Genomic DNA, 144179 nt, shown 5'->3' on the forward strand with positions numbered 1-144179 from the left:
CCATTGGCTTGAGATAGGGTCATACACTTCTGCTCTCCGTTCCAGTGAAATAAGAAAATAAAATGCAACCAGACACCCCTGATTCTGATATATATTCATTGATATGCAGTAGCAATTTTGCTTGTTTTTTTAAAAAGTTGTATCCACAGGCTGCTTTTGAACCCTTCACTTCAGTGATATTTGTATGTTTTTCCATTTTGACTTTTTTCCTTTTCTCTTTCTCTCTCTCATGTGTCATCTTTCTACTATTATACATCTATATATCCTATCCTTTCTCTCTCTATTTTCTATTCAATCAGCATCACTTCAGTTCTGTGGTCAGGAGCGTGTGGTCAAGAGAAATTATGTGAAATTGGAGATGGAGCTGGTCTTTATTGCATCAGTGGTGTCACAATGAACCAGGTTCCTTGCGTGCACGTACTATATATCCTCAAGCTCCATAACAGATCAACACGGTCCTCAGTTAAAGGGATAGTTCATCCAAAAATGAAACATGCATGACTGACGTTCTTCTGTGAAACAAAAGATTTTTTAAAACAGCATTGGACCCTATAAAAATAAAAGACGTTGAATAAGAGACGTTTTTCAAAATAACTTATATTTTATGTTCCACAGAAGAAAGCCAGTTGGCTTGGAATGACATTAGGGTGAGTAAATAACAATATTATTTTTTTGTATTATGTTTTTGAAATGTACAGGAAGTATAGTTGTGCTTAGCACAGTCCATGATTAATTTCAATACATGGCCAAGAAAGTCATCATATATGCATAATTACAGTTCAAAAATGTGAAGTTTCTTTGGCATATTCAAAGCAACAGATTTTGAAATGCTTATGACTGACAAGGTTGCTTATGACGACCTTGGCTTGTATTCACCTCACAACGATTGGCTGCCTTCCGGCATTTTTCCCTCTCGTTTGCATAAAGTTTAGCAGTTTTCAACTTTTTGACGTTCTCACCATTTGCTCTACTCTGCCATCAATCCCACAATCCCCTGCGCAAGGCTGCTGCCAAGCTCCCATAGAGAGTGAATTAGAAAAACACTTGCCTTATAGGGTCACAAAATAACTGCATCCTCTTTTGTTAGACTCCTCTGGACATTCGCAACCTCTTACGTGGACACTTTTTGTTTTTCCACTCATTTTGGTTAGTTTTTTTGACTTTTGATGCATCGCCCCTTAATCCCACCGTTGCTGTTGTCAACTCCCGACACTCGCTTCCACTTTTATCTTCTTGTCCTCGCTGCAGTCGATAAACTAAGACTCTAGGGGGAGCAGATAGAGCGGCATGCAGTATAAAAACGGAAATAACAAAGTTATACGCAAACTTTTGTCAGCGCTGGGCCATGTTGATAATTAATGTCAAAACAGTGCAGTGGTATGGGGCAGCAGTGGCTTCATTTTGAGCCTGACATGGTCGCAGTGCGCCTGCAGGCTTCAGAGAGCTTCAAGGGCTGCAGAAGAGACATATTCCAGCAGAATGCACCGCCAAGCCCTGCCACTGCCCCTCTAATGAGGAGAGGGACTGTCAACAGTCGCTTCTCTTTCTCCCTAGCCAAGCCTCGCTTCCTTATTCGTTCTCTTTCCGTCTCCCTCTCACTCCCCATGGTATCCCAATTCCCCGTAGGCCTTTTCTGCCATTCACACTGACTTCACAGATTAATCAAATGCCCTCTGAAGTGCCCTCAAATGCACTCTCATTTTCACCCTGTTAAATTTTGGACCCATTACCGGCACGCCGGCTACAACGATGGTCTTGTTAGGGGTGCTAAAGTGGGCCAAGATGCATTCTCAGCATGGCTGTTTTCCATGAGGAGGCAAATGAATATTGCAACACAAGTGACCAAATAGTGTGTAAATGCTTTATTTTTCTAACGTATCACTGTCCAAAACCAATTGGTAAAGTTTTAGGGGGAGGCACTGTTTCTATTTTCATCCCTTCTGCTCATTACATTCTCATAGAGGTCCTGAAGTGTGACGTGGACTGCAAAATACAGTCGTGTGAGAGGATGCAATGCCTCCATATTACTTTGATTGGCTAATTTACTGTGTCAGGGTGATAGTGCCCACCTATGGTGGTTCGAAATCACTTTGCAAATCAGAATGAATAAAATAATATGGGATTGGCTGTTTGGTAAATCAGCGTAAACATCAAATGGAGCATGAATTTACATTGGGCTAATTTCCCCGTGAAACGAGTGGTTCACATAAAAAACTTTTTCTTAAATGGGGTCAAAATAACATTTCACAGAAGAAAAAAGTGCATACAGATTTTAAACAACTTGAAGGTCAGTAACTGATGACAGGATTTTCCTTTTTTTGGGTGGACTGTCCCTTTAAGAGTTTGTAATGTTAATACCCAGATAGCACACATACGTCTACAAGATGTCTGTTAAAGTTCACTTTAGTTTTACCTACATTCTTAGTCATAAACATCTTAAAGACATCTAATAGACGTCTGTTTGACATCTGATAGGAAACGTCCTATTGACGTATTGCAGATGAGCAAGGCTAAAAAATGCGTCTTGCAGATGTAAATGCAGACATCAAATAGATGTCTCTATGATGTATGTGTGCTATCAGGGTATAATCTGTTTAGACAATATCAAGCAACAAAATGTGTTTTATAGCCATCGTAAGGTAATAAACATGCTATAATAACAACCCTGATAGCACACATACATCACAGAGAGGTCTATTTAATGTCTGCATTCACATCTGAAAGACATTTTTTTTAGAGTGTTTGCTCATCTGCAATACGTCTATAGGACGTTTCCTATCGGATGTCAAATAGACATCTATTAAATGTCTTTAAGATGTTTATGATTTAGAATGTATGTAAAACTGACATTTTACAGATGTCTGTCAGATGTTTGAACACAGTAGATGCTTTCCAGATCAAGTGATCTTTCACAGACATCTTACAGACGTACATGTGCTACCTGGGAATACTAACCCTGATAATGCACATACATCTCGGAGATGTCTATTTGACGTCTGCATTTACATCTGCAAGATGTATTTTTTAGTGTTTGCTCATCTGCAATACATCTATAGGACATTACCTATGAGATGTCAAATAGACATCTATTAGATGTCTTTAAGATGTTTATGACATAGAATGCATGTAAAACTGACATCTTATAGACGTCTGTCAGATGTCTGTACACAGCAGATTCTTTCCAGATCTAGTGATTTTTTTTTTAACCGACATCTTGCAGACATCTGGAAATACTAACAGCCAGTAAGACTGTAAGTTAGATGTTTAAAATCATAGTTACAAGTTAGGGATATTTTATCCACCATATTTTTCACGTAAGAGCGGGTGAAGCCATTTGTAAATTTTATCGGTCTGGCTTCCGGTCTCATCCAGCTAATTTTAGCTATAAAGCTTGTTTTGCTGCTTGATATTGCAAATTGGTGTGTTTGTATCGCAAACAGTTTTACTGTTTACTGCACATTGTTATTCTTCTTATTTCCCTACAGCGGCTAATGAACCGAAGGTCTAGACCATAGGCTTCCTTCTGCACTGAAGAATACAGTGGATAAGTTAGTGAACAGGCAAAATAAGCCATTCACTACAAAAAGTCAATTAATAATGAATTTTTAATTAGTCTTGACAAGTAAATTTCCCTTTGAAGTACATCTGATCTTGTTTCAAGGTTTTTTAGATATTATAACTGGAAGAGTGAATAAAAATACTCATTATAATAGGAATTTGTGCTGTTTGTATGTAGGCAATACCGTTCTCTGTGTGCCTAATGAACTTCGCATATTTAAATACTTTCCCTCAAGAACAATAGCTTCTAAATTTGGCAAATTGTTAGCAGATGGTGCTTGGCATGCGACTACCCAAACACTGACAGGTGGCGTCATTGATATTTGATACGAAGATGGCCTTTTCCTTACTTTTTCTAGATTACCAGCGACATCAGATGTGTTACTGGATCTAACACCATGCTTGCCGCAAATGTTCAAATAAGGGGTGTTGTGGAGGTTGTCTAACCATGAAGGGCGAAAATTAGGCCACATGCTGGGTAAAAGTGCTTCAGTGGTCAGTGCACCAAATGGCCAATTTTATGTATGAGTGTGACCTGCGGTATGTTTTTGCATATTTTGAGATCCAAAGTTGATTTTATAGATAAATATTCAGTGCAAATTATTCCAAGGTAGAAGAGGTTTCCTTAACAGAGCGTTTTCTCGTTAAAGATCCATGTAAATGTGGCACGATGCCTCTTGAGAGCAACAGAAATACATTTACACAAAATATTCATTGTTTTGTAATTCAAAAGCAATAACAGAGAAATTAATTGGGGAAAAGCTCATATTTATCCAAACAGCCCCCTGATAATGCTAAAGAGCTGCGAGAGTCAACACGTTCCATTCTGAAAGCACCTGAATGAGTAATGACGTTTTTTTGCTGGTGAGGAGCTCTATTTAAAATGAGCCGCAGAAAAAGCAATGTATTACACAGTGTAAACCCATGCTGGGTCTCACTGGTGTGACAGAACCCATGCTGAAGTAATTAAGGACAGGGTCTTTGCTGAAGGGCACAATAAACAGTCCTCTAGAGACCAAATTCACCACCATTAAGGCAGCAGGCCATTGCTTCTCTGGAGAACCCCTTGGTGACATACACAGAAACGGGTCTTAATTATAAATTCGAGAAAGAAATGGGGAAAATGTGCATGGGGAGACACCTATTAGCAAAGGGACGTTGAAAGTCATTGGAGATTTACAGTAATGTGTGACGGTAGTTGCTTGTGATTGATCGTATGCATGTTTATTTGTTCACTCATTTTGTGTGCTTTTTATTGACACGTTTTTTGTTAACTTTTGTGAAATAAACCATATAAAACAGTTTTTATAATATATCATGTATATCTACTTTAGCTATAGTGTCCTTGTACATGGAGAAAGTGTTAATAGTGTACGGGTGTGTGATTAAATCCTAATGTCTTTGGGCTAGTGGTGTACCTTGCAAATAATTAGCCCATATGGCCCTTATGGTGTCACTTTATGAAAATTGTACAGTAGACCCACAGCAATTCACTTTTCCACCGATAGGGGACATCCTATACTTATAAATGCTTTCAAGGTTGTGATAATGAATTAAAAAACAGCATTGTTATAGCTAGACAGAAGGGGGCAGCACATGCCTACTTTTAACATTGGCTAAATTCAGAACAGCATACTAGAATACTACAAACACTATTTCTGCCATGTGTTTATATTTAAAATATATTACAATATATGTATATTTATATAAAATATATTTGATAATATATTTAATATTTATATTTAACAATATATATTTTTATGTATAAATATTATATATATATATATATATATATATATATATATATATATATATATATATATATATATTTAATATACTTAAAATATAAAACTTAATGCCACATGCTATGATCTAGTGCAAATCTGTAATAATTTCTGTGGTTATTAAAATAGAATTTATATACACTGTAAGACTTGTAATGTTTTTTTTTAAAGAAGTCTATGCACCTCAAGGCTGCATTTATTTGATCAAAAATACAGAAAAAATGGTAATATTGCAAAATGTTATTACAATATAAAATAATGTTTTTTATTTGAATATACTATTAATTTTTATTTTTGTGATGCAAAGCTGAATTTTCATCAGCTGTTACTCCAGTCTTAAGTGTCACATGATCCTTCCGAAATCATTCTAATATGCTGATTTATTATTAGAATTATCAGTGTTGAAAACAGTTGTGCTGTCATTTTTTTGTGATTCTTTTTTTCAGGATTCTTTGAATAACAAGTTAAAAAGAACAGCATTTATTCAAAATATAAATTTTTAACAATGTAAATTATGCTATCACTTTTTATTAATTTTATACATTCTTGGTGAATAAAAGTATTATTTTATTTTTTTTTTAAAAAAGAGAAAGAATAAAAATTTACTAACTCTAAACTTTTGAACTGTAGTGTATATTGTTGGAAAACCTTTCTATTTTAAATAAATGCTGTTCTTTTTAACCTTTTTATTGATCAAAGAATCCTGAAAAAAAGAATCACAAAAAAAAAAAAAAAAAAAAAAAATGACAGCACCAACAGTTTCCAACAATAATGAATCAGCATATTAGAATGATTTCTGAAGAATCATGTGACACTTAAGACTGGAGTAACAGCTCATGAAAATTCAGCATTGTATTACAGGAATAAATTATATTTTAAAGTATATTACAATAAAAAAAAAACATTATTTTATGTCATAACATTTTGCAGCATTACTGTTTTTTTTTTTCTCTATTTTTGATTAAATAAATGCAGCTTCAATGAGCATAAGAAACTTCTTTAAAAAAACATTACAAGTCTTATGATCCCAAACTTTTGAGCAGCTATATATATATATATATATATATATATATATATATAAATATATATAAAGTAGGACATACACCCTATGATAATGTATTGTCATTGTTTTTATTATAATTCATACTGAAGTATTGTAGCTTTACAGAAAAGCAAATTACTATTACCGCCTTGCAGAAGTTTCCGTGACATCTGTTCAGAAGCAAACATCTGTTCACATGCACTTCCACCTCATTACCGACTTGTTGCTGTTGCAATGAACAATGCAGAGATTGAAACAAAACAAGCATAAACTTACATAACAGTTCTGCACTTCTGAAAACAACTGAAATTCCAAATGCTCCACAGTATTTTGAACATGCAGACAGCAGACAAAAACACTCTTTCGTTTGAAAGAGGATCCTCTGAAGCATAGTTTATTCATTAGTCAGTCTAGACCTCCATGTCTGTCTCATACAAACAGATGCATTCACACACACACACACACACATATACACACGCAGACTGCACAGACAGGAACCTGATTAGTGGGAAATGCGATTCGGCCGTTTGGTGTGACTGACAGTGTCAGAGAGCGAGGGTCTCGTCTCTGGATGATACCATCAAAGTGCTGCTTTATTTGTCTTGATGAGGAGGAAATGCCATGTCTCCTCTGCTCCGGGGGGCTCGCTGATGTCATCGGAGTGGCAACGGGAACGTCTGCCTATCTTTGCAGCTGCCAGAAGCCACGGCACAATCTCACATCACAAGATGTAATTTGTCGGGCCATCTTATTATATAGAAGTAGAATTTGTCCCATGTCCGTTTACTTTCCTGTTTATGATTTAAACCTATGATAAGGTGTTCTCTTATAGCTGAATGGCTTAAATGTTATATGGGTACTTTACTAGCAAAACGTTTCCAGAAAGCCTTGCAGAAACAGCAAAATGTTATTTTTTTACTAAAATAAGTTTGATCATACAAACTGCATGTTATTTTTTTATGTAGTTTTGACCTGAGTAAGATATTTCACATAAAAGATGTTAAGAGAAAGATGCACAAGAGAAAATAATAGTTGAATTTATAAAAATGGCCCTGTTCAAACGTTCACATACACTTGATTCTTAATACTGTGTTGTTACCTGAATGATCCACAGCTGTGTTTTTTGTTTAGTGATAGTTGTTCATGAGTCCCTTGTTTGTCCCGAACAGTTAAACTGCTCGCTGTTCTTCAGAAAAATCCTTCAGGTCCCACAAATTCTGTGGTTTTTTAGCATTTTTGTGTATTTGAACCCTTTCCAACAATGACTGTATGTTTTTGAGATTCATCTTTTCATGCTGAGGACAACTGAGGGACTCATATGCAACTATTACAGAAGGATCAAATGCTCACTGATGCTTTAGAAAGAAACACGATGCATTAAGAGCTGGGGAGTGAAAACTTTTTGAATTTGAAGATCAGGATAAATTTCACATGTTTTGTCTTCTGGGAAACATGTATCTTCTGTAACTTCTGAAGAGCAGTACTAAATGAAAAAAAAAAAGATAATGTACAAAATAAGAAAAATGTACACATCTTCATTCTGTTCAAAAGTTTTCACCCCCCGGCTCTTAATGTATCACGTTTTCTTCTGAAGCATCAGTGAGTGTTTGAACCTTCTGTAATAGTTGCATATGAGTCCCTCAGTTATCCTCAGTGTGAAAAGATGGATCTAAAAATCATACAGTCATTGTTGGAAAGGGTTCAAATACACACAAATGCTGACAAACCAAAGAATTTGTGGGACCTGAGGGATTTTTCTGAAGAACAGTGGGCAGTTTATCTGTTCGAGGGAGTCATGAACAACTATTACCAAACAAAAATCATCAACAAAAAGACACAACTGTGAATCTTTCAGGCAACAACAGAGTGTTAAGAATCAAGGGGATGTAAACTTTTGAACTGGGTCATTTTTATAAATTCAGCCATTATTTTCTCTTGTAGACTATATGTAAATGTCTTTATATCTTATTCTGGTCAGTACTAAATAAAAAATAACATGCATTTTGTATGATCCCTCTTATTTGGGTAAAATTAACATTTTGCAGATTCTACAAAGTGTATGTAAACTTTTGATCTCAACTGTATATAGTGCATACGTAAAGGGATAGTTCACCCCAAAATGAAAGCTCATTGAACGTGGTAGTTGCGTCTTAATTTGTGTTTAGATTGAAAGGTCTTACAGGTTTGGAGTGACATGAGGATGAGTAATGAATGACAGAATTTCCCTTTAAGTATACAAAAATATACTCTAGTTGAAACAACACCATAACATCACAACAGCAACTTTTGAGCTTCTTTCTTATTTTCTTCAGAACTTTTTTTGCAAAAATTGAATGTGATTGTAAACTCATCTTCTATTTTTCCGCAGTGCTTCTAATGCTTCTGTGATTAGGATGTTGTTTAATGTGTCCCATGCTGCGCAGTTTTGATTTGAAAGTACTTGCGAGACGGAGCGTCTGGCTTCCACACCGCTGCCAGGCTTATTGCGAAGAGGCACATGCAAATTTCACGCAACACTGCCTGGCTTTGTGTGCGCGAGCAGACGTGTTTGAGCGCGAGGGGCAGGGCACTTTCTCCACCCTGACAGATTTATCAGCCGCCCTTTTGTGTGCTTGTTTTACTCCACTGTGGATCCTCACACTGAAACCTGAAATAAACACATAAGGTCCATCAAGATTATCCCTTGGCGGAGATGTACAAAAGCAATATATACGGGCCCCCGAATCTAAAGACCCCTTCAGTGTGGCACGGTGCAGATGCATATGGTTTGCATGTGATTATAATAGGAATGCACTATAAAAACAAAGGAATTGATGAATGTGTTAAAAGCAAGGCTTTGCTGAAAAATAAATCCTATATTCATCACCCTCAGCTACGCAAGCTGTAATGATATGCATTTGGATAGCTAATGAACTTCCTGCGTGCCACCTAGATTGAATTACCATAGCAACCGCTGTGTGCTTTTAAAGCAGTTGCGGCAGTAGCTGGGGGAGGAGAATATAAAAAAGAGGAAGTGGAAGAAGATGAAGAACTTTGCGTCCCTTCTTCAAGACCTCTAAACGAAGATTAAGTTTCTTTTACCCAACTTTGTTTCATTTTCTTTGATGTAGTCTTGTGTACTAATCTCCCATTTATCCACAGGCAACAGGCTAAGCGTTTGCCTTGAGATCTGGCAAAAGTGGAACAGTAATGCTAATTATTCGTGGTCGGTGCTAATGCAAGTATCACTATTACTTTTGATCCTGGGATTTAAAAAGACCCCTAACACTAACTATTGAAGTTTGGTGCATAACTGCACAGATACCTCAATTTGTGTAAACTGTTTGAGGACAGATCTGCTGTTAGGCGAATGACTGAATAAAATGGGTGAAAGTCACTTAAATGAATAGTTCACCCAAAAAATTAACATTATGTCATTAATTACTCACCCTCATATCGTTCCAAACTCGTGAAACCTTCATTCATCTTCGGGACACAAATTAAGATATTTTTGATGAAGTTCAAGAGCTTTCTGACCATAGACAGCAATGCAACTGAAACGTTCAAGACCCAGAAAGGTAGTAAGCACATCATTAAAATAGTCCATGTGACATCAATGGGTCAACCTTAATGTAACGAAGCGACAAGAATACTTTTTGTGCGCAAAGAAAACAAAAATAGCAACTTCATTCAACAATTCCTTCTCTTCGGTGTCAGAATTGATACTTATGTTCAGCAAGGATGAATTAAATTAATCAAAAACAGGAATAAAAACATTTATAATGTTTAAAAAAGTCAAATAAATGCTTAAAATAAATGTTTTTGAACTTATTGTTTATCAGAGAATCCTGAAAAAAACACTATGGTGGTTTCCACATTAAATTAAGCTTTCAACTGAGCTAAAAATAATAATAAATGTTTCCTGAGCAGAAAATCAGCATATTAGAATGATTTTTTGAAAGATCATGTGAAGACTAGAGTAATGGCAGGAACAAATTACGTTTTTACATATTAAAATAGAAAACAGTTATTTTAAATAGTGATCTTATTTAATAATATTACTGTTTTCACTGTATATTTGATCACATAAATGCAGCTGTGCTGTATTTTTTAAGCTATAAAATTGTGTACTTTTTTTTTTTTTTTTTGGTTTCATGGTTTCCATAGATGCACACAAAGAGACAGACCTATCAGATCTTCTGTCTGGACGGAGGAACACTGGCGTCCATTGTATAATGGAAAAAAAAAAAAGGAAGGGAAAAAGAGAAAAGGGGGGAGTCCACTGACTCCGACATGTGGGTGTCGTATGTTCCTGTCAGAAACAAACGTCATTCTATCACCATCCAGTCATGTCTGACCAGTCCTGTTTCCCATAAGGATGACCATTCACTGATTCATGTGCTGATCCGTGGGTTTTATTCCTCACGTCGCTGTGTCTTGTCTTTATAAGAACCAGTCATTCATGTTTCGCTTTTTCAGAGTATTTCTATAACGCCTTATCCCTCCAAAGCATTCTGAGACTGGCCATCTAAGAACTTGCTGAAAAGACCTGCCATATCACTTAAAACCCATTAAAAGAACTACTTGCATGTCACTTTATAAATGTCAGGAAATTCCTATGAGATGCTACAGCATACGCCAAGGGCTATATTTGATGGGTGTCTGTCAGCCAGTGTAAATGACTCAGGTGCAGAATACAGAGAGCGAGACGACTGCTGACTGCAGGCGACAGGGAATGGGGTGAAAACACCAGGTCAGACTTCACTGCTTGTCACTCAGCTAAGAAGCGGTATATTCTGTTTTTCTGTGCACTATAAAAGACAGAACATAATAGGAGGTGAGGACCTTCCCTGTCTTTTCCATCTGTATTTCACTGTCAATATTACCAGGTATGTCTGTCACCTAACAGTTATTTTAGTATTTGTATGTCTTATTATTGTATAGTTAGTTTTTTTTTATACTATAAAATATATACTGTATAGTATATATTTTGTTATTTTATTTTTGCAAAGCACTATGGTTGTTTTTAATATGCTTAATAAGCAAATGCTGTATTTTATTGCATTTTATATATCAGTAAGATTTAAATGTTTTTTGTTGTTGTTTAATATTTTAAAGTCTCTTATGCTCACTAAGCCTGCATTTATTTGATCAAAAAAAGAAAAAAACAGAAAAAATGAATATTGTGAAATATTATTAAATTTTAAAACAACAGTTTTCTATTTTAATATACTTTAAAATATAATTTATTCATATGATGGAAAGTTTAATTTTCATCAGCCATTGCTCCAGTCTTCAGTGTCAAAACAGTTGTGCTGCTTAATTGTATTTATTTAATTTTTTTTGTCATGGGAATCTGTAATACTTTGATGAATAAAAGGTTAAAAATAACAGCTTTTATCCAAAATATAGATATTTTATACAAAATATTTTACTATCATTTTTTTTTTAATTTTACACATCCTTGTTGAATAAAAATATTAATTTCTTTCTTAAAAGAGAAAAAAAGTTTACTGACAGCAACTTTTTGAGCCGTAGTGTATATATTGTTACAAAAGATTTCTATTTTCAGTAAATGTTGTTCTTTTTATTCATCAAAGACTCCTTAAAAACGTATTCCAGGTTCCAACAGTTTATATTCAAAATATTAATATTAATTAGGGCTGTCAAACGATTAATCGCACACAAAATAAAAGTTTGAGTTTGTTTAATATATATATGTGTGTACTGTGTGTAATTATGATGTATATATAAATAAAAGCACATGCATGTATATATTTAATAAATATTTACAAGTATATGTATTTATTATATTTTTTATAGAATTTATATTATATATAAATATAAATATTATGTACATAACATATTTCTCTTAAATATATACATTAATTTGTGTGTATTTATATATACATAATAATACACACAGTACACACATATATTAGACAAACTAAAACTTTTATTTTGTATGCGGTTAAACGCGATTGATCATTTGACAGCCCTAATATTAATGAACATGTCGTCTGGATTACGTAATCAGATTCCAAAAATGTAAAACCTGTAATTTTATTTTTAATAATTTCAGAATTAAACTCATCAAATGAGTTACATTTTATCCACACAATGGCAGCAAATTATTCATAATTTATTGATTCTCCCTAAATCCCTTTTCTCTTTTACATTTTTCTTCAAATATTTTGGCCCCTTTTTTGTGTAAATTGTGTGACTTACAGTACAGTTTTCATCTGATGGGCGATAAAATTGGTAAAACATCTCTTAGATTTGTGTAAAAGGACTTGAGCCATAACATCATGTAGACTTGGGGCCAGTAGCACCATAGCAACCACATAGCAACACACTACAAAAAAAAAAAAAAAAAAAGCACTGAACCGCAGAGCAGCAATATAGCAACCATTCCTAACACCCTTGCATCATAGTTCTGTGTTTTGCACAGACAAGTATTATTAAGATTTACTTCAGAAAATGTGAAATAAAAAAGAGGTTTTCTCTCCCTTTTTCTTGTTTTCTACCCTTCCTTTCATCATCAGTGATCCCTACCCCCAAACTAAACTCCTAAACCATCTGTCTCACCTTTAATATCCAATTACAAATCACTGTGTGGGCATAAAATGTAGAGACAATATACTGGGGACCATTCTTATTGATTTTTGTCTCTTTTCTTTAATTAGCTGTGCGGCTTAAATTGTGATTTCATCTGCCCCCTGGCCTAAGCGTATTGATTGCCTGTACTTTCCCCTAAAACAACTGTCCTACGTATTCATGCCTTTTTTCTCCTTCTCCCGAGCCTTTGCGGTTTGGCGTGCTAACTGCTATGTTTCTGACTGGTGGGCTGAGATGTGGCAAAATCTCATCCCTCGGGACTGAAAATCTATTACCATGTTTTGAGCCACCAGTGGGATTTGGGGGCCAAACAGCAAAACTGTTGTGTTTTCTCATCCCTGAATTTCATCAGGGGAATCGAGCGAACATGTCAATGAAATGCCTAAGGGGCCGTGTTGAATTTTTGATGAATCGAGGCCTCTTTTGAAGAATAGCAAGAGCATCTCAGAGTATTCGTTCGCTGTGGCTACATTCGCCCGACAATAAGTTCAGATGTACGAGATCAATCTTGGAGGTTTTCCTTTTGGAAGCGTGAAGCCTCTTTTGTGTTCCGGCGACATCAGATATGGAGATGCAAGCCTCTCTTCGGCGCATCGGCGTAAGAAATGAAAGTCATTATTTGCATGAACACGCTGTCATTGTGCAGCAATCATCCACTGAGAAATGTAATTATGCCACGTTTAATTCTCACAGAGCGACGTCGGAGCTCGAGAGACAACTTCAAATGTTATGCTCGCATGAGCTTTACAGAAATATTCTTTGCATTGCATGGTTACATCATGAGTATTTTTATAAGACCTATCAAAGCTGCCTGTCTTCAACTTTTCATTGCTTCATTATCATTTAATGATTCTTTGAAAGCATATAATTAAGTTCTTCATCAACACCACAGATCTCTCCAGGGTCTGCACATCTTTTGTCCACTGTGGAATTGGAAAATGCCTTTCCACGTTGCTATCCACACATTTTAATTACAAGCTCACCACCAGTCATGGCCCCTACTACTGGCCGTCCAATAGGATCCGGTCTGACAAAATCCACATCTTCCAGTGACATTTGCTTGGGTTTCAGAGGGGGGAGGATTACAGGAAGAAGCATATGAAATGGTGATAAAGGTATTATGTGGTTATTAAGGGAACCTCTAGTCAATAGCTCCCCATATGAGATTCTCATAATCTGGTTGTAATCAGATGAGCATGCTGGAGCAAAAGGACATTACATGGTGTTACAGCAGGAAGATTATGAGAGATGATTATGTGGTATGAAAAATGCCTATATTGGTTTGCTATCTTCCAATGCTCAGTAAACATGGACAAATCCCAATATGTTGTTTGACAAGGCTTTTTGTTTTTATCTTTTTGTGTCTCCAGGTAATGGAAGATTTGACATCCACCCAGGGAACCTACATGCTTTTAGCCTGATGAATCAAAAATTCAGCCTTGATCTACCACATACTCAGAGGGAATGGGTGGAAGAGACCATGGGTCTGCTTAAAACCCTTCAAAGGTTCCTAATGGTGGATGAAAACAATAGAGTAATCCCTTTTGCACACCAGAAATGCATGGGCTGCCAGTTGAAAGCCAAAGATGCGTGATCATTTGTTAATTATGTGTGGCGCACAAATTCAGTTCTGTGTTTTTGGATTAGTGGATTTATAGAGGCTAGAAGCTATTGTAATTGTGAATTATAAAGAGAGAGAGTGAGAAAGAGAGAGACTAGAGGCTATTGTGAATATAAAAATTATGTTTGAATAAAACAAAATTTGTTTTATTCTGTAAACTATGGCATTTCTTCCAGATTTTATATAAAATGCTGTCATTATAGAGCATGAAATGACAATTGGGCAAAATAACAAAAACGATGCTTTGTTTGCAGACATGTTTATATTCACAACATAATGCCAATGTTTAGAAGAAATCAATGTTTGATGGAATTCAATTTTGAGTAACAGCAAATGAAAACATTTGAATTATGTGTCCTCTGAATTATTTTTTTTATATTTGAAATTCAGGAAAAATGTTATCAGACCTTTATTGAATACAGAGGTGGGTATTAACAAATTTATTCCAAGCGTTCTGTCTCTTATATCTGGGGCATGAACGATGCCCCATTTGCGAATGAATCACTCTTTTAAGTCGATTCTGTTCAAAGCCTTAAACAAACCAGCCTCAAAACGCTCATTTGTTACGAGAAATTTAAGAACACAAAACATAAAGATCTATAGTCAGTTGAGGCAAAATCTGCAAATTCTACAGTTGGCCTGCGATGAGGATCTTTATTAGTTGAACATCATGTGTGCTGTCTGTGAACAATTCCATAGATATTCAATTTAATTTACGTAATAGTGTAGTAGTAGTGGTAAGCTAGATTGTCTGTCACGTAAAAGTGAAGGTAAAGTGAAATTAATGAAACGTGTCGATCAGGGTATTTCATTTAGGCCCTATAGATTTGCTTTATTACACTGCATCAAATCTTTTTTTTAGCACGGTCTGCGGCATTGAGCATTCTAACCAATCACACATGTTTCTGTTGAGCTTATAAATGTAATATCCAATCAGTGGTGTTTTGATTTGTCACCGCAAAGAACATGAGTTGTTCACTGAGCGTGCTCATTGACTGAATTCTAATGAATATGCATTTGCAAAATCTCTCATCATCATAAACAACAAACTGTGATTGCATCCCTGCTGAAAAAAAATAAAAAGCTGGTTGGCTGGTTTTAGCTGGTCATCCAGCCTGGTCTTAGCTGGTCATAGCTGGTCAGCAGGCTGGTTTTACAGGGGTTTTGGCCACTTCCTTGAAACCAGCAATTTTTATCTTAAACCAGCTTTTTTTCAGCAGGGATGACACTACAGCTTCAAGGTAATGTCATCTCTGCTTTAAGGTAGTTAAAGCCTAAATCAGTTAATTAAATATGTATGTATACATGTGTGTGTGTGTGTGTGTGTGTGTGTGTGTGTGTGTATATATATATATATATATATATATATATATATATATAGTAACATTAACGTAGTTAAAAAATTGAACTAAATCAGTTAATTTCTGATGCTATATATATAATAACTTGTTACTTGAGTAGGTTTTTCATTGGATACTTTTTTACTCTTACTCAAGTAACTATTAGGATTGTTAATTTTGAGTAATTATTTATATAATTACTTGTACCTTTACTTGAGTACAGTTTTTGGCTACTCTACATCCTCTGATAGAATTAAACAAATATGCCACCATGGACCACAAAACCAGTCATAAGGGTCAATTTTTAGAAACTGAGATTTATACATCACCTGACAGCTGACCACTGATGTATGGTTTGTTAGGATATGACAATATTTGACCGAGATACAACTATTTAAAAATATGGAATCTAAGGGTGCAAAAAAAAAAAAAAAATAAAAATACTGAGAAAATTGCCTTTAAAGTTGTCCAAATTAAGTTCTTAACAATGCACATTACTAATCAAAAATTAAGTTTTGATATATTTACGGTAGGAAATTTACAAAATATCTTCATGGAACATGATCTTTACTTAATATCCTAATGATTTTTGGATAATAATGAAAGAAAAATCAATCATTTTGACCCATACAATGTACTTTTTGGCTATACTGCTGCAAATATACCGGTGCTACTTAAGACTTGAGCTAAGGTTAAGGATGTTTGTTTGATTTAGGGCTTTACTCCCCTGTTACAAATGTAAAGGATCATATGCAGTACCCTCAAAATATTGCGGTCTAATTGTAATCTACCTCCAGGGGCACATATAACCCTCTTTAAAGTCCAGCGTTTTCTTTACCTCAGAGCAACATGCATATTCAGACCTAGCATACGGTCAGCAGACCGCAAACATGCTGCATATTTTTTTCCACATCATTTATTCTCATTACACAGTCCTCAGGATGTCAATGGAGCCATTTCTGCTCCAGTGATACACCAGTGTGTGAGAGAGGGAGGGAGGGAGAGAGAGTGGAGATAAAAGGTATTATTGTGTTCAGGTTGAACTGGTGAACTCTCACACTTTTCAAAAGGGTTGTAACTATTTGCTAACCCAGCGGTGACTGACTTTTCTCCATTTGTCACTGGAAAACCCAAGAATCTATTTTTTTTTCCTAAAATATTCAATTTGATGATTAATATTAGAGTAGTAGGAAACATGTTAATAGTACAATTTAAATGTTTGTCATATATCAGTGTTTCTTTCTGAATCCACAGAGACATCCACGCTGCAATTAAGCTTGACTAACGAAAAACCTACCGAGATACTGTTACCAATCTGCTTCCAGCTGAGCAACATGTTCTGCTACACTAGCCAGTGCTACTCCCCTAACCTTTTAGTCATCACATGTCTGATACTCATCACTATAGATTGGTGTAGTGCAAGCACTTTCCTGCCCCGGCAGTAGACGCGTAGATGTGACAGGTGTCCGCTGGCTGACAATAAATCAATTTGGATTTAAGAGAGCACCTACTGAGGAGCAGTGGGCCTCATAAAAAGATCCAATTACATTTTGTGCTGGGTGAATCTATGATCTTGTAAGCCTCTCAATTAGATTAGATCGGGCCAAATTAGATTAGTTTAGATTTTCGCTGGTCATTTGCTGCCTTTGAGGAGATCCACTAGAACGAGTTAGACACTCGTTTACCAGTTTAGCAGGTATGAATTTCCTCTGTTAATTCTGATGTGTTGGCTATAATAAATAAACTCAACTAAATGGGTTCAAATAGGGGTATTACTTGACAAAAGCTGTTGACACCAGTGATGGCAACTTTAAGGGTATGGTCTGTACACAAAAATGACAGCTCGTTATGTACATTCAATCTTTGTTTTAATGTCACAGTTCAGAAAAAACTAAACGTAAAATTGCTACATTTTTTTTCTTTTTTATTAAATAGTGGTTTACTGAACAAATTGTGGCACTGTCTTTATATTATATTATACACTACATAGGGAGTCCTACTTGTGCATTACAATGATATTAAAAGTAACAATTTTATGATATTATGATATGCATATTTCCATGACAATGTAGTGCCTGTAAATGTTAAGGCACACTATTAACCAAAAGCCACCAATTGTGCTGCTGTCTAAGGTGCTGAAACACAACAGGGGCCAAATATTTTTTCTAAATCCATTAACATAACACTATTTTGACTCTGCTGGTCTTAGCTGGTTTAAGCTGGTCTCCCATCTTGGTCTAGCTGGTCTCCCAGCCTGAAAAGTGCTCCAAATCCCTCTAAAACCAGCCAACCAGCTACTGTAAGAACGAAGAACTAGCTTGGTGTAAACTGTTGTGTTTGTTTGTTTGTTTTTTAAGTCATGTTTTATGTCAATTTGATTTCATAAAAACGTATATATTTATACACATTAGAACTTTAATCTTCGTTTAACAAACTCATTTTACAAACTGAGTAAAGATGAATGTTATGCAGTGATTCAGTGCCCTATAAATGCCCATAAGACTTCTGAGAAATTCATAGTCACCAATTGGAATATTGTTGGTGAGTAGAGTCACTGTCATTGAGGAAGGGGGTGTGTTAACCCCGGTCACAATGTAGCGAAGTTGTGGAGGGTTTTCTCGGTTGCCATGGATTTCTAAAAGCTATTGACTGCGTTCAGCCTTTCACTGAACGTATTTGTAAGAGAAACGCACCACTGAAGGGAAAGCATCATCGCTCGAGACATTCCGGTGTCGCCCGTTGACTAACAGCTCGAGCTCTGCTCACTTCGCACACAAACTACTACGAAAGGTAAGCAGTTCTTTGTTTTTTTTTTAGCGAGGAGGGGTTTTATTCTCGATGCTGTCATTAGATACGCGTGTTTTAATACTTTGAAAACCTGTTACGGGATGTGTGAGAGTTATAGTAAAGCGTTTTCTGCGTTCTGTAGTCTAGCGCATCTGACAGGTGAAATCAAACCCTCTTATTTGCTATTCAGATAAGCAGCGTACTTACTCTGGACTCCAGCTGTGATAGGAAAACCTACTGTTTGTCTTTTTTGACCTAATGTGTGGTTTCACGGCTATTAAGATTGTTTATATGATTCAGATATGGAGACAAAACTATGTTTGATATTCTGACAACGTTCAGCGTAGGCATTACAATCAGAACTGCATTATGTGTATTTAAAGATGGATTTAAGTGACCATATGTATGTTGTATATTGTGTTGCTTTTTGCTTAAGCCATATAGATGTATAAAGAATGAAGCTGTTAGATCTGCAAGTCTTTTCTCTTGGTTTATAGCATAATGGTGTATCAGCAGCATTTTGTTCTCATGAGACTTAAGGATGTAGTACAATCTGTGAATGTAAAATTTACACTGGTTTGCAGTTCTGTCTTTCTGTGCAGTTCATATGTGCACATGTGGTGCTTTAAGCATATTGTGCTTTTGAAAGCATGCCCTTGGTAGCCCTTGACATCCTTACTACCAACATTAGACTTGAATAGATGCTAATTTTCCTCTACAGGATTGATCTCTTGTGTTTTTTGGAGTGCTTGGCTTGCTCTTGGGTTCTCGTTGAACCCCAGGCTATATGGTCTTAAAATAAATGTTTCCGTCAGGAGGAAAAAGGGTTTTAGCAAGCTGGTGAAGTTCCGCAGTATATTTTCTATGCTCTGGCTGTTTAGAAAATCATCTATGTATTGCAGTGGCATGTGGTGAGCTTTTGAAACGAGGAGGCAAAGTCCCATTTTTGCATTGATGGAGGTTTTTTAAATTCATGTTTCATTTGATGGTGGAATGCAGGTTAAATGCATATGAAACAATATATATTTTTTTTTACATTATATAATAAAATAGTGAGCTTTTTGAATGAGTAGTCATCAAACCCTCCGCAGTAATTTCAGGTAGATTTTGATTCGGATATTGCCAAAAGTGAAGATGTCTGAGTGGGTAAGTTGTTTTCTATGTACGTTTTTACCAGTTTCAGACTGATTTGCACACCACCTTTGAACATCACAGGTAGGCATTATTACATTGCCGGTGTGATTAATAACCAATCATAGTGATATTGAGGCACTGCCTCCTCTCATGTGACTTTTCCCTTGTATCCCTAAACTTTATCCATTCTTTTTAGCTTCTTTTAGAGAAAGCAACACTACCTTTTCTTTCTTTGAGAAAACCCTCATGTACTGGAATTTTCAAGAAACCAAAAACTAATATGTTGCTTGGAGGAACTTATAGCCTCTCCTCAAGTAGGCTTTTTAATGTAAAACATATTGAAAGCAGCCATCAGAGTGAATTCTGATGTGATTATCAAGTCTTTCTGCCTATTATGAAAATCAGATTCTTTCTAAATCTGTGTCATGACAGCAAGATAAGTTACTCTACTGTAATGAAAACAATTAAAGTCGCATTAGTGACAGAAGGCAGCCTCGCGTGCTTTGAGACTTCACGAGTGAATTCGGTAGGATGAATTAGCACGATGATTGGTTTCTTCTTCGGTCCACAGTAAAGAGTGTGGAAAAGCCCGATAAGAAATGAGTTGGATGTTCCTCCACTGAGACAGTGGGTGATTTGCTGCTAATGAGTGGTGGCAGAGGAATGAACATTGTGCTCATCTGAGCTTGTGAGAACACCATAGATTGCTGGTTTTCTATTAAACGTTTTTAAAATCCCACTACCAGGAACAATAGGCCTCATTTGTTACAAATTCAAACCTTGCTTGTGTATGATATCCAGTAGGGCTGATTATCATTATTATGCAACAGTTACCCTGATTAATTGGGTTGGGTCACATTTGTGTGTTTATTTAACTGCAAAATTATAACTCATTTGGTCTCCGCATAGTTTAAGAGCATTATGATTCATTATTTGAAAGATATTTTACAACAGCAAAGTTCAGTAAGAAGTTCGTAAGAAGTTCTAACGAACATTATCAACCTTCCGATGGGTGATAATGTTTCCTTTTGGATCTAATGACCAAGAACTAACCCATTTAAGCAATTTAAATTTTAAAGGAAATATAATAAATGATCAACAGTTATTCATTTTTATGTTCATGATGCTTATCTAAGTTTACACTGGGACTCCTTCATGGCATAAAGGCTGTTTATTTGCCAAATTCTGCCAATTGAGGCCACTGAGAGGAAACTAGGGCAAATTCCTCTCACCAACAGTCCACAAATAGAACAATGCAGGACGCCACCATTATTCTGTGCCTATCAGATGCCTGCCATCCAATAAAATGATTTTCTAGGCATACAGTTTATGTGAGGATCAAGAAGTGTCGCTTGTTGAGAAGAAGGGTGCTGTTGACATGGCGGATGGCGGATGATAAAATTACCAGTGAAGAAGGGACTTAGACATTTCTAGGGACCAGAACACCTTAGCAACTGCAGAGGAACCACTCACGACACCCTAGTTTTGTGCTAGCGGGTCTTGCGGTCAAGCACCAAAAATCTAGTTCTTTCTAGTCCTCGAGGATTGCTGTAAATCGATGTGTGATGAGGCCTTTTTCTTATTCATGATATACTTTTATCTTATTCAAAGGTTGCAAAAACAATCCAGATTTCATTTTGTGCGTGAGATAACCTCTGTGGCCGAGCGCAGTGTAGGCTAACTGATTTTCGCTGTGGATTCGAACCATCGCAGCCAGAGATGAAACCTACAGCGAGGCCTCTCATCTCCATGTGTAATGCCATATTCACTCAGACATACAAATTCAATTGAGGAACACCTGCGCCCTAAGCTAAAAAAATGTGCTGCATCTCGCTTTTCATTTTCATGAACGCTAAATGCAGGCGGCAAAGTTTTCTAAAGCAGAACGACACTAAATAAATAAATAAATGAATGAGGGTGGTGTACTTGAAAAGAAGCACAGATATGATGTGAATCCTTGTGAAAGGGAATTTGAGAGGGAGGAAAAGTTATTCAGAATTTGCTTTTTAGGCTGGTTTGCAAATGCAACATTACTGGAAATGTCACAGAGTTGACATTTGCAAACTTTGCAAACCGGATTTGGTTTTGTAACAAACAGTATCAGTTCTACAGTTCAATTTTTTTATTATCAAGGACTAAAAGAGTACTGTTGTTATGTTAAACATACAAAGAGTTTCAAAAGGATTGTTTAATCCAAAAATGAACTTTCTGTCATTTTGTTAAACACCCATTCTTTGTTTTGCATTCACATTTCCCCTCAGTGTGGGTATATAGTGGACTGTCAAGCTCCAGTTGAAGTTATGACATAGCTTTGTGTTTGGAAACAGATCCAAGTTTAAATATTTATTCACTGCTTGTTGTCACTGGCTTGAAATCCGCAGCAATGCATCATCTTGACACGCAATGTTTGAAAATGTTAATTTATAAATGATACAGATACAGCTTGTAAAAATGAATGGTTTATTTATACAGTGCCTTTTAAAACCATGTTTACAAAGTGGTTTACAAAAAAACATATTGTCAATAATATAATAATATTTTGGGTGAACAAAGGTCTTACAGGTTTGGAATGACATGAGGGACATGAGCTATACCTTTAAGCCTTTGCTGAAGGTTTTCTATTACATGAAATTACGATATAAGCTTCTGTTGTCAATGCTGAAGACATTGCTTACCGTGGCAGCACCCTTTTCATGATTACTGGCTTGAAGCCGCTATCTCTGAGATCCACTCATATTATTTTTTATTAAATTATTTTCTCGGAAGAAGAGGGCAGCGCCTGTGTGTTTGTGTGTAGCCTGTGTATTCTGTGGTTTTGAATGTGGGTGTGAAATAGATCAATTCTGTCTGTTCAGCACTGGGGGAGGGGAGTAATGGGTAGCCGTAGTAAAGATGCGGTGATTACAGTGATGGAGATTCTCCACCATACCTTATTTAACAGACCGGTTGTCATTGGAGTTGCTCAGTCACCGTCATCAGTTGCACCAAAAGGCAAATTGATATGATGAGGTAATACTGAAGGACAAACCTGAGAAGGAGGTCAGTCTTATCAAACATGTTCAGGGTTCCCTTTATCCATCCTTTCCCAAGAGGCAAGCAGAAAGCAGGGAGAACACCAAGCCTGTACATTTTGCAAATGCCTAAGGCAGCAGGAAACACAGTCTCTGTACGAATCATCTTCAGCGCTAGATGTTGTTTGATCATTCAGTGAGATTTTTTTCGGATCTTGAAGCGCTGGATTGTTAAATACTGGAGTTAATGGTCTTTTATGATTGTGAGAATGTGCCCTTCAGCTGTTTGTGTATTTGAGGTAATATAATATCTGCCATACACATACCAGATTTCAGAAAAGCACCATTTCTTTTAAGTTTGAAGTTAACATGAAATTATAATCGATGCTGTTTACTTCTCTTTAATGCACATTCCTGGTCTCACTGTGCACATTACATCATTGCATTCCAAAGTGCCTTTGTAATCAAAAATTTCAAAATTGAATTACTTTTTTCTTTTTTCACGTTAATGTTAGCTAATAGCCAAATGGAGTGCTGCAGTTATAATGTCAAAATATTGGAATATGACTAAAAATAAGGTCTGGAGTAAATATAAATCATCATTATTTGGACGTTTTGCTTTACAGTGTAAATTACACAAACCCATACTGAAACTGCAAACTCGCAATTCTGAGAAATAAAGTCAGAGAGATATAAACTCAAAATTCTGACTTTTTTTTTTTTTTTTTTCCAGAATTACGAGAATTATCCCGCAATTGTAATTTTTTTTTTCTCAGAAGAAAAAACATCAGTCTTTTTTCCCCTCAGAATTGGACTTTATAACTCTGGAGTTCATAATTTTTATCAGAATTATGAGATACAAACTCACATTTACAAGACTGAGAGTTTATCTCGCAATTCTGACTTTATTTCTCTCTGTTGCGAGTGTATATTACGCTATTCTGAGAAAAAAATCAGAATTGTGGGTTTATATCCCGCAATTCTGACTTTATGACTTGCAGTTGCAATAGAAAAAGTCAGAATTGCGAGTTTGTATCATACAATTTTGAGAAAAAGTCAAAATTGTGGGATTAAAAAGTCCTATAGCAATAACCTGTTTTTTTAAATCAATTCCTGATAAATACAGTCTCCCTGTATATATACTTTTTTCTCTAAAGATCATATTTCTTTCAGACGTGGTATCATATGGCTTGCGAATATTCTTCCATGTTAACTCAATTTTTTGTAATCATCACATACTTTTGGATGCACTTGGCTGTTTTGTTTTACACCTAAAACAGGTAATTTGAAACTTTATATTCTTCAGTTTTATATCTCACAATCCAACTTTAAATATCACAACTGCAACTTGATTTCTTGTAGTTTCAACCTTTTTTTATGTCTAGCAATTGCGACTTTAAATCTCATAGTGTAATTTTATATCACACAACAAGACTTTATTTCTTATTTGAAACATTTTATTTTACAATATTATTTTTTGTTGTACTCTAAAGCAGAAACTGACCATACCTGCCAACAGTATAATTTGCACAACCTGATTTGCACAAGATGAATAAAGGTCCTGAAAAAGTCAATCGCTTCTTATTAATGTCATACCTTTGCATCCTTATTCATATGTAACCTTATTAGGTTAGCTTGAATATAGGAAGCTGAAAGATCAGCTTCTTTTTTAAAATAAAACATCATATTGTTGCACAGACCTTTGAGGCAAAATAATGCCAGCGGCAATGTTTCCTGCAGGTGCCCATCCCCCAGCATGCCTGTGGTCAGAGTCTGATTAATGGTCCTATCTCTTTCACAAATCTCCACTTCCACAGATGCACTTTAAATCTTATTCATGAGGCAGGACATATCAGTTAAACAACAGGAGATATGATTCTGAACTTCTCAAGACAGACCTCATACTGCACCGCAGGGTGCCGCATTAAAAAATCATGCTAGTATATGTCCCATAACATGGTGTGAAATATAGCATGCTCATGATATCCACAATATAATGTTCCCTGTGATAGAGATATGAAACGCAAAGCATGTGACACTGATGGAATTTATACGAGCCATTATTCAAATCAGCAAGACCCAAACTGTGAAGGGAGCGGATTACATAAATAAAGACAAAAAAATAATAAAATGATGAATGGGCTTTGACTGGTTATGGAATAGCGACATCTTTGTCTCTGGGGTTCTCATAAAGGAGGTTGTGTTTCAGGGTGTAGGCAATCCTGGAAAGGCACTGCAAAGATGGAGTGGAGGGAAAGAAAGGATGCTAGAAAGAAAGGATGAAGGAGGATAGATGTGACAGCCATGGGGACCTAAAAGTTCATGGCAGTGAAAAGGCTCATTGTGTTCAGGGACGTGATATGAAACATGCAGAGGTTTGCTTTTGCGCCAGTTTGTCCCTCTCGCTATGTAAACAAGGATGTACCAGTCACAGGACCTGCAAGAAGACCTTTAATGAAGAAACATTTAGTTGTTGCGTTAACAAGCTCCTTTATAAATTTAAAAGGATATCATTCACCCAAAAATGAAAATCCTGTCATGTTCTTCCAAACCTGTATGATGTTTTTTTTCTTCTGTGGAACACAAATAGTGATGTTTTAAAGAATGTTCACGCTGTACTTTTCCCATAATGACACCAGAAGAGAACCTGGCGCTGTTAACAGTTAAAGTTAAAATGATAGTAATAATTTAAAAGAGGGCACTAAGTAAAATACTGATTATTTTTGTTTAACTTAGATGAAACATAGCTCCATTAATAAACTACACTTTAATAATTTTATTATTTTTAAAATTTTAGTTTATAACCTTTTTTACCTTTTTCCCCCCAAACTTTTACATTTAATGTGTTATTGCCATTTATTTTATTATTATTATTTATTTTTTATTTTTTGTAATAAATTGTTACATTTACTAGCAATTTCTAAGAAGAAAAAAAATCCACAAGTGCACGTATTTATGAAAGTATTTTTATGGACCCTTATTAGATTTTTTTTTTTCTTATTACGTTTAAATATACCATTTATTGTATTTCCTGTTTATTTATGCACTGGATTTCAATGGAAATTTGTTTTTTTACAGTTATTTGAATTTTAAAAGGCTCCTGCAACCCTACACAGGAGCTGTCAATCTCCAAAATGGACAAGAAAGCACCATAAAATCAGTCAATACAACTCAGGATCAATATTACAAGTCTTCTGAAGCCAAATGATACCTTTTTAAGTAAACATTAGAACATAAAGTAATTATTGACTAAATCTTGCTTTGTTTACTATTCACAATAATTGTTCATACTGTTTTCTTCTATACAACTTCTTTTGTATCACATGGAAGAAAGTCATACGGGTGTAGAATAACACAAGGCTGAGCAAATGATGTAAACATACTAATTTTTTTCAATGGATTATCCATTTAAGCATGACTGCTAGGTTTAAAATCAACTGAACAGCCAAAAGTAACCTAAATAATTTAGCAAGGGCTTGTAAGCCATTAACTTGTTTTATCGTCTGAGGTCAACCTTCATGCCAGAGCTAAGGACTTTAGCTTGTCTTGCATCACATTGTAAATCAGTTCTAATGGGTATGAACTCCATATGTGCGCAAATAAACAAAAACAAGACCAGCAGGTGCAGGCCCCATGTGAATGAGGCCATTTCTGCCTTCTTTAATGCCCACTTCAATTTGTTTAGCATGCGCTATGGTCTTAACAAGCCCGTCTATACAGTATATCCAACTCGCAAACCATGTCTATCAGAATGACAGAGTGTGAGACCCATATATAACACCCCCATTGGGACCTATTACATTGAAGGTGTTGTGCAAAAAAGCACAACGCACATACTGCTAATATATGTGCATGCCCTGCATAGAGAGAAGATGTTTACTGGCTGAGAGCGGTAAAACACCATTAGCCGGGCATCAGAGGGTTGATGAGCATTGATTAGGAAAGAAGCATGGAAGGCATAATAAATGGCTCACAAAATTAACTTCAGTCTCTGTCGGTCTCTCAATGTGCACTTAAACCTTAAAGACACTGTTGCAAAGAAAAACGTCTTTAGGTAATTAAATTTAGCCTTTTATATGTGAAGTGTTGCACAAATCTCAACATATGGCTAAAGTTTGTGTGGAAATGTAATTAGATTTAACCCAACACTAATCAAATTAGCTAGTTAAATTATCTAAGTAATTTCATTTGAGTCATTTGGTAAACACTCATTGTAGATGTGAGAAGAGCTTACATCAGTTTTAAAACATTGTAAAAGTAAATGCATACCAATGAAGCAATAAAAGCTTTATCTTGAATGTAAATTTGTGTTTTTAACCCAACCAGCCAGGACATTTTGTTGCCGGATAACTAGCTATCATTCAATTTTCATTTTGTCTGTTCGTCATGTCTATCTATCTGTCTGTAAACATTTTAAACATATCCAGTTTGAATCCTTAATTCAAATTAATTGAATTAATTCCGAATAGAATTCGATTTCAAAAGACATTCTTTATGTGACAAATTTACTGTGTTACTCCTGGTTAGGACACCGTTTAATCTCTGACAAAGAGTTTGCGGAAGGATAAGACAATCTTTGTGTCTGTCCTTGGCACTGTGTGCACCTAATCGTGCTTGGGGCCAGAAGCACGGCGATTTTCAAGATCTCAATGTTCACATCCTGCAGGAACAGCAACTGTTGTACAAGACCGCTGCCAAACCTATAATTCAACACTGCATTCTGGGACCAAAACCCCACGTCCCTTACTGACCCTGCTGAGAGCCCACAGCCCTGTGACCTCATTACATTTTTGTCTGCAGCAGGTCCCAGTGAAATCCCTTAAATTCAAGACAGATTCCAATTTGTTCAATTTATCTTTGTATTTAGAGGGAATACAGATGTGCTGTTAGTTCCCATATGGGTGATTGGCTGCTAATTTGGGAAGCCCAGGAAACTGGGTTCTTGAGTTACTTGGGTAACAAGCTTTTGCATTCAGTTAATTGTGATGAAAAATGATGTTATTGCTTCAGCTTCCTACATCCCGTTCCTGTAGCTCAAGTGGTGCTAGCTTGATTTTAATGTACAAACTGATAAAATGTATATTTGCAATGCACTTGAAAAAAAAAAAAAAAGCATCTGCAAAATGCATAAATGTAAGCTTAAACCCTGCTGTGGGTTATATTGTAGCAAATATCATTATTGCAGAACACAGGAGGGGATAGCATTTGATTTTGACTTTATTTGAAAGAAAAAAAGGTAAACACCATGGTTAGTCACAATTGCTACATGGCAGATTTAGGTACATAAAGTACCAGAAAACAGCATAAGTGATGGTAATTTCAGCTTGATTGTTTCAGCTAATTACAGACATGCAGGTACATCAGCAGAATGCTTTAGCGTAGTACAAACAAAGTCTACTGATGCAAGATAGCACGGGTATATTTGTAGCAATAGCCAAAAATACATTGTATGGGTCAGAATTATTGATTTTTCTTTTATGCGAAAAATCATTAGAATAAGTAAAGATCATGTTCCATGAAGATATTTTGTCAATTTCCTACCGCAAATATATCAAAACTTAATTTTTGATTAGTAATATGCATTGCTAAGAACTTCATTTGGACAACTTTAAAGGTGATTTTTAAATATTTTGATTTTTTTTTTTTTTTTGCACCCTCAGATTCCATTTTTTTCAAGTAGTTGTGTCTTGCCCAAATATTGTCCAATCCTAACAAATCATACATCAATAGAATTGAATTGAATATTTTTTCAACTTTCAGATTATGTATACATCTAATAAATCTAATAAATTGTAAACCTTATGACTGGTTTTGTGGTTTTGTGGTCCAAGGCCACATTTTACATAACTGCAGTTTGCAGTTTGTTTGTTTGTTTGTTTTTTTTTTTATTATTTTTTTTAATTTTTTGAAATTAGAAATCCAGTGTTGTATTTGGAAACCTATTTCCATTGCATGGGTAAAAATGAATATATAATAAATTTGTTAGAATACTTTCGAAATTATGAGATACTAATTCATAGTTATGAGATAAAAAGTTATCATGACAAAAAATCATAATTAAAATTTTATCATCATATTTTTGACTATTTTTTATTATCATCATGATGATTTTCCATAGCATGATTTTTTTTTTAAATCAACAGAAATGGGTTTCTAAATTGTGTTCGGATCATTTCTGTTCGGAGTGTTTACATGCAAAATTGTACTTTTATGTCGTTCTTTCATAAAATGACTTTGAAGTGTGTTCCCTGCAAATGTGAACACTTTGAAGGCTGCAGAAACACTGATTAAATTTAATTTGCACATACTGCAGAATGTGAAAATCTCAAGATACTTCAGTCTGTTTTGGCTCAAGAGACGTTAAATGGTAAAAACAGTTCAGAGATACATTTTATGTTTTGTATCCTGGGAAACGATCGTACTACGTTAGAATGAGTATATATAATAACTGGTCTTAACTAATAACATAGACACAATAGCAGTGAAATCAGCATAGTTGCTTAAAAGCAGAAACTAATAGCTACTCAACTGATGTATTGAACCTTACAGGATTAGTTTACTACTGAATTAAAATTACCTGATAATTTACTCACCCTTATGTCTTCCAAGATGTTCATGTCTTTCTTACTTCAGTGGCTTTTTTTTTTTTTTAGAGGAAATCATTCCAGGATCTGTCTCCATATAGTTGACTTCAAAGTGGATCAGCAGGTTGAAGGTCCATATTGCAGTTTCAGTTCAACTTCAAAGGGCTCTACACGATCCCAGGATCCCACAATTTTTTTAATACGCTACAACTGCCTAATGCTTGAAGTTATGGATGTAGAGTTAGTGCAAGACGAGCATTTGCGGTCAAAAAGTAAAGAATTTTATTTTATTTTTTTAAGTGATGACTGATCATTTTGCTAGATAAGACCCTTATTACTCAGTTGGGATCGTGTAGAGCCCTTTAAAGCTGCATTGAAACTGCAGTTTGGACCTTCATCCCGTTGGGTCTCATTGAAGTTGACTATACGGTGAAAAATCCTGGAATGTTTTCCTCAAAAACCTTCGACTGAAAGAAAGACATCAACATCGTGGATGACACAGGGGTAAGTAAATTTTAATTCTGGAGTGAACCAATCCTTTAAGTAGTTATATGTGTGAACACCTCTTAACAGTCAGATTTAAATGTGAAAGACCATGTCTGAATGGTTATTTTAAGCAATGTATAGGATACTATTCAGGTTCTTTATCACAAAAAAGAGCTATAATTGGATTGCATTATGGGTTGTCCTTGACAAAAGAATTCCAAGTAGAAATCTCACAATTAACCCTAATTAGTGCATACTGATCCTTTTTTGCCATTCTGCAATTCATCTTCTCTTTTTCTTCTAATCTTTGGCTGTCTACCCATTACCTGTGTTTTGAGGAGGTTTCTGCACTCTCCTAATTAGCATCTAGCTGGGAAAGCGAGCACGGATGCGTTACTGTCAGCGCCGAAGCCCCTCAGAGACCTGCTGTTATATGACTCACCTCAAATATGGCTGCCAAAGTGGTTTCACTTCATTGTCAGTTATTGTACCGGCTGACATGGATGAGAAGAGACACGAACAAAGCAGTTTTGCACACTTTTTTCCCGCTAACGATGTTTGAGGAGAACGGGTGTGTTAGCTTTCAACACAAGTCTTTTTCTATATGCTCATGTGTCTACATGCATAGAGAGGCTTTGTGTTGGGCTAAATGCGTATGACAGCATAACAATAACCGTTAGGCATTTCGTCAACATCATTTGCATAGATTGTTCAGATCAGAAAAGGTCTTTTGTGTCACTGACAAGCATCATTATAACTGTTGATTTATATTTTAATTATTTATATATTTACAAAATAGTTTTGTATTTTTTCATAATCACAAACCAGTTTCAGCCTGTCACATATAGTGTATGTTTCAAATGTTCAGTAAAGGTTATCCGAACCCCCTTCATTTGGAAATGTCACAGATCCAGAACTGTCAACAAACCCAGTGGTAAATTGCACGATGCAGGTGTTCTTCCTACACCCGAGGTCTGTTAAATGTGACCCTTGTGGTGATCTGGCAGCGTGTGGTGGTAATTGGACGACGGGGCTGTCCATCATACAAATGGGGTCGAGAAACAAAAAAAACCTTCCTACGTTTTCACAGGCCATCAGCTGTGATTGACACGTTGAGCTCTGCTGTGCTAGAACAGCCCCGAGCGGTTTGTATCTGATTCATTACATCCACTAACTGAATCTTTCAAGACTGCTGTGTTTGAAGTTGTTTTCACTACTCTTTAATGTATTATTTTCCATTGACTGCAGCTAAGCCGGTTACTATGGGCAACCTGTGTCACATGGGACCCTTGATAGAACTACTAGCGTGTGAGGTGCCTGTGGCGTAAATACACCGTTTCTCCACACGTGCACGCAACAGAAGGAGAGGAACACTATTTTATCTGGCTGGTACCATGAGACAGAATTCATGCAGTGTGTATTGTTTTTTAAGCAATTTTTTCAACACTGTTGATAAGAGCTGTTTTTAATTTTCAAAGCAGCTTTGGCAATTTAGCACTATTTTTGAGCAAAAATGTTCTCTCTATGTTGCTTCTAATCTATGTCACTTTCTTTCTTCTATGCAACCCTAACAGAAACAAATTCTTCACTGTAAAAATGATTTTTCAGAGTTATAAAGTAATAAAACAATGATTGTTTAAATGCATTTTACAAGAAAATAATATTTCAGTCTTTTTCACTTCAAAATTTTATTTGTGAATATGATTATTTGTGAAATATAGTACCAACCCTAGTGAAAAAGTAATAGATTTAAAATGCATTTATTTTATGCTAAGTATCGTTCAAGTCTATTAACAAATTTACTGACAATTAAACTTTATTTGGAGTAATACTTGTGCACAATGCACATTTCTTTATATTAAGCCTAAAATATGTTTTAATGTCACTACTGATGAAAATTATATGATCTTTAAATAATATCTGTCTTTAAATGCAAAGTATTTAAATTATACCTATACTTAACTATATCTTTAGTTGGACTTCAGCACTACTTCCACACAATTAAAGTGCATTAAGTACAAAATTAGTTGTTTCAATTAAGCAGACTTTAAATATACCAGTTTAGTATACTAAAAGTACAATTGCAGGGTATTTTTTTAAGTACATAATATGTAAATATATTTGTAGTATACTTAGCATGAAATAAATGTATTCTAAACAGACCTACGTTTTAATATATTTATTTTTCACTAGGGAATTTTTGAGTAGAAATTGTAAATCCTACACCAAATATTTTTTCTGTGTGGAAACTGTGCCAGTCACAATTTTCCATCTGCATAAAACCTTGACTGAAGCTTTTCAGCTATTAAAAAGGATGCAAAATCTCCATAAAAGTACCTAAAATTGCAAGTCTTTTGAAGTCATATGATAGATTTGTGTGATATACTGACTGAAATTTGCATCATTAGTCACTGATAATCTTCCCTTCGAGCTGTTAACCACTGTAATCGGATCACTGGGTAATTGAGAACTAGTAACCAGATTAGTCAGGTTTCCTGAAAGAATTGTGCAAACTGAATCATTATGTGAATTGGATCATTTGTTTGAGAACTCAAAAGAATGATCCGTTTACAAATTAAACATGTCTACTTCTTTCAAAAACAGTAACTACATTAATTTTATGGATCTTTTGCATTCATTTTTGAAGTTTGAATGCCCTAGTCCCTACTCATTTTAATTGCATGCAAAGTCTGACCTGTTGTGTTTCACAGAAGAACAAAAAAGACTGTTCGACGTCTATGGATTTGGATGACATAGGTTAATTAATGAATGTAAAAATTTATTTTTAAAGGGTACCTTCATTCATCTTTGGAACACCAATTAAGATATTTTTGAGGAAATCCGAGAGCTTTCTGACCCTGTATAGACAGCGTAACTGAAATGTTCAAGGCCCAGAAAGGTAGTAAGGACATTGTTAAAATAGTCATGAACATGCAGCAGAGACTGACACAGAAGAGAAGAAATTGCACACAAAAGTATTCTTGTAGCTTCATAAAATTATGGTTGAACCACTTATGTCACTTTGACTATTTTAACAATGTCCTTACTACCTTCCTGGGCCGTGAACATGGTAGATGCGTTGCTGTCTATGCAAGTTCAGAAAGCTCTTGGATTTCATAAAAAATATCTTAATTTGTATTTCAAAGATGAATGAAGGTCTTACAGGTTTGGAACAACATGAGGGTGAGTAATTACAGAGTTAGCATTTTTGGTTGAACTATCCCTTTATGACTTCTATGATTAACATGCCCTCATGCTGTCACCCACAATGGTCACCAACTAAAAACAAAGAAATAAAGAAGAAGAAACTGGAAATGGAAGGAGTAAGGAGAGTAGGGGCACATACTCATGTTCATCTCCCGCTGATCCGTATCTAATCTTATTACCGTCGCACAACGGCACCATATATGATGTCACTTTTTGTTTAGACAGCGATAGAAAAACTCACTCCCCTGTCCCCCTCCTTCCACCTGTGGCATGAGAGGCTTTGAGCTCCGGTGTGCCAACTCCTCTATTAAAACTCACATTCCACTAAGTCTTTTATGCCACCCTATAAGGGGCACTCGGGCAAGCTCTTCGCCATTCACTCCAAAGTGCTCAGCATTCCTCTCACTTGACATGAACATCCTTTGCTGGACCCAAGCGGCCTTTTATTTGAATTGTGTCTTCAAACAGAAGCTACACTGTTTTGGTCTTGTTAGTAACTTTCTCAACCAGCCTAAATTGGAATAGATGCACTTCTACTTGCTTTCCATCAAAGGCGTTCCATCATTTTGTAGAACTTCAGTGCTCTTGTAACGTTTTGAGTGTTCCAATTTGCCACAAAATAGGTTAAAATACCCATTAAAATGAACATTGGTTGATATTTGCAACCCATTTTACTGCAGCGTTTGACATATTTCTAGGTAAAAAGCTATATTTTTAAAAAATAAAAGGAACATATAAAACCAAGGCAGAACAATTTTAATTTTTTATAAAAAAATAAAAAAATAAAAATGTAGTCAGTAGACATGCATAAACCATGATGGAATCACATTTACCAAATAAATAAACATTTCTAGATGTGTATCAGAAAGGTTGACTGAATAATTTACTCAGAGAAGATACAGATTTTGCAATTTTCATTTTTTTTTTATTATAAAATTGCAACTTGTATATATATTTAATATATTTAAGTGCACAGTAAGACTATACTGAGGTGTGGTTAGCAACCTGTTTACATAGTGAGAAATCACACTGTATGTGATTTGTGTTTATGATATACTATTCATAACTACAGTATCAGTCTATTAATAATGTACAAAGCGCTCTATAATGCTAAATAATGCATTGACTTAAACATAGTCATTGTATGTGATGTGGTAGTCAAAATGACCTCTTTCCTGACTGCCGTATAAATAATAGAAAACGGCCTTGTTGCTATACACTGCTGTGAGTAATTTAGCATTAGCAGTGGAGTCACGTCACCAAATTGCTTTTGTGCTGTGAAGTGTGGATGACATACACTGAGCTTAACCAAACCTAGCAGTGAATGCTAACAACAGACTTCACCTCCACTAGACCGGTGAACACAAATATCATCCGTTTGCACAGTTTTTGCGATATACAAAAGCTTTAGCAGATTAGCATAGCGACACCTAGGACATCAGTTTAAAGACCTTAGGGTTAAGGTTATCGTTTAATGCATTACTAGCATGCTTGTTGCCATTTTAACCTCCACTTCACATATTATCACACTACTAAAGCTGAAGGAAATGTGGCATTGCAATTGGATTTGTCTCAAATCTACTAGCGGTTCAGAACAAAGTAAAAAGGAGTGTGTCAAAAGTGGCAAGATATGATTTCTTTTTCATGTTTTCATTTAGTGAATGTACATATTTGTCCACTTGGTCTTGTCCACACTGCACAGACCGTAAGGGGGAATGATAACGGTTTGAAAGAGCCGTGTCTACCTGCCGTTATCAATGGAAGACAGCTGGTGTGAGGAGATACGCTGGGAATTCATAAAGGTCCCAAGCTTGGCAAGATGATTGCTCTCCACACTGCCTGAAATGAAACCCCTCCTCCCCTGTATTATTTTATATAGATGTGTATTAAAGGATCTGTAAAGGAAATGGAATTTGAGAATGCAGCTGGCAGGATCCGGCACGATTTCGGAAAAACAGTCATATCTTTAGGGAAAATGGGGAAAATTACTAATTCTGAGAACAGATGTTCATAACACAATGGCAGTACTTGAGTCGTTCGGCAAAACGGGTTCTTCTAAATAGCTTCTGCCAGTGTTTTAATATTATAACAAATATTTCTGTAATCGTCTTTATTTCTGTAACATTAATTATTTTTCTTTAATCTTGAGGCCTTGGGCATGAAATATAATGAATGAAATAATGCATGAAATATATATATATATATATATATAATGATTATTTTTACTTGGCTTTACATGACAGTTTATTACTACTGCCATTTGCTAATGTTACAATATTTAAAAAATTATTTAAATAATCAAATGGAACTTGTTATATGTGACCCTGGACCACAAAACCAGTCATAAGAATATGTCATAAGGATTGTTAGGATATGACACTGTTTGGAAAATCTGGAATCTGAGGGGGCAAAAAAATCAAAATATTGAGAAAATTCCCTTTAAAGTTGACTAAATGAAACTCTTAACAATGCATATTACTAATCAAAAATTATGTTTTGATATATTTACAGTAGGAAATTTACAAAGTATCTTCATGGAACATGATCTTTCCTTAATATCCTAATGATTTTTGGCATAAAAGAAAAATTGATAATTTTGGCCATACAATGTAGTTTTGGCTATTGCTACAAATATAATCGTGCTACTTAAGGTTTTGTGGTCCAGGGTCACATATGCTGTTACCCATCTTGATCTTCAGATTGAATTTTTTTTCTTCCCATCATTATTAAATGGAAAAATTCTATATTCAGTAGATCTTTATGTGTCAGCTAATTGGTTAAACATTGAACGAGTGAACAATTAACTGGTCTGATCAATTCTCTTTTTCGCGAAATGAGAAGAATACTTAATCATGTGAAGTGCACCAGTGACCAGAGGGATGAAGTCTGTCTCATGTGGCACAAAAACTCCAGCCCAATCAATACTAGCTGAACACGCAGTTAAAGATGAACAGACAGACTCGATGCATGCAGCATCACAGACATTCAGGGACAGTTTCCTGTTTCCCTGCATGCTTAAAGCTTGAATTAAGACAGGCAGCACAATCAGCAACCTTGCTCGCCATGAGTTGGGGGGATGCAATCCCAGGGCTACCACGAAGTAGAAACTCCATAGCCGTCATCATTAAAACGCCACCAAAGGCCCAGAGACCATAATGCGTCCTTTTTGCAAGCGCTGCAGTTTTATCTGGCTCATTTGAGACCGAGGAGACCGTAGCACTATGAATTATCGGCGATGGGATGCTCCTTCCCGCTAGCTCTTGGTGGTATCCAGGAACAACCGCAAGAAGGAAGCATGCCATCCTACTGCAGCAGTTTTTTGCCCTTCCTTTTCAACCCTACCACCCGTCAGCCATCTAATAGGGGTTTTAGTCTTCATTTATCTTCATTTAGGGTGGGGAGAGGGGATGGTTTTGTTTACTGTTCGAAATATTACGCGTTTGGACAAGGGAGGAGGGGTGGCCAATGTAGGCTGTGTTTGAGCTGGGGGAAGGGTGCTTTCGAAAGACTCCTAGACTCGCTTTCCCCCAGACTCCTAATTACTCTGAAACATTCTTCCATCGTTTCATAGTCAGTGCTGACAACGGTTCAGAATTAAAGATCCTGGATGCCCACAAATGGCATTAACATGTAGATACAACAAAGCTACGTGCATTTATCATGCTGTCGACAACGCTATTGAAAATGGAGTTGAAAATGGAGTCAGTACAATAAGATGACAATACACATTAATCAACTCTATTTACCAACTATATATATATATATATATATATATATATATATATATATATATATATATATATATATATATATATATATATATATATATATATATATATATATATATATATATATATATATATATATATATATATATATATATACATATATATATATGCAAGATGCAGAAATCCCACCAAAGTTTGTATTGGATTTTGGATTTGGATTTGACTATAATCGAATAGTTCATTGGTTTCCAGTTTTATCCTCCCCCATCCAAATGAATCCCACACAATCAATGAGAGTTTGATTTAACACTTGCAGCTCCAGAAGCCATGAGGGAGCTTTGGCCTGTCCCGTGCTTTCTAATGCCATTGATTGTTACTCCTAGTTGAGCTGCTGCTGTCCAGTACGGCTGATCGATTCAAGCAGCTATAGTGCGCAGAGTGTGTCAGATATTGAGAGTGTATTTCTGGCTGAGGCAGACTTTTAAACAAATTAAATGTGCTCACATGGATCTATTGCTTAGCATTAGAAGGATTGGAGAAACTCTTTATTTCATCCCGCTTCGATCAGACCATGGATTGCTCATCAAATGCTTAGATAAGGGACACTGCAGAGTTCAAGTGAACAGTTCCACTTGCACATATTACTTTGGCTATTTTCCTAAAATCAATAAGCTGTATATCATTGCCTAGACGGACCCTGTTCCTTTAAAAACCTTTCAGGTGCAGTTGTCAATATGAAAAACTGTTTAAAACTGTCCGTTTTGGGAAAAGTTTTATTTGTAAGTACTGCGTGGTGGTACTCTCATAAACGTGCATCGAAGACTGACATGGAAGAGAAGTAATTGTTGAATAAAGCCGTTATTTTTGTTCTCTGTGTGCAAAAAAAGTATTCTTCTAGTTTCATAAAATTACGGTTGAAACATTGTGACTATTTTAATTATGTCCTTGCTACCTTTCTGGGCCTTGAACGTGTCAGTTGCGTTGCTGTCTATGCAGGGCCAGAAAGCTCTTGGATTTCATCAAAAATATCTTAATTTGTGTTCGGAAGATGAACGAAGGTCCTACTGGTTTGGAACAACATGAGTGTGAATTATTAATGAAAGAATGTGCATTTTTTGGGTGAACTATCCCTTTAAAACATTTAAAAATCTTTGAAGCAACTTGAATTTACTTGAGATGCAACATTGCATAAGATATTAGGCCTTTTTTACAGATATCTTCAGGCATCTTTATTGTGGGTGTGTTTTCTGTTATTGTATTGGCACATTTTTTCACCTTTTTAATGTATAAACAAGTAAAAATGAGAGAATCTGTCATTGTAGATCAGTACAAAAACACAATACAAAATATTCAATATGCTATCTATGAAAATTTCATTATGCAGTTTTGCTTCTGAGGTAAATTTATATTGTTTAAGGATTTTTAGATATGAAGAGTTCAGGTGCAAAAGCCTCTAAGTGCCATTTGAAATTTCTTCTGAAATTTGCATTTTTATCAAACTCTTATATGTAGGTTTACTAATTTCACTTTAATGGCAATGAATAGGTTTTTGTCACTGCCATCAAAGTGAAATAAATGAACATAAACATAGGAGCCTGAATTTTAGCAGAACATTTCGGACGGCACTTAGAGGTTTTTCCATTTGAACCCTTCATATCTATACTGCAAAGGAAGTAAAATATATATATATATATATATATATATATATATATATATATATATATATACATCAAAAAGGAGCCTCTAAAAATTGCTTACCAGTAAAAGTAGTACTACTATTAGATACATCTGTATGCTAACTCAGTCACTATCTTTGTGACTGTAGCTTTCAGCCAGGGGAAGATGTCATCAGGTGGCATCCAACTTTCCTTGAATGTTTTGACCCTGAACCACAACGTTCTCTAGTTGGTGGGTCAGCAGTGATGGCCAGCCACTGCCCATCTTCTCCTGGCTTCCAGCTCAACTCCTCCCGCTTACTCCACAGCCAACAAGAAGCTGGACAAGGTCCTTATACTTGGTAGCCTTCCTCTCCAAGGCCTCTTCACAACCGTCTTCCCACGGTACCGTCTGCTCGATAAGGATAATCCTCTTCGCCTCCTCAGACCATATGACCACATCAGGCCTCAGGGATGTCTGGACGACCTGGGGAAAGTGCAGTTTCCTAACCGGGTCCACCCTCAACTCCCACGATTGTGCTGCCTACAGGACGCTCTTCTTGATCTTTTTGGAGAACGGTGGCTTATCCCCCTTTTTGATAAACTGGATATATGAGCCTGGTCTCACATGGGTCCGGTGCTTTTTCCGTCTCTCCTGCTCCAAGATGTCAGCCAGTGTGCTGAGGACCTTATCGTGACGCCATCTATATCTCTCCTGGCTAAGTGCAGTTTTGCACCCCACCAGTATGTGCGCCAATGCACCTCTACTCCCACGTAAACTGCACAGTGAGTCCTCCCTCATTCCCCACCTGTGCAAGTTTGTTGGTGTTGGAAGAGTGTCGTATACTGCACGGAGCAGGAAGGAGATGCAGAAGGACTCTAGCCTCTCGAGTCTCCAGGCCACATGATTTTCCTGTTTGGCAGGTCCCACTTTGTCCAGGCTCCTTGTGATCCAATTTCCACGGCCTTTGATCTTCGCTTTTCTTCTTCCAAGTTTCGGACTTCAGCTTGTGTCATGTCTCTCCTCTGCCTTGGGTCTAAAATGTTAAATATAAAATATTACACGTAAAATAATTTAAATTTGGTTTTGGTAAAAAATATTAGTTAAATATGGGGATTATGTACAGGAAATACTAAATTACATAGCAAAAATGTTGCCATGCATTCTGTGTTTAGTGAAACTGCACGTCTTTGCAGTACACAAAATGTGATGATACATATCATATTGACAAGTGAGTTTAATTAGTGCATGGAAATTTCAAACTCTGATCTGTACTTTATACAACACTGTTTGAAAGATGGATAGTTTCCCACTACTTAAGAGATTAAAATTTTATGCTAATCAGTGCACAAAATAAATGCACACTAAGTGCACTGAAATGATTTGCATCAATCAAACCAATACTTTTAGAGCCACTTAAAAGTAGTGGTCAAAACCACCTCTTTAATGCTTGAAAATTAAACCTGTGTCTGTGCCTGAAAGGGTTAACTAAAGCTATGAGGCATCAATTATGATTAGCCTTTGGCTGCTCATTGTCACTAATCAATATTTTTTTTTTTGTCATCAACAAGCGGCTTTGCCATGCAGAACGAGGTCTGACAGCGTGCCAGTAATGGCACTCACTCCTTTGATTCGTGACCCCTCGATGTGTGTGATCGTATCAGAGACATAATGCCTTTCTGTGGTTTCGCTTCACTGGCGCTTTAGTCCTGTACCAACAGAGGGTCATTGCTCATTTGTCTTTGTCCATTCTCTGTGTTGTCTCTCATTTCTCATATCGTTCTCCTTCAGGACATATGTTTGGTTAGAAAATGTGTAACCTTGTGATGGAGTGGCCACCTGTCCAGAGTGTTTCCCTGCCTTTGGCTGAGATGCTGGGATAGGCTCCAGGAATCTTGTGACCCTGCAGGAGAGAAGCGGTAGAGAATAGATAGATAGATTGATGGACAATGACTGCCTGGAGGATTTAAAAGAAGAGTTCACCCTAAAATGAAAATCTATCATTATTCACTTACCCTCATGTACTGTAAAATATTTTTTTTTTTTTTTGAAAGACAAATGCAGACTTTTTAAAGAATTGTTATGCAGTTGTTGTTGTTTTTTTTTTTTTTAGGTTTGTGCACAATTGAGAATTGAAAATGCGTTTAAAATTCAGATCAGTTCCTTAATTTGAGTTCAATTTGAATTCAAATTGGAATTTGAATGTCAATTAGTAGAATTCAAATGAATTCAAAATTCAAATTTATGTGACTGCATTTTTTAACTATAAAATCTTTTTACAATAATGTCACATTAGTTAACTAATTAGTTAATTAGCCCATTATTAACTAATAACAAAAAATACATTTGTTACAGTATTTATTCATGTTTAAAAATGTAAGTTATGTATTAGTAATGTATTAGTGACTTAATGTATTATTAACTGTTGAATTTAACAGTCACATTTTATTCTAAGGTCCAGTTATCGCTATTAACAAACCATTAACCAATTCACCCAAAAATGAAAATTTGATGTTTATCTGCGTACCGACAGGGAAAGATGTAGGTGATTTTGTTTTTTAAGTCAAACACAAACGAAAATGTTAACTCAAACCGTTAATATTAAACAGTCGGTCTGTGCAAGAAACTGAACAGTATTTATATCATTTTATACCTCTGATTCACTGCAATGTCCAAATGTCCTATCCTGGGTCTTAAGACCTCAATGTATCGTCACGAGCCGCAGGGTTTAATTTGGTTTTGTCTGTGTATGTTTTTTTGACTCTCAAAGCCTTGGATCCCATTGACTGCCATTATATGACTGACAGACTGCAACAGAATAATAGGTATGCTAATACCTAGTAACTAGTAACTAGTTAATAGTGAGAATTGTTTGTTACCAAGTTAACATTTACTAAGATGAATAAATGCTTTAGAAGTTTGTTCATTGTTAGTTCATGTTAACTAATATTAACAAATGAAATAATTAAATAATAAACCTTACTGTAAAGTCAAAAGTAAGACTTCAAGTCTTAAAAACCTTGTTTAAAAGTGCGATGGATGGATGAATCTAACAACATGAGGGTGGTATTAAATATCTCTTTAAAATGCCACAAGGATTTGGCCATGCTGTACTTTACCAACATGCTGACTAAAACAGAGCAAACTGTGCGTGAAAAAGATGTCACCTTAAGGGTAAATCCCTATTTTCTTGAATTCCATACACCTGTCACATTTGATGGGTGAACAGCTGGGTTTGAGAGATATTAAAACCTGAATGCAGCATCCTCCAAAGAGAGAGTTCCCGTCTATCCTTTAAATGGCTCAGCTCTGGCACAATAAATCTGCTAGACCTCTGTATCACTCTGTAATCTTCTTATCTAAAGGGCAGGGGCCCTACCCTGTCAGCAGTAAAAGATGGACCATTTCCAGAATCACGCAGCTCCTCTCGCAGGTTTTTGGATGAGTGAATAACTAGTCTGCAGCCAATCAATTGTATCTCTCCCACTAACCTCATTTTAGATCTGAGGTCATGATGCGAATCAAAGCATCCTCTCAAATGTAAATTCAGGTGGTTCTATAACCTTTCATGCCTTTATCACTTTGGTTACGAGAGCATGACATAAATTATGCATGTTTTGTGGGTAAAACAACAAAGCAGATTTGCTGACTTAAACTTTTGAGTGTTGCTGGATGAAAGCTGTGGCTGATATAGGGTGTGACGCGGCGCTCAACTGAACAAACTGTCCCGCTGTGTTACACAGCGTGGGTTTGCATCCCAGGTCAATAGCAACCATCATTAGTGCCAAAAGCTTCCGATGGGATGTCGGCCTTGTCTCTTTCAGAGCTTCTAAAAGATATCGGGATCAAATCCATTAAAAACTACACTGTGGTGGGGCACGTTTTATTCGGTGTGAAAGTGGAATATAATGGGGAAGTGTACCATGTCATTTGAGTGGATGGGTATGTTCATCAGCATGGAAATGACATCAGCATGTGTGACTTTCTGCCTGTGCCTTTTCAAGCTTGATATACTGAAAACACAGTGTTGTAGATTTTAGCGTTATTGTAAAATGTGAAATTTGTGATTTGTTACGTTTTTACATTTTAAATTGGTCTTACATTATACATGCAACAAAAACAACTAGATGTTTAGTGTTCTGTGTGTTTTTGTTTTTTACTGAAAAGTGGTTGTTTGGCAGTTGCTTACTGTTTTTTCTGAAGTATCTTTGCGTGTTATGATATTCCTCTATTTTTTTAAAAATCAGTACAGTAGTCTATTTTTATGTGTAATTTTATACATGTTTTTTTTATTTAAAAAACATGCTTTTTAAGCATGAATTTGAAAATGATACATTGTGTGTGTGTATTATGTGTTGTGTGTTGCTGTGTGGTTGCTAAGGTAGTTGCTTACTGGTTTCTAGAATGTAAAAATGATTTTTGTAACCAAAAAGATTATTATAGTACATTTTACAAGAATGCACTGTCTTATTTTTTTTTTCGACTTCAAAAGTTCATGTTAAATTCAATGTATAGCGTGACATTTGTTTATCATTTGTGAAATTTACTAGCAATTAAAAATTGTCAAATGTTTTTCTACACCAATTTTTTTTTTAATTATATGAAATATTATTTTGTTTTATTAGTGTTATTATATTTATTACTATTTATTTTATTTTATTAGTATTATTTATTTAGTATTATTATTATGTTAGTACTAGTCTATTTTTTAAAATAATTTTGCACATTAATTTTTTATTTAAAAAATACATTTTTAATTCGAAAATACATTTTTATACATCATGTTTTGTCTATTATTGAAGCCCGTTTCTGCCACTGAGTAGAAAAAAAAAAAAAAAACTTTTTATCTTGCAATTCTGACTTTTTTTAAAAAAAATCAGAATTGCAAGATTTTATTTTTATTCAGTGGCAGAAACAGGCTTCCATATTCTATTGATTCTTGATCAGATATGTTAATGTTAGGTAAAAGAATGAATAATTCCTTCAAACCTTTTCCTAAACATGTCAAAGACAATATACTTCCATAGCTTTCTGCACTAACAAGCGCTTAAACTACCATTAAAGTGGATTTCAAAATGCTGCCACCTTGTGAACCTCGAAGCTATTTCTGTGAAGGGCAAGATGAAAAGACTTGACATTTGCATTCATATAAACAGCCAGGAAGTGTTTGTCCTTTTCGCTTGCGATTTTCCCCTTATAATTTTAAGATAAAGCCTCCGTTTCTAGGACACGTCAAGCGACCTGCCAGAGAACGTAATTGACTGATGAACTAATAGGGGGAAAAGCAGGGGAAAAAACCACAGTGCCTGATTTACTGCCTGACTTTAAAAGTATCACAGAGGCAAACCTACATCAACTGTCAGACTTATCATCCTCATAATCCCGACTTCTGAATATGAGCAAGAATCTATAAACCATCTTAGACTTAACGGAGTCTTTCACTGAGGCGCAGGAAGAACAAATACTTTCATTCAGCGCCTTCCAAAATGCAAATTCCCCCTGGCTCTTAACATCTTTTCTTTTTTTTTATTGGGGTTCCCATGTCACAATATGGCCTCAGTGGGTCTTGCGTGTGGTGCCTCAGTCCTGTGGTAAACATGAATGTGTTTTCAGGGTGAAAACAAGACTGTTGGTTTCCTGTGGTGGTGAGAGGTCTAGTGACATTCTTCACTTGGACAAAGTTGAACTTTTATTCATGCTACAGCAGATAAAGGTAACTTTTTGTTAATTTAAGTGATGCACTTATTAGTTTTTATGATTTGACTTTCTTTGGTAAATTTATTTAATTGCATTTTATACATTATTAAAATCACCAGTAGTTTTGAGGTTCATTTAAAATCTTTTGCATCAACATCAGGTTAGAGAATTAAGAACCAGTCTTTATTCAGAACAAAACTTTTATTCAAAAAGTCGTTATTCCTTTAACCAACAAATACAATTGTTATTGTATTGGATTTATGAATGCAGCAATAAAAATGCAGCATGACCAGTGTAGTTTGATTCAAATAAATGACTCTTATGCACTGGTTCTTTTTTTAACAAATCCCAAAAAGACTTATGAATCAGTTTTGAACAGGCTCGAGTTTGAATCGAGACAGAACTGTCAAATTACTCAGTTTAAATCAGAGTGGCTCTTGTCTTGCTCACTACACTTCAAGTTACTATTTGTTAACGTGATAGGGCTGTCATGATCCCTCAGTTTACTTTGAGTGCTCCATTTTAAAAAAATCGGCGACTGCAGTTTGACCTTGTCGAAGAACCGGACCATTCAACAGACGAGAATCCATGCGCATTATTTAGACTATTTTCCAAGGCTGCATGATATATTAAATCCGTTTGAAAATCATAATAAAGCATAATGCGATTCACAAATGGCACGATTCAATTAAATAAATATATGCGATGCAGTTTAATATTATGCACTTTAATTATTTACATGTGTGTAGATTACGTACGTGCGTGTCAGAGCGCCTCCATTCACAGTAAACATTGCTCCACACGAACTGTTATCATTTACATCTGTGGAGCATCTCAAACTCCATCTCTGTATATTGCTGTAAGTTTGGGTTATTATAATGATCGTCTGGGAATGCAACATGTGCCATTTCATCAGATTTGTAAGATAAATCATTTATAAAGCTATGCAGACATAGGAGAATACATGCTAAATGTCCATCGCGATTTAAAAATAAAAGCTCAAACCCTCACTCTTGAGTTTACATGTTTTGATATCCACATATTCAGGAAATTCCACTGGCTGTAGCTTTTCTGTCTTAAAGAATGGCCAAATATTAATGATTAAGTGTACATTTTGAATTTTTTAGTTGATATTAAACAAGAATTAGCAGAGTAAAGTGTAGAAACAGTCATTAGGACGTGGCGCTCTTTGCAGGCATTTGTTATAATGCATAATGTACATTAGTTCTATTGTGTATAATGCAGTATATATACAATTATGTATTTTGAGTAATTGTAAAGGCTATTGTTTGCTTTTATTACCACAAAAAATCTGATTACTAGATTAATCGTCTAAATAATTGACTGATTACTCAATTACCAAAATAATCATTAGTGACAACCCTATAATAACAATAGATAGTTTGAGTAATATAGGGGAATTTCAAAGAAACTGAAATCAAAATCACTCATGAAACAGTCAAGCAAGTAAAACAGAAAATTCAGTGTGGATGTGAACAGTACCCGGTGGCTCAGTCACACTCAGGTAGCCTCTCAGTTCATTGTCTCTGACTTTCGAAAACCTTGTAATCACGAGAAGTGCTTTGCACGCTTGATGAGAGAACATTCAGCCACGAAATGAAAAGTTAAAGTAATTATGTGCTTATCTGGGACTCGTCAAACCAAGACTTCATCCTCTTCATTGAAAAGGCAGATGTGACTTTAGCATCACAGCCTGACTCTGCTCATTTTTTGCTGCCCCAGATTCACTTTTGCCCCTTCCAGCTCTTCATTCAAATGAGCTTAGTAAGTTTCTACATAACTTGATATTCTAAGTGCTAAATGCAAGAGCAAAATCTAATTTCCTGTATTATAAAAGGTTGGAACCCTGATAGTAGACTTCAAAGCTCCTGACAGTCTGACAGTCCTGTGGCCTCCGGTTGCCCTCCAGAGAACATGACTACATTATTTTAATATACGAGTGTGCATTTCCATACTCTAGGGTTTCCTGACCTTTCATGTCAGTTGAACTCCTGTGATCTCAATAAATTTACTGGAAGTACTCTTGAGATTTTAAGTCAAGTTAACTAAATATAATGAATTTTGCAACCTCTTTGCATATTCACTTACGAAATCTATTTTATTATTATTTTATTTTATTCAGTTTTAAAATGATAGTTTTATTCATTTAAAATCCAATTTAATGCCTCACACAGACTTCTACACAGCAGATGAATCAGTGACTCATTTGAGTGATTCACTGAGAGAACTGCATGAACCATCTGATGGAACTCTTTCAAAAATATGAAAAACTATAAATTTAGTTTAGTAAATTTAGTCAGCATCATATTTTGCACAAGAAATGCACCTGTACCAATATATTTTTTCCCTCATACCAGTGTAGTTTTATCTTTTATCTTTTTTAATCGTGCCATTAAGCTCCATTTGAGTGAAATGATTCTTCTGAAACAATGAAAATCTGACATCACTAGCAAAAACTCATGAGGCATTGCGATCACGTGTCATGTGCCTTTCATCTGTCATACACACACAAAAAAAGCCAGTCAGTTGTGGAATATAAATACATAAATATTCTAAGCGGGATATTCCCTTTCTGTTTTTCTCCATTCAAATGTCTTTTATTCAATGAACTGAAGTACTCAAAGCTTTCTCTTTCAGCATATATGAATTTTAATGTGTGTCAGCAAGGGACCTAACCTATTTTTTCCTTTTCAATACACCATGTTTTACTCAAGAGGGCAAACATACATTTTTGGGATATTTTGCATTGTTTGAAGATGTGGAAGTAGCTGGGTGTGTCTAGCCGAGCATTAGACTGTCTGGTGTTTTAAAAGAGCTTTACATCAAGCAAACAAACATTTCACCACACACTTTACCACTGCTGACTTTATCAACAGCCTGCAACAATACATGTTTTTCTGTTTTTCTCCATAGACAAGCCTGTTACTCATGTCTTGTAACATCTGTTTAGTTCCTGTCGCTCTTATATTTATTCTATGTACGGCTTTCATCTTTGAAGTCTTTGTTGGAGGGTACACAATGAGCACTTTAGAGAATGCTGGGTAGATGGTTGCTCAGCTGTACAGTCCAAATAGCTGGCCTTAAAGTCACCAAGAGCCATTTTCAAAGCAATGTCCATCTATCCTTTCATTTCCTGACACATTGTGAAAGCAGGAGGTCTGCATTAAGAAGACATTGCTTTATACATTTCAGAAAAATATTAAATAATTGGTTATAAATGAATGCTTTCGAAATATAAGTGAGTGCGTATTAACTGAATGGACCAAAACTGCTTGTCCACATGATCTATCTGGATGTATGCTCAGATGCAATGCTTTTATCCATCATCTGAAAATCATTTAAATTACATCCGCCATGATCGCCAGAAAATGTTCACAAATGTCTCGCTAAAAGAAAATTCGGCATACCGCCTGTTTTCCACAGCCTTAATTCCACCAGGCAAATAGCCCGTAGTTCTGGGAACAATCTATAATGAATCAAATTTGCATAAAGGAGGCGTGTTTTGTGCTAAAAAGAGTGAGAATTGCTTTTTATATACAGCTTAGTGTAATTTAAATGCATTTAAGTTGCCGATAAACTGAATTGTGGGTGGTTAGGCTGTTTTGCAGAAATACTGCTCACACAAGTGGCACAAATGTTCATTAAATTTCTCCCATAATGCCCACTTAAATCTTGTGTTTATTCCAGTGCTCTCATTGTACGTGCATTACTGTGAACCTGATTTTTAAAAAATTGTTTTAACAAACTGAAGGTTGAGTCATAAAAATATTTTTTCTGCAAAATAAAAAATTTTAAGTAGTTCCAAACCTATAAGACCTTTGTTCATCTTCGGAACACAAATTAAGATCTTTTTAATGAGATCCGAGAGCTTTCTAACCCTGCATAGACAGCAACACAACTGATACGTTCAAGGCCCAGAAAGGTAGTAAGGACATCATTAAAATAGTCCATGTCACTACTGTGGTTCAACCTTAATTTTATGAAACTATAAGAATACTTTTGGTGCGCAAACAAACCTTTCTGGGCCAAGAACTCTAGGTAGTTGCGTTGCTGTCTGTGCAGGGTCAGAAAACTCTAGGATTTCATCAGAAATATCTTAATTTGTGTTCAGAAGAGGAATGAAGGTCTTACAGGTTTAGAAACGGCATGAGGTTGAATAATTAATGACTGAATTGACATTTTTAGGGAGAACTATCCCTTTAATATGCTTTTATTAAAATTGCTATATTTTACAGTTTCTTTCCTGTCATTTGGCACATAATTGATAGACACTTTTGACACAGGAAGCCATTTACACAAATGTCAGTTCCATGTTAATGACATGTAGGCGTAACATCCTATGCTATCATTCATTTCCTAATCAAGCAAATGTGAATTAGTAAATGGGAGTGTATATAGTCTTCGGATCAGATTTCAAATCTGATTAACCAACCCTGTGTCTTGTTGGAATTATTGCAAGGACACAACGTCCCTCAAACCAATAATACAAAGACTCTCGAGAATGCCATTCATTAGCATCCATTCAGAGAGCATGCTAATTGCAGCCAAGATAACCTTCGTTGCTCTTTAACCTTCTGACCGGCGTTCATCGAATTCATTCAGCACTCCTTAATTCAATCCACACTTGCTGACGTCATCAAGAAGGGTAATATATTTAGGCTACACTATCAGTGTTTTAACATCTGCTCTCCAAATGACATTGTATACGAGAGCTGGAAGTCTCATGTTAATAATGTAGAGAGGATATGGGTTGAACTCAATGTGTTGGCAGAAAGCTATAGCCTTAGGCTGAACAATGACAGAACATAACTGAATGGATGCCAGTTGAAGTGCCCCCATGTGATATTGCCCTCATTTTGGTGATATCCATGAATTATACAGTGGGTAATGTGTTGGCAATGTAAGACAGGTTTAAGCTTGTGATTTAAAGGTTTAGGGGAAAATTTTTTTGAGACTAGTATTGAAGTACTAATAAAATGATATGTAGTTTTAATAATAACTGCATGCATATTATTAATAAAGATTTTAATTTAATGAAAAATGCATGTAAAAGGATAAAAGGTCTGTATCAAGTATTAGGTCCTAAGTTAACCCATTCTAATTCAAGCATTGTTTAGAAAACTTATCCTGTTCAAATAGTGCTTTAGACTTACATTCAAGATTCTTTAAGATGTCAAACCATGATATCATGCGGTGAGGAGCACTCTTGGTTAAAGAGCCGTAAAATGTTGGAGATTTCCCAATAGCTCTTTCAATAGGGTTAGCTCTGCGTGTACACAGGGATATCTCCACACCACAACAAACTCCCACCCATGCACTGTGAAACACAAAGCGAAACTATTCGCTTTCCAGACGCAGCCTTTGATATGAGTTTGACAAAGACGCCTCTGTAAAAGCCCTCTTTTCACTGGGCTCTTTAATGCTGTGGCTCTCCTTTCAAGCATCCCGAAAGATAACTTTCAATGTTCTTGAGTGAAACAGGCACATGTGTCATCTGTGAGACGCCCCCGCAGGCCGCCAATGAGAAACTCTAAAGCCTCTTACATATGTTGAGCTTAGAGATTACTTTACATTATTTGAAATCTTCAGGGTGGAGGACACTGTTGAGATTTGCGGAATAAGCTGCATTAAAACGCAATCTCTTCTTTATCACACAGTGTGGAGAAGATAAGGTGTAGAATTTCACACTTGGGCTGTTTTAGGGTCATATAATAAACCAAGATGTGTTTTTTTTTTTTTTTTTTTTTGGAGGGGGTAGGACGAACCCAGCATGTGGACTATAAATCTACATGATACCTTACCCTCAGAAATGGCTTAAGTGGACAATTACAAAGTTATATGTCCATGTCCCAGAGTGCTTGTAAGGAAACCTGCACTTTTAGCCCAGGGGGTTCACAAATACCAGATGTGCACTGCAGGTGCTGCTATATTTTCAATCATGACTTCTCAAATGTATCTGCAGCGTAAAACATAGATTGGTTACCAAAAGCATTTGAGGACGTCTGAAATTTTGGGAATTCTGTAAAAGGCTGTTATGAATGTTCAAATGTACAGTTGGATTATTGGGTGAATCTCAAGGGGAACATTACTACAAATGGTGGAGATTAGATTACATGTATTAAAGCATTATGGAATTAGTTTTAGTACCATGGTATTTAAATAACAAATACAGTTTCTACTTATTTTCAATTTTATATAAACAAATGTGAGGTAGTGTTTAAGATACTAAGAACATTCTCTTAAAGAGCCAATCACATACTGTATACAGTAATGTGCAGTGACCAGAAGCCATTTTCAGTTCAATTCAATTGACCCTTTGCAGGGAGTTTGATTGACAGGCGATCTGACCAATCATAACGCAGAATCTGAGATTTTTGCTCAAACAAACAAACCAGATGAGAGTAGGTTAATGTTGGTGGACTTGAGCTTGAAAAATGGTATGTTTTGAGTCTTTCAGCGGTTAAAACAAGATACCTTCTGATGTTCCTTTATGTTTATTTCATGCTATAACTAGTAGTAAGAGGAAGAGATGATCGGTTCACGTACCACTTGAAGCAAGTATGTATAACTGCAGACGGAGATCTCCAAATGTGGGCGGGAACTACAAAAGTGGGCATAACGTCCAAAATGGGGCGGGGTCTCGTCACGCAAAGACTTTCACCATTGGCTCTGGCTTCAGCCAACTGTTATTGACTCCAGTGCTTTGTTTTAAGAAACGGGAGCATCCCGGGACTTAAAATTCGCAGGGTAGGAGGTTGTAGTGATGCTGAGTGTAACTGAAGGTCCCATTGTCCAGTGAGGTCCGGTTGGGGAGTTACAGAACGTCCTGGCGATCTTATAACGCATAATCGTATTAACTGTTAATCTGCCACGCCAATCCCAGCGTGCAGTCAGTTTCACTGGTTAAGGTTAGGGTCAGGTGTGGTGTAGGTTTAGGGGTTAGCATTGTTTGTAGCATAGTGTAGGAAATCAACACTGTGACTGATACAACCAATAAAACCTTTAGAAATAGCTGTGGGGCGGAGTTTGCGCTGAAGTGGATTGGGGGAAAAAATTGCGCATGCGTGTCATGTGCCTGCCTGTCAGTGGGAGGAAGCCACGCCCTATTTTGGAGCTCCCACCCCGTTTTGGAGTTCCCACCCCCATTTGGAGATCTCCAGGCTGCCATTATACCCTTCTCGCTTGAAGCACTACACCGATCTGTCACAAAATAAAAAAAAATGTGTGGCCTGAGAGCGGATGGTTTGTCTGGGTGAATCTCAAGAGGAACATGGCACCAATTGGGGGGGGATTATATGTGATCCAGGACCACAAAACCAGTCATAAGGGTAACGTTTTTGAAATTGAGATTTATACATCATCTGAAAGCTGAATAAATAAGCTTTCCATTGATGAATGGTTTGTTAGGATAGGACAGTATCTGTGCAAGACACAACTATTTGAAAATCTGGAATCTGAGGGTACAAAAAAAAACCCCTAAATATTGAGAAAATCGCCTTTAAATTTGTCCAGATGAACTTCTTAGCAATGCATATTACTAATCAAAAATTAAGTTTTGATATATTTACGGCAGGGAATTTAACAAATATCTTCATGAAACGTGATCTTGATCTCCTAATGATTTTTGGCCAAAAATCTATAATTTTGACCCATGTATGTATTGTTGGCTATTGCTACAAATATACCCGTGCTACTTGGTTTTGTGGTCCAGGTTCTCACATTATGGACCTTTAGTACCATGGTTCTTTTAAATAGTAAATGCTTCTGCTAATTTACAATTTTGTGTCAACAAACGTGAGACAGTGTTTGGTTAAGATGCTAAGAATATTCTCTTAAGAGTCTGGTCACATACAGTGATCTGCAGTGATCTGCGGTGCTGAGTGATAGAGACGGTTAGCAGAGCAGTGTAATCTCTGTATATGTTAACATGACATAAGGAAGCACTTAACTTTACTAGACATCCTTGTTGTTTTCTTGACTAGTACATCATTGAAATCACCTTTGTGGTTCTGCCTTTTTAAGTTTCCACTAAAAGTTTTCTAAAAACGAGCGTGTGCATTAGATTCTGTTTTGCTTGTAGAGTAATTGATCGATTTAATGAATCTTGGGATGTCAGTAGGTACATTTGCATAGTAATGCAGTTTTCAAATACATCTTATAAACTTATGCCTGTGGCTTCTTTCATTTGGTATTTGTTAATTGGCTGTGGGGAGGAAAAAATTGCACCTTGTTGAGAAAGAGGAGACTGTATCTTTCCCACCATTAAATTTCACCTGAGGCCAAGAACTACTGGATTATTTTGCTTATGGCACTTTCGGAGGATTACTAATTAGAATTTTATAATTTAATTGAATTCGCTGTTTCCTTTATCCTGTTTATAACCTACAATATGTGTTCTACCATTTCATTTCAATTTATATATATACTAATTATTTTTAATATATTATGTTTTTAATATAATTGCAGTATATTAATTTTATATGATTATATTAGAGTTTCAACAATTTCTCACAACAAAGCATAGGTTTTTATGTAACATTTCAGCTGCATTTCCAAAATCTTGAGTCTTCTGAAGCATTCTCTCTATAGACCAAACGAGCAAAATGCTCTGAAAGAAGTCTACCATCTTCTTCACACTGTTCCTTCGTTGTCTGACTAAAGAACACTTGTGTATTCCACAGCCATACGCGACTGTGACCCGCATGTCAGTGCAACACCTTGCTTTCGTTCTGAGTGTGGAGACCTCCACCTCATCAGGAGAAACTTGCTCATGCGAAGCTGATCCTTGATACATTATCCGCCGCAGGATTAGAGCAGTATTACAACATGCCCTTCCAACCCCCCTACCGCAACCCCCCGGCCTCCAAGACAGACCGCTGCTTACCCTCTCCTTAAAAGGAGCATTAGCTAGATGCTTTGCCTTATCATGGGCTTACTAACCGCTGTGTTTTATCTTATTAAGGAAAGTGGGAGAGAAGGATTGATACAGAGGCCTCCCAGAAACATGCATCTCACTTGTGAATCTGATTTTACAGGAACTGCGGTGTCTGTAGGAGTGGTATGGATTCCACCTGGAGTGCTTTATGATAGAATTTTTATGTGATGATAGTCAGTGAAGCACTTTGCCTGCAGAATCTTGCCATTAAATTACTATCGACCAGATTTTTTCCTTGTAGGAAACTTGAAAACCAACTCTTGAAGCACCGGCGGTTTAAGCGGGGAGAGGTTGCTATGTACACCCATTCGTTTGGAAGAGACATGGTGGTTATTTTAATGAATTTGTCTTCACAGCTTTGTGTTTGTATTGCACTCAGACGGCTTGTGTACACATTTAGAGTACTTCAGAACGGCAGACCCTCTTCATTGTTGAGGTTGACCCAGGGGGAAATAGTTTATTGATTTCTAGGGTAACATGATTAAAATGGGTTTCAGGAAGACCCAGACTTGTCAACTAGATGAGAGACTTGGGGCAATAAAGAGAGCCGCAGAGGAGCCGCCTATCAGATAGGACACTACTGACCATTTTTTTTCCTTTGCCTTTAAAGGTGCATTCTAAGAAAGTGTAAAAATATATTAAATTCTGGATTATAACATTAAGCCAGTATTTATTCTGATTCTGTGGCCAATTGCTAATATATGGCTGATGTTAAAAAATTAAAAATAAAACATTTTAAAAATAAAATTAATATTTTAAATGTTACTTGTTAATTAGAAAAAAAAGGTAGGTAACGTGGTATTAAACATGAAAGCTTACTCCAAAAACCTGTTTTATTTACAATTTTGGAAAATGATTTTTCACAGTGTACATGGCAACTGCAATCTGTTGGTAATCAGTTAAATTCATAATATCAGTGATATCTAGACAATATTTAATGCTGATTAAAGCATAAAGTCCACATATTAATTTTGAGATTACATTGAGAAGTGTTTTTTTGAGAGTTATTCGAGTGCCAATTTGAGATGACAATTAATTAGAAAGAGAAAGCACTTATTGCAAATAGTGGCAAATATCTGCACCTCAGTGTTGTAATAAAGTATAAAACAGTATGCAATAATAACGTATTGAGTGTAAATTATAATTTTCATTCAAATTATTAAATGGATCCCACCTTACTGTGACAATAAAGCCCTCTCTACACCTACCCTAACCCTACTCGATACTCATTTTCAGCTTCTTGATTATTTCCTTTATATTTATCAGCAAAAGGCGGATTCGAACTCGGGTCCATCACATCAATAAGACTACAGCACAAGCTTTACCATCTACGCCACTGGAGCTGTTGTTTGCTATATTTTGTAACTTGCCCAATCACACGTTGGTGGGCGGAGTTAGTGTAAATAGCTTCTGCCAACAAAACAGGCTGTTTGCACTTAGTGTAAATAGACACTCCAAAAAAGAAATGGTAAATTATACAAGTAGTTACAAAGAAATGGCAAGTAACACATTGAATTGAACATGACATTTTAAAGTAGAAAGACTGAAACAGTATTTTCTTGTAAAACATAGTCAAATCTTTTTTGTTTTATTTATAACTTTTACTTTTTTTTGTTCACAGTGTAATATATTTAGTTTTTGAGCCACTATGCAGTATAAAGCAAAATAAAAGCCTTTAAATCTACTGTAAATTCAAGACAGTTTGACAAGTTAACTTGCCTGTTTTGACACCCCGACCAGGATATCTCAGCGCAAGACATTTGTTCAATTGACATATGTTTGCACAAGATCTTTGGTGGGGTGGCTAATCAGGAAGAATGATCACATGCTCACTGATGCCAGTGATTGCAGAGAGTACCATCTGTGAATAAGGCAGCCAGAAAGAGTCTGAGCTCTCTCGACCTCTCTCTCTCTCAGGTTGAGTTATGCTAACCATATGGCACACTAAGCCTCACCCAAACCTCACCGAGCACTTTAACACTCTTAGCTGTGTTAATTCCATTTTGAAGACGAACATGGCTTTGAGTTGACAGCTTTTACAACAGCTGTGTTGAACATGCTATATTTTCGTCTCGGCACACTTGTAGATTGTATAATGAATGTCTAGCGGAAATTGTGTCCTGTATGTTGCTGCTTCTATAAACTTGTGTCTGGAAACAATTTAGATGCTATTAAAATGTCAAGGCTAATGGGGAATTGCACATAAACAGCCAATCAAGACAATGGGTATTTTATTAGAATGGCATATGGTGTTAGAGTTCACGGAGCGCTACACATCAGATAAACGATAATTATGACATGTTTGAAAGAGTTCAAAAGGAGGTGCTTGGCGGCAAACCAAATGAACTTATAGGGCTCTGGAGCAAATCCACCTGATAAATTATCTGAGTAAATTGACCTTACTTAAAATAAATACTTAGGAGAGCATTTTCTACCACTCCACCGGTGGTCATTGATTAGTGTTGTTTGATTTCAGTGACACGATCAATGGTAACTAGAGCATGTCAAACAAGCTAATTCATGCTACTTTTTGCATCAGCAGCTGTTTTACTCTAAAGAGAATTAAAATAGACCAGAGAAGCATTGAAAACTGGAAATGCATGAAAATATGTAAAAACATAAGGGCTCAAATGATTAAAAATGCATCAAACTGCTAAAAAGGCATTGAAAAGCTATCTAAAATTATTAATTAAATTATTAAATTACATTACACAAAGTAATTTGTGCTAAATGTAGCAATGAAAATTCAAATAAATTATTTCAGCGACTTGCATAAACCTTATTTCCTCAAAAATAAAAACTTGTACATACTGCTCACATATTGTTTTAGCACAGTTTGTGCTGAATACAGTGCAATCAGACTTTAGCCATTAATATTTTTATAAGAAACTGAATAAAATAAAAAAGCATAAATATCAGGGCATGTCAAAACTTCTCAAGGACCCAAAAACCCTCTCAGACCTCAGAGGGTTAAAATATGTTAAATATATCTGCTGCACAATATGTCATGACATATATGCTAAAACATCATCATCAAAAGTGGTGAAAATGTCTATTATAAAAGTAATTTGGTGGTTCTGTAGGTCTGGAAAGAGTTCAGCTCAGTAATCATTGCACGCTGGATTAGCGTTCAGTCAGCAGGAGACTGTCCTTATTCGGTCTGGTGAACTGGGTTCGTCCTGCCCCTGACCTAGCACATGCCGTACAGCGGTCTTTATGCCTCAGCCTATATCACCAGCTCTGAGACACACTCTAAATGCTGGTGCATATATCATCTTGACATGCTAGAGGGCATTGATCAGGGCCCAGGTGAGCTCATTGTGTAGGTTGTCAGCATTGCCTGAAGGTTACAGGGGGGTTATTTCCTAGAGAGGAATGCACCTGTGCTTCACTGTTCCGTGCCCTTCACTCTTTTGTGGTTTTTGCAGGTTGTGCATTTTCACCCGGCTATCTGTACAGTTACAGTAATGGGGAGATGTTAAACTGACTATCCTCAGACAAGGTTTGGTCGTATTTTTGGACATACAGTGCTGGTCAAAATTATTAGAACACTAATATTTTCACGAGCCAAAAAATGGTTTTAAGTCAGTTACTTCTATCTATTGCAGTAGTGTGTCAGTAGGAAATATAAGTTTACATTTACAAACATTCATTTTGCCAATAATTGTAATAATCCAGTTGCACAAGGAGTCTGACAGCAGCCAGTCCTCTCATCATCATCCAGTCTGTCTGAAATTACATGAAGAAACAACAAACTGAGACAGACTAAATCCAGATGAACTGTGGATACATCTCGAAGATGCTTCAGAAATCGTCCTTGCATATAGTTTTAGGCACTTGTGTAAAAATGCTGTAAAATGAGGATGCAGTCAAAAATAATGTCATAAATAGATTTTCCTTATCAATTACCTTCTATTCACTAAAATAAATAAACATTTGGTGTGACCATCCTTTGAGTCTGAAGCAACTTTTGCCCAACTTTTGCCCTTATTTTGTACTTAATATACTAAAAATGATTCTTTAAGAGTCTTAAGAACATCGAAGTGTACTCAAACGTACTATTTTGGGACACCGTGAATATGAACTAAAATGTGCTTTTAACATGTTACCCCTGTATTGAATAAAATTTATTTGGCTGCCACTTTTAGCACATCTTGAACCCATCTTTCATACACTAGTGTGTTCAAGTGTACTACAAGTGGTAACTAAATACATTTTTATAGTATGTTAACATTGAATATGATGTCTGCTACATTGCATTGAAACATTAGGTCCTTGCATCAGTTGCATCAGTATTGTTTCTATGTAATTATATTCCTTCCTGGAGGTAATAACAGTAATTGTAATTCTTGTACATTTATGCTACCTGTATGCTGCTACAAGTCTGAAAGCAGCAGCAGGCGCAGTAGACATTTAGAAGACATTTTGTGTTGTGAGTGCCTATGTCAATGTGCACTAACGGTATTGTATGAGCATTATGCTGCGCAATCATATTTGCTTTATTTGCTTCGAAATGGTCCTGTATCAAGTGAAAGCATTGTTCCGCCTAGTACAGACACATTAACCGCAGCACACAATATTGTTTTGTTTGACTCCTTTTCATAAGTGAGGTTATTCAGTCATATATAGTTTATTCAATTACCAAGCAACAAAACAAACAACATAAGTGGGCGTAGAACATGATAATGATAGATCAAACAACCTTAGCCCAATCCTCCAAAGCGGAAAAGCGAGAGAACGGTTTCTGACAGTGAACAGTGAATGAAATGGAGGAGCGGAGGGAAAGAAAAAGAAAGAATGGATGTGATCCCTTAGGCAGCGCCCAAAACAATGTCAGGTTTGTTCGGCCTGGTTGCGTGAAGAATAAGCTTGGTGGAACTGGCAGCTTGCCCTCCCGTTCACTCTCTATACTCCCTCCCGCCACTCTATTCTAACCCTGTTGCTTTCAGGAAGAAGCATTCCTATGAAGTTCATCAGCCGTCTTTCTGTTTGTACGGCCATAATGGCAGCTTCATCCTTCGAGCACTTAAAAAGGACACGCTGGGGACTGGAAGGGCCCCGTCAGTTCAGCACCGGCACAGTGGCGCTTTGAGTGTTCTCTCTGTCTGGCAATCTGCTCACGCTATCAAACAACACTCTCTTCCTGCCAAAACCTGCCTCTGTCCCTCCTTCGACCAGTAAAGGGGGGCATTTAAAGGGTCTTGTTCACATTACCGCCCAAGTTCAGATGAATGGGCTCTTTGCAGAACGGCTTAGCATCAATAATTGATGTTATATTTGTTCGCTGTGCTTATTAAGACAAACATTACTGTTATTGCGCCTACTTAGTATTTAACTCATTTAAGTCAATACTTAGCATTTATCTCTTTCTTGTTTGTGCTGTGATTGTTTGAATTATCATTTTGATGATTGACAGCCACTCAGAACACCACAGCAACCGTCATAACACCACAGCAGCCACACAGCAACATTATAAAAATACTCTGAACGCTTTAGCAATAGTACCCGACTACTTTTTTAGCAAAGTTGGTTCCAATATGTTTCTCAGAAATTGTTTAAAATAGCAATTAACAAAAAAAAAAAGTTAAAAGTCATTAAAGAGTTACAAGCCATGAACCAAACCAACCAGCTACGAGGTGAATCACAATATTACAAACTTTGATTTGAAGCAATAATAATAAAATAAAATAAAATAAATTATTATTAATAAATATTATTTTTATAATTAAATATTATAATTAAATTAAATTAAATAAATATTTAAAAAATTAAAAATAGAAAATTGGACAAAACGACAAAGGTACAAGAAAAAGAACTACAATCCAATTAAGTATTGATATAAATTTATATCAATATTTCATGATATAAATGATATAAATTTAAAACAATTGTGAAATGTAAAAGTATTTGCAGTGCTGCATCAGAATGGGTGTTCCCTGTAATCTGTAATTTGCTGGCCGCATTTTCTGATTGGTGGAATTTTCTTGACAGCATCATGGGTAATGTAGTTTTTAGCACAAATTCCACTGTTAAACAAACAGGTGGCTTCAACAATAACATATACTGAAAATATTGGTGCAGATCTGTTTTTAAGTTATTGCCAAAAATCAGTTGAAATGCAATCTATTGGTAGATATTTTTGCAGAATCATGGGTGATGTAGTTTTTTGCCATGACCTTTTGCCATTAAACATGATCATTTAAAAAATAAGTTGCAGTAATACTGGCTTTACCAAAACCACATACCAGTAATAAAATAATAATAATAATAATAATAATAAAATAAGTAATATTGAGTGATTTGTACTTTCTGAAACCCTATATGGAAGTAATTATTCCTTAGTTATTCAATTAACATTCCGAGCATGTTAAATAAGAAAGGGGAAATGGTTTTGGTTTAACGAAAACACATTTAAGTGTTTAATTATCCTGACTGAAAGCAGATCAAAACATCTGTCAGACACTGAGCAAGAATTTTACATGGAAAATTATGTGAAAGTCCTTTATGCATTTCAGATGATCTTGTGCCCCGTAATGAGTAAAAGTCACAGATAATGAAATTAATGGCACATTTAAACAGCAAGCACATGAAAGAATCCATTTTAATTGAATTTTAATTAGGAGTGTTTATGGCGCCTGTACGTTTAATGATGTTTCCTGTAATTGATGGCACATCGTATGATCTCACCTCACACGGGGAGCACTTGACACACGGAGAGCATCATTTCCTGGAAACCTGAAAGACTAATTATACCTTTACCTATATGGGCGCTCTTCCATTTGACAGACACGTCAGCGGGACCTACATCAGCATAATTGAAGCAAACATGTCAAGCCTTCCTGATTTCAACCTCGCCCCACACCCATTCACCCAATTCCACATCACGGCGAGCCTGTTCCACCTCAGCACTGCAGGATGGGGTGGGGCTTTTGTGTTTAGATTGTGTGACCATGTCCTGCCCTGTGCTATTTGCTCTGTCGGCAAATCACATGATCCCAAGAGATCTAGTCCTATTTGTGAGGTACAAATGAACTGTTGCTGTCCACTGGCTTATGTCAATCAAGTGGATTTGGGACAGAGGTTATCATCATTTTTTGCTCCATGGTGACACATTTTAAAGTTTAATGATTTCACAGACTGCAAATGATGTTAAGAATAAAATCTTATTGCTATTTGTGACCCTGGACCACAAAACCAGTCTTAAGTAGCACGGGTATATTTGTAGTAATAGCCAACAATACATTGTATGGGTCAAAATTATAAATAGGATATCAAGTAAAAATCATGTTCCATGAAGATATTTTGTAAATGTCCTACTGTAAATATATCAAAAGTTTATTTTTGTTTAGTAATATGCATTACTAAAAACTTCATTTGGACAACTTTAACTTTAAATTTTCCCACTTTTGATTTTTTTTTGCACCCTCAGATTCCAGATTTTCAAAAAGTTGTATCTCGGCCTAACAAACCATACATCAATAGAAAGCTTATTTATTCTGCTTTCAGATTATGTATAAATCGAAAAACTTACCCTTATGACTGGTTTTGTGGTCCAGGGTCACATTTATGCTGTTTATATTATGATATAATTCACAATTTATTTTTCAGTTTCATTTCAGTTGTTCAATCCATTTTAATCATTTTGATTGATTATAATTGAAAGTGCACAATCTGTGTCATGTTATACCAAAATACTTTTGTTAGCTTTTAGCTTTTTTTTTCTTTTTTTTTTTTGCGCTGAGAAAAGAAAAATATATGTACAATAAACAGGATACAGTGTATAGAAATCTTCCGCAGTCCTATTTGCATAACTGGTGACCTCATGTGGGGTCATGACCCCTAAGGTTGTGAACCTATAATTTAAAGGGATAGTTCACCCAAAAATTACAATTCTAGGATCATTTATTTAACCGTATATGTTGTTCTAAAAATTTATGCATTTTCCTTTTTTTGAAACAAAAAAAATATATACAGTGGGTACGGAAAGTATTCAGAACCCCTTAAATGTTTCACTTTTTGTTATATTGCAGCCATTTGCTAAACTCATTTAAGTTCATTTTTTTTCCTCATGAATGTACACACAGCACCCCATATTGACAGAAAAACACAGAATTGTTGACATTTTTGCAAATTTATTAAAAAAGAAAAACTGAAATATCACATGGTCCTAAGTATTCAGACCCTTTGCTCAGTATTTAGTAGAGGCACCCTTTTGATCTAATACAGCCAGGAGTCTTTTTGGGAAAGATGCAACAAGTTTTTCACACCTGGATTTGGGGATCCTCTGCCATTCCTCCTTGCAGATCCTCTCCAGTTCTGTCATGTTGGATGGTAAACGTTGGTGGACAGCCATTTTTAGGTCTCTCCAGAGATGCTCAATTGGGTTTAAGTCAGGGCTCTGGCTGGGCCATTCAAGAACAGTCACGGAGTTGTTGTGAAGCCACTCCCTCGTTATTTTAGCTGTGTGCTTAGGGTCATTGTCTTGTTGGAAGGTAAACCTTCGGCCCAGTCTGAGGTCCTGAGCACTCTGGAGAAGGTTTTAGTCCAGGATATCCCTGTACTTGGCCGCATTCATCTTTCCCTCGATTGCAACCAGTTGTTCTGTCCCTGCAGCTGAAAAACACCCCCACAGCATGATGCTGCCACCACCATGCTTCACTGTTGGGACTGTATTGGACAGGTGATAAGCAGTGCCTGGTTTTCTCCACACATACCGCCTAGAATTAAGGCCAAAAAGCTCTATCTTGGTCTCATCAAACCAGAGAATCTTATTTCTCACCATCTTGGAGTCCTTCAGGTGTTTTTTAGCAAACTCCATGTGGAGAGGCTTCTTTCGGGCCACTCTGCCATAAAGCCCCGACTGGTGGAGGGCTGCAGTGATGGTTGTCTTTCTACAACTTTCTCCCATCTCCCGACTGCATCTCTGGAGCTCAGCCACAGTGATCTTTGGGTTCTTCTTTACCTCTCTCACCAAGGCTCTTCTCCCCCGATAGCTCAGTTTGCCCAGATGGCCAGCTCTAGAAAGGGTTCTGGTCGTCCCGAACGTCTTCCATTTAAGGATTTTGGAGGCCACTGTGCTCTTAGGAACCTTAAGTGCAGCAGAAATTTTTGTAACCTTGGCCAGATCTGTGCCTTGCCACAATTCTGTCTCTGAGCTCTTCAGGCAGTTCCTTTGACCTCATGATTCTCATTTGCTCTGACATGCACTGTGAGCTGTAAGGTCTTATATAGACAGGTGTGTGGCTTTCCTAATCAAGTCCAGTCAGTATAATCAAACACAGTTGGACTCAAATGAAGGTGTAGAACCATCTCAAGGATGATCAGAAGAAATGGACAGCACCTGAGTTAAATATATGAGTGTCACAGCAAAGGGTCTGAATACTTAGGACCATGCGATATTTCAGTTTTTCTTTTTTAATAAATCTGCAAAAATGTCAACAATTCTGTGTTTTTCTGTCAATATGGGGTGCTGTGTGTACATTCATGAGGAAAAAAAATGAACTTAAATGATTTTAGCAAATGGCTGCAATATAACAAAGAGTGAAAAATTTAAGGGGGTCTGAATACTTTCCGTACCCACTGTATATACACTACCGTTCAAAAGTTTGGGGTCAGTAAGACTTGTAATAGTCTTTAAAGAAGTCTCTTATGCTCATCAAGGCTGCATTTATTTGATTAAAAATATAGAAAAAAAACAGTAATATTGCAAAATGTTTTTACAATATAAAATAATGTTTTTTATTTTAACATACTTTAAAATAGAATTTATTCCTGTGATGAAATGCTGATTTTTTTTATCAGCTGTTACTCCAGTCTTAAGTGTCACATGATCCTTCAGAAATCATTCTAATATGCGGATTTATTATTAGAATGATCAATGTTGGATAATATCAACAGTTGTGCTGCCAAATATTTTTTGGAACCTGTGATTTTTTTTTTTTTTTTTCAGGATTCTTTCATGAATAACAAGTTTAAAAAGTGCAGTGTTTATTCAAAATATAAATATTTAAATGAAAAAAAAAAAAAAAACAATAAAAATGTACTGACCCCAAACTTTTGAACGGTAGTGTATATATTTTAAATAATATTGTGGTCAAAATAACATTGGACAGAACACTTTGATTTTTGCTAAGGATAGCATCACTGTTGCTGTTTTCACAGCTACCAGTCAAAATAAAATTCTGGTTGAACAGAAATGTATTACTTAATATAATGGTAGTACTACTAATAATAGTATTAATAATAATAATAATAATAATAATAGTATTTCTGAGAAAAAAAAAATAATAAAATGAATTAATGATACTTTTTATTATTAAAATTTAAGAAAAAAATGAGAAAAAAAATATAAACATATTTCATAGGGCCTTAAAATGTACTTTTTGGTAAACTTTTAATAAATTGCTGTTAAATTGTGTACATTTCATGATTTCTATTAAATGAATACATAATAATTGATTAAGAAACCTTGATTTAATCTTTAAAACAGAGTCTAGAAAAAATTAAATGAAAAAAAAAAAAGAGACAGAATTTGGGAAAAAAAATGGAATTTGGGAAAAAATAAAACAGATTTCATAGGGCCCTACTTAAAGCAGTGACTCAACCCATATCTGTAGACCATCATATCATAGACTTATGGATGGGCTCTTTTGATCACCCAGTACAACCTAGCAGCACACTAGTAATCGCATAGCAACTACAAACCATATTGAACACCTTAGCAACTGCATAGCAACGCCCTTGCAATCACCCAGAACATCATAATGGCTACTCTTGTACCAGCAAGCGCTGCTCACCTTGTCTTCATAGTTTAAAACTATTAGCTTTCTCAGAAATACAGGTGTATGAAAAATGTAATTTCCCCTTTCTTTTTAATATCAACTGAAGTAAACTCCAGATTAACCCTATTTAACCATAGTGACAGTGTTACAAAAGGCAAAACACGCATCTTGACATCCGCAGCACAAAACATGGACAAGTCTCCCCATGCATGAGTGGTTTAAATGCAACTTCTTCCGTCCAGAATTCCTTTACTCTCTTTCATTCTCTCTCACTCATTCATTCTCTCTCTCTATGTATCTCTCCTTCTTTGTACACTCCATGTGAAAAGCGCTCAGATCTGGCTTTGTGGGAGTGATTGTCACTCGTTTAATGAGCTTCTTTGCCAGGCGAGAGGCTTTGGCAGCATATGTCTCCCCAGTGCCTCTCTCGCTCCGCACCGTTCCGCGCGCTAGTGGCGGGGCTTCTCTCCCGCGTCTGCTGTGGTAGACGTTTCTCTGGATTTCCTCAGCACTCTTCACGTTTCACGCCTTTGGGATTAGACTGAGCAGAAGAGGAAGGTTCGTCTGTCTTTTTAAGGACGAGCGGACAAGAATGAGGAAGATTCCTGTGAGTATTTAGGCTTCTGTTTGATGGGTTTGTCTGAGCTTGATATAAAAGCAAGCCGGTAAAGGGAATTACTACTGTAGTAGTGTGTGCCGTGATCCCCGCACGTGCGTTACAGAGTCTATAGAGGGACAGTGAAGCAGTGTGTGATATGCAAAATGATTTTCTTTTTATCCAGTGCTTATAGGATTTAATATTAAGTGCTGCTATTTCTTTTACAATTTATTTTCCTGCATGTTTCTTGTGACTAATGTCCATGTCAGATGAATATTAGTTTTTATTTGATGCTCATATTAATGTTTTGGCTTATTAACTCTTATGTTCTGTTCTGTTGGGAAAATATACTTTATAATGAAGGAGACTGTTATTGTTAATGACTTTCTTAATCTGTTATGAGAATTAATTAAAAACTAAATTTTAACTGCTAACATGCTTTGAACATCTTACGCTTGTGTTCTTAGAGATCACTTTCTGGATGTATATAATTGAATAAATGTAATGATTTTTCAAATGCTTCTGTACAGGTAAACAACTAATTTTGAGCCTAAATTTTCCTCTAATAGAAACAATGTTACATTTCTGAAAAGTGCATGTCAACTTTGTGGTTTAACTGGCTTAAAACTAGTAAAATAGTAAAATCTGCCTACTGCCAACTTAAAAATAAGTGTTTAATTTAAAGTTAATACTTTCAATAAATAATTATAATTATTTGTACACGTGCATTCTTAAGGTCTCTGAGACCCTGAACATAAAAACAGTAAAGTCGATTTTTAACAGAGCATGAGGGTTCAACCTGTTTTTGTGTTTTTTAATGCATTTTTTTGTTATAATGTTGGTTATTTAGTATAAGAGTGGATCTGGAAATGGGTTTTTTTCGTTCTTTACTCTTTGGAATTTTCTGTATGGATCTTAACTCTTTCCCCGCCAGCATTTTTGAAAAACAATTGTCAGCATTTTTGATCATTTTTACAAAATTTCATATCTGAACATGCAATACAGCAAAATAAAGAACAGTCTACTGTAAAACAAGAAAATCAGTTTTATTCTGGCTTCAGTCACTCTTGTTTATCAACACTTGTAGGTAAGCTTTATAAAAAAGCAACATTTTAAGCAAAAAGCTGAGAAAATCACATTTTATCAAAGACTACATCTGGATCATTTTAAGTACAATGATCGAAGCAAAGATGCAGTAGATCGCTTCTATCAGCACCTTCAAAACTTCACAGTCCTTTACCACTTCTTGGATCAACATTTCACTCTGTAACATTGGGCAGTTTTCATTTATATGCTGTTTATTGTTGGTGATTATTTTTCATATGCATCTACTTACATATAATATCACTCATTTTTGTGTCTTTCTCACCTGTGTTTTTGATCGAGAGATTCTGAACTCATTCAAGAGATGCGTAATAGTGCCCCCGAGCATAAAATAGTGAAAACATGGAAACCCGGAAAATTTTGTTTGGCAGGAAAACATTGCTACACAAATAATGGAAAATTTCATGTTTGGCGTTGGAGTTGAGGTCATGAAAGTGTGTCCAATAAGCAACTTTTTTGGATTTTGCAGTTTTTGTCTAAATAGAATTATCTCAAAATGGTTTAAAACTGCACTGGAAATAGCCGTTTACAACTTAGTGTCGTGTTCTGTTTTGTAACAAGTTGATAAAAAGGTCAGTGGTTTATCTTAGCACTGAAATGGTAAAGAAACCCAGATTGTTTTAGTGCTTCCGACATAACTGTCAAATAGCTTATTTAAAATGAGATTATCCAGATGTTAAGGAACAAGTTGTAACATGTTCTATATTAATAGCACATATGAATCACCTTCTACACAGCACAAAAGTCAATAGACACAGGTGTGCCATTGTTTGGGAAAAATACAGGGGAATTAGTGTGGTATTTACTCTATGACAAACACTAGATATTTCTTTGCCTTAGGAATAAAAAATTCTGCCTACAAGAGGAAAAAAGTAAATTAGCTTTAGATTTGTCAGGGGAAGAAGATAATCTTGGGCACAAGTTCCATTTATCTTGTCTGGCTATAGCCAAGTTTCATCCTGGGAGATTGCCAACATCCGTCAGATCTGAATGAACGTAGCCAGGGCTCTTGCTGTGTCAGTTCCCACAAAATAACACTCCTGTCCCCCTGGTGTGCCTGCTTACAATCCCCTCTACTTCAGGCCACTCAACACGGATAACAGCCTAATATGATCACTGTCCAGGGCACGTAGACTTCCACTCATCTCAAAGACTTCAAAGAAAGAGGGTAATGAAAAAAAATATTATAAAAGCTGAGACACAAAAGGGAATTTCTCACTCAGCCAGTTCCCTCTCACGTGTACTTGAAATGGCACACATAGGGACATTTTTACGCTCTCTATGTCTCTCCCTCCCCCTCCTCCCTACTTGACAGCACATCTGTGATTGCCAAGCATTTGAACGATCTCTTTCATTCTTCACAGCCGTCTTCTGTGACCTTAGCCGTGCGGACAATTTGTTTCTTTCTCGCTCTCAGATTGGGCTCTATGCATTCCCGAGCAACAACACATCTGTAGAACATTGCATTCTGGTCATGAACTTATTTTTAAATAAGTTGTGAAATACTGACCGGCAATGCAAGACGCCTTCTGTATTTTAGGGTACTTGAACTTTGCAGCTTTTTGTGTGTATCCGATACGTCACAGTTCAGTTCGTTTGGTTGGTAGAAATGCAGTCTGGACTAATTTGCAGAAATGAATCACTACTGAGTATAATGCATTTCTTATTACCGCTTTTTTGACTTAAATTGCTTTTCGCAAGCAACATTGTTTGTTTCTCTTTCATTTGTTTTGCAGCAGACAGAAGAAAGTGCCAGTCTGTATGTGTTTTGTTTTGGTAGTAAAACCAAAAAAAAAAAAAAAAAAGAATAAAACAGTGAAGCTTGTACCTTCTCCTGGGTCGTTATATATTTACGGCTGTAAACAGTTGGCGGTTGGACTTGAGTAGATGATGTAAATGTATCGTAATTTGGATACAACTGAGACTTGTGAGGGGCTGAAGGAGGGAATCTGATCCAGCAGAGTAGTGCTGAGGACTTTGATACATCTAAGTGACTCTTTTGAATGTGTTCACAAAAAAAGATTCATTAAATGAACTATTATGCCAGTGGGTCTTTTAGGTGTTATGAGTGAGTCAGTCATTTATTGAAAATTTGCTCACATGCTTGATCTTGAATGAACAACATGCCCTGCAGTTCCCTTACTCAGTTAATTCTTAAACAAATTAATTCAGTTTGCTCATTAAATGAATCATTAAAGGAGAAGTTCACTTCCAGAACAAAATGTACAGATAATTTACTCACCCCTTTGTCATCCAAAATGTTCATGTCTTTCTTTCTTCAATCGTAAAGAAATTATGCTTCTTAAGGAAAACATTTCAGGAATTGTCTCTATATAGTGGACTTCAATGGTGCCCCCAAGTTTGAACTTCCAAAATACAGTTTAAATGCAGCTTCAAATTGCTCTAAACGATCCCAGCTGAGGAAGAAGGGTCTTATCTAGCAAAGCGATTGGTCATATCAAAACAAATTGACAGTTTATATACTTTTAACCTCAAATGCTCATCTTGTCTCATCTCTGGAATGCGCATGGGTAGTCTGTGTAATCCGGGTCAATACAGTTAGGGTATGTCGAAAAACACCCATCCCGTTTTCTTCTTCAACGTCAAAATCGTCCTACGTCGCTGTTTTACCTTTTTTTGTAAGGGGCGTTTGATCTTCTTTGCATGTTCAATTGGTGAACACTGGGTCGGTACTTCTGCAGCAATGTAGGGCGATTTTGAAGTTGGGGAAGAAACGAGATGGGAGTTTTCCGACATACCCTAACTGTATTGATCCGGATCAGAAACACAGTTCATGCAGACCTAGACAAGATGAGCATTTGAAGTTAAAAAGTATATGAATTGTCAATTTGTTTAGAAAATGACCAATCGTTTTGCTAGATAAGACCCTTCTTCCTCAGGCTGGGATTGTTTAGATCCATTTGAAGCTGCATTTAAACCGCATTTTGGAAGTTCAAACATGGGAGCAACGTTACGGAGATAATTCCTGAAATGTTTTCCTCAAGAAACATACTTTCTTATCGACTGAAGAAAGAAAGACATTGAACATCTTTTTGTTCTTGAAGTGAACTTCTCCTTTAAGTCTCATTTTGGGACGTTCTGAGTCTTGCTATGTTTGTTTGTTCAAACTTATGAAATATTCCTTTACAACCCACATTTAAACTCTGTTTGCTCACTTTATAGTTTTTAAAGGAAGGAAAGCATTCATATGTTTCAACATTGAGAGACTTTAGTGAACATTCATTTGTTCTAAAACACTTATTTGTTAGATTTAATAGACTTGTCAACTTGTTAGAAAACATTAATAGTACAGATACACATTTTAAAAGCAGACATGAGAAACGAAAACAGTATGGGCTGTAATTTATCTGTCCTTTGGTTATTCACCTGGTGTGTATTTTTGCCCTGACAAGAACATTTATGAGAGGAAGTGAGACCTTTTCCACTAGGGAACCCACTCCATAAAATCAAGAAAAGCCTGTAACAGGTTGAAGACCAGGAACTGGTCTTGGTTTGATGGCACTTTTAAAATAAATTGCATTGTTGACCAGAGACACGTTAATCTCTGTCATAGCAGTTCACAGGGTCACAAGGTCATCCGCCATCTCTCCAATAGGGACTTGAGGTTAGGAGCTCTTTTCATTGATTATACTTCTCTCGCTCTTTTTTCTCATCTCTTTTCACGCTTCTTCGTCTCTCGCCGCTTCATAATCTATCTGTACGTCTCCGTCAATACGCCTGCACGTCATTCTACGTTTTGCTCATCCACTCTCCCACTCCATCAAAAAACAATCTCTCCACTTCTCCGTACGGCAAGTTCATGATCCACACCCACGCCATCCCTCGCCCCCATCCATCTACGTTCTGTCTCCTTCATTCACTCCCACATCCCTCTCCCATTCCCTGTCAACGACAGAGACGGTTTATGACTTCTGCTTCCCACTATCCTATTCCAAAACTGTCTTCCACCTGCCCACATCTTTTCTATTCTTGCCCAAATGCATGCTTTCTACCTCCAAGCGCAAAGCGTCCTTGCATTCCTCCTCATTTGTCCCCCTGTCCCATCCCATTCCCCCCCTCGAAGCCTTGTTCAGGCTGCTGTATTATTGATGGGTTGGTAATTGAACCGTTCAGTCTCTGGCATGCATGTTAAAAGAGACTGAAACTGAGTCAAATCTCAGTTAGCCATAGTTATTATTTAATATCGCTTACATGTTTGAATCTCATTTTTGAGTCGTGTCTCTGCTTTGCCGGAACAGAAGTTTTAATAATATATGTTGTGTAGCTGATGCCTGTTGAAGGTGGTACTTATGCAGTATTTATACTGATTTTTAACAGTTTAGCAGCATCTTAAAGTGTTAGAATTGTGAATCGCAGATGTTTTACGATTAAAAGATATGAAGTGGAGTAATAGCTGCTGAAAATTTAGAGATAAATTGTATTCTAAAATATATTAAAATAAAACAAGTATAGAGTGCATTTAACATATATCCTCTTTCATAGAATATATTGTTGCTGCTGAAAATATGTTGCCTAAATGTAACATTTAACATATGCATTTTCTGATTTTATTCACACTGTAATCAAGCTAAACAAGAGATTAAAAAGACTAAATGGATGAAACACTCTAATTAGAGCACAAAATGAGGAGAATTTGCTAATTGCTCTTTAGTGTGGGTAATCTCACCAATTTTTTAAATGTGCTAGAGAGATTAAATCAGAATCAGGCTCTTATCCAAAGGTTTGAGAAGGATGCACATCCATCAAGACTCTTCAGGCAACAGAATATATTAATCCAGTTTGACAAGACAGGGATGGAGCTAATCCCATTAGTGGCCTTCACAGTGTGAATGCGAAGTTTTCATACTAAAAGGCACTTAAATGCTGAGCGTGTGCTGAATAGCAGATATCCGTCTACTTATTGACAATGCAATGGTTTTGAGACCATTTGAAGTAGAATTACTGTAAACAGGCAGCTTTGCTAGCATTGACGTTTTCCTTGCCAGCTGTTAAAAGTGCCATTGTACACTCTTAAAGGGATAGTTCACCCAAACATTAAAGTTTGGCTAAAATTTACTCACCTTTGTGTCATTTCAAACATGTATTCATATAGGAACACAAAAGATATTTTGAAAATTATCTTGTACAATGAAAGTCAGTGGAATCTGATGTTGTTTGGATTCCAACTTTCTACAAAATGTCTTCTTTTTTTGTTTCACTGAAGAAAATAAAAACTCTTTGATAGATTTAGATGCTATTTTAAATCTTGAAATTGGCAAAAATGATTAAATATACAATACTGGGTGATAAATATCCAATGCTGATACTAATAAATCAATCAATCACTGATATTGGTTAATATCCAGTAATGTGTAGATGAATCATGCATCAGATGCACTTCTGCTAGTTATTTATTCAAATACAGCCAGTAATAACCAGACAAATGGCGATGTTTTGGCAGTGACAGATCCTGTTGTGAGGAATGGACGTGATTGTTTTTCCTCAAAGAGTTGAAAGGCAACTGCCTCCCTTCCACTGCCAGTTTGCTTCCTATTTTTTTCACTGTCCTGATTTACGCTTATCCGCCATGCTAAATGAGTCTTCACGGTGGGCGAGGCGAGTGCGCGAGGGGCAGGACGCCATCAGTCAATTGGGGAGAAAAGCTTGCACTTGATTTCTCTCGGCCCAGATTCTAGCTTCTCCTCCTCCTCTGGCTCTTACTCTGGACCGCTTTGCCCAGGCAATGCCAGGTCAGAGTTCACGCAGACCTTCCCACGCTGGGCAGCTTTTACCCCTTGCCAGTATCATTAGACTGAGATGTGGGGATTAGGAGCGGGCTGTAGTTGTTAAGAAAGTCCCACTTTGTTGTTTACAGGGTATTTCTTAGGTAGGCTGTATGGGGATGAGCTTTGTTAGGGTGAATGTTGCAGATTGAAACGTTTAGAGGAGCACTCTTTGGTTGCAATGTTGTCATTTCCTTACAAATCCACTTACAAGTGGATAGAGTCGATCTGATTCATGCTGATCTGTTTGTAAGTGCCAGATTTATGATTTATTTATAACTGGAATGCTCTTTCATAGGCCTTCAGGCAGTCTGGCTTTGAATATTCCTATGAAGACATTTTATGACAAGAGGCTCAGTATGATTTGTGATTTACAATGTTAGTGAGGAACTAAGCGAAGTGGCAAAGCTACTAACTTAATTGTATTTTTCAGTAGTGTGACTGTTCTCTTGGTTTTAAAATAAAGAAGTGTCACTTTTCCAATATTTAGCTACTTTTTCCAGTGAGTAGCAATATAGTGACTTTTGTATGTTGTGTTGGAAAGTCTGATTCATTCAAGTCAATCAGTTTGAATTGATTAACACTTTCTTTCACATATAGTGATGGAAAGTCTGATTTGTTCTTGTCAGTAGATTCATACTAAATGAATTTCTCATATATGTTGCAATGGAAAGTCTGATGGATTCTAGTGAATCAGTTTGTACTAAAAAACTTATTCTCTCACATACATTGTCATGGAAAGACTGATACATTTTACTGAATCAGTTCAAACAAAAATATTTTTTCACATATGTTGGTACAGTTTGAAAAGACTAATGCATTTCAGTGAATCGGTTCATACTAAATTACTCTCTCATACTATAAGTAATGTTGGAAAGTTGGATTGATTCAAGTAAATCAGTTTCTCTCTTTCACATTTCAGTTAATCGGTTCATAGTAAAAATTACTTTCTCATACTATATGTTGAAATTGTAAGTCTGATTCATTAATTGGTTCATGTTAAATGGCTCACGTTCACGAATATGTTGCTTTGGAAAGTAATCTATTCTAGTGAATCAGTTTGTACTAAACAACTCTTTCTTACACATGCAAAGTTATTTATTTTTGTGACTGAATCATACTAAGTGACTCTCTCTCTTATCCAATACTTTGCTACTTTTTCCAGTGAGTCGCAGTGTGTGTTTCATATGTTGTGTTGGAAAGTGTGATTCATTCAAGTGAATTGGTTTGTACTGAATAACTCTCTCTTTCACACATAGTGGTAGAAAATCTGAATCGTTCTTGTTAATCTATTCATACTAAATGACTCTCTCATATATGTTGCAATCGAAAGTCTGATGCATTCTAGTAAATCAGTTTATGCTAAACAACTCACTCTCTCACATATGTTGTTACGGAAAGACTGATTCATTTAACAGAATCAGTTCAAACTAAAATACTTTCTCACATATGATGCTACAGTCTGAAAAGACTAATGTATTTCAGTGAATCGGATCATATTAAATTACTTTCTCATACTGTTATTGAAATAACTGTTGAAATTAAATGGTTCTTACTGAACAACTCATGCTCTCAAATATGTTGCTATGAAAAGTAACCTACTCTAGTGAATCAGTTTGTACTAAACAACTCTTTCTTACACATGCAAAATCATTATCATGTTGACATGGAAAGACATTTCCATGGTTGGTACGAAACAACTCTTTTGCACATGTTGCAGTACAATGTCTGATTCATTCTAGTGAACTGATTTATTATAAATGATTCTCTCTCATATTTTGTGATGTAAAGTCACAAGATTCAGTCTAGTAAATTGTTTCGATGCTTCATGTTAATGAACAGATCAACAAATGATTCCCAAGTATAGGATGTCAGCAGTATGTATGTTAAATGATACTGTTCATTACTATGTTTTCATATTAGTAATGTAAATTAGGCTGTATACTGGTTTTTAGTTTGTAGTATTGTATCTATTCAGGTTTTATGTTGTCATTCTTATAGAGGTTTTTCCCTCAAAAACCCTTATTGCTTATGTGCCAGATAAACAGATCTGATTAAGTTGGCTCAGTAAGTGTTGTCGTAATGGGCTGGTCATGTTGCTGGGATATAAGAAAATACTTACTGTAAATATTGCACCTTTAAGTTGGACTAAGGGAACTAGTGCAGTAGTGACAATCCAGGGTGCATTGTATTGGATCAGGATGATAAACATATGCTACCAGTAACACACCAAACTGGCCAGTAAATCACAATCCAATTAGCTTAGCGCTTTACCTTTTGATTTTAATCTGGCCTCTAAAGCTAGACACCATCTGTGGGAGATATAGCAGTCTCGGGGCAAGCGGTAGAGCCTCAGGCATTGTCTTTGGCTCCAAGAAACGCATCCAAGTCCAACAGACCGTAGCCACAAGCCTTTCAGTGTGACAGTCAAGGGGTGTAGAAACCCATCCTTTCTAGTGACATCACAGAGGTCATCTCAGGGGTCACCATAACCAGCACTAAATCACAAAAGCTCTCCCTGGCAGAGTTAATACCATTATGAAGAAATGCAGGCATGTGGAGCAGAGTTCAAGCCCATCAGAAAACAAGAGCCCCCACTGAGGAAAGAAGGGAATCGACTCATTCACACAGTGGTCAATTATTCAATTACTTCTCCGCTTACTGGTGTTTGACCTCTGTGTTTCCTATCGGATTTGTTAAGCAGAGGAGAAGATTAAGGGGAGGATGGGCTTCAGAAGTCTGGCTGGAAAAGGTGGTGATTGAAGCAGCTGGTGGGGTTAAAATGGAGAGGCAGTGAAGGGTGGTTATCTCTCATGACTGGCCCTGAAAGCTGAAATAAAGAGAACATAACAGTCCTGCTCCAACCAAATCCCTCTTTGGGCTTTAATTAGACTCCTGAATAAATGACCTCATATGGTTTCAAAGAGTCATCAATGGTTTTCTGTGAAAATGTAGCTCCTGAAGGGGTGGAAATGACTGATAAAGTTGTATTTTGTAAGCGTTGAGCCTCCCTTTTTTCTTTCTCTCTCTCTCTCTATCTGCCCTCTCCCTGATACTCTTTTGTTCCCAGAGTTAAGCACGGATCTATTTTATTGTGTGTTCTACTAATTAAAGTCAAAAAGGAAGTGACCTAATGAGCCCGGGTCTCTAACCTACATGAGAACGGCTATTGAGCACCAGTGAGACTCTGTTGCAAAATTTCTATAGAAATACTGCCATTGAGATAAAGTTTCCTGTGTAAGTACTCATTTAACTGATGATTTTATTCAAATCGACTTCCAGTACAGGGACAATCCCCTGAAGCAAACTCCCTCAGGATTAAGTGCCTTAAGTACACAGTGGTAATGGATCATAATTTGGTTCTTAGAGGCCTCAAACTAACAGCCACAGTAATGTATATACAATGTCACAATAATGGGACACAGTGCATCACATTCAGTACTTGAATGTTGAATCTGACAGCAGACAGAAAATATTGTAAAATATGAAATGATATATAATATACTGAGGTTGTTTAATTTCTATTAGGTTAACACTGTATTTTCATGTATTTTATTTTAAAAGTTGCGATTAGTGCTGTCAAATCGATTAACCATGATTAATTGCATTCAAAATAAAAGCTTTTGTTTACATAATGTGTGTATTACACACATGTAAATATTTCTTAAATATGTATGTGTGTGTTTTTATATATACATATTATACACACACATTATGTAAACATAAACTTTAATTTTGGATTGATTAATCGCGATTAATCAATTTGACAGCATTATTTACTATTAATCTCGCTCTCTATTTATTTAATTTATTTTTTAGTTTACATTTTTTGCACATAATCAGCAACTGGTGTGCCCATTAATTGTTATTTACCACACATCCCTTGTCTGCGTGTTTGTCTTGCATGCAAATAACATTGTATTTTATTTATTTTAACTGTCAAAAAAAATTATTTTGTGATTAATCTCATTATTATTTAATTTTAAATTTTTTGTTTACTTTTTTTGACATAATCTGCTACTGGTATGCTTACTATTCATATTATTTTATTTTTCGGTTACATTTTTCCACATAATCAGCAACCGGTATGCCTATTTTTTGTCATTCATCACACCTTGCTCTGTGCTTTTGTTATGCATACAAATGACACTATATTTTGTACAGAATCCACTATTGGTATGCCTGTTCATCATTCATCACACATTCCCCGAGCTTTGAGTTCAGTAAATAATATGGCAACCAAATTTGGCTACTTACAGCTACCAATAAGTGCTTTCAACTCCATTCAACATATTTAATTTTTTTTTTTTTTTAAATCCATTCCACAGAAGATTTTTCTACAGATCTACAGATTCTTTCTGACCCTAATTATAGGTGTTGTAGACCAACAGGCACCAGACATCGTATTGTAGATTTGGAAGTACAAGGCTGATTCCAAGTACACCATGTAAGGTGACCTCCATTAAAGTTACTCCCATCAACTTCAGCATTTTATGGCCAGCGCTGTTATGAATCTGAAGGGAAAATGGGCATGAACTCTATTTGTCTCCAGCCAGATGTCTCTCTGGCGCCAGATTCCAAAAGGTTAAAGCAACTACTGATCCCTTACCACACGTGACATCACGAGAGACTGCACAAGACGACTTTAATGGCAGCAAACATGACATTTAACTCAAAGTTCATCCACTTTGGTATAACAAAGCTGCGTATTTTTAACTGCATATTTAAGCACATCTGCAAGCTTTGTGATTTAACAGCCATGTGGTTCTGCTCTCTCTACTGCATCCAGCTAATCAAAATCTGTCACTGTTATGGTGCCATGAATTCATAATTCTGAATAATTTCTGCAACAGCTGCTGCACATTACCATAACTGCAGGGGGGCTCCATTTATTTTATTTTTTTAAGGTTTCATTTTTCGCATTCAGCGTTACGAAGGGGAAATGGAGGGAAGAAATGCGCCTGCCGCACATACACCGACAAACAATTTACAGAAATACAATTCATGTCTCCGGGGACTCGGTGATAGAGCGCTTTAATATGGAGATTCCTCTCACAGATGCATTTCAAGTAAACACAAGTTGGGATAGACATTGACGCAAGTTACTCAGCAGGAGATGAGGAGAATATACAAGTCTTTGTGTCTGTGCAGGTGACAGGGTTGTTTTTAAATGTGAGGTTGTGGGCCGACCGTAAGCATATGGTTGCTCGGAAGTCTGCGTATTGTTTATACACACGGGGGTGTGCGTGTGTGTGGCAGTGATTTCTTGTTTTCCAGCTGACGTCCGGGTGCCAGTAAGATCTATGCTGTGTTTTGTGCAGGTAGCGAGACTCCAGTCTGTGTTGGAGTGAGATGCACTGACTTCTGGCAACTGCAGCATTCCCTGTCATCCTCCGCTCTCCTCCGAGGCTTTGGCCAGTCATGCGGTTGCTACGGAAAATCCTCCTCCTTTTGGGCGCTTGCCTTAATATGAGCTGCAGGTATCAGAGTAATGCCTTGGATATTCCACTTGAAGGTATGTTGAATAAATTACTTCTTGTTCTGTGTATTATTGCTGTAGTATTTCAAACTTACTTTTCTTTCTCTGTAGTATTTTTCTTGTTTTAGCTGTTTATATGTTTTTTCAGCACTGTTTCAGTTTAGTTGTTTGCCATTTGCACAGTTTGGCCTGGTATTCATGCACTCTGGGAGAAAAATGAGCTATAGAAGACTTTTCCTACCTCAGATCAAAAACTAAAGAAGAAATTATGACTTTATTTATCACAATTGCATCTTTATTTTTGTGTAATTACATCCTTAAATTACACAAATGCACTTCATTTCTTACAAATGTTGCTTTATATATCACAATTGCAACATCTCACAAATGTGACTTCATATCTAACAATTGAGGCTTTCTGTCAGATCTCAGGATTGCGACTTTATAAATCAATTGCTATTTCATTTACAGCAATTACAACTTCATATCATATCAGTTGCGACTTTATATATCGCAGTTGTTACTTATCTCACAAATGCAACTTCATATGCCAACAGTTAGACTTTCTATCCCAAAATTGCAAATTCATATTTCACAATTGTAACTTTATAACTTATTGCTACTCCATTTACAGCAATTACAACTTCATATTAATTCCAAATTTATATGTCACACTTGGGACTTAATATCTCACAAACACAACTTTATATTCATATTACTTGTGATTGCATGTTTCACAATTAAGAATTTATGTCCCGCAATTTAATTTTTATCATTCAGTTTTTGAAATGCTATTTCATATCTCACAATCACCTTTATATCTCACATTTGCCACTTTATTGCTTACGATTGTCTTTATATCTCTCAATTGTGGCTTCATGTCAATTGGTACTTCACATCTCACAAATACGACTTCATGCAGTATATTAAAATTGCAAGTTTATATCATGTCAATTGCTTCTACCCAAAAGTGAATCACAATTGTGACTTAATATCTAAGATTTGCAAGTTTAAATCGTACAATCCCAACTTCATAACTTCATTGTTATTCTCTATATAAGAATTGTAACTTCATATTCATTTCAGTTGTCATATTGGTGATTTTATCACAATCGTGATTTAATATCTTACAATTGCGACTTTCTCATAATTGCAACTTTAGCTCTCATTGTTTAAGTTTAAATCTTGTAATTGTGACTTTTTAAAACTTTTTTGTTGTTGTTGTTGTCGTTTATTTTACATCTATCACATAATTGCTGTATTTTACTCTGAGAGGGAAGCTTCCATAGTGAGCACACTGTTCTTACAACTAATCTGTTTGAGACTGGGTGTTTGCATGCAGGTTCACTCAAGCTGAGAGCAGGTATAATTTATTGCTATGGCTATGTATTTCACTGTTTCCATGGAAACCAGTTTAAAGTGTATTTTGTTACTGTTGAATTATTCACCATATATCTTTAGTGCCTGAAAGATATCTTTGGGGAAGACATGACTTCTATTTTTATTTAGTCAGTCATGGACATGAAGTTAATTGTTTGTTGACAATCAATTATTTGTTAGCAATTCAACAGAAGTCATATCTGTATCGTTCTAACAAATCCCTGCACATTTTTTTTTTCTGTGTTCTTCCTGCCGCGGTGGATTTGTTAGTTTTAGCACGCATAAACAGTAAGTTTGTAATGCCAAGCCATCCATAGAACTAGTAACTTCCATCCATAGAGACCATTATCATCCACCAACCATCAGATTTCCTTTGAAAATCATTCATAAATGCAGAGATTTGCTCTTTTTTTGGGGACATTTACAATGAAGTACTCCCTTGATACTATGGCATCAGATGTGGATGCCATGGTACGTAAAGGAGAACTCCACTTCCAGAACAACAATTCAAAAATAATTTACTCACCCCCTTGTCATCGGAGATGTTCATGTCTTTCTGTCTTCAGTCATGACGAAATTATGGTTTTTGAGGAAAGCTTTTCAGGAGTTTTCTCCATATAATGGACTTCATTGGTGCCCCAATTTTGAACTTCCAAAATGTAGAAGTTCAAACGAAATAAAGATTTGTTCAAAATGAAACACATTACTAATTCATAGCATCGTGGATGCGCATCCCAGAGCCTGTGCTACATAAGCTTTTGTGCTTAAAAAGTACCAGTTTTTTTTTTTCCAGAAAAAAATGACAGATCGTTTCGCTAGATAAGACCCTTCTTCCTCGGCTGGGATCATTTAGGGCCCTTTGAAGCTGCATTTAAACTGCATTTTGGAAGTTCAAAATCGGGGCACCTATGAAGTCCATTATATGGAGAAAAATCCTGAAATGTTTTCCTCAAAAACCATAATTTTTTCACGACTGAAGACAGAAAGACATGAACATCTTGGATGACAAGGGGGTGAGTATCTTATTTGTAAATTGTTGTTCTGGAAGTGAACTTCTCCTTTAATAATAATAATATTCTTAATTATTATACATCCTAAATGGTATTTTTTAAAATCAAGAAATTACATTAAAAAAATTGTACTTTTTGTGAACAGTCTAATTTAAATTCATTTTTCATAGACAGAAACTAATTACAGTTTTTTTGTTGTGGTTTACAGAGTAGAAATGTTAACCAGAATGTTCCCTCAAATCAAAGCATTTGGATGATTTTTAAAGTGTTTTTTGTGCATAGTGGACAACCTCCAACAACAGAGCCAGCAAACCACTTTACATTTATCAAATTGCAACCCATACCGCCACTCCATTGTGATTCTGATCATGCATATCCAATTTTACACTTTAGCTGTATTAGCCATTAGTTTCTTCCTGTTCTAAACCACAAACAAACTCTCATTGACATTATTTGACCAGATCATTTGCCATTACCTGATAACAACTCACTCTTTGGCCAGCAACACAATCAATGATTCAATATCTAATTATGTTCTCCAGCAAACATTTTGTTTACCTTTAGTCTTTTATGCATTGATTAAAACAGTTGACCTGATTGTGGAAAATCATTATGATTGAACCATCACCATTTGCTGCATGCAAGTTGCATGCTACCATTTTTCCTCTACAGTCAACTGAGCTCTTCCTGTCTGGCTGTTTCTTTATCTAGTGGAGCAGCTGCCCACAATTACAGAGCACTCACCCGCCTCTCTGATTGCCTTTCCCTTCGAAGAGAGCTTCCCAATGAAGTGTGAGGCCACAGGAAACCCTGGACCGGAGTAAGCAATATACATACACAAATATGCCACCATTCAAAAGTTTAGTGGGATTTATTTATTTATTTATTTAATGCGTTTGAAAGAATTTATCCAAAACTGCATTTATTTAATAAAAAATACAAAATTAAATTAAATTCTAAATTAAAAGTCTTCTGTGTCACATGATTCTTCAGAAATCATTCTAATATGCTGATCTGATGCTCAAGAACCATTTATTATTATTATCAGTGTTGAAAACGGTTGTGCTGTTTAATATTTTGGTGGAAACCATAATTTTTTAGAATTTTTAAAGGATTCTTTGATTAATAGAAAGTTTAAAAAAACAGAATTTAAAATTTAAAATTTAAATTTGTTAAAAAACAGTCATGTTTTCCAGCCTCCATCTGATTTTAAATTGTTCCAAACTGATCATACGGTATGGAATCGTAAAAAATGCATCTTCAGCTTTAAGTCGTCTTATCATTTGTCTTCCTCTACTAATTACTTGCTTGTGCTAGTTTTGCATCGAAAACTAGACCAGATATGGAGGAAACGACCTTCAGGAACGACCGCAAGAGCATCATCATAGTTCTTCCATGCTGGTTGATCAGCATCACCAGCTATTTTTGCGGGTGAACAGCACAGCTGTGCTAGATCAGCACCAAACCAGCATGGAAATTCACCAGAGTAGCCCGATCATGGGTAGAACAGCTCATAATATGCGGCAAAAAACATCAGAAACACCCTACTGGCATTTCAAAGCATGTTTCAAAGCCTTGCCTGAGTATTTGATGTCATTTAAATTTGAAAACCTGAATGTGGAAATCCTCTTTGCATGCTCATGTTGTTTTCATCATATTTCAAAGGAGACACGCTGAGTGGTGTAATTTCATTTAATTACTGATCATTTTTGTTTTTTCAGATTCAAGTGGACAAAGAACGGTCAAGACTTTGATCCTTATCAGGATCCCAGATTGATAACATTAGATGATTCCGGAACATTCATCATTCCCAATAATGGAAATCTCACAGAGTTCCAGGGCAATTACCGCTGCTTTGCAACCAACAAGTTAGGAACGGCTATGTCGGAAGAGATTGAATTTGTTGTTCCGAGTAAGTAACATATAACTTTGTAGTGTTTTCTCCGTAACGACAATTTCGGAGTGATTTAGAGACCGGTGTCCAATAAAACAACCGCTCTGGTCCTTAGTGGGATATCCATTTTACTTGCCCGCTACAAACCCTGGAGCTTTTCTTTCCCTTTCATCACAGTGTGTATGGACCGTGAGGAGAGGGGCTGGTGAAAAATGAGTTTTCTCCTCTCTCTCCATCATTTTTCGATGTAGCATTTCTCATTGTGTTCTGAAATACACCACATAAATCTCCACAGATGTAACCAGAGCAGAAAGTCATAAGTTACTAAACAAGGCCGGTTTTCAATCACTCAGTTGACATGTACAGTTTCAGCAGCAGAGTGATGTGTTATTGGCAGATTTTTGGACTAAATTTGGGAAATTGGAACAAATAGTCTTTCCAGGAATGCCTCTGGAGAGAAAGTCTGTCTTATAGTGCCATCTAATGGTGATTTAATTTGCACGTAATGGTATGTATCGATTAATTTTTGCTGATTAATTTCTGCAGATGTTCCAAAGTTCCCTAAAGAGATCATCGATCCGATTGAGGTTATGGAAGGTCAGTCAGTCATTCTGGAGTGCAACCCACCTAAAGGAATCCCCCCACTGCAGATCTACTGGATGACAATTAGTAAGTTCAAGATTTATAAGGTTATTTGGGTTAAAGGAGAAGTCCACTTCCAGAACAACAATTTACAGATAATGTACTCACCTCCTTGTCATCCAAGATGTTCACGTCTTTCTTTCTTCAGTCGTAAAGAAACTATGTTTTTTTGAAGGAAAACATTTTTAGGATTTTTCTCCATATAATGGACTGATATGGTGCCCCGACTTTGGACTTCTCCTTTAAATTAGTCTAAGGCACACCCGCAGTTTGCCCACAGTGCATTCAGTGATCAGAATTGCATACTTAAAATGATTGACTGGCTTCTTTTGAGTCAGGTGTGCAGGTTTTTAATAACCCACTTGGAAACATGAAAACAATCATTTGTGACCCTGGACCACAAAACCATTCATAAGGGTCATTTTTTTTTTTTTAAATTGAGATTTAAACATCATCTGACAGATGAATAAATAAGCTTTTTAGGATTGGACAATATTTGGCCGAGATACAACTATCTGAAAATCTGGAATCTAAAGGTGCAAAAAATCAAAATATGAAGAAAATCGCCTTTAATGTCCAAATAAAGTTATGCATATTATTCTATGCTTATGCTTATGTTTGTTCTATTATGTGCAGCACTTTGGTCAACTCCGGTTGTTTTTAAATGTGCTTTATAAATAAATATTGTATTGTATTTTATTGTATTGTATTGCATTGTATTACTAATCAAAAATTAAGTTTTGATATATTTACAGTAGGAAATATACAAAATATATTTATGGAACATGATCTTTACTTAATACCCTAATGATTTTTGGCATTAAAAAAATCTATAATTTTGACCCATACAATGTGTTTTTGACTATTGCTACAAATATACCCTAAGACAAAGACTGGTTTTGGTTCCAGGGTCACATTTATGAATAAATTTATATTATTAATTTAGCTGTTTATTAAAAATATATTAAAATAATACTTATTATTATTATTACTTATTATTTAATATTTAAATAATTTATTACAAATGTGTAACAGTGACCTGGCCATGTGACACTAGAAACTATATTACTTAAAACCCAAAAATGAAAATTTTCTGAAAATGTACTCACCCTCAGGCCATCCAAAATGTAAATGAGTTTGTTTCTTCATCCGAACAGATTTAACATTTTATCACTTCCTCACCAATGGATCCTTTGCAGTGAATGGGTGCCGTCAGAATGAGAGTCCAAACAGCTGATAAAAAAAAAAAAAAAAAGCCTTTTTTTTTTTATACATAAAACCATTGTATAAGGCTTCACAAGATGTTAACTAGTGGACTGGAGTCATGTGGATTACTTGTGGATTATTGTGATGTTTCTATTAGCTGATGAACTTTCATTTTGACGGCACCCATTCACTGCAGGGGAACCATTTGTGAGCAAGTGATGTAATGCTAAATATCTCTAAATCTGATCTCTAATCTACGTTTTGGATGGCCTAAGCAAGCCTGAGCAAATTTACATTTTTGACTGAACTATTCTTTCAAGCAGTCATGTTATTACTCTAATATCATTCTTATTAAGCTGATTAAGTGTTTTGAGCTTTATTAATTTATTTTTTCTAGGTCTACAGCACATCGAGCAGGACGAGAGAGTATCAGTGGGTCTGAACGGAAACCTGTACTTCTCAAATGCTATTGAGACCGACAGTCGCAGAGACTACTGCTGCTTTGCTGCCTTCCCACGCATACGAACCATCGTCCAGAAAACCGCCATGTCTGTTGTGGTCAAAAGCAGTACGTTAAAATACTCCTTGATTGCATAACGTGATCACGTCTTTACATGACCAACATCAATTTCAAACATGTCGGTCATGTGCATCTGACACATCACCCCAGTTTCTCATATAGTCAATCTCCAAGCACTTGCTGGACTTCAGCAAATCAGCTTGGTAGATATTGATGCTTCCTATGCTTTCATTATACTTCCTGTGAAGACCTGTTGGTGTATTTCATGTCCATATTATCTATTGTTTTAGCTGTTTTTGCATTTGCCACACATATTTTATTTGTCTCCATTTCTTCATCCAAGACAAGTTAATGAAGGACTCAGGCTCTGGTAGCGGCAGAGGTTATGGTGAGTGACATTCATTAGGGATGCTACAGGGGCGTAGAGCAGCTTCTTTGTTTTTAATTAGTTTTGATTAATTATCTCATTCCATGTCACATCATACTTGCCTACTCTTTAGCCTAGATTTGCAAATCTCAAAGGTAATCAGTGGGAATAATTCATAGGTTCATCCATGACTCATTCTCTTTATCGGATCACAAGTGTGTTTTTGTTTTTTTGTATGTTAAAACACTTTCTCGAGTAATTAATTAATGCAAAACAGTCAGTATTTTTGCAGTTCTTTTTGATGATGCTAGTGGCGCTGTAATTAAAACATTTAACTCAGCACAACCGAGACAACTTGACACAACTTAGAATGATACCTATATTATATATTTTTTTTCATGCATATTTATGCTGTTTAATCTTTTCACTCTTATAAAGCAAACTCTCTCCTGGAGAGGAAGCCCAGTCTACTGACGCCCACAGGAAAGGAGTCGCATACATATTTGGTGAAAGGCGAAGATCTTCAATTGGAGTGTATTGCAGAGGGCTTGTAAGTGTCATTGTCTAATCCGTTTTATTAACTCAGTTGATTTGTTAATCTAATTAAGAGCTTGGCGTTCATTTCAGTTGTACCACTTGAAATGCATTTGAAATCTAGTGGGAATTATTAAATTATTATTTTGTTAAAAAAAAAGTAATTAAGAGCATTAGATGGATGCATCAAAAAATAATTATTGAATAGTTCATGTCTGTCTGATCACCAAACACAATATTAGACTTTAAATTGTTTGATTGTTTCTGTCTTCCAGCCCCACACCAAAGGTGGAGTGGGTTAAAACAGGCTTCCACAAGCTTCCAGAAAGAGCCGTGGTGGAGAGTCATGGGAAGCTGCTTACTGTAGAGATGGTGAATGAGGAGGATGAAGGGAAATATATGTGCAGAGCCAAAAATCCCCATGGAGAGGTTATGCATTATTTTCATGTTACAGTAGAGGGTGAGTCACATTATTGATTGCATTAATCTCATAATAAAACCACAGTAAATGTGCCAGTGTTGCTTTATAAATGGTTTCAATATCATGTGTGTATTTGAAGTGATTCTGTGTGGTAAAAGAGCGCCATCTTCTGTCCAAAGAGAAAATGTGCTTGCAAGACTACAATAGAGTCCTAACCTAAAACAAGAGCACAGGGATCATTTGGGCATGATAAATGATCATTTTCCGCATACATGTAGCAGATTACTGCTTATAGTTCATAACTGATAACCTTATATGTGACCCTGGACCACAAAACCAGTCTTAAGTAGTACGGGTATATTTGTAGAATTAGCCAAAAATACATTGTATGGGTTAAAATGATCAATTTTTCTTTTATGCCAAAAATCATTAGCATATTAAGTAAAGATCATGTTCCATGGAGATATTTTGTGCATTTACAGTAAATATATCAAAACTTAATTTTTGATTATTAATATGCATTGCTAAGAACTTCATTTGGACCACTTTATAGGCAGTTTTCTCAATATTTTGATTTTTTTGTACCCTCAGATTCCAGATTTTCAAATAGTTGTACTTTGGCCAAATATTGTCCTAAACTAACAAACCATACATCAATGGAAAGTTTATTTATTCAGCTTTCAGAAGATTTATAAATCTCAGTTTCATTCTGACACCACCCATTCATCTACATTTTGGATGGCCTAAGGGTGAGCAAATTTAGCAATTTCAAAAAATTGACCCTTATGACTGGTTTCATCACGTTTTTTATATATATATAGATCTTTGTCAGGGTAGACTCTATATTGAATTTAACACAGATAAAAATGAGAATGTGAGGAATAGCTATGTCTGTATTTTCAAGAAACAAGAAAGGTCAGTCCACAGGACTTCAACACACATCGTTTTGACCTTTAACAAATGTTTGTGCTATCTGCCAAATTGATTTCATGTGTATAATATGTGATTTGATTCTTCTGTATGAACAGAGCCTCCTGAGTTTGAGATTGAACCTCAAAGCCAGTTGGTGACAATTGGAGCTGATGTGGTTATCAAGTGTGTCGTGAAAGGAAATCCTCAACCTACTGTTGCGTGGAGGGTCAACGGCCGACCACTGAATGGTAAACATTCCTAATTCCTGTTTCAAATTACTGAACCTTCTATTAATAATATGAAAATATGATTATATGGATTTCAATTTATTGTGCCAACTGACTGCGAAAATAACTTTCTGAATGACCTGTCAAGCATTGTATAATGCAACTATTGTTTGCTAATGAAGTGTCACAAATAATTGTTGTAATGGCATTTAATAAATCCATTTACTCATGATGGTCATTTCATAGTAATAAATTTTACAAAGGTATATGGTTAGGAGCATTATCAGTAATTAGAAGTGTGGACAACACAAGTGCATCCTAACATACTGTAGTTTAAATAATCATTTAATCCACATTTTCTATTTCAGAGGTCCCGACCTCCAATAGGAAAGTCTTAAAAGATGGCACAATTTCCATCCACAACGCAAAGCCTGAAAACAGCGCTGTTTTCCAGTGTGAGGCCACAAACAGACACGGCACCATCCTAGCCAATGCCAACATCATGATTATGAGTAAGTAAACTGTACACGGCTGTAACAATTTGCATTCGAATGAAATATGGTGTGTAACTTGTTTGAGATGAGCTATAATCCAATATTGTGATTGCATACATTAAAGGAGAACTCCACTTCCAGAACAACAATTTACAAATAATTTACTCACCCCTTGTCATCCAAGATGTTCATGTCTTTCTTTCTTCAGTCGTAAAGAAATGATGTTTTTTGAGGAAAACATTTCAGCATTTTTTCTCCATATAATGGACTGGTATGGTGCCTCAATTTTGAACTTACAAAATGCAGTTTAAATGCGGCTTCAAGCGATCCCAAATGCGGTTGTAAACGAGTCCAGCCGAGAAAAAAAGGGTCTTATCTAGTGTAACGATCAGTTATTTTAATAAAAAGAATACAATTTATATACCTTTTAATGCCAAACACTCACCTTGTCTTTCTCTGCTTGGACTGTTTTCGTTTCGATTTGTGAGCGTTAGGGTATGTCAAAAAACTCCCATGTTCTCCCTCAAGTTCGAAATCATCTTATATCACTGTTTTACCTTTTTTGTTAAGGGTGTTTGATCTTGTTTACGTTGCACAGACTGGGTCGGAACTTCTGCAGCAATGTAGGATGATTTTGAAATGATTTTTGAAGTTAAGGGAGAAAATACGATTGGAGTTTTTCGACATACCCTAACTGTCTTGAGTCATGGAGAGAAAGGCAAGACGAACGTTTGAGATTAAAAAGTATTTAAATTGTATTTTTTAAATGAAAATAACCGATTGTTTCGCTAGATAAGACCCTTCTTTCTCGGCTGGGATTGTTTTTTGACTGCATTTGGAATCGCTTAAAGCCGCATTTATACTGCCTTTTGGAAGTTCCAAATTGGGGCACCATATCAGTCCATTATATGGAGAAAATTACAGAAATGTTTTCCTCCAAATCACAATTTCTTTAAGACTGAAGAAAGAAAGACATGAACATGTTGGATGACAAGGGGGTAAATACATTATATGTGAATCTTTGTTTTGGAAGTGGACTTTTCCTTTAATACACAGATCTGCATGTTAAAAAGACATTTTCTGCTGATATGCAAAAAAGGGATAGTTCACCCAAAAATGAGGATTCTGTCCCCTCTTGTCATTCTAAACCTGTTAGACCTCCGTTTGTCTTCGGAATTAAGATATTTTTGAATACAGTTTAAGATATTTTTGAATGCAGTTTAAGATATTTTTGAATATAGTTGTTATTTTAGTTTTATTTGCACACAAAAAGTATTCTTGTAGCTTCATAAAATTACGGCTGAACCACTGATGTCACATGGACTATTTTACCAAAGTCCTCCTTACTACCTTTCTGGGCACTGAACATGGTAGTCAGATAGCTCTCGGATTTCATAAAAAAATATTTTAATTTGTATTCTGAAGATGAACAAAAGTCTTACGGATTTGGAATAACATGAGTAACTAACAACAGAATTTTCATATTTGGGTGAACTATCCCTTTAAATGCAGTTCATAGTAGAGTAAAACGTATTTAAACTTGGCCTCCATCCATTTAGGAGAGACCTGTTGCATTATTCCTTTCAGAAGTGCCTGCTTATGGGATATTCATGGTTTCATTCACTCTTGGCCAAAGAAATCACATAAAAACACCACGGTGTTCACTGGCTGTGAGCAAAGCATCTGGTTTTTTTTTTTTGTTAGTGTGGACAGAGCCATAAGCTGAGGTGTGATATGGACAGCAGACAGCCCTTGGGTTTGTTCAGGGAGCGTAAGGTCCTCATGATAGCACACAGGCTTTAGGGTGGAGCTCTTTTGTCAGTTCTGATCTCCAGACACACTCTCCCTCAGGCAGCCAGACGCTTTTATGTGTGAACAATTTCGCCATCCTCCATTCATATTCAGCTGCAAGAACCAAAGCATGTGTTGCTTTCATCTGGGAGATAAAATAAGCTGCTAAGGATCCTCACTTTAAAAAAAAATATGAAAAGGAAAAATGAAATTAAATAAAAAAAGAAACAGAAAAACATATCTCAACTCTCTCTCCGTAACCCTGCAAACCCGCCTACCTCCCCTGATAGAGCAGGAAGCTGCTTTTCCAAGGACAAGGACTTTTTTTTACTAAACTGATAACAACATGCATCACAAGAAAAGAGATAAAGAGACTAATCCAATCGTGTTTTGTCATGTTTAATGGTGCAATGCTGATAACTCTCTCCCCAGACATCCAGCCCCTGATCTTAACAGAAAACAATCTGCAATATATGGCAGTGGAGGGGAAAGGTGTGGTCATGCACTGTAAGGTCTTCAGCTCACCAACATCCAGTATTACATGGTGAGTAGAGCCTACTGTATTGGAAGGGTTTGCACAGGCCAGCAGAGGGCAGCACAGCTCTAGAGGTGTTGTGAATGTGGTTTCGCGCTAGTGAAGCAGTTTACTCAAGGGTGGGTCCTCAGGCTGTGTTCAGCACTGTGATAATGAGCTGAACTACTCATGTGGATCTGTAAGTATGCTACTGTTAAGTTAAAGCAATAGCAGCAGAAGTGTTGACTGTGGTGGCACATAAGATTTTAATTGAATACATAAAATGCACACTATTGTTCAAAGAAAGTGTTTGTAGAAGTGTCTTATGCTAAAAAAAGAACTGTTATGAAATATTATTACCATTACAGTAAGTTTTCTATGTAAGGAATAATTGACTACGCACCATTGAATTATTAGAAAATAATGCACTCCCAAGGTGTGATGTGTCCGCAACACAATGTCTGGGTTGCCAGGTTTTCACAACAAAACCCGCCCAATTGCTACCAAAAACTAGTATCCCAATCACATTTTGAAGGTGGGTCCACCGCATTCGGGGGGATAAAATACACATTTTTTGTCGGGGTACCCCTGGGCTAAATATGACATTATTGGGGTCGATTCAACAAGTGGACATCAAAAGAACCTGCAGCAACAGTGTTAAAGTAGCCCAATTCCACGGGAAAACTTGACAACAGTGCACGAAGTGGAACTACTTTAGCTGTGTGTTACCCTGAAAATAACTGAACAACATTCATCAACCAATCAGATTCAAGCATTCAACAGCCCCCCATAGTATAACTGAATGTATTTTATTCCTGTAAAGGCAAAGCTGAATGTTCAGCAGGTTTTATATAGTGTAAACCATTATTTATTTATTACAAAATTACAGCATTTATTTAAAATAGAAATCTTTTGTAACATTATACATATCTTTACTGTCACTTATGATTGATTTAATGTGTCCATTCTGAGTAAAAGTGCTATTTAGTTACTTAAAATCATACTGACCTTAAACTTTTAAATTGCAGTATTTCTAAAAATATTTTTAGTTTTTTAGTTTTAAAAGTTCTGTGCCTTACACACTAAACAGAGTTAAATCTAATAAATATTGTAAGTTTTGTATCCTGTGAGTTATATTTTAGTAAAAAGTTGTAAACATGACTTGCAAACACTGAAGATTAAAAGGGACAACAAATAAGCATTATTTCGGTCACCTTCATTAGTGCCAATTAGGCAGTGGTATTCATTTATTTATTTATTTGTGCAGGCCTTTTTTCTTTTTTTTTTTTTGTCTATTTGGATTATTGTGGCTTACAGGCTTTTAGGTACAGTGAGGGTTTTTTATTATTATTATTATTATTATTATGCACACCATTGGTGCTGTTTTCTGAAAATGACCCAGTTGGTTGATGGTTGCACAGGAGCAAAGCTGACAGTGCCGATGTAGTGGAAGGAGAACGGTTTTCTGTTCATAAGAATGGTTCACTGGAGATCCACAACGCGATGAAAGAGGACATGGGGGAGTATTCTTGTTTTGCTCAAAACACTGAGGGCAAAGTTGCCATTGCTGCAACACTTGAAGTCAAAGGTAAGAGAAGCAGATGCTCTTTTGTAAATCAGTCAAGTTGAAGGGGTTTACCAGATTTAGAAAATCAATCAGTTTAGTTAAATCCATTTAATCCAAAAATGTGTTTTCCTTGTCAGATCCCACCAGAATAGTCGATCCTCCACACGATTTGCGGGTTTTGGTTGGAACCACAATCCAGTTTTCATGCCAGGCAGAGTACGATCCCTCAATCGGTGAAGACTTTGAGATCATCTGGGAAAAAGATGGCATGGCCCTCAATGGCAGCGAGAACGCACGGTGAGATACAACAGGATGTTGTTCTTTTACATTAGTGATTGTCAGAGCTGTCTTATCATTGGCTTTCCTGGTGTCCATAGATATATCCTGGACGATGGAGTGCTTGAAATCATTAATGTGAGCTTTGGAGACCAGGGATTGTATGTCTGTGTGGCAAGAACACCAGTCGACCAGGACATGGCGGTTGCACAGCTTTCAGTTGTGGGTGAGTTATGTACTTTTGGTCTTCGTGTTTAAGGAAAGTAAAGACAAACCCGAGTTTTAAGGGCTGAATTGGGTTCAGCACACGACACAGGTGGGATTTGGCTGCCTGCTGCGGCACGGTTGGAATTATCCCCTTAATAAGACAGCACCACATAGTATTTGTACAAATGAACTAGCTGGAGACATGAACTGGCAGGTAGTGCATGAGCTCTGACGTGTTTGAAACCAGCTGGAGTTATTTCCCAGACTCAGCCTCCCTCTCCTCCCTATCATTTCCTTCTTTTGTCCCACTGTCTCCAAAATATCTATAAAATGGCAACAAAAACAAGAAAAGCAACAATATCATGTAATGAATCTGATTGAAATTGAGATGCCTGATCGATTGACAGCCCTAAATAAAATTTGTTGTTTCCTTAGATGTTCCTGATCCACCAGAGGATGTGATCCTTACCGAACATAATGGCAGAAGTGTGAAACTGCAGTGGATTCCAGGAGACGACCATAACAGCTCCATTACTGGTAACATAGTCTTAACACCCATATTGTCCATATACTGTATCAGTAAATTTAGAGGAAATACTGTAGACTAGGACTTGCACAAATTCTTGGTTTTACTTGTCATCCAGAAAACTATTCAGTTAGTTTGGTCATTGTTTACCTCATATAAATGACTCAACAAATGCAGATTATGGTACTGTTCAGTCTCTTATGCATTTTTTATATCCAAAATATTGTAAAACGTTCTTATAGTAAAATATATTTACGACTTAAAATAACTTTTTCTATTTTAATATATTTTAAAATATAACTTATTCCTGTGATGGCGAAGCTGAATTTTCAGCATCATTACTCCAGGCTTCAGTGTCACATGATCCTTCAGAAATCCTTTTAATATGCTGATTTGATGCTCAGAAAACATGTTTTATAATTTCAATGTTAAAAACATTTGTGATATATAATATTTTTGTGGAAAATGGGATTCTTTGATGAACAGAATGTTTAAAGGAAAATATTTTATTTTAAATAGCATTATACATATTTTTCACTGTCACTTTTTAAATTAATGCATTCTTGCTGAATAAAAGTATTAATTTCTTTAAAAAACAAAAACGCTTTTTGAAAGGTCTTGTAAAATGTAATTAAAATTTTACACTCTAAAAAACAACACAGTTTGTTAAGTCAGCTTAAAACAATTTATTACCCTGCTGCCTTAAAATTTTAAGTTCAGTTAACTCAAATAAGTGTAGTCAACTTGAAATGTTAAGTTGTACTAATTTAAATATATGAGTTGACTAAACAAAAAATTGGTTTGTTAAACTTAAAAGCTGGGTTTGTTACCCAACTGCTTTAAAATTTTAAGTTGAATCAACTCAAATATCTAAGTTGTCACTTAGTACAACTTAACATTTTAAGTTGATTAAACTTTTTTAAATTGACTGAGCTTAACATTTTAAGGCAGCTAGGTAATAAATTATTTTAAGTTGACAACAAATTTTTACAGTATATGCAAATTTTGGGCATTACAAGGTATTATACAAAATGAATGTCACACAGCTACACTGGGATGCAGTTTATGAGAGGTTAATTTAGCTTATGTACTATAAAAGATTGGAACACACAGTTGGATGCACAGTTGTTACTGTTTTGTTACTTTTGCTGATCTTTTCTATCTGATTTACATTTCAACAACAATTTTCATTAGTGTAACCCAATGTAGTCGGTTTGAGTCAGTCAAATGAAAGAATATTTCCTGAGTAAATCCAGTTAATTAAATTGTTGCCTATGTGTTGACTCCAGTTCTTATGTGAAACTTTGTGCAGAGTTTGTTATAGAGTTTGAGGAAAGCCAACATGAGCCGGGCAGCTGGAGGGAGATGAGGAGAGTACCGGGAAACCATCACTCCGCTCTGCTGAAGCTTCATGGACACCTGGACTACCGATTTAGAGTCTCTGCCGTCAATGAGGTGGGAAGAGGTCGGCCAAGCCAGGACACTGAAAGATACAAAACTCCAGCATCAGGTATCTACGAGCTCTCTTACTGTTTCTCCTAAGCACATCACCTTTACAGATAGCAGTGAGGCCAACTTTGTCTCCTATTGAACTTTAAAACGTTCAAACTTGTGAGATAATTGATTTTCCCTGTCGTTTAAGCTCCAGTCTATAAAGTGCATATTTCACAGGCCATTTTTCTTTCTTCCACTAACAATTTCACCTCCAACAAAATCCATATTTCTGCTCTTTCCGAAGCACCCGACAAGAACCCAGAAAATATCAAGATCGAAGGTCATTTGCCACATGAAATGGATATCAACTGGGAGGTACGATGCTAAACGTTCAATTCCAATAGTCTTCAGGAATATCTAACGTTCAAAGCACTGGAAGGGCTGCACAGATAAAGAAGTGCTCTCAAATACAGAATTTCATTTAGTTCTCAGAGGGGGAGAGAAAACTAACAGTGTCAGTTGTTAGGTTCCAATTATCGATAAGCGTATTCCCTAAGATAGGAGTTTCTGCATAGCAAAACATAGCTATCGCTATCGCCGTGCTGTTGGGAGAGTTACAAAGCCCTGCTGAAATGGATCTCTCTGGACACAGGTTTCCACCAGAAGCAGCCCAGAGTGAGTCTTTGATTAAAAAGTAAAAGGAACGGGATACATAAATTTAGATTTTCACATAAAGGTGAATCACTTTTACAGTTTCTGAGCTATTACTTGGCCACCTTTTCATGCTAATACACCTACTTTCTAGAATTATGAGGAGTCTCATTGTTAATGGTGGATGTTAAGGAATAATTGCATTTTGTTCGATCTTCTTCTGCAGGATGATTGTAAAAGCATAGTTAACTGTTAGAGCTTTGATAATAAAAGGTAATTGTTATAATGTCTAACATCATGATAAATTGCTCACTATTGACCAGGTATTTCAGCACTGAACATTCTGCAGAAGTTACCACAATAATAGACCTGCACAGAAAAAATGAATTATAAAATCATTTAATTATATGATTAAAAATACTACTGTTCAAAGGTTTGAGAAATATTAAATAAATATTAACATAGGAAATGTTTCTTGAGTAAAATCTGGATATTAAATGATTTCTGAAAGTTTGTCTGACACTAAACTCTGACTTTTAAAATGTATTAAAAATAAAATGTCATTTAAAATTGTAATACTGTTTCATTACTGCTTTTTACTGTATTTTGTTCTAACAAATATTGCAAATAAAGCATTAGAAACTTCCATCAAAGAAATCAAAAAATAAAAATCTTTTAAAAAAAGTTTTTGAACAGTAAGATTTTTTAGTTTTTAAAGACGTCTCTTCTGCTCACCAAGCCTATAGTAAAAAATGTTTTTTTATAAATATTTTAAGAAATCTTACTGTTCAAAAACCTGGTAGTGTAACTAAAAAAAACAAAGCATGAACACAGTTCTATTTAGCTTATTTGCTTGAACAAAACTCTCTAATTCTTTCTCAAAAGTGTTCATTACATAAACTAAAACTAATAAACATGCACCCTTACTCTTGAAAACTGCGTAACGCAGCCAGTCTAATTGTAAATTTTGATTTATGCCAGTGAATGCCTTTTTGTGTACAATATTCTTCATGCCGTCAGCAACAAATGGTCTGTGAGCGTGTCCTCTGAGGCTCAAACACCAAGTGTTTGAGAACTAAATTCTATTTCCTTTGATTTACTGTTTCCTGTCAACCTACTGAGCTCTTTCGTTCTCCTGTCACAGCCACTGTCACCTATTGAACACAACGGACCTGGTCTGGAGTACAAAGTAAGCTACAGAAGACAAGGTGCTGAAGAGGAGTGGATGGAGCACATGGTGAAGAGGCACTCATTCGTGGTTAAAAACACCCCTACTTTCGTCCTTTACGAGGTCAAAATTCAGGCCAAGAACCACGCGGGCTGGGGTCCGGACCCCAAAATAATAACAGCGTACTCAGGAGAAGACTGTAAGTAGGAAGATCTTCCACCGTGTCTGAGTTGTGGAGATGAGCATGCATTCAAATAAGCTAACACCATTGACATTTCACTCACTGTCAAAGCATTGTGCATGTTTACCTTTGAGAGCATACAAAGCAGGTGAAGATTTTGAAAGGCGCATCCTATTTTTTTTTTCTAACCTTTTCTTTGTCCGTAAGGGTCTTGTTACATTGCAAATAAGCATCGCCTGTAAACGGAAACACCCATCCACCCCTAGCGAAAGTGCAGTACGTGTGTGACGAGAATATCAACAAACCTAGAGGGCAGAAAACACTGATGAAATACCATCTTTGCCTTTGCACAATATCCAAACAGTTGTGCTGATATGTCGATTTGTTTTGCTTTATTGAGGATATTAAATTGCACAAGGGGAACGATTTCCTCACTCAGAGTCTTTGTAGACTAACAAATGAAATGTTATCATGGCTATGAGCTATTTACATTTATGGCTATAATTATTCTCTTGCCTTCAGTTTTCTTTTGGAGTTGCCCTCCCGATGTTATCTCAGGTCACTACGTCTCTGTGCTGTATGATTAGTTTAGTCCCCTTTTCTCTCTCAGTCTCTCCCTCTTTTTTATTTCTCTCTTAGCATATGTTTGCCAATGTTGGGGAGTAACTAGCTAAAAGTAGTGAATAAATGCTAAATTGCTGTTTTGCGCATGCAGCTTTAAAGCTGGAAAGGAATGAAAATACGATTAATTTTAGTGAACCAGTTCAATTTGATGGTTCATATAAAGAAACTGATTCAAAAATGTTTTGGCAAAGTTTTATCCTTTCAGATTCCTTAGTTGTGACCCTGGACCACAAAATCAGTCGTAAGTAACATGGATATATTTGTAGCAATACACTGTAAAAAAAAAAAAAAAAAAAAAAAAAAAAAAAAAAAAAAAAAAAGTTGATTCAACTTAAAAATTGTTTGTACTGCCTTCAAATTTTAAGTTTAGTTAACATGAAATTTTAAGTTGTACTTCATGAAAATGTGGATATTTGAGTTGAGTTAACTTAAAATGTTAAGGCAGCACAAACACTTACTTTTTTAAGTTGAAACAACTTTAAGTTGTTTTTTTTACAGTGTAGCCAACAATACGCATCGGCCAAAATGATTGATTGTTCTTTTATGCCAAAAATCATTAGGATTTTAAGTAACGTTTTGTTTTGTAAATTTCCTACTGTAAATATGTCAGAATTTATTTTTTGATTTAGAATATGCATTGCTAAGAACTTCATTTGGACAACTTTAAAGGCGATTTTCTCAATATTTAGATTTTTTTTTTTTTTTTTTGCACCCTCAGAATAGTTGGATCTTGGCCAAATATTGTCCTATACTAACAAAGCTTGTTTATTCAGCTTTCAGATGATGTACAGATCTCAGTTTCAGAAAACTGACCCTTATGACTGGTTTCATGGTCCAAGGTCACAATTGTTCTGTTAATGATTTTTTTAATACTTTTAAAGGGATAGCCACAAAAAAAATTAATTCTGTTTAACAACATTCAGTCTATTTCTATGATATTAACAGTCATGATTCAAAGATTAAAATAAAAAAGATAAAACATAACACATTACACTTTCTTTTAACAAATTACTCTAGAGTTATAAAGTATAGTTAAAAATATATTGCTTTCATCAGTGCAGCTAGCTACTTTTTCAAAAGAACATCTTAATTATAGTATACATGTAATTATGTTTTAATTTAGCGTGGCAAGGTAGAGTTTCATTGTTGCATCCCCAACACTGGTGTATACTAGGTTTTATTCCATTATAATTAAATCTCTTCCCTTTAGCAGTTGTCATATACTGTATAGTGTCTGAGAGATTGTGAATGCGGTATGTTGTTTATATAGAATTACTTAGATTGTGTATGGTAAATAACTGTAGGATAGGCTATTTGCCAAGTGTTTGATAATGAAATGTAGTTACAAAGCATAAAAACAATATTATAGTCCATAACTCCACATAAACAACTATTACTATAAACAACTGCCACAGTTTTTTTTTTTTTTCCATGATTGCCCACAAAATTACACCACATTTCTTGGTCCTTATTTCATGGATATAGCTGAATCTAATTCACTTGCATTATCTTGATGTAGGAACAGTGTAATTGGAAAGCAGCTATACAGAGCAATTTGTAAAATTTCATTTGCATGTTATTTGTCTATAGTCCCTTCAGCATCTCCAGAGGATGTCAGTGTAGAAGTGATGAACAACACCATGGTGAAGGTCAGATGGGACCATGTTCACAAGGACAAACTCAATGGACATCTGGGTGGCTACAGGGTAATTCCGCACCAACATGTGTTTCGCTTTTCAGCTGTGGTTTAAAGGCCAGTGACCCCTTGAAGCTCCTCTTGTTTCCTAGCAAGTTGTCAAAACTATCCACGTGGATTAATCAGAGGTGTTGTTTTACTCATCAGCTGTATTGCACTAGCTATGGACTTATCTAACCTCATGTACTTACAGATAAGCTTTTGGAGGCTTCGTAGTCTGCAGGACTCAAAGAAAACACATGGTGACAAGCACACATTGACATTCTCCGGCGAGAGGAACCATGCGGTGGTCACAGGGCTTAGGCCATTCTCTGAATACAGCCTCATTGTCATGGCCTTTAACAGCAGAGGAAACGGGCCTGGCAGTCATCCGGTCAGCTTTAAAACACCTGAGGGAGGTGAGTTCTGTGAGTTAAAGGGATAGTTCACCCATGAACAAATGAAAATTCTGTCATTAATTACTCATCCTCATATCGTACCAAAGCCGTAATACCTCTCTTCATCTTCAGAACACAAATTAAGATATTTTTGATGAAATCCCAGAGATTTTTTAACCTGCATAGACAGCAACGCAACTGACACATTCAAGGCCCAGAAAGGTTGTAAGGACAGTGGTTCAACCGTAACGTTATGAAGCTACGAGAATACTTTTTGTGCACAAAGAAAACAAAGATAATGACTTTATTCAACAGTTTCTTTTCTTTTGTGTCAGTCTTTCACGCATCTTCATAAGAGTACCAGTATTTTTTGCTTTTTTTGCTCACAAGAAGTATTCTCATAGCTTCATTAAAATAAAGACTATTTTGGACTATTTTAAAAAGTCTATATACTTTGGTGTAAAACAATACGCTTTTTACCTTGTCAAAATGAGCTCTGCAAAAATCAACCGATTCTGATGGATTGTTCCTTTAAATGCAAATGAGCTCTGCTCGCCCCACCCATCCTCTTCTCTCTGTGGAGTGATGAGCTGTGTTTAGAGAGATTGTTTACTTTTGCCGCATTTAGCGCGTTTAGCCGCGAAACTTGCTAACTAGCATGTTATTAGGAAATAACGCCCAACTATCTTGGGAGCGGCCTCTGTCTGCCACACTGACAGGCATCTGAGAACGGCTTGATTTGAAATAGGGGATATTATTTATACAGATTAATTAAAAACCACTGCATGGATGTTTATCATTATAGGTTGAATGTATACATACACTGCCAACACGCATTAATGTTCAAACAACATGTAAAAGTAAACTTTGCATCCGATGACCCCTTTAACAATGTCCTTACTGCCTGTCTGGGCTTGGGAACGTTTCAATTGCATTGCTGTCTATGCAGGGTCAGAAAGCTCTCGGATTTCAAGGATATCTTAATTTGTGTTCCGAAGATGAACAAAGGTCTTAAAGGTTTGGAACGATATGAGAGTGAGTAATTAATGACAGAATTGTCATTTTTGGGTGAACTATCGCTTTAAGGCTTTTGCACAGATTTTTTGTCCCGATTTGCAGTCAGAGCGAGTAGACGATAGTTGATGAAAGTCAGAGCCACTGTGCAGGTTTTGGGCAGTTGGATTTGACAGATTTCACAAAAAACTGCATCATGTACTTCGGGCACAGACTCTGTTTTTTTAGCTTCAGACTTTCTGTCCAGTTGAAGCATTTGGGACATATTTGTTATTTTGAGCTGATTTCAGAACACATTGTTTTCGTTTTTCATGTTTCTGTGTGAGTTTATTGTTTTCGAAATGACTTTAAAATTCTGGTAGTGTTTAATCATCACTCATTCAGTGTACAATATAATGCCCACTTGTTCTCTGTAACCATTTCCAAGTCGACAAGTGTAAGATGCCTAGTGTTATGTTAAAATATGTTCAAATTTTAAAAGTCGTAGCGTGTTCCAGCCTTTAGTTTACCTTCGTCCCAATTTGCATACTATACATAGTAATAGTTTGAATTAGTGTCCTAAAATCATATTATGTTGCACTCTCATGACTAGTGAATGAGGATTTGATTAGAACTACAAATAAGAATAAAAAGTGTTAAAAACTACAAACATGGCATATGTGTGAGACCTACAGATGAGTAGAGAGGTTTACACAAAGGGGTTTGAGTGATTAATAATAAATATTTAACCTGATAAAAGAATATTTATTCAGTTATATTTAATCTGCAACAACATTGTGAAGGTTTATAATTATACGTTTGGTCATTAACTCGCGTCATGCACAAGCTACTGACTGGCAAAACAACATGCTGCTTAATTGTTCTCCAACTGGTACGAAATTAAAGGAAATTAAATATGGAAGATGTTGTCTGTGACAAGATGATTGACAGGACAGTTTAAATAGTGACAGGATGCACATAACTAAGCGACATGCAGTTATGACATGCTCTTCTGCTTCACACTCAAAAGTAAGTATTTTTTCTTCACAAAAAGAGTACATACTTTTAGGGCACAGTATAAGTAGGCAAATTTGAATGCAGCAGTTGGTTCTGGTTTGAGTGAGCAGAATCTTTAGAAACAAGTTTGAATATTTAGAAATGCAAATGAGATGTGAGACCTTTGATATAGGGGAAGATCTCTTTGACAGAAGAAAGAAAGTCACAAAGTTTTTGAACGAACAAATGAATAATAATGACTATTTTGGTGTGAAATGTTCCTTTAAATTATTAATATATCTGTCGACTCTTTCTTTCTCTCCCTACCTTCAGCTCCTGGTCAACCAGCTGCTTTCAGTGTTACAAACATCCAGAAACACAAGGTCACCTTGACCTGGTCTCCTCCGGTTGACGCAAATGGAGTCATAATTGGCTACATCCTCCAATATCAGCTAAGTATGTGAACATTGCATTTTCAATTTGTTCATAACCCTCGCTATAAACGTCTGCATCTTGCTGTGAGGGTTATGCGCTGGGCTTTGAGTAAACAGCTTTTATTACTGATATTCATTTCTGACGTGGCCCATGACACAGCGGCATTATTGGTCATTACAGTGATTCTGCAGCAAAACCACAAACCACGGGATTTGCATTGAATGTTTTTAAGACTCTGTTCATGTCACTTAAAGGGCCAGACTACAGAACATAAAAATGCTATTGCCCTATCTCAACATGTTCCCCATGATGCAGATGCAGATTTGGACATTTGGAGCAAAGTGCTCTTTGATGGTTCATGTCGCATTATATGGGGTGATGCCTACGTCTCACCACTAGGAGATATTGTTGTGCCACCTACCTTAGGGTTGGCAGCTGCATCTTATATTCAACAGGGACTACAGTATTATAAAAAAAAAATGCACAGGACCTCAATAAGACACAGTTGTATATTTGCTAAATGATTTATGGAAAACAATTACTTTGACTTGTTAAAGTTGCCTCACTTAATTTGCTTATTTTTATTATACAGGTCCTGTTATATCAAATTGAAGGCACACCAGTGAGTTAAACAGCCATTTACTGTGTGCCATTAGAGTATGCTTTGGTTTTAATTAGGATCTACAGTGAGAAACACTGCTGATTACATAAACGTAGTGGGTTAACAATGCACATCGTACTAGTAGTCAAGTGATGCACTGTAGGGAAAAGCAAAACATTGTGAAGCGTATCTGTAAATATCTTTTTTTTTTCAAGGTAAACCACATAAAAAAACATTTATAGACCAATCAGAAGCCACTGTAAAGCGGTAACATGCAAGCATCAGCAGCACTCAAGCTTTGTTAATACTATAGCTACTACACGGCAAAGAGTTTTAGTATTTTAAATTTCTTCTCCTGTTAAAAGATCTACAAAAATTTTGCAACAAGAAAGCCACTTAATGTATATATTTTGGGAAAAAAAAAAAAATAAAAAATATATATATATATATATATTTTTTTTTTTTTTTTTTTTATTGCAAAATTTGCAAAAAAAAAAAAAGAAGAAGAAATCTATTATTGCAGTATGTTCCTAATCAAAGTCAAATCTGTTAGACTGCTGGGTGAACAACCACATTATATTAATATTCATAAGCAAAGCTAATAAGTTTTACATTGTGCTATCCCACCACTTTTCACATTGTGTTTATGCCTCTGGGGAGAGTGTTTTTGAAAAATTGGTTTCCCTTTATTTCTCCAAGGTCTGCTTGTTGTCTGGACCAGAGATTGCCTTCATAACATAAACTTTTTTGTTAGCTGAACCCCTTTGACCTAAACATTTTATATGAACCCCTGACATTTTAAGTTAATATATAAATAATTTAAAATAATTTAAATAAATAAGTTGTCTTTTGTTCCTTAGTGGTCACATGACATGCAGGTAAACAAATAGAATATTTAAGTATTTTTTTGTAAGCGATTTGTTTTGTTTTTGCTTTAGTTTTATATTTTTATGGTTTAAGGAATTATTCGTTTTCCGAAATCCCTGCAGTTCCTTCACAAACCTCCAGTGGTTCACAAACCCCAGTCTGGGAAACCCTGGTCTACACGATCATGTAGGTAGTGCAAAGCAATCATGGGAAAGACGCGGTACCCAGTATCCCATTGTGATCAAGCCGACCCCCTTTCTTGCACTGCCCCTACGCTGTTCTACATGCATCGTATCACAACACCAGACTGTGCACGTGCACCGCTCAACACGCAACCAGATCCCAGCAGGAACGATGACGACGCTGATTATGATGCGTACAGTCTGGAAGGCCCCGTCAGCTAATTGTGTTTGATGCTGCGGCTGATCATTGAGGCCAAGTGTCAGGTTGCGTATTAAAAGAAGCAACATTTTCATCAGGAGAGCTTGCTAGAACCATTGTGCTCCCTTTGAAGTGGGCTCATTGAAGTCCCCTTGAAGAAAGTGGTGTGTAAAATGCTGGCGAGAGAGCGCACAGCTGTACCCGTCAAATGGAAAATAGCAACTGGGATTAAAGAGCCACTGCACAGATGGCCCGCAGCCAGATCCAACTACGCTGAAATCGCACAGAGTTAACAATTCACACATTGTGAATTACTTATGGAGGATTCGGAAATTGTTTTTTATTTATTTATTTTTGTTTGACAGATTTACTGGGAATTGTTGGGAGGGAAGGGGGACTCCAGAACAGACCCAAACGTGTTTACACAACATAAGCGTAATAGCTCAATAACACAACATTAGCACATGGACAAGAAATGATGTTTTAATTGGTAGTTTACCCAATGAGCTACACAAGTGCTGCCTGACGGCTGCTTTCAAACGCACACATGCTTATGTGTGTGCATCATCTGTAAATAATGCTCGTCCCTTGCTGTGATGCGTGAAAGGTCAACTGCAGTTCTTGCCAGGGTTATTAATGCAAACACAAGTGGTTTGGCATGAGTGAATGCAAAAAAGAGAGAAAATCTGGTTTGTGTCACAGTTTAAAATTGTGTCTAATATATAACGCAAGACACTACAGGCAAAAACAGTTTTTTCATGCTATACTTATACTTCTATAACATGTCTTTAGACTAGTGGAAAGAAACCATTTAAATACACATTTAAAGGGATAGCTTACCCAAAAATTTAAATTCTGTCATTAATTACATTTACATTCCAAACCCGTAAGACTTTCGTTAATCTTCGGAACACAAAATAAGATATTTTTGATGAAATCCAAGAGCTTTCTGACCCTGCATAGACAGCAACTACCACATTCAGGCCCAGAAGGGTAGTAAGGGCATTGTTAAAATAGTCCATGTGACATCACTTGTTCAACCGTAATTTTATGAACCTACTAAAATACTTTTTGTGCCTAAAGAAAACCAAAATAACAACTTTATTCAACAATTTACTCTCTTCCGTGTTGGTCTTCGATGAGTGTTCAGGAGAGTACCACAATGTTGTTATTTGTGCTTTCTTTGCGCACAAAAAGTATTCTTGTAGCTTAATAAAATGAAATGTTTTTTTTATTACACTTTGTCTATTTGTGTTTTGTTCTTTAAAGTTAATTTCTCGAAATTTGCGTTTTTCTCACCCCCAAAAATATAGTGCTTTTTTATGAATACATATCCAGAATTTCTGTAAAAATCACCAGTATGTCAACAAAATGAATTGAGTATTTTTGGAACCTGGCTTGATCCAATGTTCAGATTGCAAATTAGTGCATTTTTAATTAGATAATCCATTAGTTATTTTAACATAACATTTTAGAAAACTTGCAATACAGAGGTAAAGGACTTAATGCCCTGTGATAAATTAACTGGGGAAAGGTGACTATCTATTAATTAAAAGATTTACCCTATTCACCTGTGGTGTTTAGAATTTATTTCTTTGTTTCCTATTGCTGACTGTTTACCAGTTATTGCTTGGAAAAACTTTTTTCATTTTTATTCATATTTAACTCAATGAAAGACGTGTTCAGTAGCGAATTAGCATTTATTTATTTATTTATTTATTTATTTTTCAGAATAATTAATATAACCCCCAAAAAAATTTTCAATATTTATTCATATCCACCTGTTTTCTCAACGTGGAAGTAAGCCTATGGATAAGACTTCCAAGAAGAATAACAATGTGCAGTAAACAATAAAACTGTTTGTACTACAAACCAGTGTACTCATAATTAAGATAATACATTAAAATAATATGGTAAGACACACTAATTTGCAATATCAAGCAGTAAAACATGCTATTTTGTACAGCTAAAAATACCTGAATGACTGAAAGCCACACCCATAAAATGTACAAATGGCTGCACCTACTTTTACGGGAAGAAAAAGGTGTATATTATGTAATCATAAAAATAGCCATGACACGTAGTCCATGCCATAACATTGAGATGCTTTTGCATCATACCATAAGACGTAGTATCGTGACAACCTTATTGTCGTCCACTACCACGTTCTGGGTATTGTGACAATCCTAGTGCAGACTGTCAGTCTGTGTCTGTGTCAGTTAACAAAAAAACCCTGAATTTGACCTCTGGCTGACTAAACACGTCTGACATTTCAATGACATGGCCTTCCTGCTACCAGTCCAGCTGAGTGACCAACCGTAACACATGATGAACACATGTCACTTTGCTGCGCAGCTTTCTTTCTTGTTTAGAATCTGTATAATTATAAATTCTAACTATATGAATTGTTTGGAAATGTGCACTGATATGCTCTTTTTCCTTTTCCCATTCAGTAAATGACACAGAGGAACTAGGTTCTCTGATGACCCTCAACATCTCTGCTGACAGCAATAAGCTGCACCTCCAGGATCTGGAAGCACTGAGCAAATACAAGTTTTACCTACGGAGCTGCACGCGGGTGGGCTGCGGACCAGCTGTCAGCGAGGAGCGCACCACTGTCCCCGAAGCCAGTGAGTACGGGCAGCAGCTGCTCAGGGGTGGGGGCGTCTCGGGGGAGTCAGCCTGTGGCATTCCAAAGGACAGAGAATCTGGCTCTCTGACATGGATGACCAAGTTGCTGTTGTTATGGGCATCGACCCGGCGAATGCAGGGGACATTATTTCGACCTCCCATCTCACCAAGCTTTTCATATGCCCATCTAAGCATTTCTTTATAGCTAAACAATATCATAACAGTGTGCGACTGGGCTGCATTCATCACTGTCTTGGAAGACCAAGCACTTATTGATTTGAGGGTAAAAGCTTGCCTGCAAAAAGGAAGAAGAAATGATATGTTGCCTTTGGGGATGGAAATGTTGGATTGTTATTATTAGAGACGTAGGAATAAGTTGGTAATCAACATCAAAAAAGATATTAAAATAAAAAACCACGCAACTGTGAATTTACAGCACATTTATCATGATTAATGGTTCACGCTGCCATACTTATCATCGGCAGTTAGCGGATTGTTGATAAAGTGCTGTTTATTTCCGTTTCGCTGAGGGTTCATAAGGAAGTTGTGTTTGTGGAAGAAATATGATCGAGATGAAAATCCCAAGGCATAATTCCAGTATTCGGCAGAGTAATAGAAAACAGTCAAGAAAAATGACTGCTCTGATGTGAGGGGAGATATCTTTATGTGTCAATGGAAAAACAACCGCCTAACCATGACCAGTGTACATCAAGAAAATCAGATGATTTCAAATACAGTTAGCAAAAAATACAACTGGGAGTATAAAATAGACAATGTCTTATTTTGAAAGTGTCATGGTATTTCTGGACATTTCTGTACCTTGATAATTACCTATCAAACAATGCAATTTTCTTCTTCTTTCATGCACTAAATTTTGAGATTTTGGCCTATTTTACTAGTGTTCTTTCAGATTAGTGGAAAGAAAACATTCAAAATACACATTAAAGTGTACACTTGATCTATTTGCATTTGTAGGTTTCAGTTACAGTTTAAAAGTATCATGGTATTTCCTAGGGCTGGGAAAATAAATCAGTGCATCGCAAATCGAGAAATGATTCTGCATCGATTCTGAGATTTTCTAAATGCATCGCAGTTCTCTCTCAAATCGATTCTGAGCCTAGTTTTTAACAGCAGATGGCACTGCATGCTTTAGAAACAGCCTAAACTTTATTCCTAAAATAATAATTCATAAAGTTCGAAAAGGTTGAAGCGAATTACAAGGGTGTTCACAGCATAAATATGTATAGATGGTCCGTTTGACCGCTCCAAGCATGTAGTAATGGGTCAACTTGACGTAATTTACCATACTATGGATTCACAGACCACTGGCTATGCAGGGTTGTGGCATCTTCGAATATTCATTGATTACTATGCTGAATGATGTCAAGTTGACCATTACAATATGGCGAATATGAGCATTAATCATGTATCATGAAAGCATACATGATGCTCTTTAGCACTCTTCTTCATGAGCGTTTGAGTGTGCAGTTAAAAACTAGATTAGAGTGCCATCTGCTGTTAAAAACTAAGTTTAGAATCGATTCCAGAGAGAATTCGGAAAATCTCAGAATTGATTTATCGTCGCAGCACTGTTTTCATGTATTTCCGGACATGATACCATGGCAATACCCTGTTTTTTGACTTGGAAACATGGTAAAACCATTGTATTTTTTGAAGTGCCTTAGTTTCCATGTACATACCATGTACAATATGTAAGTTTTTCCCTACTATATGTGGCCCTGGACCACAAAACCAGTCATAAGTAGTACGGGTATATTTGTAGCAATAGACTAAAATACATTGTATGGGTCAAAATTGTTGATTTTTTTGTTTATGCCAAAAATCATTAGGATATTAAGTAAAGAGCATGTTCTATAAAAATATTTAATAAATTTCCTATAATATATATCAAAACATGATTTTTGACTAGTAATATGCATTGCTAAGAATTTCAGCTGGACAACTTTAAAGGTGATTTTCTCAATATTTTTTGCACCCTCAGATTCCAGATATTCAAATAGATGTATCTCAGTAAAATATTGTCATTTTCTAAAAAACAATACATCAATGCAAAGCTTTTTTATTCATTTTCAAAAAATTGACACTTATGACTGGTTTTGTGGTCCAGGGTCACATATCATCATGTACATGCAAATACACATTTCAAAACCCTTAATGCTTTAATGTTTTTGGTGAGGCATTTAAAAATATGACATCGTATTTTTAAATACATTGAAATTGAATTTTCCAAGCTTCTTGCTATTGCATTCTCACTTTAATGCTTCGGTAACAGGCACTGCTTTCTTGTAAACAAGCTGTCTTATGAACTAAGGTTGTCGTGATTTCAGTGTCTTTCTGTCGTCCTTGCAATATGTCTTTTTCATTGCTTTATTGCTTTTGTTTTGCCAGCTTCAACAGATGTGGCCTCTTTCAACATCAGTATGAAGTCTTCTATTTTCTGTAGCTGTAGAAATAGCTAATACACTAGACTAGAGAATAATTGTAGTTGTATTCTAGGAATCTATCTTGAAAATGCATGTGTTCATAATTGGGTGATCATTTTATTTTCATATACTGTAGCAGCATAATGCTCTTCTATTTTTCCCTATCTAGCTGACAGTATAGGTCTTTCACAGATGGTTGCAAAAGTAGATAAATCTCACTATTAACCTGTCATCTGCTCTATGTTGGTAGCTGAAACTAATCGATTTGTTCCATTTTAATCCTGGTCAATCCGTTCAAAATATTTCTTCCATAATGCTAGGGTTCAGCTAACATAGACAGTTTTTATATTTCATTAGCTCCCGCTTGTTTAGTGCATCACATTCTGATTTTCTGATTCTTTCTTAGCCACATCACTCCCTTAGAATAGTTCAAACCATTTAAAATACTGTCTTTCTTTCCAGGAAAATCCGGCTCACAATTTCCTCCAAGAAAAACCACTGTTTCCCCTGTGGCTAATGCTACTCTTTCTTCTATAGGTACTAAACCACACAAAAACAAGTCTGAAAGAACAAATGAGAAACAAATTGGACTTTTATGCCAGTAAACTCTACAAATGTTCAAAAAAAACAGAAACACATTCAAATGTTTGTACAGTATGATCACCTATTACCATTTATTTGATCAAAAATACAATAAAAACAGTAGGGCTAGGTAAAAAAAAAAATTTGATTTCTTGATTTTAATTGATTTTCATTTTTATGAAACAATATTGTTTATTAAATCACAAGAATTGATTAGTCTAGCCTGCTTTCAGTTAAAGAACAGAGCATTGTAACACACCTCCCATCCAATAAATAGCAATAAGCTTTGTGCTTTGTTGCTTTTGATATGAAACAAAGTTTCATATTTCGAGTTCTGTCAATTTTATTACAGTATTCGAACAATAAATGCAGTTTTGGTGCCGTTTAATGTGTAAACTGTCATGTAACATCACATTTACCTTAAAAAACACATTTGATGACCATGAACTCAACTAGAAAATTAACTCTAATGTAGTGCCAACTGACTCTCATGAATATTTTGGAGCATTAGCTGAGAGATTTTTTTTTTTTCTTGAGAAAATTTGGCATGTACTGTACCTGATGTATATCCAAAACAATCAATATTGAATCAAACTGAATTGCAAGCTTGTGAATCTAATCAAATTGTAAAATTTGAGTCAAAACCCAGCCCTAAAAAACAGTAATATTGTGAAATATGATTACAGCTGTTTTCAAAGCTGGATAAACAAAAAAGTTCAAGCCTCCTCATGTCTAAAGTATTAACAGCTTTAAAACAAGTAAATCCACACAAATCTTACTGACCCCAAACGGTAGTGTATTTATGGATGAAGTGCCAAGGTCTGATTTGTTGAGGCTTATCGGGGGACTGAGGAACAGTGCTGATGTAGCACAGAAGTGGCTTTTAAATGGATAAGAGGAAGCCGTTTAAATTCTGTTGCTAAATTTCCCCACAAAAGTGGCTTTCGGGAGCAGTCTTGCAGGACACGTGTGGCGCGAGCTTTCCTCCCTCCTGCTGTGGCGGCAGATGCGGACTGACAAACCTCCAGCTAGCTTGCTCAATATTTATAGCGCCATTTCTGTGTCAAGCAAAGGTGTCACACCGCACCGATGATTAACGCAATTTCTGCAATAACAGGGTGGATGGAAACGCATCACGATTAGAGGATGTCATTCAGGCATGGGGCGATGGGCAGGATAGCTGTGGTCCTTCAGTGCAGATGGATTCCTGAAAAGAGCCTGAGAATAAATGTGTTCCATTTGCATGTTTTGCCCAAAGGGAGAGGTGTTGTGTGATTGAGATGTGTGGTAATGAGTTTTGACAGCAGACAACAGTCTGCCTAATTGCTACACCTGAAGGTGATGAAAACACAAGTTATCTGTGATTGATATAGCTCCGGTGGCATGCCGTGTAGGTAGCAATTGTCCAAGTCCAATACTTTTGGCTTCCTGAATAGAAACAGTGTACGCTGTCTTCCTGGGCTCTCAGAATTTAGTAACTGTGTAATTATTACTCTGCGACTCTGTCTAAAATTATCTCATATTATTTCTTCTTATTTCGCCCAGTGTAACAAGCACATCATTATTTCAGGTCCTTAATTAGTCATTTAATTACAGAAGACTCGCAGCTATGTTTCTGATGGAAATTAAACCGCACTCCATTCTATCATCTCAAGATCCACTATTTGTTTGTGACATCCCATCACGCTAATTTCTTTACGCTGTGTCCTAACCAGCCGCGACACTCGGGTTTCCAGTGACAAGTAATTAGTCTGACCACAATTAAAGTAAAAATGCTCTGAGACGTAACAAACTACCAGCCAATCAAAACACATTTATTGTTCACATGGTAAAATTACAGTAATTATGAGCTCCTAAGTAGTAAAAAAAAATGTCCTTGTCATCTGGTAATTACGTTTAATTAGTTTGAACGCTCCAGCATTTCTTCCTTTGTGTCAAATACTAGTAAAAGTAATGTATTTATGAATGAATCGGTTATTATGAAGATTTCCATCGAAGCAGATTATTTGTGAACAACTCAGAGTTGTTACTTTTTATGATAATTCCAAGTTGACAAGAAGCTGCACAATATTTTGTTATGCAGAGCTGGACTTTGGACCAGCCCTGTCCAAAAAATTGATTTTATTATTTGGATCTCTAGTTTTACGCCTGGTTAGGACAGTGTTAAGGGCTGTTCACACCAATAACCATAACCATAACTATGTTAGCATCCACATTACCTCACAATAACGTTTTTTTGTCATATGGCGCTTTAAATGTTTGGATGCATTAAAATATTGTTTTTTGTGTGATGTCATTGTTATAGTAGTGGTGTGGACTGTTTTAGAATGATTTTTAAAACCACCTTTATAGTTATAGTTATCCTTGGTGTGAACAAGCCTTTACTAAGATACTTTTTTTTTTTTTTTTGCAGTGCATTGCGACTTAATAATGCATTACAAATTGAAAAATGTGGCTCATAAAAGTTCATATATTACAGTGAATTTAAAGAAAATATAGCAAGCACTCTTCCTCCTCCAAGTCTAACTACATCTAACAAGCTCCTTCGTGTCATTTACAGTACTAACCCTCTGTGTCATTTCTCTCTTTTCTCAGCTTTGTTGAATATTAGCACCTCAGTTAGTCACAACTTTGCAAATATCAGCTGGATTCCAGGCACAGAGCAGACGGAGTCAGAGTTATATGTTGCCTTTATGAACAACCGTAAGCTTTTCTTACTGTTCTCCATCCTTGTTCTTGTAAATTAAACCAGTAATATTTCTCACTCTTGTCCAAATTCTCCATAGTATTTGTGAAGTTTACAAAGTCACAGTAATTTCAATCAAAAATAAGATGATTAGTAATTTATGTAGCCTTTAGAGCAACATCATACATCAAGAAGTAGCTATATACACTACTTGTCAAAAGTTTTTGACCAGTAAGATTTTTTAATGTTTCTTAAGTCTCTTCTGCTCACCAAGCCTGACCCAGAGTACAGCAAAAACAATAAAAATTTGAAATATTTTTACTATTTAAAATAACAGCTTTCTATTTGAATATATTTTTTTAAATGTAATTTATTCCTGAGATTTCAAAGCTAAATATTTAGCATCATTACTTAACATGATCCTTCAGAAATCATTCTAATATTTTGACTTGCTGCTCAAAAAAACATTTATTATTATTATTATTGTTATGTTGAAAACTGTAGATTGAGTATATTTTTTTTTTTGTCAGGCGTCTTGATAAATAGGAAGTTATATATATATATATATATATATATATATATATATATACTGAGAATAATAACACAAATAAATGTTTCTTGAACAGCAAATCAACAAGAATGGTTTCTGAAGGATCATGTGACACTGAGGACTGGAGTAATAATGCTGAAAATTTAGCTTTGATCACAAAAATAAATTACTTTTTAAAATATATTCAAATAGAAAGCAATTATTTTAAATAGTCAAAATATTTCACATTACTGCTTTTGGAGTATTTTGGATCAAAGAAATGCAGGTTTGGTGGACAGAAGAGAATTCTTTAAAAAAACATTAAAAACATCTTACTGTTCAAAAACTTTTGACCGGTAGTGTAGATTTATATCTATGTATCCATATTTTTAACTGAATATCATATATATATTATTAAGGCTGTCAATTGGTAAAAGGTTTTGTTTTTGTTTTCATTTGAGTAAATTAAACATTTTCAATTGCATTGCTTTTTTTAATGTATTACTTAATTGTTGGCAGCCATAATAATTGTTCATAATATATACAGTATAATTACGTGTATATATAATAGAGACTTCTTAATATACTAACACCACATCACCCACTATGTACATCCTGTAGGTGAAGGTAACTGGAAGATTTCCGATGCGCTAAATTCTTCTAAGACTTTCCACCTCATTGAAGGGCTCGAACCTGGGACTGAATACACAGTGCGTCTTATGACTAAAAGCTGGGTTGATAATTCTAGTATTTTTGAAGACGTTATCAGGACCAGTGCCAAAGGTGAGGAGAACGTAGTCTCCGAGATGACAGAAATGCAAAGCAAAAATCGTCTTTGTCTCTTCCTTTCCCATCTCTCATCAAGAGTGCGAGCAACATCCTGTGATAAAATTATCATGCGTGGTGTGCCTCATGTCCATCCCAGAGCATGTGTTCTGAGGACTTGATAAAAGGAATTATGCTTTATCAGCCTTGGCCGTCGATTAATTAGATATGCCGTCTGGCAGTTTAATATTAATATCTGCACATTTCCATTCTAGAGTTTGCCTGGTGTCTCTCATTTAGTGTAAGATGTTCTCGGTGGATGTCAGCAGTCAATGAAGTGTCCTCAGGAAATGTCAAACTTGTTTTGTCTCTCACAGGTCTGGCCAGTATTCACGGAGGCATCTCCAACCAGGGCTGGTTCATCGGGCTCATGTGCGCCATAGCGCTGCTCACCCTCATAGTGCTCATAGCGTGCTTCGTGAACCGAAATAAAGGCGGAAAGTACTCAGGTATTCTCTCAAACAATGAAACAAATCAGCTGCTGGAGAAAATTGCTGTCTTTTGTGAATGTGAACTGAATGTGCTAAATAGCAGTCAGAAAAGCCTAACAAATGTCTAAACTGTCTGGAGAATTTCTTTTAAGAATAAAAAAGCCAAAAGGTTTAACTAGAAGTAAAAAAACACACTGTCAGTAACATGGAAAAACATTGTATATCACATTCACACCTCGATCATCACAGTAGCGCATGGAACATGTTAATGCGTTTATATTTAGAACATTTTGCATGTCTTCGTTGGGGGCTGCAAATTGGGTATGATTCAAGGATCTACCCAACAACATTGTTGTATTTTTGTAACCACTGTAACCTTTGCGACTGTGAGAGTTTTCTAATTACTGCACAGAAACAGCATGAGCCAGATCTGTTCATTTACATGTGTTAATATGAACTTGCAGATGTGCCTGCTGATGCAGTACAATTTTTATAACAATAATCTTAATAAATAAAGAAAGTTAATAGAACAGCTGGTATGAAATGTAATTACCGTCTAACCTTAAATTACCTTTATGCATCTAAAAGTAATTTAAGGTTAGCATATTTACTGTATTTGTACAGTAAATTTCTACAGTATGTAGATACATACTTATACTTAAATTGTCTAAAAATAATGTCTAAGAAAATTTCACCAAACATTTTATTCAGAAAAGATGCTTTAAAATGTGACATTACCTTTAATGCATTGCTAAATTAATTCATAAATATGTGTGGGTCAAAATTATACATTTTTCTTTATGCCAAAAATCATTAGGATATTAAGTTAAGATCATGTTCCATAAATTTTTTTTCTACATTTCCTACCGTTAATATATAAAAACTGAATTTTTGATTTGAAATATGCATTGCTAAGAACTTCCTTTGGACAACTGTAGAGGCGATTTTCTCAATATTCAGATTTTTTGCACCCTCAGATTCCAGATTTTAAAATAGTTGAATGTCTGCCAAATATTGTCCTCAATTTAAAACAATTGATCCTTATGACTGGTTTTGTGGTCCATATATATATATACATAGAGATTTTAAATTAAGGCTGCCAAATGATTAATCGCGAATATTTATAAGTATTTATTATAATTTGTATATGTTATATTATATATAAATACAAATATTTTGTACATAACATATTTCTCCTAAATATATACATTAATTTGTGTGTATTTATATATATATATATATATATATATATGTAATTACACACAGTACACACACATATTTTAGGCAAACTCAAACCTTTATTTTGTATGCGATTAATTGCGATTAATCGTTTGACAGCCCTACTTTAAATACATACTGTACTCATATCACCTATTTGTATATTTATGAATGCAAAGATAATTAAAGGTTAGCATATTTACAGTATGACTTGATCATTTCTTGATTGATTAAATGCACATTATATATATATGAATAAATATAATTTATTAGTTATTTGTAACAATATTTGTAAGTCTCTCTAAATTTACAATGCTCTCTTGTGTTGGTTCAGTGAAAGAAAAAGAGGACCTGCACCCCGATTTGGAGTCCCAGGGCATAAATGACGATACCTTCTGTGAATACAGGTATTTCAAGCAGCCACCGAGATTTACTGCACACATAGTGGCAGAATGACGGCAACCTCTGACACTGTTTCCTTGTAATTTGTGCATTTTTTCTTTGGTTTGAAAGCCAGCACCAAACCAGCCTGAGCTCTGGACGTGCAGCGAGCTAAAGTAACCACCACACGTATGTGCTAAACAATAACAACAAAAAATGTTGTTCACACATCAATGCCACTGATGTGTTCCTGTTTCACGTGGTGCTTTGTGAGTAGCTAGTACACATGTAGCACTTTAGAAACAATGGCTTTGCTGTAAATATGAAAATGAGGTTGTATTGAGATCGAGCGAACAAAAGATTTCCTGGCAGGATGATGGTAAACAATCCGGTTTAGTTGAAAGACACTTATCTTCGGGCTAGCTGTAAATGCGTTGCTTGTTTCATTAATCATCCGGCCATCCAATACCAATCTCTGCAAGAACAGTGTGTCTAGTGACAGTTATTAATCTGAAATATTTCAAGCAGATTATCTGAGACGTGTTCATGATGAGAAAGGCTCAGTGTCTTGAGCTCCACTATTTGAAATACAAGGCTTCAAGGCGTCAAACAGTGTGTGAATGCATGAACTTCACGGTTTGAGTGAAGATAATGCATGCTCAGATGCACCCATCCTCCTTCAGAATCACATAAATCTTAATATGTCTATCATATTAGTCCTTCCATTGGGTTTGGGGCTGGTGGTTTCATAGGCACATGCACTGTGTGTTTGAAACGGGAATGAGTTGTTATGCTGGAGTGTTTCTCTATTGCTTTTTGCTTATTATTTACTCACCCTCATGTCAAACTTTTATGGGATATTTTTTTTTGTTCGTTATATTTCAGGCCTTCTGAAGACAAGTAGCACATTTGTGTAAGGAACAGACTAAGTTTTTGTTCTTCATAAATCATTCCCTTTGTCAAAATATCATAATGTAAGTGACAGTAAAATGTCATTTTTATGTTAAACACATTTTGATGCTGAAAACAGTGAATCACAACTTAAATTTCTACTTTTTTCCTCACACAAAGTTTGCATATGACTTCAGAAGACTTATCGTTCAAAAGTTTGGGGTCAGTAAGATTTTTTAAAGCTTTTGAAAGACATCTTATGCACACCAAGCCTTCATTTACTTGATCAAAAAATATAGTAAAACAGTAATATTGTGAAATATTATTGAAATTTAAAATAACCATTTTTCCTATTTTAATATATTTATACAAATATATGTATAAAATGTGGTCTATTTTGAAAGCTACAAATATTATATATATATATATATATATGTTTTTTTTGCTTCATTATATATATTTTTTTCTCTTTTTTGCTTCTTTTGTAGCATTTGAAGAGTTGAAAACAGCGTTTATTTGAAATAGAAATTTTCTGTAAAATTATGTAACATAACTGTGACATTTGATCAATTTAATGCACCCTTGGTCTCTCTCTCTCTCTATATTATTTTTTTTTTATTTTTTATTTTTTTACTGACCCTAAACTTTTAAACGGTAGTGTATACAATTGGAATAGAATGCACATATGGACTGTCTATCTCATAGTGGTGAATTTTATATTTTATTATGCTTTTTTGTTTCATTTTGGGGATTAAAGGGTCACTATTAATTGTATAGAAGGAGCTGCATAAAGGTTATTCATAAATTGTAAAAAAAAAAAAGGTGGTTTTTGACACAAATGATGTGAGTGCGTACATAAAGGCAGAATATGATTTAGGTAACTGATTGTTTAGAGAGTAGATAGAAAGATAAAACTTCTCTTCATCTTCTAAAGGAAGATATTGGTTTTGCATTAGACCAATCGAACATAGCAAGGACAGAGAGCCAAACTCAGTTATGTTTCCTATGTCTTACACAGTGATAATGATGAGAAACCACTGAAAAGCAGCCAGCATTCGTTGAATGGCGACTTGAAAGGAGGGGACAGCGGAGACAGCATGGTGGACTACGGCGACGAGGACGCTCACTTCAACGAGGACGGCTCTTTTATCGGAGAGTACTCTGGACGCAAGGAGAGGGTCTCCATGGAAATCAAGGGAAACAATCAGAGCACAGCATAATGGACCACGGACAATTTATTTGTTGGACAAGCTCTCGCAAAAGGTCAGTCAAAAGGAAATGGAAGGGAAAAAAAAGCACGGCATAACGGCACCCGAAGGACATTTTTGCAATTAATGTGTTATTGTCAAACTCTCAGTCATACTCACATAATTTTACAAAGCTTAGTTTGTTTTCGCGTGCTGTAACTGATCAATCATGTCAGTTGTGTATACTTTTGTGGGGTGTTTTTGTATTAAGTCTTTGCAAATCATTGGTGACTTTGGAGCTGCCAGGAAGTTTGCTTTTTTTTGGAAATGCAAACTCTGTACACGTTTTTGCTTTCTTCGTGTCATCATATAGCCAAGCGAGTTTTATGTCAGGGTATGAACTTTGTATTTTTATTTTTTGTTTGAAGCAAATATTATTGACATTTTATATTTCAGATACTGTATACTGTGCATTCATTAAATGTGGGTTATTACGTGTACAAAAGAGTTGTTGCTTAAATAATCATAATTTCTGTTGAAATCCAAAAAGCGTAAGGCAACATAAGGGTTGACTCACAATTACTCACATGCTTTGTAAAACATTTTTGCATTAAACTGATTATTATTAACGGTTCGGGCTATACTAACAAGCTGCATAGCCATATTCAGTGCCACATAAACCCTACAGTGAGTTTGCTGCTCTTAACCCATTAGCCATAATACAGTATATCATCAACTAGGCACATATTCAATGTTCATATGTTTAAAAAAAAAACGCCTCTTTTGCCTTAGAATGACCTTGGTAAGTATGACGTAATGAATTACATTCTCATGGATTCTGTGATACAGGGTTGGAATTCCAAAATTCCACATTGGCATTAAATCCTATGAAATAGTTTTATCCATAAATGGACCATTTAGAAACACCTCCAGTCCATTTCTCCTCCAGAAAATGCAATTTTGTTCATTTATGTATGTTTTTGGAATGGCTCCACATAGAGTCAAACCCAGATTCTGTACAATGTTTCTGTAAATTCTGTTTGCATGTTTAAGGATGTTGAATGAGGTTTGTGTGCAGATTTGACATTAAATTGTATCATTTTTTTCTTCACACTGGGTTTGCTGAATGCAGCATCACAGCCTTTTTGCTTCTTGAACCTTCTGTGCTGATTAATGCCTAAACGCATGCATCCTGTTGTGGGGCTTTTATGAACGTGCAGAAAACATTTCACACGGCTTTCATATTCCAGGCCCACTGCTGGATAAATTAAGGTAAAAGCAGAGACTGAGAATGACAAGGACTTAAAAAACACTGAAGTTAACACAGCAAAAAGTATTGGATACTGCAGACAGAGTCTGTGATAAGATATATCGTAAGTAAAGATCTATAAAATAGTACATCTGTCTGAGAGCTACGCACCATAGATTCTGCTATATTCCTGGAATATGATTTTACCAAGCATATCAGACATTGTGCTCAATAAGCTTTCATCCCAGAGGAAATCTATGTATTTGGCTGTAAGAACACGGATGTGCTCTGTCAGGGAAATAACCTTGGTGAAAGTAGTGGAGCAGTTAGAAATGAGACAATGAGAAGAAGAACGGAGGGGTCAGCCACTCTTATGATGTGTTCAGCATATACAGATACGGCATTTCGCAGCAACACAGATATCAATAATGCAACATTTTTACTGAGTGAGCAGCCTGAGGATACAATAGATGAAATCCACTAAATAAAAAGCTGATATTGTATTAGAAAGCCCAAAGATCAGCCTCTGTGGAGCAGCACAATAAAATGAAAATATTGGCAACTTCAATTATAAACTAGGACTTAGAGGCAGGCAGGCAGGCAGATAGATAGATAGATAGATAGATAGATAGATAGATAGATAGATAGATAGATAGATAGATAGATAGAAAAAAGACACAGACAGATAAATGGCCGGACGGCCGGACAGACAGATAGATAGATAGATAGATAGATAGATAGATAGATAGATAGATAGATAGATAGAAAAAAGACAGACACAGACAGATAGATGGACGGACGGACCAGACAGACAGACAGACAGATAGATAGATAGATAGATAGATAGATAGAAAAAAAGACAGACACAGACAGATAGACGGATGGACGGACAGACGGACGGACGGACGGATGGACGGACAAGACAGACAGACAGACAGATAGATAGATAGATAGATAGACAGATAGATACAGACAGACAGACAGATATATAGATAGATAGATAGACAGATAGATAGATACAGACAGACAGAATAAAGACGTGCACAGACAAATAGACAGAAAAAAAGACAGATACACAGACAAATAGACAGACAGACAGATAGATAGATAGAAAAAAGACAGACACAGACAGATAGACAAACAGACAGGCAAATAGATAGATAGATAGATAGATAGATAGATAGATAGATAGATAGATAGATAGATAGATAGATAGATAGATAGATAGAAAAAAGACAGACACAGACAGATAGACGGACGGACGGACGGACCAGACAGACAGACAGACAGACAGACAGATAGATAGATAGATAGATAGATAGAGACAGAAAAACGACAGATACCTACAAAACAAAAAAGGCAAATAGACAGACAAACAGAGAGAGAGAGAGAGAAAGGTAGAGAGAAAAGAAACACAGACAGATAGATAGATAGATAGATAGATAGATAGATAGACACAGACAGATGGACGGACGGACGGACGGACGGACGGACGGACGGACGGACGGACGGACGGACGGACAGACAGACAGACAGATAGATAGATAGATAGATAGATAGATAGATAGATACAGACAGACAGAATAAAGACGTGCACAGACAAATAGACAGAAAAAAAGACAGATACACAGACAAATAGACAGACAGACAGATAGATAGATAGAAAAAAGACAGACACAGACAGATAGACAAACAGACAGGCAAATAGATAGATAGATAGATAGATAGATAGATAGATAGATAGATAGATAGATAGATAGATAGAAAAAAAAGACAGACACAGACAGATAGACGGACGGACGGACGGACCAGACAGACAGACAGACAGACAGACAGATAGATAGATAGATAGATAGATAGATAGATAGATAGATAGATAGATAGATAGATAGATAGAGACAGAAAAACGACAGATACCTACAGACAAAAAAGGCAAATAGACAGACAAACAGAGAGAGAGAGAGAGAAAGGTAGAGAGAAAAGAAACACAGACAAATAGATAGATAGATAGATAGATAGAGATAGATAGATAGATAGATAGATAGATAGATAGATAGATAGATAGATAGATAGCCTCCCATAGCCTCCAAAATACTTCCTGGACATCTGAAAGAACAGGCTCAGCGCATTGCAACTTGGCAGCAACTTGGTCCCCAAGTCTAAGGCACTGTCAGCTATTCACTTCGGATGAAAGCTTTATTCATCATAATTTTTCTTCTATGTAAAGCAACTTCAGCAAAGTAAAGAAGAGAGGAGTTCTTATAAGTTTTAAAAGATGTGAACTCTTTTTTTTTTTTTTTTTTTTTGTTTCAGAGACAAAGTGAGTACTATTTGATGAGTAACATGATCTTGACATAGTGGCTACCTGAGCTGACCCTCTCAATGGAGAACAGAAGAGTTTTTATTTGGCCACTGATATAACAGATTATCTCAATGATACATTTAGTGCTTGAGTGTTTTCGTCAACGTTTGGCTGGTTAGCATGACCCAGTTTGTCTCTGCTGAGATCATGCATGTTCTTCCAGCACCATCAAACATTCAGTTCCTTGCTATTGCAGAAAAACCTAGACTTTTTCATTTTTTAAAAAAAGCAATTTTGTCATATCTTTTCTAAGGACTACTTTCAAACACTGAGTCAACTGTTTGTAAAAGCTCTGAAAAAGTATCAGCATTTTATTTTCTTTATCTAACCTTCAGCTTGAGACTTATGCATTGGCTTAACAGTACAAAAAAAGATCTGCATCGTCACAATCTCTTTATACTGTATCTCTATAATTCACAACTTCACATTTCACACTTCCCAAATTCTCACATTTTCTATGTGTGCTATCTTTCAAATATGTAAACAGATTTATAATTGCTCTGTCTCCTGTTAGCATTTATTTTGCTTTTGGATTCACATACTAGTGCATTGCCTACATTTTCTATAATGAGGGTTCGCATTTCAGATATCAGATGAAGCTTCTGCAGCATCCAATCAACAGCCATCTCGTTTTTACAATTAGGAGTCTAGACAGCAGCCTGACCCAAAGATGCTAAAATATTTGCGTATTTAATTCATTTCTGTTTCTTGCATATACTGTAGCTAGAGACAGACCTCAAGTGAAGATGGGGCCACAGCGCAGTGCTCACAGAGACAGTGTATTGATTGGATTTTCTGCAGTCTCTGTCTTCATTTCTTGCTGGAGCTTAGCAATGCATTTTTTTTTTTTTTTTTGCTTTAAAATGTGATACCTAAAATAAAAGCGCAAGTTTCAAATTAATAATGAATATGGCTAAAGTTCAGTATTATTTACAGAAGCATTGAGGCATGTTTAGCTGGCATAGTAGTATTTATATACATCATAATTTTTGAGGTGGCTTTAAGTGCATATTAAGAATTAAGAATTCATAAATCAAAAGGTTTCCTAGCCAAGTAAATTAGGTCTACACTTAATAAATACAGATATGAAATATTTCACCACACACAATTATATCAAAATGTGTGGTTTTGGCGAGTTACTTCGTAAACATAGTCGTAAATGAGTTATAATGAGGATATGTGACAGATCCCCGTCATGTGCATCAGGTTTTAAAGATAGAGCGCTGATTTTAAAGTGAAACCTGCTGAAGTCTGTCATTGATGTAAATCAAAGAATAAAAGAAAAAGAGAAATCACTCGACTGCTGTAGTCGCCAATTAACTTTTGTAGCTTGAATAAAGATTAATCTTATCATATACAAGATTGTGAAGTTTGTTTTAAAAACCACTTAAATAAAAAGATGTTATATATTTCAGAGCCTATTAAATGTTAAAAGTAATGGCTTTCAGTTATACTGTAATGTTGAATGGCTGTAATTAATAGGTAAAACTTAGTACAGACACCAGTAGCAGGACAAATTAAAAACATAATATGTTTAGTCACTGTAGTAGTAATAACTGTCTGTTTTTGCAAAAAGAGTTGGCCTGTGAATTTTATCACGTCACCAGCCATTGGCAGGTGAAAAAAAGTTAGTTTTAGGCCCTGTTTAGAAATCAGAATGTTGCGACTGACCAATTAAGGTGCGGTCAAATAGAGATATTTCAGTGAAATTTGGCAGGAAAAAAGGTCCAAAGTCAATCATGTAGTGATGCATGAAGCACAGTTCTCAGTTCACAGAAGTTACTGTCAAACCAAGCAATTTTCTGTTGGTCAGTGTGGTAAATTTACATGTCCAACTTGAACGCCAGTAAAATCTGAGTTGGGAACGTAAACAATTGCATGAAACTCCATTCGTGTGGGCACATTTACCGTTATCCTACAAATGTTGTGGGCAAAATCCAGTTATTTCAATAGGAATTACACAAATGTGAATTCTGCATGAGGATGAAAGATTTCACCACTGGTTCAAACTGATCATGCAGAATTGCCAAGTTAACCAATAGACTTTTCTTTTTTTCTTTTTTTTTTACTTGAACATCTCAATACTACCACACTCTTACCACACACTCAAACTTTCCCAGCCCTTTGAGATGTATTTACTTTTACCCAGCAAACACAGAATGATCACCTAACAATATAATCTCTTAAAAATAAAGGTGCTTCAAAAGGTTCTTCACAGCGATGCCATGGAAGAACCATTTTTGTTCCACAAAGAACCATTCAGACTAAGGTTCTTTAAAGAACCATCTCTTTCTTACCTTTTTATAATCTAAAGAACCTTCTTTCCCCATAAAGAACCTTTTGTGAAACAGAAAGGTTCTTCGATGTTAGAGGTTCTTTATGGAAACATTTAGACAAAACAAGGTTCTTCTATGGCACTGTGAAGCACATTTATTTTTAAGAGTGTATGATTGATATTTTAGGGGTTTTTTTTTTATAACTATAAACTAAGACTTTGGCTGTGCTTGGAATCAGAGAGAAAACTGGGTTTGTAAAATGTAGCTAATGTGTGCATTTTAAGTGTGACTGCTTTAAGTGTGACTCTCCTTTAGAATCGAGTATTCTGATGTTGCTGATAAACCAAGATCTTGGTTTGCATATGTTCTGGAAGAAAGGGCGAAACTGCAACCAACAATTTGTTTCAGAACACATGGCATGGCTGACACATACCAGGCGCTTATGTTGAGGTGAGAATTGATTCAACAATGACAACAGGAGACTAAAGAGAACTTTAAAACCGCCTGAGGCAGGTTGAACTTCTTTAGATATCTCCGGGAATACAATCTTTTTAGTTCTGAAGACAATGTTACTTTCCCATTGAGGGGATTTTTTTTTGTAAAGATGGCTCCAAGAACCCTTAAACTGTGGTGACTTTTGGTGATTGAGACCATCAGACTGAGAAGCTCTGGAGACCGTCTGACTATGACCTGATAGCATTTATCTACAGCAGGACACCAGATGTTCTACCTCTTTTCTTCATAAGCAGGTTCATTACAGTCACTCATAAGGCCAATCAGTGTGATTATGATTATTTGTGATTATGTGTTGACATAAACAATTTACCATGCTATCTGAATATGCTTAATATTAATTATTATGTTGCTAGGCAGCTGATTAAAAAGTCCTCAGGTTATGGAAGACGAATGCAATGTAGATCACGTTGCTTGTAGAGTATATGTATACTTTCATTAATCCGACCACTGCCTATACCTCATAATGATAAACCTGTTTTTGCAATGGTGCAAGGCATACAAATAAACACCGTGTTTATTTGACAAATGACTTGACAACAAGACTAGTGAATTATTTCATTATACTGCCTTCAAAGAATAGCTTTACATCATTCCAATATTTTCTCCTTGTTGATTCACAAGGGAAATTGAATGAAATGTAGTCAGACTCTGATGCCATATGCATACCTCGCTGCCTCGATGGAGTGGGAAGGGCAGACTCAGTAAAATACCATTACTCAGATAAATAGAGCTAATTGAGCAAAACAGGTCTTGGCTTTATTGAACAATAAATCAGATGCCCGCTCCCTACCACTTCTAAGAAGCAAAGGGGGAACTTAGAGACCACTACTGCCTGCGACAACACTACTTAATTCCTGCAATTAATGTGTGTGCCCAGTCAAAGTATTAGGGGTTTACGAATGTGCTTTGGAAAGACAGCCAGAATATATGACTCATAGTCATAAACAGAAACACCCAAGTGAGTGTGTTTTCAACAGGGTGTTTTAATGTATTATTGTGCTTTGAAGAAACAAGCTATCAAAAATTCAAAGCAATTTCCAGGCTTTTCAAGTTCTGTATGAAGTCCTTAACACATGCAATCAGTTGCTATGCACCATAACTTAGTGAGCTGCTTAGCTTAATATTTTAAGGCGTCATACGTATGCTGATTCTAAAGCAGCATCATATGTCATTCACGGAGAAGGGAGAAGACAATCCCAGGATACATTGCGACAAGCTCAGTGGGAAAAAAATTAAGATCAGAAAAATGTAATTTATTATTTTTTTTAAAAAACAACTAACATTCAATACAACACTTAAATGTTCTGTGAAATTAAAAATTGATTCTTTTATTGTTTAATAGAAGGAAATCTATTAAACCATTTTCTTTTCAAAATAATTTGACATGCTAACATTGAACTCTATTAGAATCAATTAATTTATATAGATTACTTGCTAAAAACAGTATGTGAAGAGGGTCTGTGGTACAGAGCTATATTTTATTTTTTTAATTGAACATCTCAATACTACCACACTCTTACCACACACTCAAACTTTCCCAACCCTTAGAGATGTACTTACTTTTACCCAGAAAACACAGAATGCTTACCTAACAGCATATGATTGATCTTTTAAGACTTTGGCTGTGCTTGGAATCAGAGGACCACGGCTACAACATTAGGGGCCATTCACACATTTTTGCTTTGAAAAACACTAGACACAGCCAGGAGAATGGGGGAAAGAATGCAATGTCTCAAGGTCTTTTTTTTAAAAGATTTTTAGAACGCTGTATCAAACGCGAGACGCTGCAAAAGATGTGAGAGGCGAGTGCAGTGGTCAAAGATGTCCATCTTTTGTGTTTTAGATAGAAGATAGATAAAAACAATGAAAAAGTAGCACAGTAGAATGGAAAAATGCATTCTGTGTGAATGGCCCCGTAAGGGGCAAAAAAGTAGGTTCTCTTATCTCAGCATACAGTATTTTGGAAACATATTTGCAAGCATATAAATCAGAAAATCATTATATTACAGAAGATGTTTCACCAGTGACCGATTTTTGGGGGGTCCTTATAACAGCGTGGAATAGACTTGTGTTTTTCCCCGTCTGCTGCGAGCAGTTGTAGTATAGAGTAATCAGTCACATGGAATTAATGGCTCAGGTGATTTGCTCTAGACAAATTGTATCCAGAATTGAGCTCCGTTGAAACAAAGATGAGAGATTTTAGGTCACATGCTTCAAGCACTACATGCGCCAACCAAGCAACTGCCATTGATATAAATTGTTCTCTCCAGGAATTTATGACCTCTTTGTTCAGAATAGCATATTAACCAGGGGACACACAATAGTCAGTTAAAACTGCTAGAATATACTAATGATCTGGAAATAAAATGCAAATGCAAACTAGTTTGTATACAGAAGTTTGTATATACTATTGTTCCTCCATGGTAATAGTAACTTAGTGTTATGATCTGTGGGTAATGAGTTTATGCAAAGATCATTAATGATGGTGTTCCAATAACATTTAAGTAGCTCAGCTACTTCAAACCAATGCAGCTTTTCCGGTAAAAAAAAAAAAAAAAAAAAAAAAAAAAAAGGCAACAATTAGGGGTGTAGCATAAACAGCGAGTTGTTTTTCATGTCCGCGGGTAGAAGCGGCCCCAATAACGTAATATTTAGCCCCTGGAATGCTAATTTTACCAGGGGAACCCTGATTTGTGTTTGCACTGTGGTTTGTTGACTGTTGAGCCTAATCTTTGCAAAAAATGAGAACTCAGAATCAATACGAATGATATAATACAACAATATTCCATCTGATCAGATGAGTAAACTGTTACACTTATAATCCTAAGGATATTTTCATTTTATGTTTCTGCACTACAAACTTTAATGTCAACGTTGCAGTGGCTTTGGATGTTGAGGCAGATTTAGATTAGATGGATGGTTTTCTTCCATAAGTCCCTGCTTATAACATTAGCTCATAGAAAATGATTAAACATTGTGCATATACTCAAGTACTAGAGACAGAGGCATGTATTGCTTTATTACGAGTTGAGTTTTGCATGTGACTTGCATCGCAATGTGCCACAGTGTATTGTGCGATCTATGGAGTGTTTTTACAACGCATCAACAATCGGCATATTGGTGCCACTGAACGAAATCATGGCAGAAAACTAAATGAAACTTGCATATTTTGCTGATTATTGCTGTTGAAAATGGTCAGTAATTGAGTGTTTTGGGCTGTACTAATTGGTCACACCAGGAAAAACATTTGTGATACTACAGACTGCCAAAAGTTATAACAAAATTAAGGAGAAGAGTGCAAAAAACTGTCTGAGGAACAAAAGGCATTTGTGGTTGGCCAAACTGAACCAGGATTTCCAGGGCAAGAATCTTAACATTCGTGTATGTTCTTATCATTTTCTGTCAGGTAGGTGAAATATTAGGCTAGTATCTTAATTAATACTGCTAGTACATATCTCTACCACCTATTAACTTTAGTTTGTCAAAATATTGTGCCCTTTCCTGCTTAGTAAGTCCCTCTCTATTTGATTTAGCAGCTTCCACACATTTTTTCCATGGTTTAGACAGCGTAAATTAGCAGAAAATCATATTCTGTAATAAATTAACCTTGCAATCCATGCTGTTATCTACATCCGAGTATCGCCAATATGTCTGCGCATCTGGGTAACTGGCCACAAAACCAGTCATACCAGTCCATTTTTTTAAATTAAGATTTATACATCATCTGCAAGTTGAATACATACATCCTGGGATAGGACAATGCATGCCCGAAATACAACTATTTGAACATTTGAAATCTAAGGGTGCAAAAAAATCTAAATATTGAGAAAATCGTTGAAAGAAGTTGTTCAGACGAAGTTCTTAGCAAAGCATATTACTAATCAAAAATTAAGTTTTGATATATTTATGGTAGTGAATTTACAAAATATCTTCATGGAACATGATCTTTATTACTATCCTAATGATTTTTGGCTATTGCTGCAAATATCCACGTGCTGTTTAAGACTGGTTTTGTGGTCCAGGGTCACAAATTGTGATGTAAGTGCAAACCCTCTATGAGCATTTCTGTTTAGGATGCAAGCCTGTCATTACAGAAATAATGACTTAAATTCCTGATATTATATTTACTATATATATTTACAGCATGAAGGCAGGAAGACAGTGTCACACAGGCGTACATGTCAGCTTCATTATGTCTGGCACAATGTTTCACAGGTTGGAAATCCCACGTCTGACCTTCATGGTGAAATGATGCTATTAGATGCGACAAAGCCATTGTAGAGAAAATTGCTGGGAAAATGGAATGTAATCACCCCAGATTACCTAACTGGATGCCTTCACCCACTGTCTGCCCACAGCACCTCCGACAAGGAACATTTAAGAATGTGCTGTGAGCATCAGGGGTTAAGGTTTGACTGGTTAGCTTTGATAGTTATCCCCTGCTGGCAGGTGCTGTAACTGCACCATTTTGAAGACAGAAAGTGTGTCAGCATGAATGTTTAAATAATGATCAAATATATAATTGAAATGTCTTAAAATGGAAGTAGGATATATAAAGAATAAATGACAGCTACGATTTTTCAGAAAGACTACAAAAAGACTGTTTTATGCAAATTATTAACTTAGGACAAGCTCATTTAGAATTTAAATTAATTAACATTAGATCCGTGTACATGTGGTAAATTAAACATTCCCATAGTGAATAAGACCCAACATGTCAGTGGTGACATTTTTGCTACTAATTTAAGTCTGTCACTGGTTACAGGTGTTATTCACTGTTATTGTGAAAATAGAAAACTTTGTTGCTCGACTGTTTATGTAAATGTAGCCTGTGGTTATTATTCTTCATATTTTATTCTTACATAAATTATTATTCAAAGGAAGTAACTGTGAATAACTTTTGTGTCAGTTATTAAAACTTTCCATTGTAGGTACAAAATATGGTCTGTGTGCTTCCACACACCAGACTCCTGAGGGAATCCTGAGGGTAATGTCACCATGGCCTAGTGCTGTCAAGATCCTGCCAAAGCCTAAAGCATGTTTATATAGATCTGCATTGCAGCATTAGCTAAAGAGTCAGCATGGGACAATCATTGACAAAAAAAACCTTCCACGTCACCTGTCAGCTTGAGGCAAAAATGTCAATGTCAAAATGACAAAAGTATTACCTGTCTAAATAGAAAACACTGCATAACCATTTAAACGTACACTTACAAACTGCACTGCTGATCCACTTGTTCTACTTTCCCAGGATTCTCAACACAGCTATCGGAATTCCTCACTGTGTATCACATTGGGCTCTCTTTGATCCCTCTTTATGATGGACAGATCTTGTAAGCTGCGATTCCTCCACCAACAGATTTCAAAGGCAAGGTGTAGAAGTTAACTGGCTCAGCTTTAGCTTCACGTCTGTGTGCGTTAGCTTTGTGACATTTTTCATACACGGCTCCAAGCGAACACATTGCCCTGTGTAGTCTCAGGAGCTAAATGTAATGTGGCAAATTAAGTCAAATGTTTCACGTTCATGACCTGAAGCCATAGTAACATTCATGAATGGCGTCTTAATTGGGAAACAGGGAGTTTCAAAGCTCTCACGTCTGACACAAGAAGAATGCTCATGTCACTTGCATTAAATAGATGTACATTATAGTCTGTAGAACTTGTAACTGGTTGCTTCTAGTGTAGATACAGCTTAAGGCCAGGTTCACACAGCAGCAGAATATGGTTGTCAATACCGTGTTTGAGTATAATACGGTTACATTCACACACCGTACAGTTATTTACGGGTGTGACAACCGTATTCTTGAAATACACACACGCTGTGTGAACGGAACAGGACTGAACAACTAGTTGTCTGTCATGTCGTTCATTGCGAGAGAGCCTCTGCATGCTTTAATGTGTGGTTTTGGTAACTTACAGTGACTGAGAAATGATCTGTTTGTCATCTGAAAGTTTTATATCCAGTCTCCACCGGAGCCGCTCCCTCCCGTCAGTTGTGTGTTCTGCACTCGGCTCAAATGCTCTGATCTTCACTCAGATTTAAAAGCTGCTGTCGGTTAATGATGATTATGCTAGATATGTAACTGTTTAGTCTGTACACTGTAAAGAAAAAATATATTTCAAAGTTGTAAATGAGAACATATTATCGGAGTACATTTTACAAAACAATTTCAGTCTTCCTACTTCAAAATTCCTTGCCATTTTGTTGTCATTTGTGAAGTCTACTAGCAATTTTCGACTGAAATTTGTTTTTATGGTTTTTTGTTTTCAGCATGCTTTTAAAAATCCAAAAAGTTTTCACAGCAATGCTGTAGTGTAGAAAAACAATTTTGGGTTCCCAAACCTTTTAGTGAACAGTTGTTAAAATAACCGTTTTTTTCTTAGTGTGAAGAACATTTTAAAAGAAAAGTTATACATTCCTAATAATAAGGGTTCCAAAAAATGTTCAGCTACCTAAATATATATATATATATATATATAACAATACAAACATTGAATAAAACACATTTTCATTTTTTAAACAAATGCAATATTTTCTTAGTGTGTTTAAATAATTTCATATCATAAAAAATATTCACGTTAAAATACGGATTCTCTAAGATGCTACCTATAAATATCTGTAGGACCACAATTTTGGTGCATTTTTACCATTTAGTCTGGTGAAATTCTTGCCTCTTGCTTGTTACATTAAACAATTTAGTTGATTTTTACAAACTGAAGTTTAAAAAAAAGTTCCAAAAGTGGGTTTTCTCCGCCATTTTTGTCTTAGCCTGAAGAACATTTTAATGACCTAAATAAACTTTTTTTTTTTTTACTGTAAAGAACAGTTTTTTGGTTTTGTTTTGTTTTGTTTTGTTAATTTTTCTAGACTCATGTCTAATTAATTGAAATCATGAAACTAGCACAGTTGAACAGCAATTTATTAAAAGTGTTTAAAGGCCCCACAAAATACTTTGAATATAAGTTATTTTTAACAAATTCTGTTTTCCATAAATTTTTTGGATTCCATTTTAATGCTTTCATTAAATTTGAATAATTAAAAGCATTTCTAATTAACTGGTTTTTGTGTTTGTTTGTTTTTTAAATAGTAATTTTTTCTTTCTTTCTGTATTCAGAAATACTATATTTACATTTTTCTGGTAATTAAATGCTGGTAAATAATTTTTCTGGTATATATATTCTTTAAAACACGTTTCAATAACAGTTTTTATTATCTTTATATTAAGTAATATATTTCTGTCACAGTTTCTTCAAGTTAAACCAAACTTTTTTGAAAGGTTGCTGTCAAGACCTTTAAGTTTCTGTTTGTATATGACATTGTTTTTCTCAAATTAAACAGTAAAATGCTTGTGAATTGACTCTCAGAGCCGTTCTAGAGATTACGTTCATGAGTTCCAAAATTTGTCAAGTTCCATGACATTCCGCATTATACAGTAGCAATGGAAAGGTTCCATGGATGTTAAAGGTTTTTCATGTAACCATAGATGCCAATAAAGAACCTTTATTTAGATACATTTGCATTCCAGTATAGACCTGTTCAAGATTAAAGTTAATTTGTAAACAAAAGTTAAAGTGTAAAGAGCTTGTTCTTGGAGCGAAATAATGAGCAGGCTTGCTTGTTATGAGAATCAAATGAGAAATATTGCCTTCTTTCAATGTTTGAGGCACATTTCATTGATAAGGTAATGAAGTATGACGCAGGTCGAGTGCAGAAAGACAGTCATTTACCATCTCTTGATGTATTTCAGGGCCACCATCTGTAATTTTACGCTTGATCTGGAGTCCCTTTATCCTCTCTTTACTGCTGAGCCTTCACTATCAAATGTACATCAGGCGTCTTTGCTCGAACGCAGATTCTGCCACAGCAGCAAGACGGATTTAATTGCCATGGCAGAGATGCTCCGTGAGGGACAATGCAGAGGATAGGCAGCAAATGGATATGGCTGGGAGGCTCGGTAATAACGTCAAGAGCGGTGATGAATTGTGACTCTAAACAGAGTAACAGCTGATAGAGTATTGAATTTGTTTATATTTGCAATGATGGATATAATGCAAGGTATGAGGAGGCCAGAGCAGAGTATGAATGATAAATTCTAGGGACATTGGCTTTCTTATTGATTTCATGTATTATTTTTTATTATTATTACAGGCAGTAAGATCAGTCAGTGGATTATGGATGACTTTGATCTGCTTCTGCAGTTTAATAGTATTTCTTGCTTTGCAATGGTGAAGAAACAATTTTGAATGTTTTAGTGTCAATGACAAATAAAGATGAAAAGCAAAGAAAAAAATGTAGTTTGCTGATGTCCCAAGGTTTTAGAAATGGCATCTTTGTATTTATTGACTTCTAGACTTAATTTGATTAAATTGTTTTTAAAAATGTAAAAATAAATAAATAATAATATGGGTTTCAAACATTTTTCAAGACATATTTGAATATTTTGCCATTTTCTTGGAGTTATTCTATTTGAAATTTAAAGTGTTATCGGATTATCGGCATGGCGGATTATCGGGCGCCGACATTAAGCATTTTTATAGTTATCGGTATCATAATTTTCAAAACTGATTTGCCGATAAAATAATTTTAAAACATTTAAAAAAAGTTTTTGTCAGAGCGCTTGTTATCTTAATTTTGACATTAATTTTCATTTTTACACTAGACACATATCGGTTTACAATATCGGTTATCGGTCTACTTAATTTTTAATAATGCTATCATAATCGATAATTATAACACATTATATAATTTTCAAATAAGTATTTAGAGAAATATTTTTAAAGAAATAATATAAAATTATATCATTTTTTTCCCTCAGTGGAAAAGTTCTGTTTTATTACCCAGACACATTTGTTTGAGAATCCGTAGATGTGATTGGTTGGTGCGCTACTACAAACAATATTAGCATGAAGCCAACAGAATTATAGTCCAATAATGCTTTAGGCTTCTTTCTCCCCCAAAAATAATCTGAATCAAATCATAGTTTAGACTGTACAGCGTGAGCTGTGAAAGGCAGAAAAATAAGTCATCATTGTCTAAACTGCTAACAGAGAGATGAGCTTATATCCATTACCACTGCAAACAGAGAAATTGCATAAATGATCTCAACCACTTCTTTAATGTGTTATAGAATAGCTATATTCCATGAAGTAAGTAATTATGTTGTCTCAAAATTTAAAGCCTTTAAACCAAGGCCTTCCATAAACAAGCTGATGAAAAACATAGCAGGCAGATCCTGATTTCAATCATCGGCTCGCTCTCTACGCACATAAGACACTCAGCCAAAGCTCATTTTGTGTGTGGTTTGATGCTTGACTCTAGAATGATTGTGTTTACCATCCTTATTATTTCCTCAACAAATAGCTAAATATTAATCATCCTTATTTGCATGACTCGCAGTGGGATTCCATACACGTCTCTAATGAGATTTGATTACGCGAGATGTGACTCCATGGCACCCCGCCACATTTCTACCTCTCACACCTGTTTACTGTGTAAATGGCTTGACTTCTGATTAAGATTACAGGGAGCAAACGTCTGCATAGAAAGCACAGATCAAGTAGTAAATGGAAAGTAACTTTAGCATATTGACACTGGTTTTAATGGAAATGGTTTGGCTTGTTTGTTTTGTCATCCGTTTTCCCAGCTGCATTGAAACCGACATGTTTACGCCGTGTTTAGTGGTTGCTTGTTTTAAAGGATTTTTCTATTCTATGTAAATGAGTTAAATACAAGTTAAGCTCTGTAGACAGCATCTGTGGCATTTAGACAAATCAATCATACTAACCTTATGCTTGGCGTATCGGCATAAGCGCTTAGGTTTGCTTATGAAATACAACATTGTTGTGACAGTGCACAATATCTTGTTGGTGTGTTTTTTTAAAGGAACAGTTGAAGGAATAAACTCAAAATGAAAATTTACTAAAAATGTACTTACACTTAGGCCATCTAAGATGCAGATGAGCTTGTGTTCTTATAGAAACAGATTTTGAGAAATTTATCATTACATCACTTGTTTAGCAATGGATACTCTGCAGTGAATGGGTGCCGTCAGAATGAGAGTCCAAACATCTGATAAAAACATCACAATAATCCACAAGTAATCCACATGACTCCAGTCCATCTGTTGACATCTTGTGAAACATAAAGCTGGTTGTAAGAAACAAATCCATTAGGCATTTTAACTGTCACTTCTGGCCAAAATACAATTATGTTTTAGCTGTCTGCACTTTCATTCTAATAGCATCCATTCACCGTGGAGGATCCACTGGTGAGCAAGTGATGTAATATCTCTAAATCTGTTTTGATGAGGAACAAACTCATCTACTGTACATCTTATAAGTAACTTGTCAACAAATTGTTATTTTTAGGTGAACTGTTCCTTTAAACCATTTTTTACTTTATCATTTTAATGCATCGTGCTGTTGATAGAGTATACCTTGTCATGGTGCGTTCCTTTTAACTACAGCATTCACCATTACTGATTTTCTACAACAGCTACGACTTGGTTATTGATTCTCAGCAAACAATTAAATGCATGACCACAGGGGGAAAAACAGAAAGTGTGAAAAAGGAAGTTCAGTCATTTTCCATAACTGGGTCTGGGCGGCTGAAAATGAAATTGCCTTTTTTTTCTTTTCTGTTGAAAGTGAGACCTGTGCTCACCCTAATTATACATTTGAAAGTGCTGCGGCAATAGACATCACTTCTCTCTGGTATTCTTTTCATATTTGCATCTCAAAGATGAGATGGCCTTGCCCAGATAGCCCTAATTGGTACAGACATGAGCTGTCTTTCTCTTTGGGAATGACAGAGAATAAAGGAACGTATAGATATGGTCCGCTCAGTTGCTCTACTGAAATATGACATTCTGGAAAAAACTGGATCCTGACATTGCCTTCAAAAGCAGAGAACTGTGAGTGAAAAGATCAAGGTAGCTTCCAATAAAGTGAAGCTTTTAACAATGCATCTGTGATCTTTATTCAGCTCAGAACATTATGCAACTAAAATTTTCTGTAATAGCACATTTAAATGTTTAGCAGCATTTTTTTTTTTTTGGTCCTATGATGCATGGCGTTTCTGAATTCCTTAAGTTTGCAATCCATTTTGATTCTGCAATATGATGTATTTCTATGTGAAAAAAAGATATGGGACTTGATATGTGACCCTGGACCACAAAACCAGTCTTAAGTAGCATGGGTACAATTGTAGCAACAGCCAAAAAATACATTGTATGGGTTAAAATTATTGATTTTTCTTTTATGCCAAAAATCAATAGGATATTAAGTAAAGATCATGTTCCATGAAGGTATTTTGTAAATTTCATACTGTAAATATCAAAATTTAATTTTTGATTAGTAATATGCATTGTCATTTGGACAACTTTAAAGGCAGTTTTCTCAATATTTTATTTTTTTGCACCCTCAGATTCCAGATTTTCAAGTAATAGTATCTCACCCAAATATTGTCCTATCCTAACAATCCATACATCAATAGAAAGCTTATTTATTCAGATAATGTTATGTATAAATCTCGATTTCAAACAGTTGACCCTTATGACTGTTTTTGTGGTCCCATGTTATTCATTGGGAATTGATTTAATTGAAAAAAGGGCATTATTTCAGGTAACAAATAGGACCCGTTTAAAAAAAAAAAATTATTTGATGAATCAGGACAATGTGTAAGTTATGGAGCAACTACAAAAAATGTATCTGTCCAATTCTCTAGTTCTTTATAACTCGTGTCTGTTTGACAACATTTCTGCAAGGACACAGGAAACAATATTGTAAATCTTGAAAACGGACAGAATGAATATGTTCCAAAACAAGTACATCTTAATTAGGTCTACAATACCTGGCTATACGATTGATATTAGTTTTCCTTAACCCAAGGATAGTAATTTTCTTTTGAGAGCAGTTGTGCCATCAAAAGGTATTCATTAAGAAATCCCTTGAGACTGAAAGTCCTTCAAAGCCTGCGCTCTGAAGCTTTTTAAAACATCTCTGAAATGTCAAAGATCCATTCTGTCTTGTTCACCTGGCACTTGTAGTTTCTAAGGACCTTGTGGATGTGGAAAAGTGAGTATTTACCTGTAGGATTAGTGTTTCCAATAGTGTTTCAATTGCACAATCACTTAAAAGAAAGAGAAGCTGAAGGATAAAAAGCCCATCCGAGAAACCCATGACCTTTCTCTTTAAATTAATATCCTCTTTATGTCAACTGTTGGTGTCCTGGTTTCCCTTTTCAGCATTCCAGCGATGGCTTTATTGAAGTTTTTTAAGGTCTGAAATACCTTCAGACCTTAATGGAAATGACTTCTCTGCTTCTGCATTCGCAATTCAGATATGCAATCTTGTTTTAACTAATTGAGAAAGTGGCTTTTTCGGGTGGAGGGAAGGTGCCAGAGTTTGGGACATTGTTCCTTCCTGCCAAAGGCCATGTTTTTGGATGAACCGTTCCTTTAAATTGATTTTGGTTAAACAGTACGATATATTCCAATCCCAAGATAAGTTTAGTGGTGGGTTTCAGATCAAGACCTAACCTATTTCTGTGCAGGCCTTTCATCGCTCCATGGCGAGATAAAGGTCATTTGCTGCACTAATCCTCGCATTGTCTGGGATTAGTTCTTTATCCTGTGTAAAATTGCTTTCTCTGTGGTAAAGAGGAGCTCACCGGATCCTGACAAGAGAGCGTGCCCTTGAGCTTTACAAGTTTGGCCTTGACTTTAATCTGGCTAGTTAAAAGATCAAGTCAGAAATCACAGTCTTGCCTAAACTGTGTGATCTTGCACCAAGAGGAGCATTTCAAACATTATTTAATGAGACTGAAATTGCCCTCACATTGTTTTAATAAGATAGTTCACCCAAAAAGGAAAGTTCTGTCATTAATTGCTCACCCTCATGTCATTCCAATAGTCCATGTGACATCAGTGGTTCAACCGTAATGTTATAAAGCTACAACAATACTTTTTGTGTGCAAAAAACTAAAATAACAACTTCATTCAACAATTTATTCTCTTACTTGTCAGTCTTCGCTGTGCATTCAAGAGAGTACCACAATTATATTAACAATGTCCTTACTATCTTTACAGGCCTTGAATCTGTCAGTTGCGTTGCAGGGCTCAGTGTGACCATTTCAGTCGCAGATGTGTGCGACTATGAAAAAATATTTAGGAGTACAATGTGCGAGTGACACGATCAGCATATTTGTTTTTGCGCTGAGGGGAGCTTCAAAGGTTTCTACGTGTTTTTGCAATGTTGAGTAATGTATCACAGACATATCTCATGAATCCTTTCATGAAGTGTAGAAAGAGTGTAAATAAGAGCTTCATTGTGCAATGTAGAGAGCTGCATTAATTATCATTGAACTTTGTGAGTTTTTAATGAACTAAAATGAATGACAGCTTTTAATGATTTTTAAGGGAGTTTGTAAATGAGATATTAATTTAATACAACAGTTAAATAAAGGAGAAGTTTATATTAAGTGACTTACATTGTCTGACTATAACACTTGAAGATTTTGCTCTATTTCATCTTCAAAAATAGTCTGAAACAAGTCACAACTGAGCCGCTGCGCATCTCCCCAAACAGTGTTGTTTAGTTTCTAATTGAACATGCGCTTTTAAACAAATCTAGTGAGTCAATGGTTCAGTTTCCTATTCATAAAAAGAGTCACTTGCTTTGTTCCTGAATGAATCAGCCATTCGACTGAAGCAAATGAATGATTCAGTAAATAAATCAGTGACTTACTGCCACCAACTTGCAGTTTTAATTTCATTTTAAAGTATCTTATCAGTTATTTAAATTATTTAATATTTCTGTTTTCAAAATTTTATATTTAAAACATTAATCTAAACATGAGTTTATGAATTTGATTGCACTCATGCCACATCTGGGTCTCATTAAACATGAAAATACACCTACAAGCCACTTTTGCGTTCTTCTGTGCCAGCTCTGTAATACAAATTAATTTTGTTAATACTGATTTCAGACTAGATTCAAAATAATTAAATTCATACATCAGAAATTGTTACTTCTTCTATAAATGTGTAAAGAAGAGCTAAGGCACTGATGAAACGATTTTCCATTAATAATTCCTCAGCCTCTGTTTCTCACACAGCTACTTTGAATGTAGTGCATGAGTCATGCTTTTAACTTTTGTACTACTACTTTGTTTTTATTTATTTATTTATTTATTTTTTGTCATAGTTTGACAGCTTCTCTCCTCATTCACTTTCATTTATACTGAAAAGAGTAGCCAGGATAGACTTAAAAAAATGTAACTTTGAAGTTCCACAGAAGAATAAAATTCATACAGGTTTGAAACAGCATGACTGAAGGATGAGTGAAAAAAGACAGAATTGTCATTTCTGGCTGAGATATTGCTTTAATGAATCTGCATTATATAAGTCGCATTTCTTGTACTAATACCTGTCACAGACTTTGGCATTCGGCGCCTGCAGGTGTTTATAGGTAGATGCAAACATTTAGAGAGTGAGCAGGATCTCTTTTTTCCCCCCTCAGTGCTGTCAGCTTTCATTCACTGTGTGATTCTGCATCCATATCAGAGATAATAAACTCGAAGGAATCTCTTCTGAAAATAATTTACTGAGCTGATGGTTGTCAAGAACATCCTACTGCCTTTTTTCTGATGTAATCCCTTCCACAAATGTTTGTGCGGGAATTACACTGATTGCGTGTGAGTTTGTGTGTGAATGATGTTTCGTAGTCCCGGGACGATAATGAAATGAATGAAAATATATAAATGGCTCCGGGCTGAATGATTGGATGTGAAAGCCATGATAAATGGCACCATCATTTAAGGGAACAATAGTAATTCCTTGGATGAAAACATTCTTGATCACTCATCAACTCAAGCACACCTTAGAGATAATTAGTGTTATGTGGCCAGTTGTGATGGATGATAGGAATGCTTTTCTTCATACATTATAATAATTTTAGAAAACACAATCCACTCCACAGAAATTTCTTTGACCTTCTTTCTATTTTACATTGCGGAAAAGCTTCTCTGCATTTCTTTCTCTCATAAACTATTGTTTTGGTGCTTAGAAGTCGGCTTTATAATATCCTTAATCCTCTATGGCGTAAAATAAATTAATTTAATATTTCAGGAATGTGTTTTTTCTTGTTTTAGTTGATGTTTTGACATAAAATAACTTCAATGACTATAATAAAAAGACATTTTAAAAAACTTTTGTATTTTCTTTTATCTTTTATTAATAGATACATTTTCAACTCCTACAAAATTAAAGCACAAAATGAACATTTTGAATTATGTTCTCATTTAGTTTATCCTCTCTGCTAAATCCATTGCACTGTTTTAATAACATAAACAGTCTCAAATATTCATTCCATAGCTGAAAAACACATAATATTGGTTACTTTAAAGCTGAAGTGTGTAATGTCTTTTTGATATTACACTAAAAACTAAAAACTAAAAATAAAATTATAACTTACCATACATGGTTAATATAGTATGTAGTGTTTTTGTTGCTTTCTCTCCCTAGCCATTAGCTCTGTGTCTCCACCTGCTCTATCACTCTGTCTGCTCTCTGGTGTAAGCCTATTGAAGCACCAGCTGTGTCAAATGTCAAATTTGCAGAGACATAACTTGTATGAAGGATTCCGTGTTGGCCTCTCGCTATGGCAGTAAGCAGATTAGAAGTGTGAACAGGGATTTAATTTGTTTTACAACCTAGCAGTGACATGGGACATTTTGGGTATAAGCAAAGACAGAGTGAATATTGCAATGCTCACTGCGTCTTAGCACGTTGACCTTGGAAAAAAACGAAGGAGCTTTGGAAATCAGTGAGCAAATAACAATAGAAAGAAACAAACAGCAGATGGCTGTCAATCCACTGTGTATACTTTTGCTTTCCAAATACGCTACGTAACCTAAATTGCAGTACTTGTCATAAAACCTTAAAGCTGCCCCATCGGAAGTCCAAGCAAAAAACAGCTATAAAAGAGTAAACAGAGAAATGTTTGTTCTTTTATTGCTATATGCTCACTCCAGGGATGGGATGAATATCATAACACTGGTCGAGGTAATCGTCTGTAATGTTGGACCTTCTGAATTGGATATTTTATTGACTATCCTCTGAGACTGAAGAAAATCAGACAATTTTTTTTTTCTCTGATCAGTGTTAATTTCTTTACTGATAAAAATGTTCCTTGAGCAAGTTTTTTTGTTGTTCTTCTCCTGTTGAAAAAAAATGGTAGCTGGTAGATTTGAAGCATGGAAGCTGGTATGAGCTGGTTTAAGATAATCCTTAGTTGGTCATGAGCTGGTTTAAGATGGTCCTGAGCAGGAGCTAGTTGCTTAGGACAAGCACATGATCATTTTAAACCAGCTCATAACCAGCTTAAACCAATTCATGACCAACTAGGGACCAGCTTGAACCAGCTGCAACACTGTAAAAAACAATTTGTTGAATCAACTTAAAATAATTTGTTACCTGGCTGCCTTTAAATTCAGAAAAGTTCACAACTCAAAAAAAAGTTTATTCAGCTTGAAATGTTAAATTATACTAAGTGACAACTTAGATATTTGAGTTGATTCAACTTAAAATTTTAAGGCAGCTTGGTTACTTAACATTTCAAGTTGACTAAAGCAGGGTAGCATATTATTTTAAGCTGACTCAACTAATTGTGTTTTTTATTTTTTACAGTGCATGCTTCAAAACATACCAGCATATGCTACTTGCTAACCTATAGTAATCTTTGCTAATGTAAGTTGCTTTTGCCTCACTCAAACACATCCTACATGATTTAAAAAAGAAAGGGTATTCAAGATCTAGATGAGTTTGTTTCTTAATCAGAACAAATTTTAAGAAATTTAGCATTACATCACTTGCTCACCAGTGGATCCTTTGCAGTTGAATGGGTGCCGTCAGAGTCCAAACAGCTGATTAAAAACATCACAATAACCCACAAATAATCCACACAACTCCAGTCCATCAATTCATACCTTGTGAAGCGAATAGCTGCGTGTTCGTAAGAAACAAACCTATAAAGCATTTTAACTTCCATAATTGAATCAAAATCAAAAAATCTACTGACATATTGGTTTAGAACTGTTTCGCTCATAAACGGTGCTTGATCTGTGTATATTTCTCTCCTCCTTCAGCACAACTTCACTGGAGAAAGCAATATTATAGATAGAGGACTTTAGCCGGAAACAACAGTTTAAAGGTAAAACATCTTAATTAGTAATTTGTTCATTACAAACATGCAGCTTTTTGCTTCACAAGACTCTGAATTGAACTCTCATTCTGATGGCACCCATTCACTCCTGAGAATCCATAGGTCAGCAAGTGATGTAATGCTACATTTCCTTAAATCTGTTCCGACAAAGGAAGAAACTCCTCTGCATCTTGGATGGCCTAATACTAAATTTAAAGTAATTTTAGGCAGACTTCATCCGGAAGCAACAGTTTAAAGGTAAAAACATCTTAATTAGTAATTTGAGAGTTCATTAAGACGTTAATTGAACTCTCATTCTGACGGCACCCATTCACTCCTGAGAATCCATAGGTCAGCAAGTGATGTAATGCTACATTTCTCCAAATCTGTTCTGACGAAGAAAGAAACTCCTCTACATCTTGGAAGGCCTAATACAAAATTCAAAGCTATTTTTTCATTTTTGGATGAACTATTCCTTTAGTATCCACAACGTAAACATAATATTATAACTTGCATTTGCGTATTCAATGATTTAAATGCACAGGTGAACTTGATAGTTTTATGATAGTCATATAAAAGCCCCATTGCTGTAACAACAAACAAATTCAACTTATAAAATAGTTTCCAACAAACTATTTCTGGGTGCATAATGATGCGGACAGGCAGTAAACCCTGTGGTTACATAATACTGTTTACATTCTACTGATTATGTCCACAACTGTAAGCAATCTCAGCTTCCTTGAGTTTAGTTTCTAGGCTGCTTTGTATTTGATTTTTAATTTGCAGGCCACGTTTGTTGTGTTGGGACAGTGCAGTCAATGTAATGCACAATAGCAGCTTTGAATGCAAATCATCTGTGTATAAGACATGGAATATGTTGCTTTATACACAGAATTTCAATGACTATAGGAGTTTCTTAGACAACTCAATGTTCCCATTCACTAGACCTCTAGTTTTGAAAAACAAGCTTAGTGTTATGATGTATGATAGAGCCGCCCGGGTTCTTCTCGTCGCCACATCAGAAACTGTGACGAATGAGTCTCGGGGTGGTGATTGGAAAGCACAGTCGATAGCGCCACTGCTGCCATAGCTTTATCCAGATAGCCCATCCCTCGGTCAACGCCCATTCATCTTATTCATGCAATGATGAAACTGTTGAAAACGTAAGGGATATATTGTGGTATAGCTCATATGGGCAGAGGCTGCCAGATGGACAGCCCATTTGTTCTCTAACTGTCTTCTAGCAGAGGGCCACAATCAACACTCTGAAGCCCTAAACCTGAAATGGAAAACAAAAAGCCATTTTCTCGTGAAACTAACGCAATGAGAACTGATGAGTGAGAATTTACCATTATTTCACAGTTAGAAAATACTTGCAATTGGCTCGCCACCTTTGATAGAGCTGCAATTTCCTGTAAAGGCTTGGGAATAACCAAACTTCACAGACAATCAATAAAATTGAAATATGACTTTTTTTTTTGTCATTTTCAGGTTCATTAGCCTGTATAAAATCACATTAGAGAGGTAGCAGCTCATGAATGGATCAATGGGATCGGTGTTGAAATTGGTCTCAGGTGTTGCATCATGTTTTATTTTTGCTTCTTTTTTTAAGGGTTTCTGGGCTGAAAACTGATGTTTTTTTTAATAGACAATTAACTTGAATGTATATATGATTTATCTGTTGGCATGATTTGTTGGCACAAGTAATGATAGTAAAGCTGTGTGCAATTGTGAATAAAAAATGAGTTTGGTTTAAAATAAAAAAAAAAAATAAATAAATAAATAAAAAACTCCATCCCAAAGTAACTGTTATTAATGTTAAACTGCACAGTATAAGATCTGTTTCAGACCACATTTACAAATGGAGCAACTGCCACTAAAATGAATGGGAACGATAGCTCTTTCTAGGTATTTTAGACCTCCTTGGTGGCAACAAGGTTTTTAAAAGGAGAGACTATGTATGTGTTCTTGAATGCATGGCTAATGAGGACACTTCTGTAGATAGATAAATATAGATAGACATATAGTATCACAAATATCCTAAATTCTGTAAATGGTCATCATGTATTACATCGTATTAATGAACTATTTCCATGCTTGTCTACAAGTAAGATAAATATTTAAAATCAAAATTCCATGTCCATATACTATATTTGGTAGATGGGAGTTGAATAAGCAGGATAATTTACATTCAGCAAGTCATTATTGCAAAATAAACCCAGACAGGGTGATCAGGACCCAGACACAATGCGGATAATGACCAGCTTTACTGTACATATCCATTACTTGTTACACAATTATGCAATGGCATAGTTGCCCAGAGATAAGTAAAAGACTAATTAGTAATTATTTTTTACTCTGTTCATTTTACTAGCTATTTTTAATAATAACTGTTGTTGCTCCTATATTCCGAACAAGTGCAGTGATTGGGATAAACAAACTTCACATTCTCCCTAGAGGCATCTTTATTCTCCTAATTAAACTATCAGAAAATGTAAACATATTCTGCTGTTTCCCTCCGAGGCGCAAGCACAGGAAGGACTGGTTTAAATTCAGAGTAAATCACAATTTTTTTTTTTTTTTGTCGTATGTGAGGATGCAGCTATTGTGAATTGAGTCATGATGATGTTTCTTTCGTTGGTGACAAAACACAAGGTTACAGTGAGCTGTTTTCAAAGTGTATGGTTCTGGCTGTATTATGAAATGTACAGACCTTTTCTTCCTGGGAGATGCTCATTATAATGCTTTCATTAAAGACCATTGTGCACTCTAGCAGGTGGTTTTGGGTTTCCTTAGTTACCACTTGTGAAGTGGTAGTCTTTTTATGGTGGCCTTTGAGAAGCTTGACTGCTGTATTCAAAAATCAAGCCCCAGATGATGCATACTTCACTGTGTGTTGCTCATAGTGATGCTCTGCATTCAGTTTTGCAATAAAGGGTGGGACTCTAAATTGAGACTTTTTCCATCAACACCTACTTGATGACAGTTATCTAACTTATACTAATCCTGTCTGACGTGGTAAATGGTATCCCTGGCATGATATACAGAGATGTCATAAATAATGTTAGTGTGAAAACTCACGATTCGTTTCTTATCCAAGAAATTCTTTCGGTTAACAGTGGGTTGCACCAAACTAATCAGTGTTTTGACGACATGTTGAACACTTGTAATTCAGTTTAACTTTATTGATGTGTGTGGTACAATATTGCCAAAGCACTGGCCATTAAACAAACACTGAACAAAATCATTGTAATTAGAATACATAAATAAAACTAAGCATTTAGTAAGATTTGCAACATTGTAGTAAGTGTCATGGCGGATGCCCAAATCCACTATAATTTAATAAATAATACTGTTTTTGTGTCACAGAATTTTTTTTAGGCAAGAATGTAGTTGTTTAGACTTTAAATAAGCAGTTTGTTAATAAAGATAACGTCTATTTGAATGGCTGTTTTCTTTGACATTTCCGGAGATGTGAGCTCCAGAGCCCCTCTTCGGCCAGATCTTCTGGATTTAACCCCTGGTTCTGTTGTCTCTATACCCATATAGCACATGTATATCTACAAGATGTCAGCTAAAGATCACTTGATCTGGAAAGTATCTGCTGTGTACAAACATCTGACAGATGTCTGTAAGATGTAAGTTTTACATATATTCTAAATCATAAACATCTTAAAGACATCTAATAGACGTCTATTTGACATCTGATAGGAAACGTCCTATAGACGTATTGCAGATGAACAAACACTAAAAACTGTCTTCCGGATGTAAATGCAGACGTCAAATAGACGTCTCCATGATGTCACAGATAGCACACATACATCTGCAAGATGTCTGTTAAAGATCACTTGATCTGAAAAGCATCTGCTGTGTTCAAACATCTGACAGATGTCTGTAAGATGGCAGTTTTACATATATTCTAAATCACAAACATCTTAAAGACATCTAATAGACATCTATTCAACATCTGATAGGAAACATCCTATAGATGTAATGCAGATGAGCAAACACTCTAAAAAATATGTCTTCCAGATGTAAATGTAGACGTCAAATAGACGTCGCCATGATGTATGGGGTAGACGTATATGTGCTATCAGGGTGGTGGTTAAACATTGGATATAATTAATTTGGGGTAAATCTAATGAGCAGTCTTTGGTCTCATTAATTTATTATTTCTTCCAGAGCAAATAGTTTTGACTGAGGGCAAAATCTCATAATGTTATAACCTTTTTTATGTAAATTTAATGCTGTATATCAGAGCGCTGCCTTTGAATGTTTGACTAAATTTCCTAACAACTTTCATGATAGTTGTTAATGTTTATTAATATTATTATTCAATGAATAGTATTTTATATAAATAATATAGTAGAATTTAATAATAGCATTTAGTATTGAGAAACTGAGCGTGTGTTTGTGACTGTGATTTAAGTTACATTATTCCGCAATTAGATGGTGACAAGAGACTGTTTTTATGAGTGAGTCAGCAGTAAAGACTTTTATTTTGAAAGAGACTGAAACGGTTGTAAACAAGGAACTTTTTTTTTTTTTTTTTTTACTTTCAACAACAGCATGTAAGATGCAGCCAACAAATGCACTGAGCAGCACTGTCATCAGAAATCACCCTTAAAAGATGATATAGTCTGACAAAGATATCGCTTTCCTTAGTGGACATTCAAACTAATGTTTAATTGTGAATATGAGACTGAGCTGAAGAAGGAATGCTCAATCAGATGCAGCTAATCACACTCACTCAGTCCATCTTTCTCAAAATTGTCTACTATACATAATACAGTGAGGTTTTAATAAAGTAATACAAAAAGCTTTTAATATAGCAACTCAAAGTTCCTTTGTTACTAGTTCTAAAGTGACGGACATACACATGACACACATATCTTTGTGTCTGTCTTATTTTGAAACTTTATGTTGATAAATTTTGCTCTTCAA

At 35.8% G+C, this 144179-nt stretch overlaps 1 protein-coding gene across 9 annotated transcripts; it reads left to right on the forward strand.

Annotated features, from left to right (window-relative positions):
- Positions 1-18542: 18542 nt before the first annotated feature.
- chl1b (cell adhesion molecule L1-like b) lies at positions 18543-116741 on the forward strand. 9 transcript variants are annotated; one of them, XM_051112138.1, is made up of 30 exons: positions 64292-64576; positions 76776-76969; positions 78584-78601; positions 80035-80143; positions 81045-81235; positions 81764-81886; positions 83463-83633; positions 83929-83973; positions 84391-84502; positions 84762-84946; positions 85936-86067; positions 86415-86558; positions 88764-88875; positions 90267-90433; positions 90550-90709; positions 90790-90914; positions 91331-91432; positions 92734-92931; positions 93160-93230; positions 94651-94873; positions 97070-97185; positions 97369-97573; positions 99875-99997; positions 104279-104455; positions 110078-110185; positions 111319-111480; positions 111840-111971; positions 113506-113578; positions 113685-113741; positions 115462-115598. In XM_051112138.1, exons 2-29 carry the CDS (start codon positions 76876-76878, stop codon positions 113725-113727), a joined length of 3621 nt encoding a protein of 1206 aa, XP_050968095.1. In that variant the 5' UTR covers positions 64292-64576; positions 76776-76875; the 3' UTR covers positions 113728-113741; positions 115462-115598. The 9 variants fall into 9 exon arrangements, with proteins under 9 accessions (XP_050968091.1, XP_050968095.1, XP_050968090.1 ...); XM_051112134.1 differs by lacking the exons at positions 64292-64576; positions 113685-113741 and adding an exon at positions 18543-18732 and having other exon boundaries at positions 115462-116741; XM_051112133.1 differs by lacking the exon at positions 113685-113741 and having other exon boundaries at positions 64294-64576; positions 115462-116741.
- Positions 116742-144179: the final 27438 nt, after the last annotated feature.

Source organism: Labeo rohita, chromosome 6 (assembly GCF_022985175.1).
Source record: "Labeo rohita strain BAU-BD-2019 chromosome 6, IGBB_LRoh.1.0, whole genome shotgun sequence".
Classification (NCBI taxonomy): Eukaryota; Metazoa; Chordata; class Actinopteri; order Cypriniformes; family Cyprinidae; genus Labeo; species Labeo rohita.

Bases quoted from the DNA above. Each gene is read 5' to 3' on its own strand.
- chl1b (XM_051112134.1), top strand. From the start codon at position 76,876: ATGCGGTTGCTACGGAAAATCCTCCTCCTTTTGGGCGCTTGCCTTAAT. The intron at 86,559-88,763 runs GTAAGTAAACTG...CTCTCTCCCCAG, and splicing joins TGCCAACATCATGATTATGA to ACATCCAGCCCCTGATCTTA. The intron at 111,481-111,839 runs GTGAGGAGAACG...TGTCTCTCACAG, and splicing joins TATCAGGACCAGTGCCAAAG to GTCTGGCCAGTATTCACGGA.